Source organism: Antennarius striatus, chromosome 5 (assembly GCF_040054535.1).
Source record: "Antennarius striatus isolate MH-2024 chromosome 5, ASM4005453v1, whole genome shotgun sequence".
NCBI lineage: Eukaryota > Metazoa > Chordata > Actinopteri > Lophiiformes > Antennariidae > Antennarius > Antennarius striatus.
Window position 1 is genome coordinate 24,047,578 of NC_090780.1, and position 102,423 is coordinate 24,150,000.

At 44.9% G+C, this 102,423-nt stretch overlaps 5 protein-coding genes across 20 annotated transcripts; 3 read left to right on the forward strand and 2 right to left on the reverse strand.

Moving 5' to 3' along the window:
• Window positions 1-2,983: 2,983 nt before the first annotated feature.
• Window positions 2,984-17,212, reverse strand: LOC137595433 (butyrophilin-like protein 1). Of its 9 annotated transcripts, none has more exons than XM_068315544.1 (10): window positions 17,079-17,212; window positions 16,626-16,831; window positions 15,926-16,301; window positions 13,642-13,956; window positions 13,469-13,507; window positions 12,676-12,957; window positions 5,057-5,332; window positions 4,480-4,497; window positions 3,807-3,929; window positions 2,984-3,273 (listed from the first exon to the last, which is right to left on the reverse strand). In XM_068315544.1, exons 3-10 carry the CDS (start codon window positions 15,993-15,995, stop codon window positions 3,242-3,244), a joined length of 1,155 nt encoding a protein of 384 aa, XP_068171645.1. In that variant the 5' UTR covers window positions 15,996-16,301; window positions 16,626-16,831; window positions 17,079-17,212; the 3' UTR covers window positions 2,984-3,241. The 9 variants fall into 9 exon arrangements, with proteins under 9 accessions (XP_068171645.1, XP_068171642.1, XP_068171649.1 ...); XM_068315541.1 differs by lacking the exon at window positions 2,984-3,273 and adding an exon at window positions 3,281-3,428; XM_068315548.1 differs by lacking the exons at window positions 2,984-3,273; window positions 13,469-13,507 and adding an exon at window positions 3,281-3,428.
• Window positions 17,213-18,066: 854 nt separating this feature from the next.
• Window positions 18,067-24,595, forward strand: pltp (phospholipid transfer protein). 3 transcript variants are annotated; one of them, XM_068316203.1, is made up of 15 exons: window positions 18,085-18,258; window positions 20,244-20,368; window positions 20,448-20,547; window positions 20,634-20,762; window positions 20,849-21,004; window positions 21,149-21,212; window positions 21,432-21,587; window positions 21,667-21,843; window positions 21,940-21,999; window positions 22,153-22,317; window positions 22,487-22,554; window positions 22,705-22,747; window positions 22,898-22,961; window positions 23,169-23,245; window positions 23,580-24,595. In XM_068316203.1, exons 2-15 carry the CDS (start codon window positions 20,251-20,253, stop codon window positions 23,655-23,657), a joined length of 1,455 nt encoding a protein of 484 aa, XP_068172304.1. In that variant the 5' UTR covers window positions 18,085-18,258; window positions 20,244-20,250; the 3' UTR covers window positions 23,658-24,595. The 3 variants fall into 3 exon arrangements, with proteins under 3 accessions (XP_068172303.1, XP_068172302.1, XP_068172304.1); XM_068316202.1 differs by having other exon boundaries at window positions 18,067-18,258; window positions 19,288-20,368; window positions 21,149-21,587; XM_068316201.1 differs by having other exon boundaries at window positions 18,075-18,258; window positions 21,149-21,587.
• Window positions 24,596-24,789: 194 nt separating this feature from the next.
• khk (ketohexokinase) lies at window positions 24,790-28,142 on the reverse strand. 2 transcript variants are annotated; one of them, XM_068315130.1, is made up of 8 exons: window positions 27,931-28,142; window positions 27,383-27,499; window positions 27,029-27,163; window positions 26,162-26,234; window positions 25,931-26,077; window positions 25,768-25,856; window positions 25,529-25,686; window positions 24,790-25,298 (listed from the first exon to the last, which is right to left on the reverse strand). In XM_068315130.1, exons 1-8 carry the CDS (start codon window positions 28,026-28,028, stop codon window positions 25,186-25,188), a joined length of 930 nt encoding a protein of 309 aa, XP_068171231.1. In that variant the 5' UTR covers window positions 28,029-28,142; the 3' UTR covers window positions 24,790-25,185. The 2 variants fall into 2 exon arrangements, with proteins under 2 accessions (XP_068171231.1, XP_068171233.1); XM_068315132.1 differs by lacking the exon at window positions 27,029-27,163 and having other exon boundaries at window positions 27,931-28,141.
• A 919-nt stretch (window positions 28,143-29,061) lies between these two features.
• On the forward strand, window positions 29,062-91,838 carry cadpsa (Ca2+-dependent activator protein for secretion a). Of its 5 annotated transcripts, XR_011035416.1 has the most exons (30): window positions 29,062-29,729; window positions 36,079-36,192; window positions 36,667-36,999; window positions 42,567-42,647; window positions 42,738-42,974; window positions 43,922-44,043; window positions 45,568-45,679; window positions 46,220-46,359; window positions 46,630-46,696; window positions 50,616-50,724; window positions 50,843-51,055; window positions 51,842-51,978; window positions 52,303-52,490; window positions 52,787-52,945; window positions 56,823-56,924; window positions 57,005-57,068; window positions 57,146-57,269; window positions 61,095-61,201; window positions 64,550-64,706; window positions 67,078-67,219; window positions 69,621-69,776; window positions 69,871-70,018; window positions 70,234-70,248; window positions 70,957-71,031; window positions 71,116-71,199; window positions 71,705-71,737; window positions 73,412-73,519; window positions 87,795-87,899; window positions 88,562-88,800; window positions 90,375-91,838. XR_011035416.1 is itself a non-coding variant. In XM_068315329.1 (29 exons), exons 1-29 carry the CDS (start codon window positions 29,328-29,330, stop codon window positions 88,730-88,732), a joined length of 4,005 nt encoding a protein of 1,334 aa, XP_068171430.1. In that variant the 5' UTR covers window positions 29,062-29,327; the 3' UTR covers window positions 88,733-91,838. The 5 variants fall into 5 exon arrangements, 4 of the variants coding, with proteins under 4 accessions (XP_068171430.1, XP_068171431.1, XP_068171432.1 ...); XM_068315329.1 differs by having other exon boundaries at window positions 88,562-91,838; XM_068315330.1 differs by lacking the exon at window positions 70,234-70,248 and having other exon boundaries at window positions 29,063-29,729; window positions 88,562-91,838.
• A 6,434-nt stretch (window positions 91,839-98,272) lies between these two features.
• On the forward strand, window positions 98,273-101,846 carry fezf2 (FEZ family zinc finger 2). The gene is made up of 4 exons (XM_068316044.1): window positions 98,273-99,069; window positions 99,181-99,315; window positions 99,411-99,543; window positions 101,402-101,846. Exons 1-4 carry the CDS (start codon window positions 98,350-98,352, stop codon window positions 101,644-101,646), a joined length of 1,233 nt encoding a protein of 410 aa, XP_068172145.1. The 5' UTR covers window positions 98,273-98,349; the 3' UTR covers window positions 101,647-101,846.
• The last annotated feature ends 577 nt before the right edge of the window (window positions 101,847-102,423 follow it).

Sequence of the window (102,423 nt, forward strand, 5' to 3'; positions counted from 1 at the left end):
TCTCAGTCCAGCAGGTGGCGCAGTTCTGCACTGGTTCTTACAGTGCAGCAGAGGAACAGTTCAATCTGCTCCATGTGGGTTGTGTTTGCTTCATCTGTTCCTCATTAAAACACTCAATGCCACCCTTAGAAAAACACGTTTCTGAACGCTGTTGGCTCCAGCCAGAAGTAAGTTGATTCAGTGGAGAGATTTGCCCGCTTGGCATTCAGGTTTTGGTTGTACTGTTTGCATCCTATATAGCTGTAATCTAACATACATGTTACCTTATATATTAAAGACAACACAACAACAATGACTTTTGAAAAATTTATTATTCAGAGTTCAAGCACTAATCAGACATTTGGGACATTTTTGCTGTTGAAGGTTCGTCCAGTCCTTCAGTTCCAGATCCAGCTTCCTTATACCACTTCTTTTTCTTTCGTGTAAGTTCTTGCTTTGTTGACGAACAAGACGGGCAACCATTTTCAGCTTTGTGGCCTCACGGAAAGACGGTAAATCTCATTTTGTTGTTTATCCAGATGGAAAACCGGAGTGCCCAGAGTAAACCACGCGTTTGGAGCCTGAATTTGGTGTTTGGTGACCTATTCAACTCAGTTGTATGTTTTTTGCGGATGGTGGAAGCTGGAGAACCCAGAGAGAACCGTGGCAGACGCAAGGAGAACATACAAACTCCACACAGAAAAGACTCAAACCCAGAGCCTTCTGGATGAGAGGTGACAGGGCTCCATTACCCCAATGCTCATCTCAAGGTCTGAATAAACGTTTTTCAGTTCGTCTACCCTCCGAAGGATGAAGTAAACCTTGCAAAGGTGCTCATTCCAGTCATGGCCAGATGTTTTTTCAAAATTGAAGCAAGAAGCCTTTGGGAGTCTTGGTTAGTACTCTTCAGTGCATTCAAGAGCGACTCATAACTTCCAAACTTCTTCTTCATTTTCTTCAGAATGTCCTTGTAGAGATGGTCGTACTGTTTCGGGGTGATTTTTCTCTTTTTTTCTTTGATTTCAGCCCACGAGATCTCAAATAGGTGCATCGCGATGCTCTCCTGGTTGGCTGGGAATTTGTTCACTTTGAGGCATAGTCTCCAAACGATCTGCTCACAGAGCATTTTCACGTAATCTTTGAATATCAGTTTATTTCTTGACTTCTCACAGTTTGGATCGGTCTCTGGGAGAGTATTCCAAATAACAGTCGCTGTCCGTAGACTGTAATTGCCAATCTGACTTACGCACCACCAGTTCTTCAGGACAATGAATTCCCACGCCCTTTCTGATAGGTTATCAGCTGACTCCCAGGGCAATTCTCCCAGCTTCCTTCTCACTGGTGTTTCAACAATGGTGATAATATCACTTCTTGTACCTTGACCAAATAAGTTTCTCAGGTCTTGTACAAGTTTGACATATTGACTATAAGTTTTCATTATCGTCTCAGACTCTATTTCAGGAACGCGCCAAGACTGAAGATTATTTTTGATTGTCTGGTTCAAAAATTTCACCGTCTTGCTGGTCATCAAGAGTGCTGCCATCCGATACGTCAACACTTTGACAAAACACTCCGAAAACAAATCTTCCAACTTCCTTTGAATGTCCATCAGAGGCAGTTTACTATTTCTATTTGGAACGGTTTCATTCAAGTGCTTGAAATTTTCCATGACGATCATGTCACTGACACGTAAAATCTCCTCAGACATTTCTGGTATAAATCTGTCCTTTGATGATTGTGAAAGTTCATTTACGAAGACCTGGAACATGCCATTCACCTCCTTACTGATTTCTTTGACTATGTTTTGACAGAGACTCTCGGTGAAATTGCGCTTGTCATCCCAATGAATTTTCAGAAATGTTCCTCTAATTGGATTTTTTAGCGTTTTACATTTCTTCTTGGTTAACAAGTCTTTCATCATTTCGGTTGCGTGACAAAGCATAATGTTGATGGTGCTCGGCGTGGTGAAGTAATCCATTTCTGAGGTGTATGATTCTCTTGGGAGGCTACAGTTGGCTAGCTCTGTGATCTCTAGGTTGATGTACTCTGCCAGTCGTGCACATGCGAAGCTTTTTGACGGGTTTTTAATGTCGAGAACTTTTGAGAAGCTCTTCAGTACTTTGTCACCCATTAGATTCTCAACCTGGTCCTTTGTGATCCTATTCACTCTGCCCTGAAAGCTCGTACTCAGGATCTTGGCGATCGTTGAGAGTATATCTAAAATCAGTTCCACCAACAAAATGTCAAAGGCCGCGTCAGTATTAGCGTATTTCACTTGCATCAACTGTTGTTGGGATATCTGTTTAAAGAATGTCGAGATGAGGGGGCAAAGAATGTCCTCTTCAATGAATGAAAACTGGTCTTTATGGACCGGTGGGCCGGGTTCTATTTCTTTCGCTTTGGCACTCGACTCCTCTTTTTTGGTTTCTGTCGTCTCTTCGTCTGCTGAGGTGAACTCTTCTTCTAGTCTCGGTGACTCTTCCACCACAATCTCCGGTTCCTGCTCCACCTGATCCAGCGAGACATCTGCTGACATAGTAGAGGAACCGAAGCGTGATGGTCGGCCATATTTATATTATCACATCAGAAGATCAAAGGGGCGGTTGTGGATGAAAGACATCAAAGTAAACATTAAGGTTATACTGTAATTGAAAACTTGAAAGTATTTGCGTACGTCAACAAAAAATATCTATTGATATACATTTGTATATACTTGCTGGGACCCGTGTAAATTACACTGCTTTTGATATACTCTCCTTTGATTTACTGTTGTGCTCTGGTCTACATTTTTTTGTTACGCTTGATCTGTGGTCATTTTTTTAAAGCGGAGACACCTACGTTCTTTCTATCTATCCATACTGAGAAATAACAGCATGGTTTGACAGATTTTCTTCATATAGAAATGAATCAGAATCTGAAGCATCTCCTTGAATATTAAATAAACAAAGGATTTATTCATCAGTTCTATCAGACGACAGCATTGATGGACACTGAACCTCAGAAACCGACACTGGAGCAGGTTGAACACAAAAACATACAAAATGTTCTTCAAAATAAAACAAAAAAAGAAAATAAATCATATTCTGTTTCAGTCCAGCAGCAAAATGTTCAGTTTGAACAGCAGAATTTATGTCAGAGATCGTTTAATGCCCACATTTGAGTCAGCCTGCCTGAAGCAAGTGACAGAAGACAGCAGGAAACACAGAACATGCAGATGAAGCAGGTTCTCCTCCTGGATCAGCTGCTTCATGACGACGCTCCTCTAGAGACAGTTATCCGTCTGCTTCTGTGATCCTGCAGGAAGAAAAACAAAGTCTGACTCCAACAATCCAGACTCTTCCTCCTCCTCCGGGTGGAAACACCAACAGGAGGATCAGAGGGACAATTCAGCCCAAAAGAACTCCGTCAGGCTGAGGAAGAGTCAGGTGACCTCCAGAGAAAAGATCTTCCTGCAGCTCAACGGATGGAATCAGAGAGAGAATGACAGAGGAACAGGTTGAAAACATGTTTTAAACCAAGTTTGAAAGATTTAAATTGGGTTTGAAACAGGTTTACAACAAGGTTTAAAGCAGGTTCAAATCAAGTTTTAAAACCAGTTTACAATACGATTTAAAAAAGAGTTTAAAAGAGGGTAGAAAATAGGTTTAGAACACGGTTTAAATCAGGTTTCAAAGAAGTAAAACATGTTTGAAACCAGTTTTAAATAGGATTTTACCTCTTTTTTTAAATAGGGTTTAAACAGGTTTGAAAAGAAGGGTTGAAAACAAGGTTTAAGAAAGGATTTAAAATAGGTTTAAAACAGAGCTGATAACAGGAGTTCAACTCACCTCCAGGATTCTGAGTGTTCTTAAATCTCCATCTGACATAAAGCAAGACACAAACGCCACCAACTAGAACAGTGACAAGGAATGTAGCGGCGACAGAGATGACAACATCTCTCCCAGAGAACTCTGAAACACATGACACCAAGTCAATAAACACTCAGATCGTGTTCGTATCAGATGCAGCAGGTGTGACATCACAGACACACAACAGCTAGAGGTGTGTGTGTTTTCCTGAACCTCATCTCATTTTAAACACCAACAGGATGAACTTGATGAATCTGCTGCGCTGCCCACTGTGGACCAATCACAGACAGACTCATCTCTGTGGGCGGAGTTTCAACAACCCTCTAGAAACTAGCTGCAGCAGCTGAACAGTGTGATGCTGCTGGGGGCGGGGCCAAAGGCCAGGAAGGTGGACTTCATGCAGAAACTTTCGTTTCATTCATTCATTCATCTTCTTCTCCACTGCTCCTGTTTTCTTGGGTCACTGGGGTTTCTGGAGCCAATCCCAGCAGACTAACCCGCGAGAAGCGGCACATCCAGAATGATTCTGATGATATCGACCCTCTCAGCTTCATGTTACCATGTTTCCTCCATCAGTGAAAACGACTCACATTATATGTCCTGAACATTAAACATCATTTAACTGACAGAAGACCAGCAGGAAGACTCTCACCTTTCTGTGGCCCCGCCTCTGTCGAGACAAGAAGACAACAAACGACATCATTTAATGAGGTCACTTCCTGTTTACAGATAAACAACCAAGAAGCAGGAAAACAATCACATGACCCTTAAATGACGCCTCCCTGCATCGTTCAGGACGTCACATGATCAATAATTCTAACTCACATCTAACAGCAGCACCTATGATTGTTTGTGTGTTTGTTGCCGTGGTAACAAATGATCCTGATAATCCAGGCTGGTTTCCATGGCGACTTCAGCTGCTAGTCCACAAACCAAGAAAATCGTTCCCTCTGGGGTTCAAAAGTTCTCCGTCTGTCTGCAGGTAAATAAACCTCTGAGGGAAACGACCAATGAGATGAGCTCCTGAGCTGTGATGTCATCGTTCACAACAAACTGATGTTCCTTTGTTTCCCTCCAGATCCTTCTCTCTTCCTCTGGATTCATGTCAGAATCATTTTCTACGTCTTCGTCTCACTGAGCTCTGAGTTCAGTCTGAACGTTATTTTATAAAAACACATCAAAACAACAATTAAACAGATTTAAACAATAAAAACCAGGAAGAGTCTCACCGTTGATGTGTACGTATGTTTCAGCACTGGTCTGGTCGTTGAGGACTTCCTGTGTTGCTACGCAGCGATAGCGACCCGTCTTGGTGACAGTCGTCTGGAGGATGATGTCATAGCGTCCGTCTCTTGATGTCACCTGTTCTTGAGCAGGAAGAACGTTTCCAGCGCCGTCCCACCACTCCACTCTGGGTTGAGGAGAAGAACGTCTAACAGAACACTGGAGCAGAGACCAGTCTGAGGTTTCATTCAGGATTTTAACAACTGGTTCTGGAGCAGCACCTGTGGACAGAACAGAACAACAGATTATGAAGACAAGAGCATTGATAAAGAAACTATGGGATGTATTCCTCTCACTGCATCTGTTTCTATGTATTAATTGAGGGGTCTTTTGACCTCCTGTCATCCATGATGTGTCCACATCTGGACCTGGATCCCCCATCAGGGGGGAGCAGTGGGCTCAGAACGTGGCCCTGGGGGGCCGGTGCTCTGACAGAGGGGGGGTGAGGTGCTGCTCTCCACCCCCACCCACTGAGGTCTGTCTGATCACAAGTCCAGGACCTGGTGACACAGGAGGAACCAGGTCTGGGGGCCCCAGCGTTTACCTTCAGACTAGAGGATTAAAGCTGGAACTTCAACTGGGAACTTTTGCCCCGGGTTTGGACTGGAAGGCAGTTAAGAGTCCAGTTATAGACACAAAAAAAGAAAATACTGGTGTTTTGGTGGGACGACAATAAAAATATGACAGAATGTAAAGATCATGTTCCAGCAGCTGATCAATAATCCATCAATGAGTTGTGTGTCTGATAAATTCTCATATGGAGAATGTGTGAGTTGTGATGTCATTATTTACAACAAACTGATATTGTTCATTTGTTTCCCTCCAAATTCTGGATGACTCAAAAAAATAAGTTCACTGACTTATTCACAACACAACTAGGAAGTCTCTCACCGTTGATGAACACGTCGATCTCATCTGATTTAATCTGATGGTGGATCTCCTCCTGTGTTGCTATGCAGCGATAGCGACCCGTCCTGGTGACAGTCGTCTGGAGGATGATGTCATAGAGTCCGTCTCTCTCTGTGATCTGAGGTTCTTGAGCAGAAAGAACATTTCCAGTGTCGTCCCACCACTCCACTCTGGGTTTAGGAGAAGAACGCTGAACAGAACACTGGAGCAGAGACGAGTCCTTGGTTTCATTAAGTGCTGTAACATATGGTTTTGGAGCAGCACCTGTGAACAGAACAAAACAACAGATTTTATATTAAAGTTCAAACACAACTAAAGCTCAATTAACAAAGTTTAAATGCTATTGAAAATCAAATATCATTATATTTCAAGTATTAATCAAATTTAACCATTATTAAAGTTTAATATTAATAAATATTATTGAAATTCAAACATTATTAAATTTGAAATATTAATAGTTTAAACATTATTGAAGTTCAAACATCATTAAAGTTCAAATACAGTATTCATAAAGTTTAAACATTATTAAAGTTCACATTAAATAAAGTTTAAATATTGACAAGCATTTAACATTTTAAAGTACAAACTTAAATAAAATTTAAAAATTAAGTTAAAAAACAGATTTAAAGTGTTTCTAAACGTCAACACACCTGTGGTGACGCACTAGCGACAACATGACGTCATCAGACCAGAACTCACCTGGGATGTTTTCGTCTGTTCGATCCTTTAATGGTTTAAGGGGCGGAGGCAGCGCGCGACCCTAATTGACCAGTAAAAAGTGATCAGAACACATCCGCCATGTTTTCTGGGTGACCGTAGAGTCAGTTCACACAAACTGGAGCTCGTTCGGGACGAGAGATGTGTGTTTTTCTGACGGCTGGAGAACCACCGCCAAGGATTTACGACAGTTTAACAGCAGCTCCGTCACTTTACGGCAGCGGAAAGTTAGCCGCTGACTAGCTAACCTGTAAACAACTGTTTAAACCCGTGTTTAGCTTAAAAAAATAGACTTTTCGATATGAACAGGGTCTCGTTTTAAAGATTAAATATAAAACTATTGAATTTAGTTCGATAAAAATCAGACGAACGTAAAAATATTCTGAATTAACGTCGATAATGTCACTCGGTGATTTTTAAAATCGCTCATCAAACTTTTTCAACAGCGAAACTCCTGTCAATATAAAGTATCAATAAAATATTTGACCAATGATGTTCGTTATCGCTGAAATTAGGAAACGCCCAGGAACACAACGAACCAATCAGCACCGTGTTACTACCAAATTAATCAAAACTACGAGGCCTTTAACACCCATTAACCAATCACAGAAGAGAAAGTTTACGCAAGGTCGTCCTTCGTATGATTGACAGCCACAACGACCAATAGATAGCCAGCACCGTGAAATCCGGGTCACTGTGTCGCCACATGAATGACCTCCATGACCATATATGGAAATTAATGATGTCACCCTCTGTGTTGCAGAGGGACAGACACGGGTCAAAAAACTTTATCTATATTTTAAAGTAGACGTTTTTTACTGATAATAAATACGTCAATCTTTATTTAAATATCAACAACATCCGTTAAAGTAAAGTTTAACACTTGGGGACATTTTTCCAGGATATCAAAATATTTTTTCGTCATCATTTGATGACTTTGGAGAAGTTTCAGAGAACTCTTGTGGACACCTGCTGGACAGAATCTGTACTGCACTTTGTCAAATATCTCAGAGACACTTCAGTCCATCCACCTGAAATTTGACTCAGACGTTTCAGACAAAATGATGAACAGATCCTGTGAAATTCAACCTGATCACCACAATAATTTCTTATTTATTATATTTAAAAAATGAAGAAAAATAAATGAAAAACAACAAAACTTGTGTATTTTTGAGTTTAATAATTAACTTATTGAACTCCTTCAGAGTCTCCACCAGGATCCACACACCTGATGAAACCTCAGAGTGTTTTCTTTACACTGATGCAGCGGACATGAATCAGCTCCTCACGCTCTTCTTATTATAAAGTTTAAAATGTGAGGATATTAAGATATAGAAATGTACATAATAAAAAAGAACAGCAAGAGGTTAAGATGGGATCTAAAGGGAAAACAAGGAACACATTAGAGTTGTCTGATAGAACAATGAAACACTGCAGGAAAGAAAACAGAAATTAGCTACTGTGTTGATTTCATTGATTGATTGATTGATTGATTGTTTTTCAGGAGCACTCACCTACAGCCAGCTGAATGTGGAATGTTTCTCTGGGACGGAGACGTGGAAAAACACAGGTGTAGTTTCCGCTGTCAGACACCTTTGTGTTTCTGATGATGATGGAGGCGTTACCGTGCTTCAGCTCCTCCTGAAAATGCCACACGCGACCTTTGAACTGCGGGTCTTGACCTCCACGTCCGTTATTGTAATGAACGCCGTCCTCATACATGAACACCTCCTTGTCGTCTTTCTTCCAGTCAAACAGCAGCGACTCCAGGTTGTTTCTGATGGAACAGGGGAGGATGACTTCTGTCCCTTCTTCCACCACCAGCGGCTCTGGAGGAGAGAGAGAGAGAAAGAGAGAGATTTTGATTTTTAACATCACGTTTATTCATAAAAGTCAAATTACAAAAAAATCACATTGTCAAAAAATCCAAAACAGATTCACATAAAGAGGATTTTTGATAATATTGTGTGTTTCCTGAACAAAGAAACATCTAACCGTTTAACATTTATCAAACTAAAAAAAAAAAGTTTAAAAAAAATTAAGACAAAATTAAGAAACAAAAACAATTATCCGTTCTCCACAATCATCTCTTCTATAATCATGTCTTTTACTTTTTTCCTCAGTTTTTTTAATCTATAAAACTCTTTGTCTGTAAAAACTGGTTAGAAAGACAGAAAGAGAGAGCGAGAGAGAACAAGGGGTTTCTGGGAAACAGAGGCTCAGAACAGGAAGGACACGCCCACACACCTGAGTACAGGTAACTCTATTAAATCCTGTAGATTCAGGCTTTGAATAACTTCTGTCTGTTAGTGACGTCACAGATAATATCGATACAATATCGACCTGAGGTCTGATCAGAACTGAAACTGATTCCATCAGGAATCACATTGATTTCTCCAGGTCCTGGTCTGGATCCTGAAGAAAACCTCCATCAGTCAGATCCAGATGTTCTAGAAGAACCTCCAGACTCCAGAACAGGAGATGAACCGAATCCACCGACTGATTTAATCTATTTCCGGTTCTCTGATCGATAACCTGATCGGCTTCAGTGAGGAAGAGGAGTTTCTGAGAAACAGAGCCAGCAGAACGGGAAGGACACGCCCACTCACATCTGCACCGGAAGTTCAGAAACACCTGGAGAGACCCCAGCACCGGAAACACTCAGCGGGTCTGTCATCCGCTCCGATCGATCTGATCGATACTATCTATCAGCGCTGATGACACCTGCTCGCTGAGGCTCAGAACCGAACGCGGTGATCGGTTTTCTTACCGCTTCGATCAGCTGACGTCATTCCGCAGCAGCTCACGAGCCAGAGACACACGAGGGTCAGACGCTCCATGGTTGATGACGTCACGAGAGAACATCTCACCGGTGACGTCTCTGAGGAGGAGCTCCGGTTCCTCCAGACGCTCCGATTGGCTCTTCAGGAACTCTTTGGTGTTTGTCGGCTGCCTCGAGCCCAATAGCAGACAGCTGCAGCCACATCCGGCTGGACCCTTCACAATAAAAGCTCTCATCTCCGGGAGCCGTGACTCATGGATTCTGCAGTTTAATTTATTCAAACTTACTAAATTTAATTTAAATGTACTGACTGATCAGACACACTCCTCATTAATCACTCTCGGTCTTTATTTTTTGATCAAAGTTTGAACACAGAAATAAAAACACAATTTGTCAGATTTCCTTTAATAAAACGTTTAATTATAAATGAATCAGAATCTGAAGCATCTCCTTGAACATCAGATGAGGAGAGGATTTATTCACCAGTTCTATCAGACGACAGCAGTGATGTCTGAACCTCAGAAACCGACAGTGGAGCAGGTTAAACACAAAAACACACAAAAACAAAAAAACACTTCAAATAAAACAAGGAAAGAAAATAAATCAGATTCTCTTTCAGTCCAGCAGCAAAACGTTCAGTTTGAACAGCAGAATTCATGTCAGAGATCGTTTAATGCCCACATTTGACAGGAAACACCTGGATGGAGAGAAGAAGACCTGCTGGAGGTCATGGAAGGATGGAGGTCCAGGTAACCCATCCCCTGGAGATGAATCCTGATCTAATCCCAAAGTAAAAAGCAGCTCTGAACCCTCAGCCTGAAGGAAGTGACAGAAGACAGCAGGAAACACAGATCAGCTGCTCCATGACGACGCTCCTTTAGAGACAGTTATCCGTCTGCTTCTGTGATCCTGCAGGAAGAAAAACAAAGTCTGACTCCAACAATCCAGATTCTTCCTCCTCCTGCGGGTGGAAACACCAACAGGAGGATCAGAGGAACAATTCAGCCTAAAGGAACTCCGTCAGGCTGAGGAAGTCAGGTGACCTCCAGAAGGTTCTGGAAAACATGGTTTAAGAAAGGATTTAAAACCAGTTTACATCAGGATATACAAAGGGTTTAAAAAAGGTTTTAAAATAGGAGTTACACTTACCTCCAGGACTCTGTTTCCGATTTTGATTGTTCTTATTTCTCCGTCTGACATAAAGTACGACACCCACAATAAGAAGAGTGACGAGGAAAGTAATGACAACAGCGATGGTGACGTCTCTCCCAGAGAACCCTGAAACACACGACACAAAGTCAGTCACACTCAGATTGTGTTCGTATCAGATGCAGAAGGTCAGACATCATCCCTTAAATTAACTTATTTCAGTTCAGCTCAGAAGAGTCGTCTGAGGTCACAACATCAAATCAGGAAGTTCCTCCAGTGTGACTGGATCCAGAGCCACTGGTTTCTTTAATGTCTCCACTGACAGCTGACAGATAAACACCAGAACTCTAGAGAACACTAGAGGACACTAGAGGACACTCACTAACACCTCCATAATAGACCAATCCCATGATGCTGAAGCCACGCCCCCTCTTCCTCCTCCAGCTGTTTTGACTCAATGATGAAGTTTCTCGTCTCCACCTCTCAGGACTAAATGCAGTGGAGTCGTGTCGTCGTTTGGTTCTTTTTAATCAGGGGGGGTTGAGGAACATTGAGGGGGGGGGGGGGGGGCTCCAGAGCTCCATCAGATCATCTCTGGAGACCTCATGACTGAAGCAGAGATGAAGCTGCTGAAGAAGCTGCTGAGGATGAGGAGGATTTGTTCAGGGAGAGAGGAGGACCAGACGAGGATGAAGGAGAGGAATAACAGACCGACAGCTGGATGACCTCTGACCTCCAAGTTCTGTTACATCCTGGAACCATTCTAATGACACCGACTCTCTGAGCCTCATGCTACCATAGCAACCGACTCCTGTTTACAGCAGTCACATGACCGCGTGTTCGTCTGTCTGGTTCACAGAGACTGTTTGATGTTTCAGTGAAAACAGAAGACTCTCACCTTTCTGTGGCCCCGCCTCTGTGGAGACAAGAAGACAACAAACAACATCATTTAATGAGGTCACTTCCTGTTTACAGAAAAACAACCAAAAAGCAGGAAAACAATCACATGACCCTTAAATGACGCCTCCCTGCATCGTTCAGGACGTCACATGATCAATAACTCTAACTCACATCTAACAGAAGCACCTATGATTTTTTGTGTGTTTGTTGCCGTGGTAACAAATTACCCTGATAATCTGGGCTGGTTTCCATGGCGACTTCAGCTTCTAGTCCACAAACCAAGAAAATCGTTCCCTCTGGGGTTCAAAAGTTCTCCGTCTGTCTGCAGGTAAATAAACCTCTGAGGGAAACGACCAATGAGAGGAGCTCCTGAGCTGTGATGTCATCGTTCACAACAAACTGATGTTCCTTTGTTTCCCTCCAGATCCTTCTCTCTTCCTCTGGATTCATGTCAGAATCATTTTCTACGTCTTCGTCTCACTGAGCTCTGAGTTCAGTCTGAACGTTATTTTATAAAAACACATCAAAAAAACAATTGATAAAGAAACTATGGGATGTATTCCTCTCACTGCATCTGTTTCTATGTATTAATTGAGGGGTCGTTTGACCTCCTGTCATCCATGATGTGTCCGCATTTGGACCTGGATCCCCCATCAGGGTGGAGCAGTGGGCTCAGAACGCGGCCCTGGGGGGCCGGTGCTCTGACAGTGGGAGGGTGAGGTGCTGCTCTCCACCCCCACCCACTGAGCTCTGTCTGATCACAAGTCTAGGACCCGGTGACACAGGAGGAACCGGGTCTGGGGGCCCCAGCGTTTACCTTCAGACTAGAGGATTAAAGCTGGAACTTCAACTGGGAACCTTTGCCCCGGGTTTGGACTGGAAGGGAGTTAAGAGTCCAGTTAGACACAAAAAAAAGTACTGGTGTTCTGGTGGGACGACAATAAAAATATGACAGAATGTGAAGATCCTGTTCCATCAGCTGATCAATAATCTATCAATGAGTTTGTGTGTCCAATATATTCTCATATATTCTCAATATATTCACTCCAGATTCTGGATAACTTAAGTCCACTGACTTGAATACAACACAACTAGGAAGTCTCTCACCACTGATGAACACGTCGATCTCATCTGATTTAATCTGATGGTGGATCTTCTCCTGTGTTGCTACGCAGCGATAGCGACCCGTCTTGGTGACAGTCGTCTGGAGGATGATGTCATAGAGTCCGTCTCTCTCTGTGATCTGAGGTTCTTGAGCAGGAAGAACGTTTCCAGCGTCGTCCCACCACTCCACTCTGGGTTTAGGAGAAGAACGCTGAACAGAACACTGGAGTAGAGATGAGTCTTTATTGTCATCAAGTGTATTAACATATGGTTTTGGAGCAGCACCTGTGAACAGAACAGAACAACAGATTTAATATTAAAGTTCAAACACAACTAAAGCTCAATTAACAAAGTTTAAATGCTATTGAAAATCAAATATCATTACATTTCAAATATTAATCAAATTTAACCATTATTAAAGTTGAAATATTAATAAACATTATTGAAATTCAAACATTATTAAATTTCAAATATTAATAGTTTAAACATTGTTAAAGTTCAAACATCATTAAAGTTCAAATACAGTATTCATAAAGTTTAAACATTATTAAAGTTCACATTAAATAAAGTTTAAATAATAATAATAATAATAATAATAATAATAGACCTTTATTGTCCCACAGTGGGGAAATTTGTGAAATATTGACAAGCATTTAACATTTTAAAGTACAAACTTTAATAAAATTTAAAAATTAAGTTAAAAAACTCAGTTTAACAGATTTAAAGTGTTTCTAAACGTCAACACACCTGTGGTGACGCACTAGCGACAACATGACGTCATCAGACCAGAACTCACCTGGGATGTTTTCGTCTGTTCGATCTTTTAAGATGGGATCTAAAGGGAAAACAAGGAACACATTAGAGTTGTCTGATAGAACAATGAAACACTGCAAGAAGGAAAACAGAAATTAGCTGCTGTGTTGATTTCATTGATTGATTGATTGATTGATTGGTTTCGGGAGCACTCACCTACAGCCAGCTGAATGTGGAATGTTTCTCTGGGATGGAGACGTGGAAAAACACAGGTGTAGTTTCCGCTGTCAGACACCTTTGTGTTTCTGATGATGATGGAGGCGTTACCGTGCTTCAGCTCCTCCTGAAAATGCCACACGCGACCTCTGAACTGCGGGTCTTGACCTCCACGTCCGTTATTGTAATGAAAGCCGTCCTCATACATGAACACCTCCTTGTCGTCTTTCTTCCAGTCAAACAGCAGCGACTCCAGGTTGTTTCTGATGGAACAGGGGAGGATGACCTCTGTCCCTTCTTCCACCTTCAGCGGCTCTGGAGGAGAGAGAGAGAGAAAGAGAGAGATTTTTAACATCACGTTTATTCATAAAAGTCAAATTACAAAAAAATCACATTGACACAAAATCGAAAAAGATTCATGGAAAGAAGATTTTCAATAGTACTGTGCATTTTCTGAACAAAGAAACATCTAACCTTCTGACATTTATCAAACTTAAGGACCCATGGTAAATATACAGTACAACAGGCAGTACAACACAGGCAGAACAACAGGAAGTACAACAGGCAGTGCAACAGGTAGTTCAACACAGACAGTACATCAGACAGTACATCAGACAGTACAGCATGAAGTATTGGACGAAACACAAGGGGTGGTAAACATCTCTATACACTCTTTAATCCCATAGGGGAAGTGACGTGTGTGTAGTCCAGGTTGACGGGGGGAGAAAGAGATAGGTAGTCAGGTGCTGGGGGGAGGGCAGGGCAGGGTGCTCTCGATGGTGCCTCTGTAGGAGGTCAGCATGATGGGGGGTGGGGCTCTTGTTTTCCTCAGTTTGCGGAGGAAGTAGAGGCGCTGTTGGGCTTTTTGGGCCAGTGATGCGGTGTTGCGGTCCTAGGGCAGGTACTCGGAGATGTGAACACCCAGGAACTTGGTGCTGCTGACCCTTTCCACTGCAGCACCGTCGATGGTTAGTGGAGCATGCTGGGTGCGTGTTCTCCTGAAGTCCACAACAATCTCCTTCGTCTTCTCCACATTCAGATGGAGATGGTTGTCCTTGCACCACATAGCCGGGAGGCCCCCCTCATTCCTGTAGGCTGTCTCATCGTTGTTGTTCATGAGACCCACCACAGTCGTGTCGTCTGCAAACTTGACGAAGAGGTTGGAGCTGGCAGTTGGTGTGCAGTCGTGGGTGATGGTGCTGGAGGTGTGGCTACCGCCTCAAACTGCCTGTGGATGATTGTGTTGAACGCTGAGCTGAAGTCGATGAACAGCATTCTGGCGTACAAGACTTTGATCTCCAGGTGGGTGAGGGTTGAATGTTGGGCAGTGGAGATGGCGTCATCGGTCGAGCGGTTGGACCGGTAAGCAAACTGAAAAAGGTCCGGGGTTGAAGGGAGGGCAGACTTGATGTGGTGCACGACTAGCCGCTTGAAGACCTTCATGAGGATGGGAGTGAGTGCAACCTGGTGGTAGTCGTTGAAGCAGGTTGGGAGCAACTTCTTCGGGACTGAGATGATGGTGGGGGCTTCGAGGCAGGTGGGGACAGCAGCCTGGCTCAGGGAGATGTTGAAGATGTCTGTGAAGACATCTGTGAGCTCATCAGCAGTCTCTCAGGACACGACCAAATGTTGTCGGGACCTGGGGCTTTGGTCCCTCTGAGGATTTGCCTCACGCTGTCCAGAGAAAGCGTCAACACCTGGTCGCCAGGAGGGGGTGGAGTATCCGTTCTCCACAATCATCTCTTCTACAATCATGTCTTTTACTTTTTTCCTTAGTTTTTTTTTCAATCTATAAAACTCTTTGTCTGAGGTCACATCATATTTTTCAGTTACGGCTTCTTTCAGTCAGTCAGTCAGTCATTCAGTCAGTCAGTCAGACAGACAGACAGACAGACAGACAGACAGACAGAGAGAGAGAGAGAGGGCGAGTGAGGACAAAGGGTTTCTGGGAAACAGAACCTCAGAACAGGAAGGACACGCCCACACACCTGAGCACAGGTAACTCTATTTATTAAATCCCTCTAGGTTCAGGTTCTGAAAAACTTCTGTCTGTCAGTGACGTCACACATAATATTGATCCAATATCGACACGAGATCTGATCAGAACTGAAACTGGTTCCATCAGGAATCACATTGATTTCTCCAGGTCCTGGTCTGGATCCTGAAGAAAAACACTCAGCGGGTCTGTCATCCGCTCCGATCGATCTGATCGATACTATCGATCAGCGCTGATGACACCTGCTCGCTGAGGCTCAGAACCGAACGCGGTGATCGGTTTTCTTACCGCTTCGATCAGCTGACGTCATTCCGCAGCAGCTCACGAGCCAGAGACACACGAGGGTCAGACGCTCCATGGTTGATGACGTCACGAGAGAACATCTCACCGGTAACGTCTCCGAGGAGGAGCTCCGGTTCCTCCAGACGCTCCGATTGGCTCTTCAGGAACTCTTTGGTGTTTGTCGGCTGCCTCGAGCCCAATAGCAGACAGCTGCAGCCACATCCGGCTGGACCCTTCACAATAAAAGCTCTCATCTCTGCGAGCCGTGACTCATGGATTCTGCATGTCAGAATGCTTCATCTCATAATGACGTCATCTAAACATCTTCATCAACGACAGAAATCTTCTTCTATTCCCACCGCTTCAGAAACACATGAAATTTCTGCAGATTAAAAATAAACCACCAGATTAATCAACAGTTTCCTGATTGGATTCAGGAAGTCACGTGTTTTAGTGCGGAGAGAAGATGATGTCGGAGAGGAAACATAGATTTATTCTAATTCTGCGTATTTTTGATCAAAGTTTAAACACTGAGAAACAAAAAACACAATTTGATAGATAAATATAATAAAATATAATATTATACTATCAATAATATGAATAGAACCTGATAGAGAAACATTTATATTCTGGTAAAAGACGGTTAACGACAATTCAGTTGTTGAACAAATGAAGTAAATAATTCTATGGTCGTGTGTGAGGTCACCAGAGGTCACCAGAGGTCACATGTTTTCTCTCGTCACAGACTGTTGGTCCAGATGGAGACCAGCCCATCTGGTTCTGTCCTCCTCTGTTGTTAGATTCTGATCTCGATCTGATCTGTTGTCTGGTCTCAGGTTTCAAACACACACCCGACCAGTCCTGCTGGTTCTTCAGGGTTTCGGAGCCCGAGAACCAGGAGCCCGTTGGCCCCTGAGAAATGACAACAATCAGTCAGAAGCCGACACCTCGATGGAACCATCAGAACCACATCCAGATGACCTGAATCCACCCAACTGTGGAATTCTCGAACCCCACCTCCTACCTGCGGTCGGCTCCTACAGGCCCCGCCGAAACCGAAGTGAATGTGATGCGGTTAGAATAAATCAGTTTCACTTAGAACTGTGCAACAGACTTGACGTGAGAGAAAATAATTAAAACAATTATCCAAACCGATTACCTGTTGAAACAGGAAGTAGTTCTACCTCCGGTGGCTTCGCTCCAAGTTGGCATCAACTTCAAAAGGTTTTGGGTGAAATTCCAAACCCGAAGACACACAACAAGTCTCAACGTCTTTAACTGTCTGAAAACAACTTTGTGGTGCCAGGATAGAATGATGTGTGTGTGTGTGTGTGTGTGTGTGTGTGTGTGTGTGTGTGTGTGTGTGTGTGTGTGTGTGTGTGTGTGTGTGTGTGTGTGTGTGTGTGTGTGTGGCGTGTGTGTGGGCGTGTGTGTTTGTGCAGAGATAATGGTTTCACCCCTGACAGTGCACAGCTGGAACAAACACACATTTTTGCTTCTCTATTTGCAAGGCCCCCACCTGGAAAGCTTTTGAATTTCCTGGAATGTGGAGCCTGTCACCATGACCTCTCGGTGACCTCGTGATGTCACCAGTCAGGGTGAATAAAGTCCAGCTGTTTACACACAAACATCCACAGACTGAGTGAAATCACTTTCTCTGAACCATTGATTATCTGCCTTATCCAGTGATTGACTTCATGTTTGTTGTTGTTTACTACATTTACTCAATGACATGACAACAAACTTTATTTATATAAAACTGAAGTAAACCTCATTTTAAAGGTAGCAGATAAATATTATTACTATTATTTCGGTAGCATTATTGATTTGTTGGAGCTTCAGTATCAATAGATACAAGTTGATCATTTGTTATTGTTCTGAATGGTGACGCCGCCATCTGCTGGTCAGATCCGCGAACTGCACTGTTTCCCATTATTTGACAAGAAGCGCGTGCACGTGCGCGTACACGAGGATAATTTCTGGGACTTGTTTAAAAAAAAAAAACCCCAGAAAAAGCAAAGGAAAACTTTTTTCGTTTCGAGCAAAGCTGGTGCCGTTTAAACGGAACCGAAACGGTGTCAAAGGGATTCTCTCTCCCCCTCTCTCTCTCTCTCCCTCTCTCTCCCCCCATTGGGAGGAGGAGTCAGACCCCAGGGATAAAACTGAGTCTCCACAGGGAGAGAGAAACAGAAAAAGAGAACAGAGATAGAAGAGACATAGAAGAACAGAACATATCAGCTGTACCAGAACCTCCAGAACCAACAGAACCATCAGAACCAACAGAACTCGACCCACAGGAGCATCAGATCTCAAGTCCTCCTCCTTCATTCTTCTGATCTGTGAGTTTCAAGGTCTCATTGTGGACCAGAACTGTTCTACTGCTGATGGATTATAGATTGATTGATAGATTTTTAGTCTGTCTGTTGAAACCCATGACAACACAAGGACCGCCCCCTTTTAGGGCGATGTGGGCGGGTGAATGTGTGGTCATGATACCTGGTTTAAGGTCTAGGGTGGGATTTGTGTTACGGTTAACACGGTGGGAATGATGACGGAGTGGTGACATCATCATCAGACTGATGACATCACCATCAGAGTGGTGATTTCATCTCAATAAAATTTCTCTCCTTCAGTTTTTTTCCTCCACTTCCATCATGTTGACGTGAAAACCCGTCAAATCTGTGCCTGAGCTAACAATGCTAATCTGGAAGCTAACAGAGGTACACTTCCTGTTCAGGGAGGAGCAACAGGACCTCCAGCCAATCAGCTCCATTCTACCTTAGAGCTGATGGAGGACAGCAGCTGTAATGGTCACATGATTGACTTCATCCAATCAGATTAGTGTGTCGTTTATTAGTAACAGTTACCAGCGTGTATAAATACTAATGTATTTAACTTCTTACAATAGTAAAAGTACAACAGAAGACGACCTTAAATGGAGTTCAGGCGATCCTGAGCGTCGCAGATCGTCCTGACGGACTTTAATCTTCGTCTCTTTGAACTGAACCGCTTTAATTAAAGGTTAGCCGTTAGCGATTAGCCAGATGTCGTGCCTGCAGCAGCTGGATGCTGATTGGTTGTCGTCACTGGGCTGTAATTAAACGCAGATTACAGACTGTGTGTGTGTGTGTGTGTGTGTGTGTGTGTGTGTGTGTGTGTGTGTGTGTGTGTTAGTGGGGACTCCCTGGACAGACCGCTTCAGACATGACGCATCACGTGTTTGTCCCCCTTCTACGTCCATCTCAGTGTGAAAATGAATTTTACACAAACGATTCTTCACTTTTCTCCCTTTTTCTGTTCAAATACAGAAGTTTTTGAAAAATTTTAAATGTAAAACTTTCCATTAAGTTTTGACATTTGTTCATTAGCATCAAACCCTGACAGGAAGTCTGCTAAAGCATCGTGTCAGACCTCTGCTGACGCCGGTGGAATCAGGAGGAAACCACCCAGGAACGTGGTTGACGTCATCCCACAGCCGCCGGATCAGTTCCAAAGCCTTCGAGTTATTCCACCCTGGGAGACGAGACGAGCACCACCCTGCTCCTGGATCCTCCCGTACTGGAGTAACTCTGGACGTCTTTATTGGACGTCGAACCGACCGACAAACACGACGGTTCGGAACGACATTCTGGTTCAGGAAGCGGAAAAAAAAAGTGTTCGAGCCACGTCTTTAACCGTCTAGACGGTTTCACCCGGTCCAGGGAGGTGGTTTCATTCCAAAGTGACTCCACAACGAGATGTTCCTGCATTCTAGTCGGAGACCGGAAGCTCCCATAACAACTGAGGATGGATTAAACCATCTACAAACGTTACGTGTTCTCTTCTCTGACGCTGAAACTATGAAGAAAGATCTAAAAGTCTAGATGGAGAAAGAGCAGATTTTAGTCGACCCGATTCCCGGGATCAGATAATACCTGATGGGTCTCCATGGTGACTTCACCGCCCAATCAGAGACTGTCTCTGGGAACACGTTCCAAGGTCTGCGACCGCCGTTCCGGTGTTGGTCGTGACGTGATGTTGTTTGGAACTTTTTACTGCGGCCGTCACGCTGTCGTTTGTTTAACCGAGAAGAAAGACGGGTCAGCAGAGGAGGAGGAGGAGGAGGTGGAGGAAGAGGAGGTTGTGAAACCAAGGTTACTGCAGTTCAACTGCATCCATGTGGACCAAACAGTCTCAGAATGTTTTCATTGTGAGCTACGGAGCAACAGGAGGGATAAAAAGTCCTCAGATTGTGACCTCAGATTGTAACAGAGGTCAACGGCCTGGAGTAAGACCAGAACCAGAACCAGAACCGACAGAGACGTTGTCTTCTTCTGTTTTCCAGGCTCACGATGACTTCCTGTCTTCTGTCCCTTCTCTTCTTCTTCTTCTCTTCTCTACCGTCCGCCGCCACCGCCGCCCAACCCGCCGGATGCAAGATCCGCATCACCGACCGAGGCCTGGAGATGCGTACGTAAACGGTTTGATGTGAACGGCCCAAACCGGTTTGATCAAGTTTAATCCGGATTCAATCCGGTTTGTGTTTCAGTGAAGTCAGAGACCTTGAAGTTTGTTGAGGAGGAGCTCAGTAACATCACCATCCCAGAAATGAAGGGCAAAGATGGACGCTTCCAGTACACCATCACCGAGTACGGACCCCGACCCCCATCAGAACCGGTCCGTTCACCATGGAAACGCTCCTCGTGTGTAAACGCTCTGTGTCACTTCCTGTCAGTGTGAAGATCATGGAGCTGAACCTGACCCACGCCGACCTGCAGTTCTACCCCCAAGTCGGTTTGCTGTTCGACGTCCAGAACTCGTCCATCTCGCTCAGCTTCTACCGCCGGGTCCTCTACTGGTTCTTGTAAGTTCTGTTCGGGTTCTGTTACACACTGGGAAGTGGGGGTTGGGGTCCTGGTTCCCTGGGTGATGGAGATGTGGGCGTGTCAGCTACGACACAGGGAACATCAACGCGTCGGCGGATGGCGTGAACATCAACACGGTTCTGAACCTGATCCGGGACGACGAGGGCCGGCTGAAGATCAACAACATCACCTGCGACGCCTCCATCGCCCACATGAGGGCGCAGTTCAGCGGCACGCTGGGGTGAGAACGCCGAGAGGCAGGGCAGCGTCTATGCCGCCAGTAATACCGATCAATAATCCATCAGCTAATCAGAAGACTAGACTGGTTAGCGATCAAAAATTCCATCAGCTAATCAGGAGCTATCTGTGATCTGGTTGTTTTCAGGAGAGTTTACGACTTTCTGTCCACCTTTCTGACGTCGGGGATGCGCTTCCTGCTGAGTCAGCAGGTCTGTCTGACCCGTCCGACTGTAACCCGTCTGTCTGTGACCCGTCTATCTCTGATCCGTCGTTGTGTGACCCATCCGTCTCTAACCTGTCTGTCATTATCCCATCTGTCTCTCACCCGTCACCCTCTGACCCGTGTCCTTCTGACCCGTCTCTCTCACCCATCTCTTTCTGACCCGCCTCCCTGTTACCCGTCTCCCTCTGACCCGTCTGTCCCTCAGATCTGTCCCGCTCTGGAACACGCGGCTCTGGTTCACGTGAACTCCATGCTGGAGACGATACCCGTGAGGACGGAGGTGGATGGGTACATCGGTATTGATTATTCTCTGATCAATAACCCTGTGGTGACCTCTAGGGGCCTGGACATGAACTTCAGGGTGAGACGGCGGTTCTGGTTGCATCTCGCCATCGTAAGTGTTCCTCTCCAAGTCACAGTGACTCGTTTTGTTTCTGCAGGGGATGTTCTTTGAGCTGTCCAATCAGAACGAGACGCTGGTCAACACCGCCGTCGACCCGGTCATCACGGAGTACGAAAGGATGGTTTATCTGGCTCTCTCCGAGTACTTCTTCGACAGCGGTCTGTTGGCTTATTACAGGGCAGGAATCTTTGAGATGGACATCGTTAACGAGAAGGTCGCAACCCCCCCAGACCCCCAAAAGCACACCTAAAAGTCCCACCACCTTAAAGACCTCCACGGACCCTCCATCTCTCTCTGTCTCTTTCCTCAGATGCCCAAAGACCTGGAGATGCTGCTGAGGACCACCTACTCAGTCGCCATTATGGTGCAAGTGAGTAGAAGCACAGTAGAGACACCGTTGATTTGGGGTACTGCAGTATTACTTCAAAAAGACAGTCCATCATGTCCCCAATGAGTGTTCAGGACAGAACCCGGTGTCCTACTGGAGGACAGACTAATACTGTTCTCAATGTTCTCTGGGTAGAACCCTGGTCTGATGGACGCCCCCATCTCTCTGCACCTTGCCGTCAACGTGCCTCCTAAAACCACCATCAAGACATCAGGGGCGACCGTTGCCATGAAAGCCACTGTGAAGGTGATGCTGCTGCCGGCAGGTCGGCCTCCGTTCCAGCTCAGCAGCATGACCATGGTAGGCACACACTCAAAACACCCCAGGACTGTTCTAGACCAAACCTGGTTTGGGTTCTCTGTCATTGTTGAGTCATAGGTTGAGATGGTTTCACGAGACGCCTGCTTTCATTCCGGTCTAACCAGTTCACACCAGTTTGAAACAATTCTGAATCCATCTGTTTCTGCAGGAAACAAAGTTCAATGCTAAAGTTTCCATGAAGGGGAAACGTCTGGCTGTTCATCTTGACCTACGCAGGTAAGGTTCCGTAGGACTGTATAGGACTATGCACCATCACAGTCTAAAGTAGGACAGTACAATGTGGTTGGTTGGTTGTCGGTGTTGGTGCAGTTCAGAATGGCAGAATAGATATCAGAATGTTTGTCACAAATGTTTGTCTTCTTACAGGTTTAAAATCTTCTCCAATAAATCAGCGCTGGAGTCTCTGGCAGTAAGTGTTTATCTTTGTAATTATTTGTTCTGCAGTTGTTTGTGTCGGTGAACATTACCTGTAGTTGGAAATAAATAGAGATTGCAGATCTATATCCGTGATCACCACAGCAAATCAATCATTTAATCAATCAATCTGTCTGTCTGTCAGCTGATTCCCCTACAGGGTCCTCTGAAGACCATGCTGCAGATGTCTGTGGTTCCTTTCATCAACAGTAAGAATCCAAATATTAGTTACCACACTATAGTAATACTGTAGCAACATAGTAGTAATACTATAGTAACACTGTAGTAATACTATGGCAACACTGTAGTAATACTATAGTAACTCTGTAGTAACACTGTAGTAATAGTATAGTAAGACAGCAGTAATACTGTAGTAACTTTATGTATAATACTATATGTACTGTATTTGTGTTCAGACTGGACCAAGAGAGGCGTTCAGATTCCACTGGCGGATGGGATGGATTTCATTGAGGAGGTGGTCGAGTATCACAACGTGAGTGTGTTTGGCTTGTTCATGCCTAATGCTGCATTCTGATTGGTCGTCCATCCCCTGCACTGTATGATGCAATACACCAGGAGGCAGTACTATGAAGGGTTTCGCGTCTAAAGTCAGGGTTGAACTGATCGTCCCAGCGGTTCTACGATAGTGGAGATGTCGGTTCAGTGGTCCTTTGGAGTCTTTTATGATAACCGCCTAGCATCAGGCTAACAACAACCTGCTGGGACCAGTTCAGAGATGCAGAGTAGTGTTGGTTACACCTGAACTCACCTGAGGAGGCCTCGGTGCTGCCCCCTAGTGTTGACGCTGGCTGTGTTGGTCTCTGCAGGGCTTCATCGTCATTGGAGCGAATCTTCACTTCATCAAAGGACTGAGAGAAATGGTGGCGGGATCTGAGACGGATTGAGACCAACACACAACCACGCACACACACACACACACACACACACACACACACTACCAAATATCCCTCAGTACGGACACACCTGGACACACCTGTGCATATCTAGAAATCTATATGTATAAATATATCTATAACACAGGCTGACGTATGTAGAAGATAAACCACGTTGTGATCCAGGAGTGTCATCAGCTTCACTCAGCGACGGACAACTTCCTGCTGTTGTCACCAGTTCTCCCCATCCCTCACCCTGGAGCGCCAGTCCTGTTGCCTAGCAACAACAGTATCCTCTCCATGGCTTGTTCAAGGCGTCTTGCCACCCGGTGTCACTGTCGTTCCTCTCCAGAATTCTGAGGTGTCGTCACATCATGTTTTATATGTTAGGTGTTATACAGAAAACACTGTGGGGATCCTGACCCCCCCGCAAACGGGGGGCCACCAGTGGGGCCTCAGCAAACTGAAGTCAAGATGAGTGAAAATAAAATAAAAAGAAAAAAAAATCATGAATTTCATACGTTTTTAGATTACATTTACGCTGTTAGGATTACATTTTTAAATAGTTTTCTAATAATTAATAAAAGTTCTATCATTTTCTGTTGAGCCCCGAGATAAAAAGGTTTTGTATAGACTTAGAAATGGTGACATAAGTGTTTACTAACTTATGAACACTACATAAGCACATGTAGTGTTATGAATGCAGTTATAGAAACTGTAGGGGCGTGGTTTATTCAGGTGAGACACTGATGGTGCGTTCAGGTCCTCAGGTTATAAATCAGCATTTTCTGTTTCATCCCAGTGTTAAACTGGACCGACACAACAACCAGTGAGTTTTATACCTCAGTGTGTGTGTGAACACACAGGTGTGAATCAGCAGATCACTGCCGTTACATCATGTTTGTATAGTTCTGCCCCAAAATGTTGTGATTAAATCTCTTTACATCCTATTCAGTCTGGTTTGTGTGAATTTCTTCAGCTGCTATTGAAACAGAAGAACCTCGAGATACGAGTCGTGTTCCAGGACACCACCGCTAGTTGGTGGAGGGATACAACATCGGCGAGACCGTATCTCGTTCTTCACCACGTGTTGGCGGATGGATACAACATCAGCTCTATGAAATAACACCTTACTATCGTCAGGAGAGGTTTTTAATTCATTTATTTACAAGTTTCTCAAAATTTTACGCTGCTTCTACGAAGCCACGTAAAAATATTTCAAGAACTGAAAAAAATTTTCAAGTCGGGACAGAAGGACTTTCAGATTTAGAGGTTTAACGGAAGAACTCCGTTTGTTGCCATGGTAACATACAAAAAAACATCAGGGACAATCGAACCTTCAGGACACAGAAACGTGACGTAGACGTTTGGAACTCATTGTTCACTGTCATTACTTCATTTAAGCTCCACCCACAGTTAACTAACAGTTAATTAACTCTTAATTATCACTTGATTAGCAGCCTGTAAACGGTTAAAACACCCAGTAAAGCTTCACTAATCTTTTTTCACATTGTGATTAACCTCTGACTGGAACTTGATTTCAACTCTTCCATCCGTGCGGGAACATTTCACGGATGCTGTCGTAACCATGGAAACCACACTTGCTGCCGGCGACTCTGCAGCCGAAGGTCAGAGCGTCCTGCAAAGTCCCGCCTGCAGAACAGGAAGTACGACGTCAGAGGAAATCAAATTGTGGCGAATCCAGACAAAGGGGCGGAGCTAGTTGTTTAAATATAAACAAATTTATGGATTAGCATGAAACTGGTTGGAGGGGCGGAGCCTGAAGAAAATCAGTGAAAGTAATTTATCAGACTAATCACAACTGATTCTAGTAGGTCAGGTGTTTATGGTCACATGACGTGGGTTCAGTCTTTCAGGCTCACCATTGGCCAGCGTGTAGATGACGGCAGCGTTGAACGTGTCTCCGGCCCCCAGGGTGTCCACCAGAGCTTCAGGAGGAAAGGCGTCTGAGTGGACTACCGTCCCGTCAGGACCCAAAGCGTCGGCGCCCTTTTCTGCCCAGGCACAGACCAGGACGGCCCTGAGGTCCGACGGGACAGGAAGAGACAGACGGGTCAGCGCTGTGTGAAGCTGACCTGCTTGATCTTTGACCTCCACTCACCCCGGTTTGACCCGGCTGTAAAACCCCCTCACGGCGGCCTCGGCGGTGGAGAACCCGAAGTGACGCGCGACGTCTTTGCTGACGAACACCTGGACAGTCACACACATTCACACACACGTGTGGGAACGCACACGGACTCCCGCAGGCGTGACCGGACCCTCACCACATCCCCGTAGGGGAACAGCTGGAACAGCGGCTCCCGGGGCTTCTCGATCTCCACGGAGACGGTGATCCTCTGTTGCTGCGGCAACGTGCCGTTGTACGCCTCCACCCGTCGGATCATCCTCACCTGCTGGTCGGCGTTCCGGCCCTGAGGGGGTTCAGGCGTGAACGGCGACGCGTTTAAGGGAGACGATCAGGAGGAATCGGGACGGTTCGGACGCATCCGACTCACCTCCCAGTGGATCCACTTAAACCGACGGAGGTCCACTTTGGAGAAATCCTCCTCCGACACGTCAGGGAGGTTCCTGACAGACAGGAAGTGATGTCAGTTTCACGTCCATCTGGACGCCAAAAAAAATAAAATAAAAAAACTTTTGTAACAAATAAAAAATTTAAAATTAAGTTGTATTAAATTAAATTAATTAATTTATGAGTCTGTCAGGACGTCACGGACGGAACCGACCAGATTAAAAACCGAGGATCTGATTGGTTGTTGATCTGAGCATCAGGTTTGATCAGGATCCGATTGAAGATTCCATGCGGGAGAAACGACATTCGCTGAACACCTCCTCTTTCTGTTTCCATGACGACGGACGAGTCCTGCCCAGCTCAGGTTGTTATTTAAACATCTAAACTTTTTTAAATGATGCACAAACTTCAACCTCATCTTCATCCTTCAGGTGATTTATGTAGCTTAGCTTCCTAGCGTCTCAGCGCTAATGCCGCTGTGGCGACAAGTCCGGGAATGAGGAGCTGTTCGGCGAACGCCGTCCGACGCCGCCCGACCCGTACGATCGTCTTACGTGTCGGACAGAAAGATGGTTCGAGTTCCGCTGGACGGACAAACCACGCAACACGCGCACGGAGTTTGACCTTCGACCTGCCAAACCACCGCAGAGGCGTCGACAGCACGCTGCGAGAAGTCCGCCATGATGAAACTGACAGAAACAGGAAACGGGTTTTAAACCAGTTCTTTCAAAATAAAACTGCAGACGGAGAGAGACGTCTGCGTTCTGATTGGATGGAGTCACAGCTGTTCCACAATGACGATGATGATCCTGAAACAGAAGCAGCTGTTTAGACACACGCCTGTTCACACCTGTTCTTATGCAGGATGGTGCGACTTCCTGTGACGACGTTGCTGATGACCACAGACGCAGGAAGGTCGCACTGAGCGTGCTCAGAAACCAGCGAGGCGTCGATCTGGAACTTCTGAAAATCCTCCAAAATAAATCTACAGACAGTAAACTGAATGACACCTCCGTCTCAGGCAGACTCTTAATGTGAAAGGGTTCTTCCTGACGCGGCAACAAGGAGAGAGGAGGCAAGGAGAGGAAAGGAGGGAAGGAAACAGGGAAGTGAGGCAAAAGAAGCTGAGGAAAGGAAACAAGGTGAGGAAACAGATGGGATTCATTGGTGAAATATTGATTATTGATTATCGATTAGTACTCACTCTGAGGTGGGTCCGGTCGCCAGCGACCCCAGAAAGGCGGTGGGGGCCCCGAGCAGCGACAGCACCGTGCAGGAGTTAGAGGCATTTCCTCCCCTCTGCCAACGCTGAGACAAACACCTGCAGACGCAGAGTGATGACGTCACCCCTTCACCTAACCTCAAAAATCGCCGGCCGCACCTGCCTGCAGCTCTTCCGTCACAGACCGGTGGGTTGTTTCTAGCATCATGGGGGGGGCGTCCCACCAGTGGGTGTTTAAATTATAGAGAACTTTTATTTTATAAAACTTTTTATTTTGTAAAACTTTTATTTTGTAAAAGTTAGCCGCTGTCGCTTTAAGTGGAAAACAACGACATGTTAATATCATTACCGCTAATACGTGTTCACATAATGTTAACTTCAGATGCTAGCAGCAGGTGTTAGCATTAGCCTCTGCGTTAACCTGCTTCAGGTACGTAGTAGCGTTAGCCTCTATGCTAATCTGCCGCAGGTGTTAGCGTTAGCCTGTGCGCTAACCTGCTGCAGGTGTTAGCGTTAGCCTGTGCGCTAACCTGCTGTCCGTGTCTTCTTCCGGGTATTTGTCCACCACGTTGATGATGTCCAGACACACCAAACCCACGCACAGGATCTTCTTCGTCTCCTCTTCCATCGCGGGTCACGCAAACAGCTGTAAAGTGGACTTTGACACAAACACGCGTCTCAACATTTCCGCGTCATCAAGTTAGAAACAATAAGATGCAGCACTTCCTGTCAGCGGGTATTTCAAAATAAGAGCATTACAAACAGCGGGCTTTTCTTGTTTTCGTCTTTTTTCTTGATTTTTTTCTTTAAATTGATTGAAGTTCGTCTGTTTGTTGTACTGCATTAAAGGTACAGCAGAGGGAGCTGTTACATTCATATTTGAAAATATTTGTGTGAGTGGGTACAACTGTCTTAAAAGCAAGAAGGTTGCGGGTTCGAGTTCTTTCTGTGGGAAGTTTGTGGGTTCTCCAGCTTCTTCCAACTTTCAAAAAGATGCAATTTATGTGAACTGATCAGTTATAAATTTGCTGTAGGTGTGAATGTGTGTGTGAGTGGTTGTTTGTCTTTCATGTGTGGTGTGCTGGCGATGCCTCCAGAGTGTACCCCACTTGGGATAGGCTCAAGCAGACATGCAAAGCAGGAGAAGCGGCTGAAGACGAGGGGATTATGGTCGTCTGGTCTACCAGAAGATGGATGGATGGAAGATTTGTGTTGGTAGCCTGGTTCTCCAGAGGATCACGTGACATCCTTTGTCAATTATTTGAGCTTAATTTAGTTTATAGCTGAAATATTTGAGATATTGATGTCAAACAGTCGAACCGTACAGAATGTTGAAGAAAACAGAATGTGCATCCTACAAGAAAAGTACTAATACTAGTCATTTTTCCCACAGACAATATCAAGATTCTTTGTTGATGTAGTGTGTTTATGTATATGTTCATCACAATTAAAAATTTAAATTCGAAAAGTAGAAAAGTAAAAATCATATATATGAGATGGATGGATGGATGGATGGATGGATTTTATTTGAAAGCATCGAAACTTTTATTGTGAAGGCCAGGCTCCTTCGGTTCCTGTGTGTGTGTGTGTGTGTGTGTGTGTGTGTGTGTGTGTGTGTGTGTGTGTGTGTTCTGTCTGTGACTGGATCATCAGGTGGTCGTTCAGCCACTGGCTCCCCGCCTGATCCAACTGATCCCAGAGCCCAGCCTCTTCTTCCTCCTGCTCCTCCTCCTCCTCCTCCAGGCTGCGGAGCGTCGACGCGTCCCCCCCCCACCTCCCCGGCGACCCATCCCCCTTTATCTGCTCTCCATCACCGATCCTCCGTGTGCGCGTCAGCTGGACTCCGATCACACTTTGGTTTTTCTTGGAGAGCGTCGGTCGGTCCCCCCCCCCCTCCAGTCGAACCAGCTGCAGCCGCATCAGCAACATGTTGGACCCGTCATCCAGCGAGGAGGAGGGGGACGAGATCCAGGCGGCGGAGCACAAAGAGGTGGCGGCCCCGAAGAGCGGCGGAGGAGCGCGGCTGTCCCCGGGCCGAGCGGCCGACGGACACGGACACACCGGCGGCGGTGGAGGTGGAGGTGGAGGAGGTGGAGGTGGAGGCGGTGGAGGTGGGCTCCAGCCCAGGGGCCGCGGGTGCGTCGGTGGCCGCCCCTCCAGCCCCAGTCCGTCGGTGGGCAGCGACAAGGAGAAGGAGGACCTGGAGAAGATGCAGAGAGAGGAAGAGGAGAAGAAGAAGCGGCTCCAGCTCTACGTGTTCGTCATGCGCTGCATCGCCTACCCGTTCAACGCCAAGCAGCCCACCGACATGGCCCGCAGGCAGCAGAAGGTAAGACCAGGGGGGGGGGGGGGGGGGCACCGACAACTGTTGCTTCACCCTAGGTCCGCTGGTCCTGTTGGAGTTTGAGGTGACACCTGTGCTCAGGAGATGTCCACGTCCACAGCGTCCATCATGTCAAACATTATGGTACTATACTGTAGGTCCTGGACCACCAGGGCTCCCAGGAGCCCAACAGCTCCAACTACTACTTTTCTCTGAGAAGAAAACAGATCCAAACAGGAAGTGTTTGTTCTCCATCGCTGAGGTCCTCAGCAGATGATTGAGATGAACTTCAGGAGGTTGTGTTTAAGGTCTGTCGGGCAAAACGGTTCTCATAGCGCTAAAAAGACAGGCTGATCAATGGAGGTAATCAATACCTTTAGAACTGATAAATCTCTGAGTGGGTGGTTAGACGCGGGTGTGTGCTTGGTGTTGGGGGGGGGGTGTCTCTGGACACAGTGGCTACTGGGACCTACTGAGTCAGCTTGCTGGGGCTCCATCATGATGTCCACATAGCTGTGAGGTTGCCAGGCAACTTGCCTCGACTCCAGGAGGTCGTTGCCGCCGGTCACCGTCGGACACGGAATCAAGTGTTTGTTGTTTCTGTTTGAATGACAAACCGGATAAAAAACCAGGAAACCACAAGTTTAAGATCCGATCCAATCCAGAATCCAGGCTGATTGAAGCTAAACTAAGCTAAGCTAATCCGGTTCTGACTTCAGAGACATTCCCAAAATCTTCCAACACCAGATGAATCTGTTAAAACATGTGTTGCCATAGTTACAGCCTGCTATTGACTTCATGAATCTAGGTAATGGATGTTCTGACAGAGCAGCAACAAGTGGTGCTGAAACTGACCTTAGCATGTTAGCATTCAGACAACAAGTTAGCATTCAGCTATCAGACTTTCAGTCTAAGTCCGGCCCCTCAGGTATGACATCGTCACGTAGCTACACCCCTCATTGGCTAATAGTGTGTTAGCGTCCATTCCATCGCTCCGGTCTTGTTCAGAAACGTTTTCCGTTTCAGAAATAATTTGACCAAAATGCAAACAATTATTTCTGAATACTTTGGATCCCGTCTATGAAATGTGTTTAAATCTGAATGATTAAACATTTTTAACTCCTCTGAGTTTGGCCCCGCCCCCACCTGTTTGTCTGGAGTGTCCAGAGTGTTCAGTTCAGAACTGTTGCGTTCACTGTCGGCGTGTTGGCGAGGCCTCACTCACTCTCGACTCGTCGTGTGATCCGGCCTGCAGACGATGCTGAGTGACGTCTCACGGTCTCTGATGATGATGATGATGATGATGATGATGACTCACCTGGTGTAATTACAACGCACTCAGGGGCTCCTTTAAGTGGACGCTTGGCCTCTTCCTCAAGCGCCACAGGCCGACCGGCGAGGCTTTCATCATCGTTAGAGCCGACATGCTGTCCTCATGAATTATGCAAGAACTATTGATCTGATCCTAACATGCACACACACACACACACACACACACACACACACACACACACACACACACACACACACACACACACACACACACACACACACACACACACACTAGATGATGATATTCACACTGGTTTTCCTTCCATTAACTGGTTTTGTTTCCAGTGACAACTGACCAGAGCTCTTCCTCTTCATCTTTGTTTCATGGTTTCTTTAACCCACAGTTTTGCCTTGAAGGATTCAGGGACGCCACGTTGTGAAGGTGGAACCATCTGAGCTCTAATAGGTTTAATTTCTTCCTCTTTCTCCAGGGATCCGAAGTGTTTGAAATAATTCTGAAATCGTTCTTCCTTTATTGCTGACGTGGGATTGGAACCATCTTCCTCTCCGCAGTCGTGCAGAAAATTATTAACCAGCATTTTTATTGTCAGGAGAGGATTTGTTTTTGGTTCACATCCATGAAAATACAGAAACATCTTTGATTCATTTTATAAATTAAATCAGGTGTTGATCAACCAAACCTTTTAAAATTTAAATTTAAATTTTTTTTAAAATTGTTATTTGCGTTTATTTCTATGAAATCATCCAGACATCCTGTATGTGTTGTTGTGGCTCCTGTGAGGAGTGAGATTCTGATCCATACCTGCTGGATCTGAACATGCATCTGATCTTTATTTAGCTGCTAGGCGCTAACAAGCAGGGCTAACCTGGTCTCCAGGTTTTCACACACTTTCATGGTTTTTAGTGCAGATCTGTTTTACGTAAAAGGGGCGCAGAGATTTCACATTTTAACACCTTTTACCTTGAATAAATTAATTTAATCTGGTTTGTGCAGGTGTGGGTCGACTGCTGGGTGTTGGATTTATTTTGAAGCTTTCCTGGGTCTCTCTAGGAAATGTTTGGGATGATGAAGCACAGAGGATCCCTCACAGATTAAACTGCTTCAGCCCCTCCCTCGGTGGAACATCCAGCGATGGCTCTGATCTGATCTTCTAGATTAGAAATGTTTGCTTCTAGACGCCGGCGTGGAGGCGGAGCCAGTCAACAACACGGTTTAGCATCTGATGCGAAGTCCAGACGTTCCCTCAGAGGGGTGGTTGTTTCCCCAGGAATTATTGGTGCTGATGTGAATGTGTGTGTATGTGTGTGTGTGTATGTGTGTGTGTGTGTGTGTGTGTGTGCGTGAGAGAGTGTGAACAGCGGCGCTCCCAACCGATGAGCACTTTGTCAATCCTTTGTGTGTAATCTGGATTACTCATCCATTTGATGTTACATCATCAGCAGAGTGTTCAGCTGCAGGAGGAGAAAGAGTTAATGTGTGGGTTTACGTCTGTTTAATGTGTGTGTGTGTGTGTGTGTGTGTGTGTGTGTGTGTGTGTGTGTGTCTGATCTCTGCCAGAACTGAGCTGAAACACTAATTCCCTCTAATCCATACGTTGTTTTATGGGCAGAAATCTGAAAGAATTATTTGAAAACTGATCAAATGAGGCTGAAATGGATTAAAAGCTCTAAAATACTCTCATGGGTTCATCGATTCAACGATTCACCTTCGATTAAAACCTCTAACTGATAAATCAAGATAGAAACTCCAGGAGAAACCTCGCTGGTAAACACGCGTGTCATCTGCATACGTGATAAAAAACACATTCTTCATATAATCCTAATATTCCCAGTCCTCCAGGACACGGATGGTGGTTTTGCATCCAGTCTCCCAGTTCCCTCCTGTCTTGTGTTTCCATCCCAACCAGTCCTCCGACTGCTCTTTTTAATCGTGTTTGTTAAAGTAAGACGGCCATCAGACGATCGTCAGCCGCGTTTACCTGACAAAGTGGATTAGCTCCTGCCGTAGCGACTGCTTTCAGACGTCCTCTCAGCCTGAGCCACGCCCGGTGGGGGGGTTGGGGGATGACGGGGGTTGTCTGATATCTGACTCGCCTCCTGACGCTACTTCCTGTCTGTCAGATCTTCAAATGCCTCCTGACGAGAAACTTTGAAGTGAAATACGTCAAATCTTCTATTTACAGATAAATGTTGGCTAAACGTCATCAATCGGTTTCCCAGGAGACGCGACTTTACGTATTATTTATTGAACTTTATTTACAAATTCATTTTCAATAATATTTGGTTGATACCAATCTATTTTAAACTTACAAATAATTAAATTTTATTTTCAAAATCGTGCAGAAAAAAACTTTGCTGTCTCGTTTTCAGCCGCTTCTTCCTCATCGTGGGTCACGGGGGTTGCTAACAGGCTACTAATATGATATTACATGTTTTTTATTCTTATTTATTGCACAGTAACCTGGTGTTATGTCCTTTCAACGGTATATTTGTGATTTTATGACTGGAATATTTGTGGCAGACAGACGTAAAGTGGAGTAAAACGATGTGAACTTTTTACATTTGCGTGATATTTTTTGAAAACATAAAAATAAAATTTTGAGTCAGCTTACTCAAAATGACGTAAGCTGAGGTTTACTTGTATTCTAAATATATGAATGCCAAATTTCACTTAAATCTGATTTGTCTGTCTGTTGTGGGGACACGCCCATTCTATCAGAAGAGTTCCTGTCATCCAATAGGAGGCCAGAGTCTGACTGATTGGCCGTCAGAAGGGAGATGCAACATCTGCTCCTCTTGTGGATGAAAACACACAACAATTTTTAAAGTTTTTTTTATTTTATTCAACTACATTTTTGTCTTTTTTTCTGTCAGCAGTGACGCCTTGACTCAAACAGGGTTCCGTTTGATGCCGATCTCGCTACAGATTCCGCTCTGGAGCAGCCGGTTGCCCTTTCCGTCTCCTGCTGATTCAATCCAGCGCCAGCCGTTTGAAAATGCCAGCTGTGATGGAATAAATCAATGCTATATAAATATTGATGGCGACGGCGTTTGACCGGGAGCTTATCGGTAACGGACAGTCAGGAACCAGGAAGTTACCGCCGCTTCCTCTTTGAAGCTAATATACTATTAAATGTGTCGCAGTCTTTGACTCTCTTTCGTATTTTCTCCCTCCTTCCTCTGTGTTGTCGTTCCCTGCAGTGACAGTAGTAACGGAGCTTAACATTAGAACAGATGTCTCTTAACATGCACAAATGGAGTGGAACAATATCTTCAGGATAGATGGGATGGAGCCCAGCAGGTGGTCCCCGGGGGAGAATAACACGCCTCATGCCAGCGAGATACCATTTAATAAAAGACGAAAATAAAACATCAGGAAACATCTTCACCGTTTTGATGACTGGAAACCATTTAGCTCTCTTCAGCTGGAATGATGGATCGCGGCGCTGTCTGCAGGACGCTAGCTCGCGAAACTGGATTTAATATCTATTGATTCTGGAAGCTGGAGATGACGAAAAATGTCCGGCGGGGAGTTCTTACGAGAACCAAAAATCTGCCAGATCCGTTTTAATGTTTACAATCTCAGAACCAATGAGAACGCTGGAGGTTGGCGAGGTGTTAGCGCAGTGTCACTTCGACAACCAGATAATGACCAGATGATGTAAAAGTTTCCAACAAGTCTACTAGCTGGCTAACATGGTATTGTTGACTAGCTTTCTTATTTTGTTTGAGGAGTCCACATTATTTTGGCTAACTGGCTAACATACAGTGAAGCAGTCCAGGTTCACAAGGTGAAACAGTCCAGGTTCACACAGTGAAACAGTCCAGGTTCACACAGTGAAACAGTCCAGGTTCACATGGTGAAACAGTCCAGGTTCACATGGTGAAACAGTCCAGGTTCACACAGTGAAACAGTCCAGGTTCACGCAGTGAAACAGTCCAGGTTCACATGGTGAAACACTCCAGGTTCACACAGTGAAACAGTCCAGGTTCACACAGTGAAACAGTCCAGGTTCACATGGTGAAACAGTCCAGGTTCACACAGTGAAACAGTCCAGGTTCATACAGTGAAACAGTCCAGGTTCACACAGTGAAACAGTCCAGGTTCATACAGTGAAACAGTCCAGGTTCACACAGTGAAACAGTCCAGGTTCACACAGTGAAACAGTCCAGGTTCACACAGTGAAACAGTCCAGGTTCACACGGTGAAACAGTCCAGGTTCACAAGGTGAAACAGTTGACTGATTTAATGTTTGTTTACTAGACGTTAGCTTGGTGAGGTGACGTCTGTGTGAACACAAGTTTGTTTACTCGCTGATATTATTTTACAGAAGCTAACTTTAGGTTGTTGCTAATTTTATGCTAATGTTCCAGATAGTGCTAGCTTGTTAAGAATGATGGATGAATAGATGGGTGGTGGTATATCTCCAGCAGTAACTTAAATTAGCTGCTTCATGCTAGCGTGACGTAGCAGCCGTGGTGACGGCCTGTAAACCTGCTGAGGCGACCCGCCCTCTGTTGACCATCTGAAGTCATGTGACCGAGCTGAGTCAGCTGACCTCCGTCACCCAACCAGCGCTGGTGTTTGATGGATAAACACACACAGCTGCCTCCGTTCCTGTTCACATCAACTTTGACCCCCATTAAGGAAGCTGTAATCTCACACCACTTCCCCAGCCACAGTCACCATGGTAACGGTTACCAGGCTGTGGACAGGAGCTGGCTGACGGAGGGCGGCTCTTACTGGTCATTGTAGCGTCTCTGTTTTTGGTTTCACGCATGATGAGGAGTTCCTGTGACAACACGGATGTGTGTGGACCATCATGCACTGGGAGCGTCACCGGTATAAACCAGTTAGCCAGTGAAGACCAGAGCATTTCAAAATAAAAGCTCCAGCATGAGGTGGATCTAACGATCCAATGTTGTATCGTTACAAACAAAACCGTTTCCGAGTGTCGTTTACCAAGGAAGTGCTTTTTGACGCTTCAGGAATTTTGAACTTTCAACTGTTTAAAATGAAAAAATTGAGTTTCACATGAGGACGTTGTGTGTTTGTGTTCAGATCAGCAAGCAGCAGCTGCAGACGGTCAAAGAACGTTTCCAGGCCTTCCTCAGCGGAGACACTCAGATTGTTGCCGACGAGGCCTTCATCAACGCCGTCCAGAGCTACTACGATGTGAGTCTTCCTCCAGGTTCACACAGTGAAACACTCCAGGTTCACACAGTGAAGTTGGAATCTTTACATTATTGCTCATGCATCCTTTAAATAGCAGTAAAAACCTGCAGAGTTGACTTTAGAGCAGGTTTTTGTTATTTTTAGTTAAAATGAAACTTGTCTCAGACAAACTGAGACACGGATTAAAAGCATTGAAACCTCAGTGGAGAGAAGCCGCCTTGGCGCTGATAAATGATTCAGAGCTCCTCGGGGCGTTCTTCATAACACAATCCCAGACGGCCAGGATTCAACCGGCAGAAAAGAGAGTGATGAAAGATCAGAAGAGTTCATTTACCACTTAACATCTGACATCCAGCATCGGGAGTAACTCAGAGCTAGGAGAATAACTCTATCTAGCTATCTATCTCTCTGTCTCTTGTATATACAAAGACTGCATTCTGATTTATAACATATTGATTGACGAATTGATCGCAGGTCTTCCTGAAAAGCGACCGCGTCTCGCGGATGGTGCAGAGCGGCGGCTGCTCGGCCAGCGACTCTCGGGAGGTTTTCAAGAAGCACATCGAGAAGCGGGTCCGCAGCCTCCCGGAGATCGACGGCCTGAGCAAAGAGACAGTCCTCAGCTCCTGGTTGGCCAAGTTCGACACTATCTACCGGGGGGAGGAGGACCCCAGAAAGCACCAGCAGAGGATGACGGCCAGCGCCGCCTCCGAGCTCATCCTCAGCAAGGACCAGTTGTACGAGATGTTTCAGCAGATCCTGGGCATCAAGAAGTTTGAGCACCAGCTCCTCTACAACGCCTGTCAGGTTAGTCCTCCACCGAGATCACAAGGATTGTTGTGTTCTCACCCAGAATCTGGGATCAGGTCTGGATCTGAAGTCCAGTCTTGTTGAGGTCCAGTCTTCTGTCCCTAAAATACTGTCTTCTTTGCACTAAATCCACACGTTTGAGGACCAGTTAATGGTTCACTGGTTAATCAGTTAACTAACAATGTTCTTGAATAGCTTGCTTTGTTGAAAACACACTTTTACACGTGATGCTAGCTCGAGAGCATCTCTAGTTTTCGTTGAATCCTTGTAGTGAAGTAGAAAAACAAGACTATCTCTGTGAGTCAACACATCTCAACAAGCTTTTCGCCATAAATAAATATAGAAGATGACTGTTGTTCAGCTCCAACAATGAAGCGCGTCGGATAATTAATGTGACACAACAATCTGTGAAATGTTTGTCGGACTGAGCTGAAGAGATCGTGGGAGGAAGTAAAACACTAGAAATCTGGCAAGAGAAGATGAGACAGCCAGATCTCCAGATTCTCTTCTAATGAGTGTCTGTAATAACCCTTCGGACATTCAGGATCAGAAGAAGTACTACTATCGTCACGCAGGATGGCACATGAGTCACGGTTGGATCGATTACCTGATTGATCGGTCGTCTAATGAAAGCGTCTTAGCTGTAGATGACGTGGTTCTCTTGGCACCTGGAGTTCACGTATCTCTGGGTCTTATGGGGAAAGGTGAGCATGAGTTGGATGACGGTTTTGTATCGGCTCTTGATTTACCCGTGGATGAAACCGTCAGCTGTTGGAAAGACCTTCCGTACTTCGGAGGAGAGCTGCTCCGCCTCCAAGTTAAATAGAAGCCATCCGGGGAGGGGCGGGGCCTCCTGGGTTCTTCTTCCTTGAGGTTTCGGGAGGCGACCTCAAAGCAAACCCAGAAATCTCTGGGGCTGACTTGTGCAAACTGCGGGCCCCGGGCCACATCTGGCCCTTTGTGCATCCCTATCCGGCCCACGTGTACCAGTCTCCCTGTGGCACACCCTCAATTTCGAATCTAGTTCGTAATGGAGCTCACCTGTCTTCTTGAACCACGGACCTCTACTGGCTGGTTCTTTGGACCTAAAACCTACCTACTGAAACCAATTCATCAGCATGTGTAACTGTAATAACCCTACCTGCAGACGGTTTTAACCACCGTCTCTGGTGAAGGTTCTAATCGTAATGGGCTCCACAAAAACAACCGGTTATGTCCTTCTGGAGCCTGGACCACTTAGCAAATTCAAATTTAATCTGAGTTGCTGTTTAATCCTCATCTATCTCATCCAAACAAATCCAGAAATTAAATCAACCGTAGCCTCGATTGTAACGCTTGTCGCTGTTACCGCCCCCCTACACCAGAGGACTCTGGGTAAACAGGATGTGAATGGGAGGACTGGGTAGTTTAAGGACAGTAAAATGAGGAGGAGAGAGTTAAGACGTTAAACAGTAGTAGTGAATTAGGAGGAGGCATTGTTGTCGCGCCATCAGAGTAAATATCAGCGTCTGGGTTTAATTACAGCTTATTAACGTCTCAGAGCGCCGAGAGGCGCCGTAACGTTGTCATTACGCCGCCCCGTACGGCTGTACTTTATTGTTTTAACAAGTTCCTGTCATCTAAGGCCGGAGCTGATCCTCTAATCCCTCCACTTTGCGACCGGTTCGGACCCCCGCTGGCGTTCGTTTACGGGCTGGCGCGGCGTGGAAGGTGGAGATATCCACTGACGAAGAAGAGATGCATGCTGGGGCAGCTGGAATGAGTTTAGTCTCCTGCTGTCGTCTCCATCCGTGTCTTTTGAAGGCAACACGTCGATGCTCTGATTATCGGACCGTTGGAACCTCGGATAACAGAAGTCCAACCTGGAGGTGTTTCATCTCGGTGGGGGTTGCTTGAGCAACGACGCCATGCTAACGAAATACGCCAAAAATAGCTCGAAGATCTCGATGCCAAAGGTCGTGGGTATCCGGGGAGGGCGGTACCTGTGCAACCTGATCAGGGCGGAGTCTCCGTATCAGAGAAAGTGATTGTGTCAGGTGGAAGAACATGCAGAGCATGAAGAACATCCCATAATAGGTCGCGAGCCGCCGCCCTCTGCCAGCGCTGATGGCTGCAGACCGGACACAAATTGAATCATAGCGGAAGCGTAGCGAGGGAGGAAGAGCGTCTCCTCTTTATCAGATGGACTCAGATATTAGGAATGAGACAGAACCACAGGAACATCCTGAAGATCTGGTGTCGCCATGGCGATCGGTCCGTGGATCAATAGATCAATACTGATCACCCCCCCCAGGCTGTCCCAGTTCACTCCCAACATACGTGTTGCTGCAATCTGTAGAGCATCTTCCTCTGGACCTGTCTGAACTGGTCTGGACTGGTCGGAATTGGTCTGGACCATTCTGGACTGGAGGACTGGTCTGGACTGGATTGAACTGGTCTGGAGTGGTCTGGGCTGGTCTAGACTAGTTTGGACTGGTCTGGACGGTCTGGACTGATCTGGATTGGGCTGGACTGATCTGGATTGGGCTGGACTGGTCTGTACCGGTCTGATCTAGACTGTCTGGATTGGGCTGGAGTGGTCTGGACTAATCTAGACTGGAGGACCGGTTTAGACTGGCCTAGACTGGTGGTCTGTACTTGTCCCGACTGATCTGGAGAGTTATTGGCTAGAGGACTGGTCTGGACTGGTCAGGACTGTTATTGGCCGAAGGACTGGTCTGGATTGGTCTAGACTGGTCAGAAGCCCAACTCACTGGTTGGTGGGCGTGGCTGAGAATAAATCGGCCAATTAAAATATGTTCCTTAAAGTGAAGTCATCGGACCAGACACTTTCTGTTTCCGTCCGATCAGATCAATCATTAAATATTGGTTTAGTTCAACTGATCGATAGAAACATGAAGAGAACCTGACGTCTGAGAAACGATGAGAATAAAACGCTTTTATTACTTAGTCCATATTCTTCTGTCGAACTAAAACAAGAGGCTGAATACGATCGAATACGACATGCATGACAGAAATAACACGACGGATGTAAACGGATGAGGAACATGAACAATCCCCAGTGCCCTTTATGCTCGTGTATGTTGTTGCCATGGCAACTGTACACAGAGGCTCAGCCTCCCCTCTGAATTAAAGACGACTGATTGTTTCTCTGTTAATCACCGTCAGAGCTGTTAATCCGTCTGCTGGAGGAAACGGCTGTGGATTAATCTGGTGTGGAGGCTGCTGACGGACGTCTGTCACCTCTTTGACACACACACGCGTGTGTGTGTGTGTGTGTGTGCGCACACACTTTACATCTGTTACACACACGTAGACCTTTGTTTGAAGACAGAAAGTGAAACCGATCCAGGATCAGAACTTTACTAAATTCTCTCCTGACTCAAGAACCCGGGTTAGATGAACCGGGGTTAGACAATCCCGGGTTCATCTAATCCGGGTTCATCTAATCCGGGTTTATCTACCCAGGTTAGATGAAGATCCAGATGAGGAGCAGAAGAAGGAGTGTTTTTTGACGCTGGAGCCGTCCATCAGTGGAGGAAGAAGTTCTGGTTGTCAGGTGGAGGAGTAACGGAGGGGGGCTGATGTTCCTTGAAAGAGGGGGGGGGTGCAGGAGAACTTAATGGGGGAAAACGGAGCATCATGCATCACACAGCATGCTGCTAACACCCCCGCTCCTCTGAAGACCTCCTTCTGAACTAGCATTAGCATAGGAGGGGGAGGATGCAGCTGGAGGCTCATCATCAGCTCCATGAACTCCTGCTAGCTCCTGTTAGCTTCTCTTAGCTCCTGTTAGCTCCTGCTAGCTCCTGCTATCCATCTCCTCCTGCTCTTGAATGCCTTCTGTCTTATTTTTACTTTATTGCCTCCATCTTTTCCACCTCTGTGATGCTGATCACCTCCATTCGTCTTCCCTTCCTCCCGGGTGTCTTTATTCTATTCTCTTCCTCCTCCTCCTCTTCTTCGTCTTCATCCTTTGATGATTTTAGTTGCCTATAAAATCCTGATCATGTGATGAAAGACTTGGATCTGATGATGTCATCGTGTTTTTGGAACTTCCTGCCACATTTATTTTGAATTAGTGGATGTCAGATCAAAGTGTGTGTGTGTGTGTGTGTGTGTGTGTGTGTGTGTGTGTGTGTGTGTGTATGTGTGTGTCCAGCTGGGGGACGTGTTGTCATGGCAACAGGTTTAGTCTCTCTGTTGTTTAGTGGAGTAGAATTCCTCAAACGCTCCGGACCGCTGCCTCCCGGTCAGACTCTGTCTCCAGGAGACGGATGGATGGACACTCAGGTGTAAACAAGCCCCGCCCCCTCCTGCAGGTGCTACACAACCACTGAATCGGTGTCGTGACAGGGGACGTCACTTTACTCTTCCTCGTGCCTGGTGATGAAGAGGAGCGTCTGCTGCTCCTCTGGGGTTCAGACTCTTGAGTTGAAATCCACCAGTCGTGTGACATCATCGCTCCTCAGCCAGGGGCCACGCCTGGGGAGGGCGTGGCAAAATGATGCCCCGCCTTCCTGTCTTCTCCCCTTGTCTCCTCCTCCCTGTCTTTTCCTCCTAACCGTTAGCTCCTCCCAGTGTTGGTCAGACTCGCTGACAGGTAGCGTTCTGATTGGACGGTCATCATCAGCGTCACGCCTTGAATGATGTCATTCAGTAAACAATAAATATGTTTATGTTTTTGTTTATGTTTACTTTGTTGTCCTGTGAGCTCGTCTGTGGGTTCAGTCGGCCACACGTCGTCCACCATCTGCACCTGATGATGATGATGACGATGATGATGATGATGATCAGAGGGACGTTTATCTCCGTCTGATTGGTTTAAAGACAGCGTGATTGATTTGACCTGTGATTGGCCGCAGCAGCCGCCGCCCACGCCTTCAAATCAGACCGGCAAAGGACCTGAAGGGTTGTTAGTGTTTGTATTTTTTTTAGGTTTCCATGGTTACAGGTTATCCTGTGGGCGTGATTTGTCCCCGATGACAGTTTCCAGGGTGTAACTCAATAACTGATCAATGGATTTCAATCAAGTTCACTTTCATATTTGTAGGACATTTAACACGTGCAATAAAACATATTTTTCAAGCTCAGGCACCATTTTCTGAAAACCTTTTAGCAAATTTTGTTTATAGAGTTTTTTCTTCTTTTTTTTGTGTTCAATGTGGAAAATCTAAAGCAATATGGCTTTAGATTTTTTGAAAGGAAAATCTACCAAAAATGTTATAAAAAGAGAAAAAAGAAACTCACAATTGTTTATGATGGACAGATCAATCATGATATTTTCACCAAAGTTTATTTTAATATATTTTAACACATCTATTGTTCAGAGGGAAGTATTTCTAACAATTAAAACAATAAATGTCTGGGATTTATTCACAGGAATAACAAAAATGCTCAGAAAATGATTGTAGTTTAACACAAAAAGTTAAAAATATGATAATTGCACATTTATTATTTAATTGTATTTTACCTCATGCTAACAAGTAAATAAATAAATCAGGAACGATCTTCCTGTTCTGTTGCTTATTTTTCCTAAAAGCTCCGTCTGTTTGTCTCCACAGCTGGACAACCCCGACGAACAGGCGGCGCAGATCAGGAGAGAGCTGGACGGACGGCTGCAGATGGCCGACCAGATCGCCCGAGTAAGATGGACGGATGAGCGATGGACGGATGAACGACAGATGAGTGATCTACTGCCCGTCGGTTAACCCTCTCTTTCCCGTCTCGTCCAGCACGTCGGGAGGTTTCCCCGGTTTGTCTCCAGGGAGATGGAGGCCATGTACATTGAGGAGCTGCGCTCCTCCGTCAACCTGCTGATGGCCAACCTGGAGAGCATGCCGGTCTCCAAGGGCGGCGAGTTCAAGTTGCAGAAGCTGAAGCGAGGCCACAACACCTCCATCATGGACATGGGCCAGGAGGACGAGAACACGCTGTCCAAGTCCGACGTGGTGCTGTCCTTCACCCTGGAGGTAGGTGGACCTGCTGTCCATCCATCCCAGCCTGGATCTGGCTTCTGGTTTCTTCAGTTTGTTTGTTCTACCAGCTGATCTGCAGATCTACTTGTTGCACGATAAACTTTACGCGTTTAAAACCCAACAGACGGAAGGGTGTTTTTTGGAGCCCCTGGGAGTCAACCGCCTTAAACTGCCCATCAAAGCTCCTTTTCTGATTCGCCCTGACACAAATCCACCTCAGAGTTTCCTCTGGAGGCTCTAATGAGAGGAAACGTCTCCCCGGACCTGAACTGACTGACAGACAGTTTGAACCTCTCTTTAATTGGTTGGCATTTCCCCGTTGAGAAAGAAACTCTCAACTCCCTCCTACCTTAAATTGCCCGTCCGACACCTGTGTGGATCGTCCTCCGAGCAGCAGCGGGATTAGTCGACTGCTTCTCCATTTTTAGCATCTCAGACAAAGAGACTCTTCTCTGTCTTCCAGAGGAAAAAATAACCCAATGTGGGTGAGGTGGGAGAAGTTCTTTCTCTTCTGTACAATGGATGGTTGCCGTATCCTGGCAGCACATTGCCCACGATCCTTGTTCCTGTCTCTGGGGAGTCGGGACAGGATCCACTTCCTGTTGGATTCAGGGAATAAACCCGGTTCCAATCAGGGTGCAGGTTTAGGTGCAGACCAAACTAGACGGTTACAAGAGGAAGCAAAGCTCTCTTGTCCTCCAGGCTCCAACCACAACACCAGGTCCACCGCGGAGAATCGCTTACCAGTTATAAATCACGAATGCATTATAACCCTACATAGACCTGCATAGATGTGGTCTTCTGAGAGAAACAGTTCCCACTGTTTTTTGTGGTTCTTCTGCTTCCTGGTTCATCTTGTAGGGCAACACTGCCCCCTGCTGGTGAAGGGTTTTGGTGCATGTTTTAAAGTCTCTGTTCTTCTGATTTTTTTTGTGTTGCAGGTTGTGATCATGGAGGTCCAGGGTCTGAAGTCTTTGGCTCCCAACCGGATCGTTTATTGCACCATGGAGGTGGAGGGAGGGCACAAACTGCAGACGGACCAGGCCGAGGCGTCAAAACCAATGTATGCACACACACTGCCCCCTGCTGGTCAATAAGTGTAATTCAGCAGGATCAGCAGCGTCACTCATAATCAATAATATAATAATCTTAAAGTGTTTTTCTGAGGTCAGTCAGAAGGAGGGTCAATTAGAAGAGATGAATAATTAAAAATGCATGCAAGGAAAAAACCCCAAACGTACCCAAAGCTGATCCACACGCCAGTCATGTGATCACCCATCAGTTGTTTGTGTGTTTGTTTATGACCTTCGTTAAAAGGGTGTTTTTATCGTTTGCTGCCGGTCCAGCAGAGAGATGTGAGGAGTAAAGTTTTCCAACGTTTAACTTCATTTCTCAAGGGAATAATGATGGATATCAGGAATATCCTGTATTGATCCCCTAGGGGTTGCTTCTGATTACAGTTGCTCTGTTTCAGAACGCGGGGAAAAAGTCAGAAGAAGAATAAAGAATTTACAATTAATCAAAAAATTATGGATTAAATAGAGCATAAAAAAAACGCAGCATAAAAAAAGACCTATTTTATGACAAAAACAGATCCATCAGTCTGTTGGTTCTAGCATTGGGGTTAGGGTTGGTTCTAGGGTTGGCGTTGGGGTTAGGGTTGTACATGTGGTTCTAGATGTTAGCAGCAGGTTTCTAGTGATGCTCTGAATCCATTTCTTTCTTCATAGACCAACTGATGAGCTCTTAGAGCCTTTTTTGAGTGTATTTTCTAATGGTGACGGTGGTGGATGAACTTCTCTGACCTCACTGAAGTCTTGTTTTACCAAAAAAAAACATTGTGCCAAGTATGACATCAAAATTTTTGGTAATATCTCATTTCAAGGATTTCTGTCATGTTTTCGGAGTTAATTTAGCTTCTGTTTTGCAAAAGATTAATATTAATATTGATTAGTCTTGATTAATATGGCTTTAAGTGATCCCTAGATTCTTAAACATACAACAGCTGACGACACTTCTTCCTGTACATTTATTCACACCGATAGCGTCTTTAGCTGCTAAACGTTCCATTGTGTTCACCAGCTAGTCGCTAACGCTGTCTGCTGTTTGGTGCTAACATGCTATGGTAGGTGTCCACAGAGAACAGCTGCTGGAACAAAGGGTGATTACAGATGGGTGTGAACTTAAAGAGTGGAGGTGTGATGATCCTCAGAGGGTTCAATGCCCCGCCGTCAGCCAGCAGCTCCAGAAGGTTCTGCAGGTCTACAGGAGAGTTTGATGTTGGTCATCGGTTGGATTAGACGCCTGATTCTACAGTTGAGAGGACAGTCAGAAAGCTGATGGCTGATTGGTCGAAGAAGGACGAGGCAATTTGTGATTGGATGGAGATGAAAATGAGATGATGGATCTGAGGAACCCAGTTCTGATTCAAGACCTCCGTTAGATGAGAGTACGACGCTGTGTGTGTGTGTGTGTGTGTGTGTGTGTGTGTGTGTGTGTGTGTGTGTGTGTGTGTGTGTGTGTGTGTGTGTGTGTGTGTGTGTGTGTGTGTGTGTGTGTGTGTGTGTGTGTGTGTGTGTGTGTGTAGGTGGGGTACCCAGGGGGACTTCACCACCACCCAGCCGTTACCTGCTGTGAAGGTGAAGCTGTTTACTGAGAGTACAGGAGTGTTGGCTCTAGAAGACAAAGAGCTGGGGAAGGTAAGAAGAACGAGATACAGAACCGTCTGGTCACATGGTTCCCTCCTTACAGAACCCTGTAGTTGTCGTGACATAAACCTTAAACTAATGAGATCATGAGGTTTAAATGAAGACATGAGACTAAAACTAATGAAGGTAAGATACTAAAACTAATGGGAACATGAGACTAAAACTAATGAGACATGAGACTAAAAATAATGAAGGCAAGAGACTAAAACTAATAGGAACATGAGACTGAAACTAATGAGAACATGAGACTAAAACTAATGAGACATGAGACTGAAACTAATGAGAACATGAGACTAAAACTAATGAGACATGAGACTAAAACTAGTGAGAACATGAGACTAAAACTACTGAAGGTAAGAGACTAAAACTAATGGGAACATGAGACTAAAACTGATGAGAACATGAGACTAAAACTAATTGGGACACAAAACTAAAGCTAATGGGAACATGAGACTCAGGATCAAAGCAGGTTAACATTCTCTCCAGGGTGTACGACCATAGTCCTTATCGTATGTGACTCCCTCCCACTAGGTGGTGCTCCATCCGACCCCCAACAGCCCCAAACAGTCGGAGCTCCATAAGATGACCGTGTCTAAAGGCTGTCCGGACAGCGACCTCAGGATCAAACTGGCCATCCGCATGGACAAACCCCAGAACATGAAGCATTGTGGGTAAGCGATGCTTTTATCCCAGGTGTTTAAACAGATGATGAAATCACAGATACTGAAGTTCTGGAGCAAAGAGGTCCGAACCGACCAACGGAAAACCCCCTCTTCCCTCTAAAGAGTGGGTGTCCCAATACTTTTGTACAATGGTTTTGCGTGGGTGCAGTACTGACGTTCCACCACCAGAGGTCAGCGTGCGCCGCTGCAGCCCGTCAGAATGACCTCAGGTCGGTCTATGACAGAACGGCTTCACCGATTGGCCGCTTTCACCTGCAGGTACCTGTGGGCCATCGGGAAGAACGTGTGGAAGAGGTGGAAGAAGAGGTTCTTCGTTCTGGTGCAGGTGAGAACGCACAACAATCACACCTGAGCGTCATGTGACCACACGGGTGTTTACCTGCTCAGCCCAAGGGGGGTGATGTCACTTCATGTACAGGTGGGGACGCCGGAAGTGATAGCACAGCATCCTTCAAGCAGCTATACGTGTTAATAAACTGATCAATTAATCAATCAGGGAGAACGGTTTCAAATTACACTGTAAATATTTTTTGCTAAATATAAATCTAATCTAAATAAAGAATTTTTTTCCCTTTCTGACAAAATGAACAGAAAAAAGAGTTTTCTTTAAATAAATGTGTTTAAATTATAAACTGTGAAGAGGAATCATTCAATTAAAGCAGAACAAATAAAAAATATGAATATTATTTTAAGTCATTTTAAACATTTATTTTTTTGTCTACTATTTTAATCAAATTTTCCTGAATTGTCTTCAAAGAATTAATCTCAAATCAACACTAATAAAAATTCTTTCAGGATTTAGGTGAAATTCTTTCTTTTTGTGAATTTTTCTGACACGACAAATGCTGGAATTAATTTTTTATTTTTATTCAAGCAAAATGTGAAATTAAAATTCTGCTGCATCCGTCTGTGTTACAAAAAAAAGATGTCAAATAATAAAAACAACTGTCACGTAATTGACCTAATAATTCATCTATAATCAATCACTCAAAAACATTCCCTGATCACTTAAATGTGAACATTATTATTATTATCATTATTATTATCATTATCATTATTATTATTATTATTATTATTATTATTATTATTATTTTAACTATTATTATTCAATATTCAAAAATTATTGCAGCCATTTTTTCTATTTGATAGATATTGTATAGATTCATGAACATTTTTAAAAAAAAAAATTTTTCAATAAAAACACACAAAACAATAAACAAACAAAAATGTTTTAATGAGAAAACTAAATTCTACAAATTCTATCCTAACTGTGGAATCCAATCAAACGACCGGACGGGTCCGGTTCTCGGTTCCAGACGGATTGAAATATTTAAATCAGAACCATTTGTCCTTCATCACGGTGAGGAAGAGGAGGAGGATGGAGGGATGTGATCCGTCGCTGAACAACTGATCAAAATAGTCACACGTCTGGAGGAAGTTATCGATCAACTGATTCAGCTTTTCTCCTTGTTGTGTGAGGCTGTGCTGCATCCATAATCAATAATCAATAACCAATAAACACCTTTCCATCCGCCTCTAATGAAATACACACATGAAGAGGACCGTTATCAGTGATTGATTATGGATCATGATGGCATCGCTCTGATCCCAGTGATTGATTATCGATCTGATCCCATTGATTAATTATCGCTCTGATCCCAGTGATTGATTATTGATTATGATGCTGTTGTGCCGCTCCATCGGCGGCGGCGGCGATGCAGCCCAGCTGTCGTCTCTGTGCTGTCAGAGGAGTGATGGAGACGGCGGGCAGGCTTTTGTCAGGAGGTGGGGGGGGGGGTAGCAGCCATTTCCTGGTGGCTCTGAGTCGGGAGGTGGGTGTGCGTGTGTGGGGGGGTATGTTATGGGGGGGTATGTCTCAGAGCTACGTGTTGACAGCGGATTGACAAAGTGGAGTGAACACTAGCTGGACCAACACTCGCAGCTAGAAAAGCCGGAGCGCCGCCAACTTGAAGCCTCTCACTCGCCTTCAGCTAAATATATAGCAAGTGACAAACACTGGTCAATACACACTGCCTGCCTGCGTGTGTGTGTGTGTGTGTGTGTGTGTGTGTGTGTATGTGTTCTTTGTGATGTTCTTTGCTCATGCTGGTTTTATTATGTCTGATGTGGATCTTCCTCCCTTAATCGGGTCAAATCGGTTCCGTTGGGTTCGTTGTTTTGTTTGACCGTCAGGATGAGACCAGAACCCCGATTTAACGTCTGATGGTCAGGATTCCTCCATCCAGAGAAGAACACAGGATGATGTGGAGACTCCCATGTTAAACAAGGAAGTAGATCCTCCTCCTACATCTATCTCCTCTGTTCCGATTGGCTCAAACAGGATCAGGTGTTTGGGTCCGCAGTTTGAAACGTATGAAAACATCAGATCTGTTGAACGTAACTCCTGGTGGACTATCTTCTGTATCAGCGATCATCTTGTTCCAGCTAACATCAACCAACCAGTAGAGAGACTGATGGGTTACTGGTGTCCAACTTCCACTTTCCTTATAAGGAAATAAGGAGGTTGGGCCTGAGAAACATCAACGAAACAGAAGAGGGATCAATGAATGCATGTAAATCTGATGGTGTGATGAGAAGAAGAAGAAGAGGAGACCTCATGTAGCCACGCCCCTAACATTTGAACCAGGAAGTGTTCCAAACAGCTACAAACGGGCTGAGGTTCTGGTTGTGGTTCCGGTGTCGGAACATGTTTTTGTTGCTAGCTGGGCCAGCTCTGATTGGTCGCGTTCTTCATCCACGGCTAACAGAGGAGTAGCTAGGCTACGCTAGCTGTAGCTGCCAGTCAAAGCAGCCTGTCATCATCAATCACCGGGTTGGACCGGTCGGCCGCCGCCGCCACCTCTGCTGCTGAAAAGTGGCGGCTCTCACTCCATCTGCAGCTGCAGTCGGTGACAAACGAGATTCCCTCACCACAACGCTGATGACACCTGAGGCCACAGAAAGCAACCGACCGACTCTCCAGCAGCTCCCTGGCCTCCAGGACACCACGCCAACAAGCCCCCCACCCCACCCAAAACAGCAGCTTCATCTCCGAGCTGTCAGTCAGGATGAAGAGGAGAGACGGCGGAGAGGAGAGGATCGTTACCGTCGTTTACGTTCACATCAGTACGGGAGGCGAATCACAAACTGGCGGTGAGCGTATCCCTCCGCCAGCACCTCCCCTGGAAGCCTCTTCTGTCTGGAATCACGTGTTCCTCATCGGTTGTCCGCTTTCCCCGAAGGGTGAAGAACCGGCTGGACATCTGAAGATGTTTGAAGAGGCGTCTTCTCAACGTTACTTCGAGGAAACGATCCTTAAAAACAACCTCACTCGTCTGCAAAACCCTTATTAAGGCTGCAGTGTGTATGCCAGGCCAGTAGGTGGCGGCGTAACGACCCCATCGCCGCAGACATCAACCATTTGGGGTAAAACGGTTGTCACAGGAACGATTCCTCAGTTAGAAGCATTTGGATCTGATCCAGAACGTCTCACCTTCAGGGCTCCTTACCTGCGTTACCTCATCCACCTGTAGGGGGCAGTGTCACGCTCCGCCACCATATCCCAACACACACCGATTTGGTCTAACTAATCTGGATCAGGATCCGGTTTGGGATCCTCATAGCGGTGAAACACGATGAGTTGTTAAATCTGTGCGGCTCGTAATTAGAAAATCCCTACGCTCCTGAACGCCTCGTCAGTTTGTCTCACAGGTTTTCTGATGTTACTACCAGTTTATGAATTAATAAGGTGGTGTGAACCCCCAGTTTAACCAGAAATTAAATTCTCCTCTCCGCTTCAGGTGCGTTAGAATTAAATATATAACTATTATATAAAACGTCTCTGTCGGCGGCGCCGCGTGTTTTCGCTGCTGCCATGTTCTATCTGCCTCCTGGAGGGGGCGGGGGGCTGAAGAGATGAGCTCCGACATCATCGCGTCCAAACTCCGATACTGGAATCCATCTTTCTTTCTTTCTTTGCCGTTTGTCGTCTCTGTTCTTTTTACTGTTAAACAGAAACGACAGAATGTCTCTGAAAGAGTTGAGAGGAAAGTTTCTTGTCGTTTAGCGAAAATGGCAAAAAATATTATGGATAGTTTCAGCGAAAAATGAATGGAAGCATTTTTTATTCCTCTAGAATGAAATAATATCCCTGATATTTAAATAATCCCATTGTTATAAGGTTTTATCTTAGTCCCAGATACTGAGCCACCTCTAGAGACTTTCCTTTTCTCTGATTGGTCCAGGTGAGTCAGTACACCTTCGCCATGAGCAGCTACAGAGAGAAGAAGGCGGAGCCTGTGGAGCTGCTCCAGCTGGATGGCTACACTGTGGACTACACCGACCCACAACCAGGTATGCCGACAAGTCCATGAATTGGGGTGATTCCAGCGACAGACTACCAGGGTTCTGTGGAGGCACGGGATTGGTCGGTCGGGTCAAACGGCGCTGCTGAACTTCTTGCGTCCTGCAGGTCTGGACGGCGGTCGGACGTTCTTCAACGCTGTGAAAGAAGGCGACACTGTGATCTTTGCCAGCGATGACGAGCAGGACCGGATCCTGTGGGTCCAGGCTATGTACCGGGCCACCGGCCAGTCGCACAAACCGGTTCCCCCCACTCAGGTCCAGAAGTTGAACTCGAGGGGGGGGACGGCGCCGCAGCTCGACGCTCCCATATCTCAGTTCTGTGAGTTAACTTTTAGCCTGACGGTACCCTGATGATGATGATGATGTTCTCAAGGAACTTTCAGAAGAAGCGGGTACTAGATGTTCCTGGTAGATGGTTCCTCTGGAGGGAATCTCCACCTGAGGGGTATCTTGCAGGACTTCCATAAAGATCTTGATGAGTTTCGTGGTCCGTTAGCCATCAGGTCCGGGTCTCTGCCTCCCGGTTCTTCTCTTGTAGATCTATAAATGTATAGCAGCCATCAATCATAGTCAGGGCCGTCCCTCCCCAGCCCAGATGGACGGGGTGACTAATGTCACTGCCTGTTACTGTCCAGCCCTCCCGCCTCCACTCCCGCTCACTCACATCAAGCAGACCTGACAGGCCACCAGCTACAGACCAAAGGGGCAACACAATGTCACCTTTTTAGATTTTTTAGGGGGGTGGACTCATGGAGGGGACACAATCAGCTCCCAGCATCCCGCTCTTTGTTTTGTTTGTTGATTGACAGCTGGGGTGCCTCCGTTGGGCAGTGAAGAGGACATTGGCTGATTGCTGTAGCTCGGTATAACCTTCACTCCCATCTGTCCCACATTCGTCTAGAAAAGGAAGCGTTCAGAGTAAAGACCAGCGGTTTTGGGGGAACCGACCAGAAGATCCTACTGGCTCAGGGTCCTGGTACTGGGGTGGGGTAGAGTAACCAATGAGAGAAAAGATAGGGATCTCAGAGAGGTTTATGAACCATTGGTGCTTCTTGCTCATTTACTTGTTCAACCTGAACTTCTTCTGATTCCGTCTCGTCTTCAGATGCCGATCGAGCCCAGAAGCACGGAATGGATGAGTTTATTTCAGCCAATCCCTGTAACTTTGACCACGGCTCGCTGTTTGAGTTGGTACAGCGCCTCACTCTGGACCACCGACTCAACGACTCCTACTCCTGCCTGGTACGCAAAGACTTCATTTGGCTGTGGTTGAACGTTTGAAGAAGATATCAACGTTTTGATCTCACTTTTTACCCTCAAGTAGGACAAAAAAATGTTTTAACACTAATACATAATTCAGAAGATTAAAATTTGAAATAAACTTCATATTATCGAGAATTTTTCAGTATTTCACAAATATCACACATGCGCCCATTACCTCGGGGTTGATTTGTCCACTAGAGGGCAGCCAAGAGTCAATTGGTGATGGTAGAGGACGATGTAAGCTAGCAGGCTAGCTTGCTAACTTACAGTCTTCAATGCCGTTGGCGTGTTTGTCTCCCGTAGGGTTGGTTCAGTCCCGGTCAGGTGTTTGTCCTGGATGAGTACTGCGCTCGCTACGGCGTTCGAGGCTGCCATCGACATCTATGCTACCTGAGCGACCTGCTGGAGAGGGCGGAGAATGGCGCCATGATAGACCCCACTCTGCTGCACTACAGCTTCGCCTTCTGCGCCTCCCATGTCCACGGGAACAGGTAGGTACTGAATACCTGCCCCGCCTTGTGCCCTCCCTCCAGTACAACCACCCTCACCCTTGAACATAGACCAGCAAACGGTCCACACCTCCTGCTAGCCAATGGCAATGACCCCGCCCCTTTCTTATATCTCATTTCCTTTTGCATGTCTATTGATTTGTTCTGCATGTCGTTTGAACGCTCACTTTGCCTCCTCTTTCTTTTTTGTCTTGTACTTCCTCAACTCCTTACCTTAACGAAACAACCTCCCTCCAATATCCCTTAAACTCCTTACGAACTCCTTACAAAACTCGCAGTCAGCGCGTGTCCGAGTTATTAAACTGGCCCGTATGCGAGGCCGAACTCCATCGGGCCCTGTTCCCCACCACCCCCGAGCTCCCTGCTCACAGGAGGGAACTCCGGATCGTTGAGTTCATGAGGAACCCCAGAGCCCTGATTTACTCAGGAACCAGAAGGTAAGTCCTACATGGGGCTGTGCAGCTGGTCCACAGGGGGGACAGAAAACATCATCTTTGTCATTGTTGACTGACTGAGTCGTCATCACAGTCCAGAGTCACACCTTTCATACAGGTGAGGACAACCACCTTTCCATTAGGTGTCAGTAATAAAATAACTTCTGCTCTGGTTACTGGTCTTGGTTCCTGGGGGTTCTGGGTACTGGTCTTTGTTCATGGGGGTTCTGGGTAGTAGTCTTAGTTCCTGACAGTTCTGGGTTCTAGTCTATGTTCCTGATGGTTCTGGGTACTGGTCTTCGTTCCTGATGGTTCTGGGTACCGGTCTGTGTTCCGGTATGTATCCAGTATAGGCTCCTGTCTGATCCTTTTGGATGTCTGTCAGGATCAAACTCAAAAGTCTGACGGAGAGACGGACGAGAAACGCTCCGGCTCGGGGGGGCAGAGGTCGAGGAGGGCTGTCTGTCCCCCCGTTCCTTCTACTCTTCCCATCCTTTACCCATTCATCAATCCATCCCTCCATCTGTCCTGCTGACAAACTGAGGACTGACTTTTCTGATCGGCGTGGACAACATTCGCTCCGAGACAGAGGAGCGTAAAGTGGACTGGAGGGAGGTCCGTCACTCGTTCCTCGCTGTTTGGTGTTTTTAGCTGCTGCCGGAGGACAGAACTCCGGACAATTATTCATATTTAAATTGAATCCATGTGATTTTGTAGATTTCCTCCTCATGAATCCGAAACCTCCGTCTCCTTGTATAAACTCATCACATGTTCCGTCAAACAAAGACCTGCTGCCAGTCCGGCGCCGCGCCTGCAGGTCCATTCATGACAGGTTGACAGGTTGTCATGTGTGACGGCCCAGTGTCTCCAACGCCGCTGCCCCGACGCACCTCATCCAGACCCCCCCACCACCCAAACGCATACATCCCCCCTTAACCCCCCCACCCTACCCCGGCCTCCTGTAGCCTGCTAGCCTGGAGCTGTCGCTGCACGAAGTTGCACTCAGTTGACCAGTCGCCTGCTGGAGTGTCAGAAATGGACTTCTGTCCAAACTCAGAGTCCAGAAATAAAAAATCTGAAATAAATATTATATTTAATTAGAATGAAGCATTTAAATCCAAAGATTTGGTAAAGACAGGGTTTAGTTTATCCATTTTGGATGTGTGGTAACACCTCCGCCCCATTGACGGACAGAATTTTTGAGTGAGATTCATTGAAGAACAAAATCAGGAAAGGAAAAGGTCATTGCTCATTGGTTGGTTTGGGGCATCAAACACTAATCAAGCAAAACCAGGAAATAGTTGTGCCGACAGGAAGTGTGGTGAAGCCAACAGAACCGCAAACTGGACCGTCCCCTTTCTTTGCTTCACAACCAGCACTAGAGACCAGGGCCAAACTGGGTGGAGTCCAACATGGACCAGACCTGGGTAAACTATGGCCCGCGGGCCACATCCGGCCCTTTGTACATCCCTGTCCGGCCCACGTGAGGCCAATAACAAATTACATAAATTAAATGCCACAATTTCAATGAGCCAAATATAAATATTAGGCCTTTTTGTAAAAACGAATTGCCCACCCCTGACATAGGTGACGAGCTGCTATCAGAATATTCCTTTGTCTGGATGCGGTTCTTGGTGATTGGGTGTCGTTTCTTTTATTGTCTGTATTTCTGTGTTGATCTCCCTCCGGGCGTTGATGAGGCGTCTTCTGCAGATGAAAGTGTGTGATGCTAACGTGTCGCCGTCCTGCGCTGATGGCTCATTTATGTCCTATCGTCCTCAGAGCTGTGAGGTCATCAGGTCATCAGAGAGAAAGAGAGAGAGAGAGAGAGACTGGGCCCTGCAGGACTTAATTAGTGTGAAATCTTTCATTTTCTGTCAGGATGTTTGAGTTTTCTGATGACGACTCTTCAGACGTTTGTCTTTTAGGCGCCAAAAGTATCGCTGATGGATAAATGAAAGAAACGACAAAAAGGAGAGTAAATTCATGACATTTAAGCTGCTGTCTATTTGTGCAGACAATATCTGTCATAAACAGTTTGAGCGTACTTTTGAGGAGGGGGAGAGTTTTATAAAATATTGTTTGATAAATTATGAAAGGATTGAATTTTAGCAGTAAAATATTCAGTGTTTTATTCATCCATCTTGTAGATCAGATGATCGTAATCGTCTCGTCTTCAGCCGCTTATCCGTCTGGTAGGTCAGGAGTCTACTTGCGACTATCTCAGCTGGCTATGGTGAGACAAGGGGTACACCCCGAACAAAACGCCAGCTCTATTGAAATGTTCTATTAAAATATCCGCTAGTTTTAAGCGAAAATGACTTGATTTGTATGAATTTATTTCAAGATCACTTTTAGTATTTAAAAACTGCACATAATGTGTTTCCTTTGTTCCAAAAATGTGAATTTAATTCGAATCAGAAACATAAGTAGGAATCAGGCGTTTTAGCTCCTCCCCTTATGTTACCTTATGTAGCCTATAGAGGCGTGGCCTCGCTGCTGATGCGGCTCGTTTCTGATTGGCTAAGAGCCATATGCTCAATCAGCCCAGTGGTTTTAAAAAATGCTGTTTGAGTGTAAATATATTTCTAAATATAATTTGAAATATATATATATATATATATATATATAAAAAATTTTTTTTTAAATTTCAGTCAAATGAAAATCACAAACATTTTGCAGGAGCTTCAGGTGAGATCAGCGCTAATGCTAAGCTACCATTCCATATGTAACAGGCAAGTGTGTGTCTGCTGACATGACACATTCAGTAGGGCGGGAGGTGTGTGTCTGTGTGTGTGTGTCTGTGTGTGTGTGGGGGGGGTGGGGGTTCAGAGTGTCATGTCTCCTGCTCCTCATCATCCTGTCATGGCCACCAGTCCAGCGCCTCTTCTGTCACATGCACTCTGCTCACACTCCACCCAGACCCAAGCATGTCAGAAACGATCAACACATCACACACACACACACACACACACACACACACACACACACACACACACACACACACACACACCTGCTCCTAAAGAGATTACGATGCGAGTATTGAAATATTTCATTTTCCGAAACGTTGAAAAAGCAAAATTTTGAAACTTCACTTTTCCATCATGGGCACAAATAAATGAGACCAAATTGTGTGTGCGTGTGTGTGTGTGTGTGTGTGTGTGTGTGTGTGTGTATGTCTGGATGTCAAACAGACATTCCACCCGTTTCCTATCACTTATCCGCTGCCTGGTTGCCGTGGCAGCAGGCTAATCAGGGTGTTCTAGATCCGCGGTAGAAGGATTGATCCCACCGTGCCCTGGTTGGTGATGCACGAGTTTTATTTAATTACAAACGATTAAAAAGTCATCAGTCTTAATTTTTTTGTATAAATAAACACAATAAGCTGAGAGAATGTTGTATTTAATAATAAATATGATAATTAAAAATCTTGGTAATCGGTTCCAGGAGACGCGACGTAAGTTGAATTCAGGCTAAGCTGAAGATGACCATTCCCATTTCTGTACTGAACTTTATTTACGAATGCATTTGTAATAATAATAGTTAGTTAATACAAATCCATTTTAAGCTTACAAACAATAAAATTTTCATTTTTTCATTTTTTACAGAAAACACATTGCCGTCTCGCCTTCAGCAGCGTCTTTCTCATTGTGGGTCACGGGGGTTGCTACGGGCTAATAAGTCTATATTATTATGTTTTAATACTTATTTATTTTACAATAACATGATATTATGTGCTTTCAACGTTTCTGTAGTGATTTTACGATTCCAGTATTCGTGTCAGAGAGACGTAAAGTCGATTAAAATGGTGTAAACTTGATTTTTATTGCCCATATTATTCATATTATTAACTTTATGCTGGTGTTCTGTTGTCTTCAAGGCCCGATGGCATCGGCACGGTAACGGTGGAGGAGAGGGAACGCTTTGAGGAGATCAAGGAGCGACTGAGGGTTCTCCTGGAAAACCAAATCACACACTTCAGGTAGGATCAGTCCAGAGAGAACCCCCCCACCCTGGAGTCCTCCGCTGCTTTGGTTCTGATGGAGGCCTGTTGTCTCACAGGTACTGCTTTCCCTTCGGACGACCAGAGGGGGCGCTGAAGGCCACTCTGTCCCTGTTGGAACGGGTGAGCCAATGTTCCCAAGCGTCTGGAGCGGTTCTTCATCGTTAGGTATCTTCAGGTTTCCTGTTTCTCCTGTCCAGGTTCTGATGAAGGACATCGTGACTCCGGTCCCACAGGACGAGGTGAAGGCCGTGATCCGGAGGTGTCTGGAACAGGCGGCGCTGGTCAACTACCAACGCCTGTCCGAGTACGCCAAGCTGGAAGGTGAGTCGCCACTGGTGCACAGTCTGGGTGGAGCTCTGAGCTCGACTAGTGATGCCTTTGTTCGAGCGTCAGGTTTAGGTATAAACAAGGAAATAACAGGAAGGAATCATTTAGACTAGAGGAACTCTGATCAAACTAACTTCACATTTGAGCCAATCAGAGCCCAGAATGGGGTCTGGGTTCTTTTGATTCGTCGCCCTCGTCCACCAGGTGAACCTCAACGTCAGTCGGCGGCGAGAAAAATAACGATGGTCGCGTTTTGTGATAGTTTTGTGATGTTTGCAGCTTTTAAAGTTGGACTATTTTTGGAAATATAATTTGGATCCGGCCTCTCTGCAGTAATTCGGTAGATTTAACTGCTGGATTACGACTTTTCACTTCTTCACTTCCTATTACTGATTATAAGTGGCGTTTTTTCACCTCTAGCTGAATTGTTCTGGGAGTAAAAGTGCATTCAACTCTTCGTCCATTCGCGCCTCAGCTTCTTCTTCAGCCGCTCTTCCCTCTCTGACCTCAGCCGGTTGTTTTCCTGCCTTCCTCTCTGACGGGTTTTATTCCCATCCCTCTCTCCTATTGGTTGTTCCTGCTTCTCATTACGTTTGGAGACAATAAACAAGCCTTGATGGGGGGGGGGGTTATTATTTTCCTTTGACCTCTTTATATATTCATTAAAACCGATTAAATAAACTGAAAAAGTAAATATCCGTTCTAAATATGCCAGACGTTCAAAGTTCATTGAAAACATCCAACTGTCTGGATCTGTCAGGACTGGAGTGCTGAAACTGCTGAAGTGCTAAAGCTAAAATTAGCCTAAAAAAAATAAATATAAAAAATTCCATCTTAATATTGGTGACCCCGCCCCCCTTTGGGTACACATCAATCCTCAATAACTTACAAATATTGACAGTTAGAGTGGTGACATCACTGATATATAGTAGTGACATCATCAATATATAGTGGTGACATCATTTATAGGGAGATGACATCATCATCATATTGGATGGAGTTGATCATCTCCTCTTTAAATGTAGTTTTTCCTCCTCTTCCATCATGCTGAATTGAAAACGTAATAAAACCTCTGCTGGTGCTAATGATTGCTAATCTGATGCCAATTGGCTGATTAAACGTCCAATTAGCTTGCTGCTCTGCTCTGATTGGTCCATTCAGGTTCATATGTTTCTTCAGCTGAGATCCGAAACCAAAAACTGGATTTGAATACTGCTACAGGGATTTATCAGCATTTTTATAATTTATGCTAAGTACACAAATAAAAACAAATTAATTAATTAATAAACAAACAATTAAACAAATAAATATAACGTCTGGCTTTGTTCATGTTGGTTCTTTTATATTAGCGATTTTTCATACCCCCCGCCACTGGATTACTATCACAACTATTACTACAGGTAGTACGTAAAGACGTTAGCTGTTAGCTGTTAGCGGCCCCCGGCGCGCCTCACGTTGTCTCCCTCCTCTCTGACCCGCCTTCTCCCGCTTGCCTCGGTATCCTCCCTCTTTCTCTGTAGGGAAAAAGAGAGAGATGTACGAGCATCCCGTCTTCTGCTTGGCGTCTCAAGTGATGGATTTAACCATTCGTGAGTACTTCCCCCTCCTCCTCCTCTTCCTCCTCCTCTTCCTCCTCTGCACCTCCTCTTAGTTCCCTCTTCCAACCAGAATGCACGCCGACCACAGCAACCCACAAGTGACGTCGCATTATTTGTTGTCGTTCTGTTGTTTTTAGTCTTCTCTGAACATGTCGAGCTTCTTTTTTTGGTTGGTTTATTTTTTTTTCCGTCTGTCTGCGACTTGAATGCATTTTTACTTTGCTTGTGTGTAACTCCTCTTCAGTGTTTAAGCCCGCGGTGCACCCCGACAGGACGCCGGCGCTCCGTCCTGACGGTCCACACAGGTTAGATGAGACCCACCGGAGTTCCTCCTGGAGTGAAATGCTTGTGTACTTTCTTTCTTTCAAAAGTTGGAAGACGTTCCGTCGAAGCTGCAGATTTTCTGTCCAATGTGTTGCTTCTGAAGAGTCGATCTAACCTCTACCTTTCTCTCTGACTCCTCTCTTCCATGACTTGATGTCTGTACTGAATGAATTTCTTCTTCTCTCACCTTCTACCTGAACGTTTCCCCTACCTCTGTCCACCTCCCTCCCATCCTTTGGAACCTGTTCTGTTTTAAATAAATGTAACTGACTAGTGGAGAAAGCTCAGGAGGATGCAGGTGACGTTGTTCCGTATGTGTAAACTCCTCTGTTAGCCCATCGCTCCCAGTTAACACCCAGTCACCACACCTCCATGGAGACCGCCCATCTTTCCTGATACCTGTTCACCGCTCTGGAAACTTCCCCAGAACGAGTCTCAGGAAGGTTTTTTTATTTTTTTTAACCCCCCCCTCCCTTGCCTACCTCTCCCCTCCCCTCCCTGTCGTGCTTTTCACTGCACTGAATTCTCAGAATGGAGATGGAACCTTGTTTGAGATTGATCGCCTCCCAAAAACTAGCGTCAAATTGAGTTAAATGAGCAGCTGACAAAGGAGAGATGGTTTTTTTTTTTTAAATGATCTGCCAGTGAAAATCACTTCTTTTCTGCATGGGCGAAAGTGTTTTTTTGCATGCAGGTGGCGTCGATTAAGTTTTTTTCAATTCAAGAAACTGCTTCCATTTTAATGGATCAAGTCCAACAGATCATGTTTAAAGCCACACAAATATGCCTTTTATTGTAAATTTGAGTCAACTTTCATTGACCTGGGTGGGGCTACAGTTAAAGTTTGGATCTTATTTTTGAAATCCATCATAAAGTGGCTTTAAAAAAGAAAAAAATCGCATTTCATCTCAAGGTGACTAAAATCTTCACTCCGCCCGAGTTAAACATTAAAACGGTTGAACCAATCCAACTGTAGACGCTAGATAACATCCACCAAGGAAGTCCACATCCTCTATTAGGCCCCTTCTGATTGGCTGACCCTCATCATGTGATCAATGGACCACAAAAACCTACCCTAGAATCTGGATCACGTCATTTTTCGTCGTTTGACGGCGTCGCGTTTATTGATTTTCACTAAAAACAAACAACAACAACAGAGCAGCATCTATCGTCATGGTTTCCACCCCAACCCCCCACCCCCACCACCACCACCCAACCCGTCGTCCGTTCCCGTTCCGTGGCGTTTGATCTCGTCTTCTTGTCAAACAGTCAAACACGACGGAGATGAACACATGTCCACCCCATGATGCATGATTGCGTGTTCAGTGTCCACGCTGTTTCCATCATCATCATCATCATCATCATCATCATCATCATCGTCATCATCATCACCAGCGCCTCTCGCTTTGTCCGGTTGTTTCATGACATCCTGACGTGCTTGTGTGTAAATGTCGTGATCCTGAACGGCAGTATAACTAGGGCTGGGTAGAAATGTGTCACAATTAGCATTAGCATTCAAATTAGCTCAAACACTGCTGCAAAAGCACAAAGTGCCTGATACCCAACCCTACTTCTACTCTATGATATGTCATGTCTGTATCTTTAATATGACCATGAGGCTGTCCCAGTGGTTTAGGATGAGGCTATAAACTGGACTAAGGATCTCTTTTGAGGCTACAGCTATATCCAAAAGTTGTGAGTGAATTAAAACTTTAAGCGCCAGTGTTTGACAGCAGGCAGGCTAGCATGCATGACTTTTTCTACCAACGAGTAAATGTAGAAGAAGAGCAGGGATTCTGTTTTTACTTTCGGATGCATGAATACAGTCAGAGTTGTTTTTTTTGTTGTTCCCAAACGGACGCCGCTCAGACTGTGACCTTTGACCTCTGTGCTCCAGAGAATGTGGGGAGGTTAGTGACCCCCGCCAAAAAGCTGGAGGACAACATCCGCCTGGCCGAGCTGGTGATCGAGGTGCTTCAGCAGAACGAGGAGCATCACGCCGAGGTCAGTTCGCCTGCCTGCGCCACACGGGCGAGGGCTTGTGATTGGCTGAATGAGCGGTGACACGTCAACGGTGGGGAAACTGAAAAGGTGGAAACGTGTTTCTTAGTTCGTAAAATTATTGCGTAAAGTAAATTTCAAGAAATACGGGGTTAAAGAAGTTGGGCTGACCATGCTAAATATGTTAGCTTAAATGTACAGCATGGACTTCCAGTTAAACAAATAGATGCGTGATGTGATCACGTTAGCTTTGGTTCCCTCATTCGAAAGCTAACGCTAACTTGTTACAAACCTGTCAGCTAACTGAAAAACCCGTGTTAGCTGGTCAAAACATTAATGTTAGCTTTTAACTAACCAAGACAACTAATGTTGAGTAGTTACATAATAGCTAATTAAGGAATCAGTGTTACCTGGTTAAAAAAAAAAATAGCGTTAGCCATTTATAAATTAATGTCAGCTAGCTAAGATAACTAATATTAAATAGTAACGAAATAGTTAGCTAATTAAGAAACCAGTGTCACCTGGTCAAAATATTAGCGTTAGCCATTTATAAATTAATGTTAGCTATCCAACATGACGTTAAATAGTTACAAAATAGCTAATTAAGCAATCAACGTTACCTTTTCCAAACATTAGCGTTGGCCACGTGCAAACTAATTTTACCTAGCCAAGATAATTAACGTTAAATATTAACAAATAAGTTAGCTTCTTAAGAAACCCGTATTAGGTGGTCAAAACATTAGTGTTAGCTATTTACAAATTAGCGTCAGCTAGCCAGGTAGCTGCTGTTAGCTGCAAATTGTGGACATTTTTCCCTTTGAAGTTCTTCAGCCTCGCATGTATTCTTGTTCAGGATAGCATGCATGCTAACAATCCTTAGCATATATAACACAGTGGAGATTTTAAAAATGCTCTATATAAGTCTTTTCTTTGGGATTTGAGTTGTGATAGCATTTGAAGCTATGGTGTTAGGGTCCATGGTTCGTATTAAATTATATTAAAAGTCAAAAGAATGTGAAAAGTTAATTTAATTAAAATTTTACAATAAGTATCTGGAATAAATTTGTTCCAGGTTCATCTTTACCGTGTCTGGATGTACTAACAGCCAATAAGACCCAAAAGTAGTTTAAACGGACAGAACCCATCACATGGGAAGTTTAGTGAAAGGAGAACATCACGCTGCATCTTCAAACCCATTTACTTTATTATCTCATGCGTTTTTTGGGCCGCAGTTCGATATCGGTAAAGTTTCCTCCGGTTTTTAACATCATCTAAAAACCTGCAGAGATATTGAGATTACTTTCAGAACATCACCTGAGCTGCAGAAGTCGTTTCATATTCACGCCTCCAGCACAGTGGGCTTTACGTGACTCAGTAAATAGTCAGCACTGGAACCAGGTGGAGAATTATGCATCAGGTGTTTCATTCCATCACAGCGGCGTCTGAACACACGCCGGACGACGAGAATAAAACCCAGGGATGTGAAGGAAATGAGTTTTGCATTTATGATTTTTCTGATTTTTGCTGTAAATCACGTTTAACCAGATCAACTGTGACTGATTCCCTCTCTGCTCTCTATTTCAATCATTTGTTTTTTCGGGGGGATGTTTGAACAGGGAAAAGAGGTATGTGATTATCTAAGTGTCAACCCCCCACCCCACACACACCCACACACACACACACACACACACACGCTAAACCCTGTGCATGTGACGATCATTAATGTAAATGAAACCCTCTCAGCTTCGCTTCTCATCCAGTGCTTGTTAGCTTCCACGCTAACAGTTTGGGTTGACGATGGGAGTCAAGCACTGAGGCGATGAGTTTTCCTCAAATCATCCCTGAAATGTTCCCCGTCTACCTGGTGGAGGTGTGGCCACCTTCCCCCTTCACCTGAAGGAGCCCCCTCCCCATCCATTAGACCTCCCAGCAATGACGAGGCATGCAGAGCGGCATCATGGGTAACATCACTCCCCTTGCATTTGGGTGAAATGCATGACACTGCTGCTCCAGTGTCGACGCCCCCAAGGCCTAACCAGCATCAGTCCGACCCGCTGCACCCTTCAGGCCGGGGTTGATCCAATGCTAGTTACTGCTAACACGTTAGCCTCACCCTCATGTACTCAATGGACTTTAATTCTGGTTCAGCCAATAGAAATGAGCCACGTTTGGGGGGAAGTTGAAGCAGCCGTTAAAACCTACTTGTTTGTGTAAAAAAATATTCTAATCGGACTGAAGTGATGGAAGAAGAAGAGAATCGCTGATAAACGACAAGCTGTACTCGTATTTCCTGTTTTTCTTAGCGTTTATTTCATTGGCGTTTGATTCAAGTTCAATCATTGGAGCTGAAGCGGCGTCAGATGCGTCGTAAACTCCCCTAAATGGTCAAGGCTTCACAGAGTTGCTCACTTCCTGTTTCCACCATGTGGCGCTAGAGAGCCCCACTAACGGATTGGTAACGCCATTTAATCAAAGGATTAGCTGTTGGTTTACTGGTTAGAATACTGGTATACCAGTTTGAATTCTGGGTTATTTAAATACTGGCTTATTAGTTTAAATACTAGTTAGAATTCTGGTTTACTGACTGCTTACAATACTGGTTTATTAGTCTAAATACTGGTTTATTATTTTGAATAATGGTTTATTAGTTTAAATACTGGTTAATGAATAAAAACACTGGTTTATTAGTTTAAATACTGGGTTATTAGTTTGAATACTAGTTAGAATACTGGTTTACTGACTGGTTATAATACTGGTTTAGTAGTTTTATACTGGTTTACTGGTTAACTCTGACTCATTTTGGCTCATTTCTGTGACTCACTAGTCTTAAAGTGATGTTTACATGAACCCCAATGCAAACTGCATGCCCCCCCCATGCCCCCCACCACTATGTAGCCCCAGGGTACATTCACATTACAGCGCCGACAGCGTGATGTGAATGAGCAAACACGGCGGCCCCTCTGGGGGGGCTCTGGAGGGGCCGGAGCGCGTCTGCATGGACGGGCGCGAGTGTTTCTGCATGAGTCCTGACGGTCTCCTCCACCAGGAGCTCCCATCTTCTCCCCGACGCGCTGAAGGAGCTGCTGGTGAGTGTTTGTGTTCGTCGAGGAGACGCCGCCGTTCCATCCGCGGACACCTCCGTGTGATTTGTGTCCAGGCGTGAAGAATCCTTCCCCCCCGGAGGTCACGCAGTCAAGTCGTTGAGATGATTTATTCCAGAGGCTCTTGATTATCTCTCCGTCTTTAGCGAATGAAGTCGTTCCCTCTGAGAGTCTCTCTAAACTTTCATGGAGAGCACTTTTAAATAAAAACATCGCTTTTCCCTCCCCCCCCATCCTCTCCTCTCCGAAGGCCTTCGCCTGGTGGTCGGACCTGATGGTGGAGCACGCCGAGACCTTCCTGTGCCTCTACTCAGCCGATATGGACGCGGCCCTCGAGGTTCAGCCCCCAGACAGTTGGGACAGCTTCCCCCTCTTCCAGCTGCTCAACGACTTCCTGAGGGTGGACTGTGAGTGAGAAGCCATTAGCCCAAACGTATTCCGCCGTCGTTACGGAGGAGTGAAGGAGCTGAACGCAGCTGCTGGAGTGGAGGGTTTATCAGCCGGGACGTGATCAGACACATAGAGAGATCACCGCGGTTACGTCTGCTCCAACACACCACACGGAGGGCAACAGGAAAAGTAGCTCTGGTTCTTCAGATGGAGCAGGAAGCAGTCGAATATAGAATAGGATTAAAGCGAAATAGTTAAATCAAGGTCTTATAATGTTTGAGTCAAAGAATTCTCACTAAATGAAACAGTCCAGGTTCATACAGTGAAACAGTCCAGGTTCATACAGTGAAACAGTCCAGGTTCATGCAGTGGAATAATCTGGTGATGTAATTAGGGTGGAGTCTCTAAATTGGAGACAATCATTGGGTAAAATAATTGTGGTCGGTCTTTTGGGTGAGGCGGTACAATTTTAAGTTTTAAATTGATTCTGGACACCAGGTGAAAAAGGGCAGTGGTCCCAGCATCACCGGTGAAACTAGGTGGGCTAACCTTCATCCTGCTTGAGCAACTTTAAATTTGGGATGGAGCTGATATTCCTCAGAGGGGGCAACACCCACAGAAATCCATTTGATGGTAAAACATACCTGAAACATGTCCGTGAAATCATTTAAGTGGACTTGTGACATCGGATTGTGTCCTGGGGTGTCTTGACTGAACTCCATCACATCTCTAATGAAGTCCATGTGAACGCCTGCAGGAACGCTGTGGAGCTGTCTGAGGTCCTGCAGAGGAGACGCGCCGGCGTCGCTCTGCAGGACGCTAATCGGCCCTGAGGAATGTTTCCTCCTCTCACGTCGTCAACTGGGAGTCAAGGAGAAGCCAGGGCACCGTCCACTCATCTAGACCGAGATCGCTTCAATGCTCACTTGTTAGCGTTGCTAAATGACTCGCCTGCTAATTTGTTCTGTATCGTCAGTTAATGCTAAAAATAGCGATGCTACAGCAGCCAGTAGTCAACAGAGGGAATATCTATCTATCTATCTATCTATCTATCTATCTATCTATCTATCTATCTATCTATCTATCTATCTATCTATCTATCTATCTATCTATCTATCTATCTATCTATCTATCTATCTATCTATCTATCTATCTATCTATCTATCTATCTATCTATCTATCTATCTATCTATCTATCTATCTATCTATCTATCTATCTATCTATCTATCTATCTATCACCCCCTGTGTTCACACAGCGTAACAGCACCCCGGTGGTGCAGCACACCATCGTCTCCTACAGAAGGTCATCTGCTCTGTTGCCCCCCAGCGGTGCACTTATGGAGCAGTAAATAGCCTTAGCACCAGACAGACACTAAAGTTGTGCTGCCATTGGACGAGTTAATGAGGTCTAAAGCAGCGGCGGGCGGGCGGTGGCGAGCCCTGCAAACACACTCCTGGACACAACACATCCAAGTGGACAGCAGCCGCTCAAGTGGCTAATTGGGGGAACGGCAATCAGGGAACACAACAAACATCGCACCTACTGTGTATCATCGACCTTGACTCCAACACACACACGCTTAGAGGCGGGGAGAAAACAAAGACACGCCGCACGGAGCCGCCAGGCATCGCATTAGCACACACTGGCCTCCATTTTATCTCCCGTGGTCTTTGTCAGGGTTGCCTTTTTACCAGTTGGGAGCCGGTGAAGGAAAAATACTCGGTGTGTTTGTCGGTCATTCGTTACGCGGACGGAGATTTGCTTTTGTTTCTCTCTCTGTTCTGAACATTTGTTCTACAATCCTGTCAGAAAAGATGCTTCAGGTTTCGGACGGAATGCGTCAGCGAGCTGTTGTGGTAAAACCTCGCTGTTAGCTTCCGTAGCATTCAGGCGTCTGTAGATTCAGTATCGTCGTTCTTGGTGTCCTGGTGATTAGTTCCTGTCAGGTCGGTCTAGTTTAGTTTAGTTCTGGACTCAGCAGTCATACATGTTAGTAGCATGATGGGATAGCTTTAGAACCGCGTTCTAAAACATCTCATAGGTTTGTTTAAGCCCAAGAATCTAGGGCTGAAACAAACCTTAGATTGTTTGAACCCGAGATTGTTTAATCTAGGGCAACTAATACATGCTTGCTACTACTAATACATGCTACTTAAAAATGTTAGGAGCATGATGTGACAGCTGGACCCGTGTTGTAGAACACCTCAGAGGTTTGTTTAAGCCCAAGAATCTCGGGCTTAAACAAACCCTGGATTGTTTAAACCCTAGATTAAACAATCTAGACTTGAACAATCTCTCTAGGAAAGGAAACGAGGTTCAACAATCGGCCAACACCATGACAATGACTCTCGATGAGGAACTGTGTTCTTTTCTGTGTTCTCCTCAGATAACCTCTGCAATGGGAAGTTCCACCGACACCTGCAGGACCTCTACGCCCCACTGGTGGTGCGCTACGTGGACCTGATGGAGTCGTCCATCGCCCAGTCCATCCACAGAGGATTTGAACGAGAATCCTGGGAACCCGTCAAGTAAGAACTCCTTCGTTCAGTGTTCTTCTTTAGGTTGATGTTCTGAAGTGACGCCGGGGTGGAAGTCAGAACCTCTAGCGATGTTTCATGAAGCCATCAAGTCTTCTGTTTTTTCTTCTCTTTCCTTCAGTTGTGTTCTTCTTTTTCTTCTCTTCTGTTTTCTTTTTGTCCCTTCTCTTCTGTCGTGTTCTTCTTCATTGACTCGTATCTGTGCTTCTTGCTGTTTTTCTGTTTGCAGGACTCTAACAGACTCTCTTCCCAATGTTAACCTCCAAATGCCTAAAGTAGCAAAGCGACCAATGCCGGCCGTTAACCTGCCACCAATCAGCAGCTTCCCTGCAGCCAATTGGATGACGGCTGATGATGACTCAGAGTGTGTATCTGCCTCTGACGGTCCAACACATACACACATGTTCTTGGCATGAACGTGGAAACCCAGCACAGACACCTGGGTAATCTCTGGATGTCTTTAGGAGCGGGACTCATCATGTGACCGCGAGGTTTCCTCCTCTTGTCTCGCCTTCCTTAACTTTAAATATTAAGAAGCATCAGCGGTCCTTTTCTGTTGGGTCGGGTCTACAAGCCTCTGGTTTCCATAGCGTTCTTTATTAATATGAATGTGATGCTGTTCCATTAAAACCACTCTGGAACACTCATTTATAGTCCCTGGAGCCTGAGTGGGATCTGACGTGTGAACGCCCCCCAGCAGAGCGTGATGCTGCCACCGCTCCACAGACGACCCCCTCCCTCATCTGGAAGTGTGACGTTCAAAAATACCAGCTGCAAAGTTTTGACTGAAACATGAGTTAGTTTGAACTAGAGTTAGTGTTAGGATTAGGTATCGGGAATTAGAATGTTAGGTTTAGTGTTAGGATTTGTTTAGCGTTAGTTTTAGCATTGGGATTTGTTTAGGGTTAGGATTAGGATTTGTTTAGAGTTAGGTTTAATGTTAGGTTTAGGATTAGGCATTAGGTTAGGTTTAGGGTTTGGATATGTTTTGGTTTAGGGTTAGGGCTAGGGTTAGGATGAGGATTAGAATTTGTTTAGACGAGTTGGGTAAGTGTTAGGCTTGGGTTAAGGATTAGGATTTGTTTAAGGTTAGGGTTAGGTTTAGGCATTAGTGGTTGATGGTTAGGTTTAGGATTTCTTCAGGGTTAGGGTTAGGCATTAGATGGTCAAATTTTGATTTGGGTCAGGTTATCTTAGGCTGAGGTTAGGGTTAGGACTAGGGGGGAGGCTAAGGAAGTTAAGGATAATTTAGGTTAGAGTTAGTTCGGATTAGCCTTAGAATTTCTTTAGGGTTAGGGTTAACCCACGCTGACAGAGGAGGAAACAACCAGCCTTCATCATGGTGGTTTAATTCTGGCTCGAAGCCGCATTCATGCCAACGTCACAGCATGGTGTGTGCGATGGAGGCGGAGGAGGCGAAACTGAATCCCATTAATCCCATCAGAAGTCCCACGTGTGTTTTTATACCGACTGGAAAGATGTAAAGACAGAGAGGAGCCAGTTCCACTACTGCTAGTAGAACTACCAGCGTAACTCACTCTATTCCTAGTATTCCTCTAATTATTTCTCCATGATAGAACATTTTTTTATTTTTACTCCCTCTCTTCTGCGTTGTTGTTGTTTTCAGCGTCGGAGCCTTAAACCTGTTCCGCGTTTATCCGTCAGGAGTCGGTAGCGATGCTAACGCTACAGCCCTGCAGGAAGCCACATGAGAGCATGAATAAGTGAAGACACACCGACAACTTTTCCTAATTAGCACTAAAAGCGTCATGCTGTGACTGACATGAATATCATTAGTTTAAACTTATTTATCATATATAAAGTGTTAGATATAAATCCTGATCTGATAACTGAACATTTATAATTCACTAAATATCATTATAAATAAAAACTCAAAGAGTATAAGATCAAAAATCATGGTACAAGCTCATCTTTCTACAAGTAAGTAAATGCATCATCTGCAAAGAAAATTTCAGACCCACCAGAACCAAAGAACGCCGCTCCTGCTTATGTTCTTACATCTCTTCGCTTGCGTCCCATGGCTGACCTCTAGTGACCTGATGGTGACCCTGCTCTCTGTGCCCCCCCAGTCCCCACACCCCATGTCTGAAAATAATTTTTTTTTAGTAGCAGAAATGAGTCGTTTTTCTAAAACTCTACTTTTACTATAACACGGTGTCTAATATTAAAGTCTATATGACTCACCTCATTAATGTTTCTTGCTGTGTAAATGACATTCATTGTCACCTTTGTGCACAGTGTAGTATCAGACAGTGTTAGCGTGGATCTGGGCCCTCCTGAGGAAACTCCAGGCTGTAAACGAATCCCAGATTACAGCGTTCCTAAAATTAGAGCCACAGAAACAGAACGTGTTCTTTTTTAAACCTTGCAGCAACGGATCGGGAACGTCGGAGGATCTCTTCTGGAAGCTGGACGCTCTGCAGACCTTCATCAGGGACCTCCACTGGCCGGAGGAGGAGTTCGGGAAACATCTGGAGACACGACTGAAGCTGATGTCCAGCGACATGATCGAGTCCTGCATCAAACGGTAGTTTAGCGTTAAAAATAAAACCACAGGAAGTCAAGACTTCGGTCATTTTCCTGAAGCTAAAATAAAAACTGTTTCTCTTTCTTCTCTCAAGGACACGAGCAGCGTTCGAGGCTAAACTCCAGAAGAGCAGCAGGGCCACGGAGTTCCGCGTGCCGCAGTCCATCTGCACCATGTTCAACGTCATGGTGGACGCCAAGGCCCAGTCGGCCAAACTGTGCGCCATGGATCTGGGGCAGGAGGTAATCTTGACTCCTCGCTAGACGCCGTACCTTTTGAAACGTGAACTCTTTCAGACGTTGACATGATTATCTTCTGTTGTGAACGGCTGATAAACATGCAAACGTCTATTTTCCCTCCGTTACTTTCTTTGTTTGCAGTATTGACATAATTTTACATGTTCTATGTCACCTCCATCTTTCTGCTGCTTTTTTTTCTCCTCTCTGTCTCGTGAAAGTTTGTTAGAGACTGGGTAAGTGTGGCTCCGAATTCAATTGAAATCTCACCCTCCAATTCCCAGTTGTATAATTAGTCATCAGTTTTCCCTGTCTGTCTTCCTTCACTTCAATTGTTTGGTTCCATTAGCATATGTGTAGATGCTATTGAATATACATGGGGCAGAAGTGAGACATCTCGTATTTCACAGAATCCAAGACTGATACCAATTACTGACGATGAATTAATTATTACTGCTAAGTCCTCCACTGTTCTGTTGCTGCCACGAGTCTAAACAAAAGGATTCCTCGCCGTGATGCTGAGTCTGTGTTGCCATGACAGCAGGAGGACCAATCGTTAGGAACTTCCTCAGTGGGCTTTGCTGTCCCCCCTCCGCTCTGACCGAACCTTTCCTCATCTTCTAATTTGATTTTCAAATTTCAAATTTTGGATCCAAATAATTAATATTCCTTAAGGTAATTTATCTTAAAAAGCTAATTTACACCCTTAAAATTCGATTTTTTTTTTTACCATGCTGGCCCGGCCTGTGCGTCCATCTGGGTTAGCCTAGCTTAGCATGGAGTTCCCCACTAAACTAAGCTTAAATCCTCCATCTCTCATCTTCCTGGAGGACAGAAACCGCCTTGTGATTTCTATCCATCTCTGAACTTCTTCTCCCTTTCATTTAACTTCATGTTGAGGAAACTGAGGATGAGAGGAGTGACGTGTTTCTCCTCCTCTGCAGAGACAATACCATTCCCAAATCGACAATCTAATAGAAGAGACGGTGAAGGAGATGATAACTCTGCTGGTGGCCAAGGTACAAACACTCTCCCTTCAGTTAAATGTTACCGTTAAAGAGCTTTTAATATCCGCGTGAGTGATCCGTGTCCCGTCTTCTCAGTTTGTGGTGATCTTAGAGAGTGTGTTAGCCAAACTCTCTCGATACGACGAGGGAACGCTCTTCTCTTCTTTCCTATCTTTCACAGTGAGTATTAAACTTTCCTGTTCTTCCTCCATTTAGAAGAAAACAAGCAGATTTCAGGACGACTATTTGATAAACATCCGATTCAAATCTGAAGTAACATTTGCAGAAGATTCACGGTTTTTGGTTTAGGATAGAGGTTGAATCATTTTGCTGTAACATCACGACTGTGTGACTATCTCCAGCTTAACAAACACGCTTCTACACTAAATGATGACTCAGAACATCCTGTATTTTAAAACATCTTTAACGTTCACACACAAAAGTTTGACCTTTTTCAAATCCGATCGGATCACAACGTACCTTAACACCTCGGCTGGTTTCCCAGAATCACAAAAGCCATCTTATTGAATTTGTCGGTGCATTTCTGCAGTGGAAGTCGCTGCGTGAGTCACAGTTCAGTTCAAGAATCTACAGGCTGTCCAGGCTGACGGTGACACCGCGGTGTTGGGAAAAATGGTGCAGCAGCTGGAGATCTCACTGTTTGTTCCCTCTCCTTTATGTCCAGGTGAAAGCTGCCTCCAAGTACGTTGATGTTCCAGTAAGTCAGACTTTTTTTAATCTATATGTGTTTGTATGTGAAGATCCTGTCTTCATCGGCTCTTTAAATGCACAAAATAAATCACAAACAGGGCTGGTTTCAGGCTAGTGATGCACATATTGGATGAACCAATTGGTTCGTTTACTTGAACCAATGATTGGGTCTGATTTACTGTAGAGACTCCGCCTTCATAGGCATTTGACATCACATCTAGGGATGACCTGGACTGTTTCATTGTTTGAACCTGGACTGTTTCACTGCGTGAACCTGGACTGTTTCACCTTGTAAACCTGGACTGTTTCACTGCCTGAACCTGAACTTTTTCACTGCGTGAACCTGGACTGTTTCACCTTGTGAACATGGACTGTTTCACTGTGTGAACTTGGACTGTTTCACTGTGTGAACCTGGACTGTTTCACCTTGTGAACCCGGACTGTTTCACTGCGTGAACCTGAACTTTTTCACCTTGTGAACCTGGACTGTTTCACCTTGTGAACCTGGACTGTTTCACCTTGTGAACCTGGACTGTTTCACCTTGTGAACCTGGACTGTTTCACCTTGTGAACCTGGACTGTTTCACTGTGTGAACCTGGACTGTCGGACATTCTAGATGTGTAGCGTTAGCATTAACATTCATTAACATTAGAAGTGAACCGTTCTGTTTCTGTTATTTGGTTTCCTAAATTCTAACTGAATATTCTCTGTTGATACATGTGTGTTTGTGTGTGTTTGCGTGTGTGTGTTTGTGTGTGTTTGCGTGTGTGTGTTTGTGTGTGTGTGTGTTTGCGTGTGTTTTTGTACACATGCAAATGTCTGACCAGGCTTTCACATGTAGAATCGTATTCCAGACGGTTTTACTGTCATAGTTCCACATCAGATCTGGTGTTTTCTCCTCCAAACGTCCATTCATATGCATGTGGCCACGCTCGCTAACATTGTGAGTTCTTGTTGTGCGACAGTGGTGCGTGTGTGAGTGTGTTTGTGTGCGTTTCTCTGTGTGTAATAGCTGCCAACACTTCGGCCATGGCAGCACGCCAAATTTCAAATTAATGCCTTGTCAGTGAATGTGTGGAGGCTCTGTGTTTGCTAGCAGGGGTCGCCGTTCCAGCCCAGCATGCTAATTGTGTCCTTAATGTACAAAATTAGAGTCTAGTGGTAAAAACGACGTTCATTTACACGTCTAAAGCGTCGGATCAGACGTGAAAACTACGTTCAGGAGCAGAACTAGAATTTGATGAGGGAGATAAAAGAGACAGAAACCCTGAGGTCTGGAGTCCTTCTTTCTTTCCTGATGTCCAAATAAAAGACGGGTTCTGATCCAAAAACAAGACTTGATCCGTTGTCCAGTCCTGATTAAACGAAACTGTTATTTAGGTTAGATTTTATTTTAGTAATAGCGTTTTAGTTATAGTGTGATTAATTAGTTTAGCATAGATTCAGAATGGATTCAGTAGGTTTTAGCTAATCTTGCTTACCAACCAGCCAAACAACTAATCAACCAACCAACCAACCAACCAACCAACTTCCTGCCGCTAACCGTCTCCTTAGAATTTAGGGTGTTTTTTTTTGTTTTCACTGATTGTTTTGAAACTGAAAATTGAAAATGGACGTTTTTATTCTTCATATTTCATTTACATAACCCCGCCCTGTTCTTTTTTTCCCCCTCCCACACAGAAACCGGGGATGGACGTCGCTGACGGTTACGTGACGTTCGTTCGACATTCCCAGGACATGCTGCGGGAGAAGGTCAATGAGGAGGTGTACGTGGAGAGATTGTTTGATGTAAGTGACGCCCATGCACTTCCTGTGACATCACAGGGGGGTGTGGCTTCAGTCGCTGCTCCAGCGATCAGACGACTTCTTGTTTGTTTACCAGTTTTGTGACCTTCTGGCCCTTTGGGGTCACATTATGACTGGATATATAATCAATTTCCAAAATTGCCCCTTTGCCCCCATTCGGCCTGTCTAAGCGACACCAAAACACTCAGTACGTCTAAGCCTCGCCGCTGAGCCTCCTCAGACAATCCCTCAACACGATTGGTTGTTGCCGAGGCGTTGCTACGCCGCCGTTGTTTACTCGTCTGTATCATGGAGGCTGAGGAGCTGACCTGGAGGAGAGATTATCCTCTTCCTCAGTTAGCAAGCAAGAGTTAATCAACTGAAGAAGGGACACAAAGGATGATTCTTGAGGCGGGTTCGGTCCGTGTTTACACCCACCCACCCGCGGACGCGTCGTACAAACGGACTGAGAAGCGTTTGCATACGTGAAAATATGTCGCCTGTCACACACAATGACAGAAGGAAGTACAAGCTGTGGACAGAACGATTTAATCCGGAACAGAAGCGATAAAGTTGCTGGTTTTTTGAACAGGGCTGAGAGCTGATAGGCTGCAGGTCTGGGGTCCGACAGGAAGCAGAAACCCGGGAAGATTCTCTGCAGAATAAAAAACATATAATATCATACTATTAGCCCGTAGAAACCCCCGTGACCCGCAGTGAGGAAGAAGCAGCTGAAGACGAGACGGCTGTACTGTTCTATATTGAAAAATAAAATTTAATTGTTTGTACATTTAGAATAGTTTTGTATTAATTAAATATTATCTTCAGTTTAGCTAATTCAATTTACGTCCTTTTTTGATTTTTACATTTTAATCTGAGGTTTATCTGTAATCATTTATTTAACAGAACGTTCTACGACTCGTCTTTAAACTGAGCGACATAGTGAATATGTTAGGATCTCTGAGTAACACCTCCGTCTGAACCAGTGGGGGTCCGTGTTGTGTTGGAAGAAGAGGGTAATCTATAATCAAAGATTACTGAGAGTAATCTGTAATCCAGAGAACAAACATGTTTCTCTAAACAGAACTGTTTGCCTTTTTACTTTTTTTTATTCCAGTCTTTTTGAAAGACATCCTTCATCCATCCATCCATCCATCCATCCATCCATCCATCCAGACTTTCGGTGTCTCACAGACGAAGTTTGAATTAGATCGGATGAACGGATTTCACCATAGATGAGTTACAGTCGGACGACTATTTAATCTGAAATCTGGAGCGCTGTGATTGGTTGTGCGGTCCTCTGATGTCACTTCCTCCTCCTGACCGCTCCGGTTTGACTCCAACGGTGTCGGATCTGAATCCGGTCGCCTCCTTCCCGTCGTGCCTTTGTGCTTGCATCCCGCCCGGAGGTGTGATCCGTCTCCTGTCGTCTTCCTCCCCGTCCGTCCTGACGGATGCCGACAGAGAGGTGTCCACCGCTGGATGTCGGCTGTTGTTGTTCCATCTTCACCCAACGTTCGCAACGTTATCCTCTCTTCCTCCTCGGCGGCGTTCCCGCCTGGAGTCGTCTGGCTCCGGCTTCTCTTCGTTGTCATTCCGTATCAGTTCTCCCGCAGGCGTGACTGAGGATGATGAAGGTGTCTCCGGCTGCTCGCTGCAGCTCTGTTGTGCTTTTCTTGTCACTCCACCCTTTTTTTTTTTTTTATCCACTCTGGTCTGATGTTCACTATTTAATAAGTGATCCTGGAGTTTGAATCAAAGGAGAATGAAGATTGATATCATGCTACGTTTGAGCTTCATGATTCAGATCCAACTTCTGGTTCTTGAGGAATCTAATCCCATTCCTCCCATCCTGGAATATTCATGCTTCTCCTTCTGCGTCCACCTCCTTTATATCCAACAGAGGTTTTCTCTGGATTCCAGTCAAGGCGACTGTGAAGGACTCGAGAATGATTCTTCTAGAACTTCTTGGTTGACTTTGAGGTCTGCTTGGTATCTTCATCCAATGACGTCCGAGCTTCATCTTCCTCTCAAATGGAGATGTGATTCGTAAAGTAAATTAAAGTAATTAAAGTAATACAGACAAACTTCCGTTTCAGACCACAATTCGTTCCTGAAGGCTGTTCGAATAGCGATTTGTTCCAATTCCAAATACATTTTTGCCATTACCAATAATGTAAATGGTCTTAATTCGTTCCAAGACGCTAGAAAACTACCTTTTTTCAACATAATATGTTATTTCATGATGTCATTTATATATCAAATTGTATAGTAATGAAACATATCAAAGAAATGTAAAAGAAAGAAGTAAACACGAGAAAGAAAGAAAGAAAACCATGGACGTAATCAGGCCTTTTCTCGCGCTTGGTGACGAGAAAAAGCCGATTGTTTCATGTTCGACTTCCAAATTTTGTTCGACTTCTAAGAGAAAAAAATTCTGAATTTTTGGGTCAAATTCTGATTTGTTCGATGTCTAAAGCGTTCGAAAACCAAGGTTTGCTTGTATATTAAAGTAATTTCCCCAAAGGGATAATAACAATTATGTTTCTTCTTCTTCTAGAAATCCAAATACTTCATAGAATTCATCTTTAGTCTGCAACCAGGAAGCAAAGCATTGATTATTAATCAATTATAATCATAACTTATAGTGAATAAAAATATTTCTTTTGTTTATTTTTAATCGTTATCAGCTGAGAGATTTTTGCCAATAAACTTAAGACACAATGGGGGTGGAATAATATTGCTTCCAACTGTATCTGTGAGTGTGTTTGGGGGGGTTTGGGAGGGGTCGTCTTGTTAAAATAAGGTCAGGATGGACTCCGGTTAATCTTTGCTTTGTTAAGCGCCCCCCGTCCACACCCCCCCACCCCCTTGGATGGCTGCTGACTTTACTTATTTATCTGTTTTGTCGGTTTTCCCTGGGGAGGATTACGAGAGGCGTCACATAAAGGCTCTCAGAGCGGCGCCTCGTTAATATTTACACAACGGAGTTTCTGGTCGACACAAAGTTCACGTTTAATCTGACAAACCTCACGAAAAATAAAAACAGGAAAACACGCAGAAGAAGAGCACAAGTAAACAACTCTCACCTGTTCCAATCCCTTTGCTTCGGCCAAGAGCCGGGTCACATTTTTTGATGGCGGTTGACGAGATTATCGGGTCGTAATAAATCCAGTGAGCTCCTTTGATGCTGGAACAGAGAACGTAAAGAGATTAAGATTCACATCAGCACGTCCAGTCCGCTGAGCTGGTTTGATTTCACACGTCCCTGAAGAACAACAAGCTGGTTGTGGACTGTGTTAGCCTGATGGAGAGGACGCTAGCGTAGTTGTTAGCTTGATAGAAACGCAAACATGGCTTTTAGCGCGATGGAGACGCTAGCAATGTTGTTTTTTTTAGTTAGAGAAGGTAAAATGGTTATATATAGATATAAAAAAGCTAAGACTGTTGTTAGCCAGTTGGAAAAGACGCTTGCAATCTTGTTAGCTTGTTAGAGACGGTAATTAGACATATAGACAAACTAAGATAGTTGTCAGCCTGTAGGAGAAGCAAACATGGCTTTTAGCCCGATGGAGACCCTAGCATTGTTGTTAGCTTGTTACATGCTTATCAGCCATATCGAAAAGCTAGGACTGGTTTTAGCCTGTTGGCGAAGCTGAGGTTGCTGTTAGCCTTTTGGAGAAACTACCACAGTGCCTAGCTGATTATAGACGACCACACTGTTCCTAGCAAGAGGCCAACACTGTCGTTAGCCTATAGAAGACGCTAACGCTGCTGTTAGCTCATTGGAGTCATCACAAAAGAACACAATGGAACAGAACACAATGGAGCCTGACCTGACCTCTGGGGGTAATGCACACGGGCTTAGCCGAGACCCTCTGCCTTGAAGTAATTACGGTTTCTTAGACGTGTTTGGTTTGGATTTCCTCCAGAGACCATCAGCCTGAGGTTAGATGTCATTTTAATTGGGGTTATGACATGCATTCATCTTAAGACGCCTCTAACACCAGTAAGCAGATTATTTCGCTATGGCCTCATCATTTTTAAATATGTGTCAACACTCACAGTTTGACGTGAACGGCGCCGGCAGACGGAACCATATGTGATTTTAATGCTCATAATGATAAACAAACAGCACCAAGAAACGAATCGTCTGAGACGCATTAAAACGACTAATAATCGTGTTCTGACATAGATTTACGGGAGGAGGACATTTTAATTGATATTTGACCCACTTCTCTGACCTTATTTTCCTCCTTCTAGGTGTTTGAATCAGATTGACTTGATTCTGTTTCACCAAACATGATCCTGACCAAAAACACAATCATTGAAATGTTTGTACAGGATCGGATCTTGGTTTAGGATGGCATCTGAGGAAGAAATACTGTGGTTGATTAGGATAGTTAGCATTTAGCTACAGTAGAATAGCTCTGAAACAGATTTAGGATGACGAAGACCAACCTAAGAGAAAAGAAACGGTCCTAAATAACAGAAGCTAATGTGGCGTTAGTAGGTTAGAGAAGCTGATGGTGAACTTACCATTAGAAATCAGAATATAATAATAATTCTAACAGTAGAAATGACCTAAGAATATTTACTTGTTTTCTTCTTCACTAAAATGATCACTATTTTGTTATGTTTCTTCTTCTGTGGTGGTTTTTCCTGCTCGTCGGAAGATGAGTTTGATATTTGCTGGATTAGAGATGTGTGGTCTGTGTTTGTTAGGGAGAAATTAATTTGTTCCACGGCCTCCTCCCTCCCTCCCCACCAATGTTTAGTTCTTGAAAGAGTGGCTGAAGAGGCCCGGATTAGGACAGATGTGCTTAAATGACACTGAAAGGGGGATTTAGCGGGGCGCTGCCCCGGGATCATTGATTAAAAAAAGCCACGTCTTTAGCCTGAGCCAAATCCAGGCCTCCAATGATACTGCGGCTTCCTGCCCCATGACGCCGCACCCGAACAACACGCCAGCCGGTTTTGGGGGGGGGAAAGGAGAGAAGATAAAAACGTAGCTGCAGAGCCAATGAGTCTTGGGATTACGCAGGTCAATTATACACTTAATCTGCCTTTGCCCACAGGGGATTAGGAGCGCAGCTCATTGATTGATTTCAAGTATTTCCTTTGACCTTGGGTAGTTATCAGATTCTCAAGCGTGGCGAAATTGCACTTCTGTGTGACGGAAGTTAAAGCTTTTTAATCGCCGCTGCTCCGCTCGTCTCGCTGCTGGACGGCTGTGGCGGAGCAGAGCCGGGTCAGAGGTCAGATTGAGCTGCAGATTGGAGAATGTGGGATTGTGGTGGTTGCTCTGGGTGGGGTTGGTGGATGTGGACGTGGGGACGGAGTGGCGGTCGTACCACTTGGCTGTCCGGCGGCGCGGCACCACTTTGCCGCGGTGATGAAATGCCACAAACACACAGAAGTGAACAATTTAATCAAGACTGAGCTCAAGCAGCACGCAAACATAATGCCCGTCGGAAGTGTGTGTGTTTGTGTGTGTGTGTGTGTGTGTCAAGTAATTATGTTTTTTTTTGTAGTCTCAAAAGTAGTTTTAACTTAGTCAACCAATTCAAATAGAGATTGTGAGAAAGACCCTAAAACAGAACCAGAACCAGCCTACAGAATCTGTAGGTGGTGTTTGGTCCAGAACCTTTAGGTGGGGTCTGGTCCACAACCTGTAGGTGGTGTTTGGTCTAGAACCTGTCGGTAGTATTTGGTCTAGAATCTGCAGGTGGTATCTTGTCTAGAGCCTGGACCAGATGGTGTCTTGTCTAAAACGTGAAGGTGGTGTCTGGTCTAGAACCTGTAGGTGGTGTCTTGTCTAGAATCTACATTATTGATCATTCTTGATCAGTCCTTTTGTTTTGGTGTATTGGTTTGATGTGGAACCTGGTAGAAAGCAATAGGAAATTAATTGTATGTTTTATTTCAGTGAGGAATTATTTTATTTAGAAGTTACAAAACCATTGAACACATTAATTTTAAAATATTCAGAAAGTTCAGGAATTTGAGCAGTATTGTGTCAACTTAATTCAATTTTTTTTAAAAACCTCCCATTTGTCCCCAAATGGGCAATTGAAGGCACATATAGCAGCAGTATTGGTACAAAAGACAGGATTGGTGCACAAAAAGGAAATGCAGAGTGCAAAGAGCAAAACTGGGACGAGGTTCTTACTGGTATCCAGTAAACAAACCTTAAGTCCTTCTTTTAGCTGTTTTGCCACCAGATCCCTTCATCCTACATCTTCATCCTTCATGCCTTCCTGTTGTTTTTTGTGCCAGTCAGTAATCTCTTTAAATCAGACTAAAATATCTGTAACTAGATTCCAGCAGCAGTTATAACGACGACTGAAGGACGTGTTTGGTGGTGATAATAAAAAAAGGCCAGCTGAGCTGGTCGGGTTAAATTGACTGTGTGTGAAACCGGTTCTGAAAAGGTTTCACTTCCGTTTAATGAAGTCTGTAAGCAGCTTAGCTTCCTCAGTAATTATTGAGAGAGAGAGAAAGAGAGAGAGAGAGAGAGCGTTTTCGTTTCCTCGCTTCTAAATCCTCGTCCCGCGTCACCGCCTGGAGGAAACCGCGAAGGCTGCCGCCAGAGGAGGGAAATGCACGTTTAATGGAGACTCCTCTTTTGTCGTTTCCCGCTGGTTTATTGATGAGGGCCGGTGGGGCGAATTGATCGAGGACATGCATGTCATTTCTCGGGTCTCTATCACCCTTTCACAGCCCCCTTCCTCCCCTCTCTCCCTTGCGACTTGTTAAAAAGGAGGTACGGTGGCATTTGTTTGATTAACTTGTCTGACAAAAGTGACAGCTGCTCTCGGGCGTATGTGGATGAGTGGCCCAGCGCCGCTCCCTCTTTGTACATCTGTCAGAGCCGTAGCAGGGCAAGCAGGGTGAAAAGAGACAAATTGGACCCAAAAAGAAGGCCATTCACCTTCCCCATGCCCCCCTCTGGCACTCTGGCCCTCTATCTCATTCAGGTGCTCGGCAGGACTCTCAAGTGCTTGCTGGCTTATTCCATTTTCACTACCCCTATAGAGTTCCCTGAGCTCACAAGTGTTTTAGCCTTCTTTTTCCTTCCCTCAATCCACCCTAAGCGGCTCTTTGTGAGCAGAATGGCTCACTTTTCTCAGGGCCTGAAGCTGCCGGCTTTTTTCTTCCTCATTGTTCACCACAGAGCTTTTCTGTCGTTCTTTGTATGTTTACTCAATGACTGGCCGTAATTCCAACTGTTTAGTTCCTGACAACACCCACCACCCCAAATATACACCCATTCCCTCTCCAAACCTTGTTTTCGTAAACTTATTTTGTCCGTTGAGGTGACACTTGCAGGAAGAAGGAGTTTTGTAAGAGACCCAGATTGAGCTGAGACCTGAGATGAACATTTACCTTTCTGCTGGGATTCCTCTTCCTCCGCCGGGTTCGACCCAGCTGTGCTCGGCAATGGTTCAGCTTTTGTGTCGCTGGCACAATCGGAACAGTTTGAAACCTGTGAGCTTGTCCAGCCCCAAACTTTACTTAAGCCGAATGAAAAGAGAACGACTATATCAGCGCAAGCCTTTTAATCCCACGTGAAAGGACCTTTCTAGTCTGTCCATGCACAGATACATTTGAAAGCATGTTAACATGTTGGACTGTGTTGCCTTCATGGTCCCTTTGATTTTCTGTAAGTCTACAATCGTCACAGCAGTGACCGGACACCAGGGAATGTATTGAACTTTTAGGTGAGGCTCCTAGAAAGGGCTTTTGACTTCCTTTGGGTTTGTCCCGACCTGGGATCAGCCTCCATCCTGAGTGGTGCAATCACAAATAGACAGTTCTGAGTAGCTCATTTGAGATCCACATCCACATCACCAGACTCCATTGAAGTCAGATTGTGGTGACATCACTGGACCGGCCTTCCTACTCCATGACTAGATCAGTATTTAGGTCAATTAATCAAAATTTCAATGACTTTTTATAATGAAAACAAGGCAAGACCAAACTGAGGACTAAGTGTATTTAGCAACGGTGTGAACAGTGATATGAAACTTTAATAAGGATAATGAGACAAGAGTACCTTAGTTTTTTCATTGGTCAGAGAAAAGGTACTAAGGAACCGTAGGTGGTTCCTTTATTGTATCGACACTTTAAGAACAAAGAACGATCCTTGGAACTACATTTGTAGGAACTTGACCTCGTACTCAGAGGTTCTCACATGTCACCAGAGTGACACAAGTGTAGTGATTGGTTGAACCAGTGAGTCACTGTTAACCTTGGAAAACCCAACAAGTCTGGAGGAAAACCCGGATCTGCCCACCCTCCCAAAGGGATGGACGTTATTCTTAAAAAAGTAAACCAAACATGGGCAAAGCAAACAGAAAAAGTTTGGTGGAGGTCTTTAATTCTTGGAGAAACCCCCGAGAGTCTCCAGTCCCCAAATACAAACTTACTTTGACATCTCCTGCCTCTGCTATTTTACCAGATCCTGAAAATGCACGAGCTAAAATGGCCAAACATTCAACTGGAAACAACAGACAGGTGACTCATTTCTAAATTTTCCAGTTTTCTTTTTCAGCCAATCCAATATTTTCTGCATAAAAAGTCCAACAAACAGGCGCAAATCCACCAACTCAGGTCACTGTTAGTCATGATTGATCTCAAACGCCCACGCCGTTTTATCCTTGTTAGAAACATCACCGACAAACTCCAATACATCAACAGACCTCAATGATTTGACTGGTAGCTCCACTTTAGCGTCTTCGGAACCAGTCCTGGGTTCGGTAAGACTGGGGTTGGAGGTTAGGGGGAGGGTCTATGGACCAGCTATTTGAGTTACTATGGTAATTGAGTGTTGTCTTCAATGGGCGCTCTCTCCTGAGGAGGAGAAAAGACTCTGAGAAGCAGAGCAGGTAGGATTAGTCCAAGCCTTTGTAGAGGAGACCAACTTAGATTTAAAGCTCCCCCCACACCAACTTTATCCCTGTTTGCTTCCTCGGCAATGTGTGTGTATTTGTGTGTGTGTGTATTTGTGTGTGTGTGTGTACCAGTGTAAGTGTTTGAAAGAAACAGTAGCGTTGCTTTATGGCACTTGGCGGCCTTCCCTCTCCTTCACAAGGAAGCCTGTCATTTGGTATTAGTGTTGCCGCACCAGCAATCATCATTCCATGCCTCCTGCTAATTGCAGACACAGCTGGGTCTCAGCAGGACATCCCCTCTTTCTCTCTTTCTCTCTCCCCCTTTCTGTCTCTCTTACATTCATGGTTTTAGCAGTAAAGGAGAGACAGACTGTTAATCTTTTCTGGGTACAGAAGAAGCTCGTTGGTCCGGTTGTCGGCACATCACTGCTTGTTTTCCCCTGTCCTTACAATTGATTCTGGACCTACTGAACCTACCGGACTTACTGGTAATGATTTGTAATTGTCGGTAACTGAACCACCTACAGAAGTCGTCAAACATCAGTTTGAGTTTCGAGGTCTAAATAGTCTTGAAGTCTTTGTTTTGGTCTCTGTTAGACGAACGGGTTTCATTTGAATAAACTGCTTTTCTATTATGCTAATAAAGAAACAAACTGAGCGATTTATGGATCGGTTCTTCTGCATCCTGTGGCGTAAACGATAAACACGTCACACAGGTGGAGTCACGTGAGGTACCATGGCAACGGATGTCCATGATTAGATCAGCAATAAAAAATGTTGCATCTAAGAATCTTTTTTTTTTTCACCATCCCTTGTTTAGCATCACTTTGTAAACAGTGTAGTCACATGACCACAACAACAACAACCATGTGGCGTCTCTGTCACACGGCTGTTGTCCTTGTCTCCTGATTGGGCTGCTGGAATTAAGGTAGCCCCCCAAATCTGCAGATAACTTCTTTGAGTTAGCTGCTAACATGTGCTAGCTGCTAACAGTTATTAAAGAAATGTTATCTGCAGTATTATCCATTTTAAAAACTGGAGTTGCATTTAAATAAGCAGGAAGAAGCATCAAGGTGTTTTTACAACCAAGTCACCAGCGTAAAGAGTCACGTAGGGCGACAAACACAAAAATAGTTCAAACAAACGTAAAACAAAACAAGTAAAATTAATAAAGTCAGAATTTAAGTCTGGACTTTACGGGTTTGATCTCACCGAACCTTCAAGCTCGACTCCTCCAGTCGTCTCCTGACATAATCCAGTCAGCACTTAACAAGCGCCATAGCATTTTACTCAGCCGTGAACTTTGAAAACACACACACACACACACACACTCACACACACACACACACACGGGCAGAAAGAGGCAGAGTCCCAGGTTGCTTGTAATCCTCATGTACCCCCTGCCGTGACGCTCCTCCTCATCTCCAACATTCCTGCCTCTCAACAGCACAAAAGCTCCACAAAGGAGGGTCAGAGCCCGGGCCTCTGTGTGTGTGTGTGTGTGTGTGTGTGTGTGTGTGTGTGTGTGTGTGTGTGTGTGTGTGTGTGTGTGTGTGTGTGTGTGCGTGCGTGCGTGCGTGCGTGCGTGCGTGCGTGCGTGTGTGTGTGATATACTGTCATTACATCTTTATGCAACTTCCCATCAGCAGCATGATTATGTAGATCTGGATCTGGAGCTGAACCTAGATCTGGATCTGGATCTTGGTTTGAACCTGGATCTGGATCTGGACCAGGATCTGGATCTATTTTCTGATCTAGACCACATTGGGGCTATCATTGCTTTGGCAGATCCTCGGTCTCTTTGCTTTCCTCCAGAAGTGAAGCTGATGAGGTCATTGGTTGGACGTCCTGTTGCTCCTCCCTGAACAGGAAGTTGTCGTCTGTTAGCTTCCAGATTAGCATGGCTAGCACCAGCACAGATTTTTCCACATTTACAAACTCTGAAACCAGACAAAATGAATCAGAACCTGAACTGGAACCTGTCTACGTATCAGAATGTGATGTCACTTCCTGTTTGCAGGCGGCGACGCGTTTCAGTGAAGTCACACTTCTGCTAGAACTTTCTAAAAAAAAAAAAAAAGGGCAACTCGCTCTCATCACGCTACACACCAAATGCATGCAAAGAGGTCATGAAAGGGGTGAGTAGGTGGAGGGCGGGGGGGCAAGAGGGGTGGGGGTAGATGAGAGGTGTGCCATTTTTTTTGCATCAAACCCTGCTGGTGGAAGGTCCCCCCTGCCAAGCGCCATGTCAAGACTCGGGTGTGAATGCTTCAAGGCGAGGTTTGTGTATGCGGTGTGTGTGTGTGTGGGGGGGGTTAGAGGGACGGGTGGGTTCGTGTTAGATGGGGGCAGGAGGTCGTACCGTCTCCCTCAAAGGGGGATGGACCCAGCAGATGTGTACGTGGGAGTGTGTGTGTTGCGTTGTGAGGGGCGTGCATGTCGCCTGTGTATAGGTAGGAGTTCATCAGCGTGTCAAGAGGTGACAAAACACACACACACACACACACACACACACACACACACACACACACACCAGCCCCAGTGAAGGAATGGGAGCCCTTTGTTCAGATGGAACTCGTTAGAATGTCACAGATTTGATCCCTGTCGGGTTATGGCATTATGTATTCAGAGACATATTACACTTGTTTTGGCTGTCAACGAGCGCCGGCCCCCCGCCGATCCCCATGCAGCCTAAAAATCCGAGCCGAGGGGTTGAATTAGTGCGTTCTGATGGTTCTTGTTTGTTCCTTTCTGCCAAGCAAAGGAACAAAGCAAGAGGGGCCGTCACTGTTCATTTGACAAACCCGACCTGTGGACCCCGGAACGTCATGACCGCCAAGCGTCAAGGACGACCATTGGATTCAGTAGCCCAAAGAGGGGGTTTTTATTACAGTCTAGTGTCAGGAATGGGGTAAAAATATAGTTTGGATGGGGAGAAGGAAGTGAAATTAAAGGAGCAGTTCACCCAACGAGTAAAAAAAGCAGTCAACGCTGAGCTAAAAGTATTAGCATCAACTTTATCAAACATTTGTTGGACATGTGGTGCACGGATCCGCTACGCTAACGCTCAGCTGCAAAAAGACGCTGGAAAAAGCGTTAGAGCAGATGCACGGAGAGTTGCTGCCATGGCGATGACACGCCACCTCGCTGAGTCACATGGGTGTGAAGAACCGAACGCCAAACAGCTCAAGCGCCGCGACTTTCAACTTTTGTCGTCACGAATCTACGAAATCGAGAACATCTGGGTTCGAGCGTTCCTCTTTTGCGTCGGTCGGATTAAACGCGTCTCTTTTCGTTCTCGTCGGAAGTTTCCGTGACTTTTCAACTTCGACTCATCTTCTGATCGGGTTTTTTCGCTTCAGTTTGAATGAAGGATTCCATTCAAACTGGCGTTGACGGTTATCTTAAAGTTGATGAAAATCACAGGCAAGATGTCCCTGACAGACCTCCAAAATGCCAGTCATGGCAGGAAGAAGACTTGTGACATAACTGTCAAGCTTCTTGCAAAAGCCGAGCGTGGTGAAGCAGGACAGGACACAAAAAAAAAAAAAAATGGCTGCTGCAAAAAGTGGCTTGCAGATGGGAGCTGTGTGGCGAAGGAGGGGAGCGAGCAGCGACGGTCGCTCCAGGCCTGGCCTCTCGGCAGGGGGTTGTGCTCGGGGCGAGATCACAGGCCTGCTGCCACGGCGAAGCCTTCACAGGCACACGGAGGAAGAGGAAGAGGAAGGCTCGCTGGCACCAGGTCGCCTCGCTGATTCACCCGCAAGCTCTGCCTCCTCGGCGCCGCCGGTTTCATCGCTGACCGACCTACTTAGACCCGTTTCCTAGCTTAACTCGACGGGTGGCGGCGACGGCCAGTCAACTGCGCTTCGGTCTGGCGGTTCTAGACGCGATAAAAAAGACAAGTTCGACAAATCGGTCGGCGCGTCTTTGTGTTTGATTTATCCGTTCTGTTTGACAGATGACGCGTGTGTCCGTCGTCATGGTAACTGCATCATCTTATTTCATGATTTGAGCGTTTGTTCACCTCAGACTGGGGTCAACAAAAGAAGGACGGACAAAGATCACGACCAACGGGTCAAAGTCGTCGACTTTTCTTTGCGCCGTTGATGCAAGCCGTTGGGGGTGGAGCCACAGCCGCGCCGCTGTAAAGACTACGGGAATGAATGATGGCGGACGGAAACCAGGAAGTCCAAGAAGCAGCTAGCAGTGTCGCTAAACTTTTTCGCAAACACTATCATGAAAAAAACCCCGATAGAATAATAAAAACTCAAGATGTGAATTTTTGCGTCAAATTCGTAAAAAAATTGGAAGGAAATCCATTTGTGATTATTTATACGTGCAACCACCACCAGTTTCCCATCATGCCACTGTGACCCTGACCGGTGAGCGTCAGTCTGCTTCTATTAGCATCAGCCGCCGCTCATCATTATCCCTCAATTAGACCGCAGCCCACAGACGAACATCTGCAGCCTCTCGGCTCTGTTTGTTCCTCGCTGCTCCTCCGAGCTCCTCCGGGTTCCCAGAGGTCACCGAAGGAGCCTCTCGTCCAATCAGAGTGGCCCTTTCCTTCTGCTGGGAGGAGCTTTGCACAGCTCCTCGTCGAGCGAGACAAGATTTTCCGTCAGAAGAAACGTCTCACCTGAGGAAACACCTGATCTGTTTCTGAAATATGACCTGCAAGACGAGCTCCACAGCTAGCAGATAGCATTAGCACATTAACGTAGATTTTAGATTTTTTTATGTGTTATTTTTTTAATTTTCCATTCTAAATAATAAACCAGTGGGAAATTATAAAACTTGTGTGAAATACTCTGAATAATACCCATAAACCACTGCAGAGCCGCGTTTATCGTCTGAGCGGCGTCGGCGTCAGTCGGACGCTCTGAGCTGGAACACGCCACCAAACTGACACCTAAAATATTTGTTTCAGTGACTTTGACAAGAGCCGACGGCAAAACATGTCGCTGTGCGCCTGGAGCGTCATCAGCCGTCCTCGTTATTAGCATCCCCTATTAGCCGACGCCTCATTGGCTGCCGGATGTCGTGGACTTAAATAGATCCTGAGCCGATGGGACCGTCTGATGAAGTTTCCGGATCTCGTCTCCCAGAACGACGGCGTTTTCTACCCGACGTGACGCCAATGACTTCAGATCAGAGACGTCTTGATGCTAACGATTTGTTTGGCGGTCCCGCCAGCGCAGCCACATGGTCGCCAAACCAGCTCTGTCATGATGATGACATCACGATTCTCCTGCCAAACGCACCCTCGAGCAGATCGGGTGGATTCATTTCCAGCGTTGTTGATTCATTTCCCAGTCGTGTTAAAATGTTCCGCGCTAAACGAGGCTAAGCGTGGTGTGTTTGCGTGTGTGTTGCAGCAATGGTACACCAGCACCATGAACCTGGTGGGGACGTGGCTGACGGACCGCATGGACCTCCAGCTGCACGTCTACCAGCTCAAGATCCTGATCCGGGTCGTCAAGGTGAGCGCAGATCCTTCTGGATACTGAAAAGTCAAGAGAAATGTTGGTGAAAATCAACGTTACACATAGTCCTCAATATACGAACATCTGACTTATGAACAATCGTAGATACCAACAACAGCGCTGGAAAACCGTCACAACCTCTATTTAGCCTAATATAAATATTTACAGTGTTTAATTCTTATTTGTTATCAGTACCAGCTATTCAAAATATTTAATTTAGTGTATTATACATAGAAAGAAAGTTGAGCACCATGAAGTTCAAGTTATCATAGGTGTGACCCTCTGACACAATTCAGGTTTCTCATGTGGCCCCTGCTAAATATTAATTGCCCACCCCTGCATTAGACCTTGTTTTCCAAAAATTAGATTTTTCTGCCAATTAGTTCAACGTTTGGGCTTTAAAGGGTTAATATTCTGTAATTGTTTCTGGTCAGTCTTAGATAATAGTATGTTAGTATTCAGAGTAATAATGACATATAAAAGACATTAAATGGCGATTATTGACTGGAATTTAATAAATGAACAATTCAACTTATGAACAATCTCTCGGAACCAATTATGTTCGTAGGTTGAGGACTTCCTGTATCATTATAAAGCTGCTGCCCCTTGAAGGAAAGTAAACATCCAGTCTTTGTTGTTTATCTTCCTTGTTTGTACAGAAAAAGTACCGGGACTTCCGCCTCCAAGGGGTTCTGGACTCGACGTTAAACAGTAAGATGTACGAAACGGTGAGGAACCGGCTGACCCTGGAGGAAGCCACCGCCTCGGTGAGGGAAGGAGGGATGCAAGGCATCTCCATGAAGGACAGTGACGAAGAGGATGATAACTAGATCAGAGGCCTGAACGCAACAGGGGTGTCAGAGGGGCGGGCGCTGAGACCCGGCAGCCTTACCGAGAGGTCAGAACAGACGGCCTGTCGTATTTATTTCTGCTCTTCATTCCTTCACATTTCTGTCTGAGTTCATACCAGAACGTCTCCACGAGGTCCCTGCTCTGGGTTTTAAATTTCACAAACACTGTCTACAATATCCAGAAAAATAGTTTGTTGTTTGCCCTAAAACGACAGTCTGTATAAGAGAACCCCTGGTTTATACACCCCTGAGTCAGCAGGATTTATGCTTCCAAATGAAAAGTTCTGATGGGGAAGATCTCCCAACCCTCCACCCATCAAGCACTCCATATATGGAAGGGGAGGAGCAGGAGGAGGAGTAAGAGGAGGAGGGCTGCTCACATCACTGTGTGTCTAATAACTCTAGTAGTACAGTCCAGGTTCACACGGTGAAACAGTCCAGGTTCATACAATGAAGTAGTTTGGTGTAAAGCAGCCGTCCTCCTGTCCATGAGGTCACATGAAGTTGCTGATGTAGGTGCGTCTGGTGAGTCCTTTAAATAGTAATATCGTAATACAACAGCTGTAATGATTCCAGACTAACAACATAGAGCCCAAATAGTGAAATTGATGTAAATATTTAATTTGATCAACTTTTCACTGATACAGTCATAGTCTGATTGATCCAAATCTGGTCCATATTTCATCAAAGCATTTCTGACATATTTCCAAAGTGACTCCTGAATGTCCTCTAGAGGCTAACATTTTGTTTCCTGTCGGTACGACTACGACTTTCTTCCTGTTGTGTAGCTACTGCATCCTATCTCATCTGCAAACAAATGAGCAAACGTTGACACCGATGTTTCCGTTGGGTCCGATTTTTAAAATCATCGTGAAATAATCACTATCTGAAGGAGCTGTTAAACCCATTTGCCTTCTAAACTAATGTCGTATAAGGAGAACGTTATGTTGGTTCTACCTGTAAACCAAACAGCTACCGTCACATTAGCCTAATAGAGCTAAGTTAGCATGTGTGAAGCACTCTTATTTTGAAGGATGTCTATACAAAAGTACATACAACACGTCATACGAATCTGTCTGCTGGTCTTCAGACCATAATAGTCGATCACCTATTTACCCATTAGATGGAAAGCCATTCTTCAGAATATGAAAATACTGCATTACCCGATCTGTTGCCACGGATACCATTTTAATCACAGGATTTTCCCACACAAGTTTACGTTTACGTACGTAACCTGACTGAATTTATGCAACGTATGAACTTATTTTAAATCTCCATTCCATTCCATTAAAGCAGCCCAGAATACTATGTTTACTCTACAAACAGATGCTGTTTATTCATTAATGCTAACCTGATAGCCGCCTGCTACATGCAGTGAAAACATCTCATCGATTTAAATGGGCTAATTGCTATCTGTTAGCATCATGCAGCAGGTACGACAAACCACACCCACCAACACAGCTGAAATCAACAAACCTTTTATACAACTCATCACCTTGATTTATTTATTTATGTATTTATTTAATATGTTATGGGACCATTGACAATAATGAGCATATTGTTACCATTGCACTGTAGCAAAGTTAGCTTCAAGCTAATTTTCATCTGCAACTTCATGCAGGTAGCATTTATTGCAGGACTGTTGTAAACACTGCAATAACTTCAGCTCTGTGAACGTACGGACCGCCTGAAGCCCGATGACTTCATCACGTCTTAACGATACAAACGCGAAAAAGATGACGACAGTACGAAGACAGGAAGTAGAAGTCATTCGTAGAGAGAGTGCACAACTCCGCCAACGCCAAACAAGACATGGAAGCGACTTCGCTCGGGGTTCTGATGGTTGGAAGATGTCAGACTCTATCTGCTCCAAAGATCATTGGTTCCTGATGATAAACAAACTGATTGTTCCGCCTCCAGCTTGTCTTTGGCCAATGGGAGCTAGAGGATGTCATGTGATCAACTGTGTTTGTTTTATCTCGAAAATGTAGATTCTAGATGAAAGCTTGCTTCTTGGTGAAATTCCCATGCGGATTCGCACATGGATGCAGATTCCGGCCAATTTTCTTTCACTTTCATTGGCGGCGTTTGGCGGAGAGAAGCGATCTCTGACGACTTTCCAGTTTTTCATGGTCTTAGCTGTATCATAGAAACTTAACACCCTCCGTGGAGTTTATGGACTGACTAAGGCAGCGGCGTCCAAACATCACGATGTGCTCGCAACAAAAGCAAAGTCTTTGCCTCGCTTTGCGCAATTAAAGTCCGGAACATTCCAGTTTTCCTAACATTTGCCCTTCTCTTCCGGAAACAATAGCAACCAAACCAAAGAAGAAGAACAATTTGCTTCTGCCAACAGGAAGTCACAGATATGTTGGAAACCCAACGAGATCTAGTCTATCAACTTCATCTTTAGGCGCACTAAGAATCCATAATGCCAATTTCTTCACCACTAGAGGGAGGTCAGAGTCAAATTTGACTCCCAATCTCCCAATTTGACTCCCATCCACAAGATGTCAAAGCTAAGAGCATTAGCAACGTAGCGTGGGGCAACTTTCTTGCCCACGCCGACTATTTCCAACCTACCTGAAGATGCCAGTAACGAGACTTTCTCGTCTTTTTTTTACGTCTTGTCCTGGTTTTGCATTTGGTGTGAACACATTGTGACAAAGAGGGGTTTCTCTGACCTTCACTTCAACACGTCTGACCTTCTCTTTGGTTCGTAGCTCACTTAGCAAAGGCAATACTCTCCGAGTTCGCTCTGTCAGGGTTTAAAGCAGATGTTCTATTTTAGTCTGACATGAATTAATAATAGTTTGTTTGCCATTTCTGATCTGTGTTCTTGAATGTGATCTGTACCTCGATCCAGGATGTATGACGGGACATCTTTGCAATGGATGATGGGAAGTGAAGTTCCTACTGTTTTCTATACTGTACTCCTAGAGCTGTGTGTCGCCCCGTGTGAAGGTACTGCATGTCCCCGGTATTCGGTGTTTTTTGCTCATGTGTGAAGTTGCTGGTGGGTTCGTCATGCCTCTGCCTTGTAGAAGAGCCCACCAAGGCCAAGAACATTTAAATAAAGGTGAATTCAAACGTGAAGACATGTCTGCCTACTTTCATTATCGATGATCAGAAGCAATTGAGTGAATCATTTGTTCGGGAAAGAGTTAAAGAAACCGTGTGGGGAAATACATATTTAATCTGCAGACTTGACCTCCTTTCCCCACCCCCCCCCACCTCTGGTTTTCTTAAGAAAGTCTCAGATTAATGCCGGAGAGGATTAGAGCGTCAGCCGTCCTGAGAGTTGATATTACCGACGAGGAGATTGAAAGAATCAAAGAGATCAAATCAACAAAATCAAATCAAGAGCCCAAGATGTAAGACTAAAGACGAGGGGATTAGATATAATAATAAAGTCCCAAATTAAAAGGAGATATAGGAGAGGAATAAATCCCCCCCAGGACAATAAGACAAACAACATTTTGGAGGAAGGAGGAAGGAGGTTTCCTACCTGAATGAGACTCAATAAAGTCGTTGGGTTAAACTGTTGGGATGTTTTCTGCAAAACCAATCAGACACTCAGGTGACGTGAATAACTCAAACAAATGACATCCATCCATGTTTAGATTGTATGTAGTGTGTGTGAATGTAGCTTCGTAGCTCCGCCCCCTAGAAGTGACGTTATGTAAAGATTATAACGGATATAAATTTTGTTTCTTTACCTGTTATGATTCAAAAACACTGAGAGCATTTATGATGTATTTATGATGTTCACACAACATTTCACCATCAATTAAAATTGTTAACTTAAAGATAAATCTAACTTTTCTGAGTTAGCCGCTGGCTGGTCCTAGCCGCTAGCGACTCCTAGCCCTGGTTCTGATTGGTCACGGTAGTTGTTGACATGTTTTCTACTGATGTCTGATGTAAATAACAATTCAATACATTTTACGGGAGGAGATTTATCAAAGATGTTTCCATGGTAACACGTCCTGATTGGGAGGATGTGATGTCATAAAAGTCCAACAGACGTGTGCAGCAGTCGGAAAATGTCACATTTTTTGTGATATTTTCCTGCGACGACTCACCAGATTGGTTCATATGAACCAGAAGTTCATATGAAGTGATGGAATTGGTTCCTCCGTGTCTTTACCTGTGGATGTGAAGCAGGAGGAGGTCGGGTCGACTCCCCCCTACCCCCCCAGAGGTAATTCCTTCATATCCCGAAGGGGAACCAGCACCTGATCTAACATCCAATCTGCTCTGATCTGCCTCGGAATATCATTCATTTAATTTCCCCGTGAATATCCAGACGTGATTGGGCAGCTCCGTGCGAGACACGACACCGGGAGGATTAATGGGCCCGGAGATTTACGCCGGCACGATCTGAGCTGCTTTGGCTTTTAAGCTCCAATCAAGTGGGGAAATGGGAAACAATGAGAGTATGAAAATAAAAGGAATCTCCAACTGACCATCACAGCGACCGGCCGCCGGCGGGACGACAGGAGCGGGCGGGAAAATGAGAACGACAGGTTTACAAATGAATTGTTTCGTTTACGACCCAGAAGGCCGAGGGGCTTCCTGATTGGCCTCCGTTTGGGAGGGCAGGTAAAGCCTCTTATGACCAACCATAACCCCCCCACCAGCAACAAAACCTCTTGAACAAGCTCGAGGACAACGAGCTGATTAATTTGAGTTAAAAACACTTCAAATCAATCTGTGTTCATGGATTCTAGATCAACCTGGATCAACAGTCTCAAGGTGTTACAATAAAAATAATAATAATAATATAATAATAATTATTATTATTGTTACTGATCACAAAATTTTATTGTAATTTCAAATATTATTATTCAGTATTATTATATTTATAATTGTTATAATTATTAAAATATATTATAATTACGATTATTGTTATTATTTTAAAATTAGTATTTTATTTATAATATTGGCATAATATTTACTTATTATATTATTTTTTTAATTTATTATAATTGTTATTGTTATCATATTTTATTGTTATTATTTTGTTGTCGTTATTGTTGTTAACTCGTGGAACCCTTCAGGCTTTGACTCTTATTTTGAAGTTAACTGTTTCCTGTCGGGACATTAATGAAGGTCCTTGAACTGAAATGGACCTGAGCTGGTTGAATGTAAACAGTGAAAAAGTGTGTGTGTGTGTGTGTGTGTGTGTGTGTGTGTGTGTGTGTGTGTGTGTGTGTGTGTGTGTGTGTGTGTGTGTGTGTGTGTGTGTGTGTGTGAGTGAGGGGGGGGGCTCTTTATTGAACCACTGGATCTTCATTCTCAGAGAACAAGACTGAACAAGAACCTGTTGGAGGACATTTTTGTGAGGTGAGGTCATCTCCCGCCCTCAGGGGGCGGGGCATCACAACCTTTGGACCAATGAATGCTGTGATCAGGACTAAAATAACACAGTTAGATAAGATATTCTTTTAAACTTTATGCCTGAATGTTTTCTAATTGAAAACTCATGTCTGCATGAGAGATGAGAAGATTTCTGAATTGTGAATCAGAAATTCAACTGGTAACCATGGAAACTGAAATCAAGTGAAATAAACTTGATTAAAGATTCCAAACTGGAATGACTGCAGTGGACTGGAGAGGTTTGTGTTTGCTGGTGGAGACGGAAACACGACAGGCTGAAAAAAAAAAACCTCACGGGGCTTCAGGACTGACAAAAAGACCAGTTAAACCAGTCAAACCAATCAGAACCAGCTAAACCAGTCAAACCAATCAGAACCAGTTAAACCAATCAAATCAATCAGAACCAGTTAAACCAGTCAAACCAATCAGAACCAGCTAAACCAGTCAAACCAATCAGAACCAGTTAAACCAGTCAAACCAATCAGAACCAGTTAAACCAGTCAAACCAATCAGAACCAGCTAAACCAGTCAAACCAATCAGAACCAGTTAAACCAGTCAGTCCAGTCACGTCTGCTGCTCCTCACGGAAACAAGGCGGCTCGTCCGTGAGCCGACGTCACGCCATCCTGCAGGACATCATCATCATCATCACCATCATCATCACCACCATCATCACCATCATCATCATCACCATCATCGTGATCATCATCATCATCATCATCATCATCATCATCATCACCATCATCATCATCATCATCATCATCATCATCATCGTCACCATCATCACCATCATCATCCCCAACATCATCACCATCACCATCATCATCCTCAACATCATCATCATCGTCACCATCATCATCATCATCATCACCATCATCATCCTCATCATCATCATCATCATCATCATCATCGTCACCATCATCACCATCATCATCCCCAACATCATCACCATCACCATCATCATCCTCAACATCATCATCATCATCATCATCACCATCATCACCATCATCATCATCATCATCACACTAACAGATTGGATGAAGGTCTATCTCTGGGCCTGCATGGACGTCGTCCATTGATCCAAGCTTTCAGGACGTTTTAGTTCCTGGATGTTCAGATGAAATGAAACGAGATGAGAAGAGAGCCACACCCACCCTGACCCCCCACCCTCCACCCCCGACCCCCGACCCCGTCACACGTTCCTGCTGCTGCTCAGGTTTACCGTCTGCTGGAAGCTGTCACCAGCAGAGGAACGTGTGAGGAACCGTCTGTGAGTTCTTCTGCTCGGATGTGCGAGGCTGCGCCTCGGCGTGTTACTCCATCAGCAGTGAGCCCGCCGAACCCATCGGGGGCCCCAGCTCAAGGGCCACACCCCGACAGCTGCTCATCAGCTGGAGGTACCGGCTGGAAACACCTTCTGGTTCTGACACAAACGTACAGTCAGGAGTTTGTTCTCCTCTGAGAGTTCCTCCTCTGCTCCTGTTAGAACTTCTCTGCTGAGGGGAGGAGGTGTTGAACATCATGTGATGAAGGAGGAGGAGCAAGAGGAAGAGGAGGAGGAGGAGGAGCCTATCTTCATTTCGATCAATCAGAAGAACGATCAGCTGACGGGATGCAGGTGATGAAGATATCGATCATTAGTGAGGAAGATGCTGAAGATGTCACATGCAATAAAAACATCATCATCATTCTCAGCCAATCAGAGTCAGGGGAGGGCGGGTCATAGTGTTTCCATACAATGATTGACGCCTCAGGTGGGAACAAGACCAGAGGACCTGGAGCCAGGGGGAAGTGGGTCAAGATTTCAAAATAAAGGTCTTCAGGTTTACAAACGATTCGAAATAAAACAGGAAAGAAAATAAATATATAATTTGAACTGTTAGCCGTTAGCTCATAGCTTTGCTATTAGCCGCTAGCAGAGAAACACATTTTATTGATCCGTCTTTGGGTGAATCTTTTTTCCACTCGTGTGTCTTTTAGTCTTTTCTGGAGACGTTTGATTTGACGGTTTCTTCCAGGAACCCCCGTCGGCGTGAGTTTGCCACATGCAGCCGGTGTTTGTGACATCACCCCCCCCCCAGGCTCCAAGCAGGAGCCCCTTAATCAATGCTGCAGCTAATTGCCATCAGGCTGAAAGGAGGGCAGCAATAGGATCAATGTTTATTGTGTGGATGAGCCGCCAATTGTGCCTGAGTAAACTCAAATTAGTGTATTTTCCCTATTTCCATATGAGTGGGGGCGAGACAACAGGCCGTAATCCCCCCCCCCGCTGAGACGCAGGTGTGAACAAAACCGCGCCGGGATGTTTTTTAAGGTTATTAACAGGAAAACCAGTGTTGGAGGACAGGGGCATGCTGGGATAAGTACGGCGGGCAATCTATAGGCTGGAGGGAAAGCAACGCCCCCCCTCTCCTAGGTCACATGATCCAGAGGTGGAGGTTAAACCCCGCCCCCAACGCAGAGCATGGAGGAAGAATTTAAAACTGAGAACTACAAATCTGATAATACAGAATCAATGTAGAGGCCCTTTAGCTGCTAGGATGCTAATGACCTGATCCAGATCTAGAGCCAAATCCTGATCCAGATCATCCTTATCTGTAACCAGATCCTGATTCAGATCGAGATTGAGATTCTGATCCTGATCCTGATCCTGATCCCGATCCTGATCCCAATCCCAATCCCAATCCCAATCCCAATCCAGATCCATATCCATTTCCATTTCCATATCCAGATCTAGATCCTGATTCAGATCCTGATCCAGATTCAGACCGTGAGTCAGATCCAGATCCAGATTCTGCGGCAGCCTCCTTTGGATCCACCAGAAGTTTTCCGTGGATTCCTTGCTGGACTCTTAGGATCATCGTCTGCGTCCCAAACTTCAGCAAAGGTCACGACCTCTGGGTAGGGACTGATCGATGACCTCATTCAGGTTTTATTGATCCTGTTTGTCATACAATAATAATTAATAATCTTGACAAGTAATTTGATTAAAACAAGAGACTCACACAGAGAACATCTTGTCACACTATTTCATTAAAATAATAATAATTAATAATTGGGTGTGATGACGTCATCACAGCAACAGGAAGTCAGAGGAAACTATGAAATAAAATATACATAAAAATATATTGAAGTAAAAATGTTCAGATCACATCACTAAACTGAAATGATGATGGAATTCTTCTGTGATTCCGTTCAAATTTTAATTTAAATTTTAAAAAACTTGTCTAGCAATAATTTTTTCCACGGATAAAATTAAATTTGAACTCAGAGATGAAAGAGTTGAATGTTTCTAAACTTTATTTACACATCACGTTCTGTTGCTTTTTTATCATCCATCCATTATCCATCCATCCATACATCCATTCATTCATTCATTCATTCATTCATTCATTCATTCATTCATTTAAGCGTCTCCCTGCCTCATGAGGCTCCAGCCACCCCCGAAGCATTGGGAAAATAAATAAATAAATAAATAAATAAATAAATAAATAAATAAATAATAATACATTTCAAAAAAAGTATAAATTATAATTAAAATAGAAAAACTTTTTTTTAAAATTCTGTCTTTAATTTCCCAAGCGGATCCGGATCATTTCTATAAATGTACATGAATTTATTTGTTGTATTTAATAATTAATAAAGTCTCTCCTGAAGCTGCTGCCGGACGTTTACTGTGTGAAACTCCTTCATCACGTCGGGATCCGACTAGTTCCTGCGTGTGGAAATAAAAACTCTTTTTTTTTTGGACCCTCTAATCCTTCCTGCGTTCCGGGAGGAGGACCCGGTTCACACCGGAGCCGTTACCGGGACTCCATCAGGTCTCATATCGGTGGTGTTTGATGATGGGACCTCCCATTTCTGGATGAGGGGGGCGGGGGGGCGGGGCCACGTGACCCACCCGTTAAAGAACTTCTCCGCGGAGCTCGAACATCTTCTTCTCCTTAACGAGTCCCGTTAATTCCGTGCGCACTAGTTAATGAGCATTAATCCGTCACCCCTGGATGCTATTGTTGCGGGAGGAGGAGGAGGAGGCGGGTGGGGAGGGGAGTGTGTGTATGTGTGTGTGTGTGTGTGTGTGGAGAGGGGGGGGGGGAGTCCATTTGAATGCAAATGCGTGACTCAGTGACAGCAAGGTGCTTATTAAACTGTCCTCCTGTCTTTTCCGCTGCGCGCCCCGGCAGACAGCTGCGGACCGACTCCGGACTCGGATCATGTCGAGTTCAGCCTCTCTGGAGATGTCCTCCGGACCCGCAACCGCTGCCACCGGACCCCCCAAGACCCTGGCCTTCTCCATCGACCGGATCATGTCCAAGGAGGAGCGCTCGGACGGGAGGAAGGTGTTGGGGCTCTGCTCCCCGATCCCCTGCGTCATCCCGCTGCCGCCGCTCGGCTACGACCTCCAGGCCAAGGCGCTGATGAGCTACTCGGAGCTGTGGAGGGCCAGCCTCCGGGGCGCCTTCTGCGGCGCGGCTCCCTGCAAAGGCGGCTGCGGGGTGTGCGTGAAGGCGGACGCGGGTGTGAGAGGGGGGGTGGTGAAGCCGCAGGTGCTGCACCAGGCCGTGGCCGTACCCGGGTACTACTTCAACTACCTGGACTCTGGGTACCCGCAATCCGAGCTGCTGGCCGGACACTGGTTCTCCAGCCCGCCAGGGCAGCATCATCACCATCACAACCATCATCATCACCATCATCATCACCAGGCGCACCACCGGCTGGTGCTGCAGCTGGAGAACGCCAAGCTGGGCGGCGTGAGCGCGGAGAAGGCGCCCACCCCGCAGTACCCGCACAAGGAGCACCTCCCGGGGCAGCTGGACCAGATCGTGAAGGAGAACCAGGTCCTGAGCGGAGATAAGAAGAAGATCAGCGGAGGTGGAGCAGGAGGTGGAGGAGACGGGAAACCCAAGAACTTCACATGTGAAGTCTGTGGAAAGGTGCGAACCAGGAGGGGAGACAGGATTTATACCTGGGATGTTTTCAGAAATGCAGATGAAATTTAAATAATATTAGAAATAAAAACCGGTCACGTGTTCGTTCCGTTCCAGGTTTTTAACGCGCATTACAACCTGACCAGACACATGCCGGTGCACACCGGGGCCCGGCCGTTCGTCTGCAAAGTTTGCGGGAAAGGATTCCGGCAGGCCAGCACGCTGTGTCGGCACAAGATCATCCACACGCAGGTGAGTGTGTGTGTGAGTGTGTGTTTGTGTGTTTGTTTGTTTTTGGTGGTTTATCGAGATAAGCCGGAATCCTAAATGATTTTTTTTTCCCGCAGGAAAAACCGCACAAATGCAACCAGTGCGGGAAAGCGTTCAACAGAAGCTCCACGCTCAACACGCACGTCCGGATCCACGCGGGATACAAACCGTTCGTGTGTGAGTTCTGCGGGAAAGGATTCCACCAGAAAGGTAAATAATAATAATAATAATAATAATAATAATAATAATAATAATGTCGAGGTTTTCAGTTTTCATCCTGAAATGTTTCCAAAACGTCAAGTTTTTATCCCGTTAAAATATTGGAAATAGAGAATAAATTATAATTTTAGGTTAAAACGTCTTTGGAAAAATTGTTATTTAGCTTCCAAAAATTAATTTAAATGATTTTAAAATGATGAAATAATTTAGCTGCTTAAAAAAAAAAAAAGATTGCCGGATGAAATGTCAAAATGCGTTTTAAATATTAAGCTATAAAGATGCTGTGTTTAATATAAAATAATATTTTTTTTATTATGTTCTTGAAGTTTTTGATGCTGAAATTAAATTTATTATGAAAGTAAAATCGTGTATTTTGATAATTAAAGGAAGTACAATAAAATTTAGACACCTAGTTTAAAAGTCGGTGTTATAAAAGTAAAACGTAGTGAAATTATATGAAATTAAAATATTTTTTTAATAACGGTAAAATCGTGCGGTGGTTTGTGAAGCTGGAACCCGTCCGGTTGGTTCCGGGCGGGTTCTGCGGGTTCTGCGGGTTCTGCGGCGGTGAAGTGAAGGAATCCGGGTCGTGAAGGCACCATATGCTGCTGCGGGTAATGAGTGATGAGGCGTTCAAGGAAACAGGACATGTCAGTTCACTCTCGCTAATTCTCCCTTCAGGACGGCAGCATTTGCTCCGGGTCAGCAGCCCGACCCCCGAAGCCCCGGTGGAGCGGGGCCCCCCGGGGCCCCGCGGTTGATTCTGATAAAGTTTGACAACTTCTTGACTTCGACACACAAAACTCTGATTAATGAAGGCGAGGAGGAGGAAGAGGAAGAGGCCTCCTCATCCTCACTTTTACAAGATAGAAGAAAAATCTGTAGCTGCGTGTTTGTTTGGTCCCGATTACCTTTTTTTATTATCGATTTTAATTAACGTTCAATTATTATCAATATTATTATTATTATTATTATTATTATTATTATTATTATTATTGTGGCCCAGTACTAATTTTTGCAGAAAAACACATTTTCAGGACATTCCCACCTTTTATAATTTAATATGAAATTATTGGATTATTTTTTTTAAAAGAAAATGAATTTAAAAAAAACTTAAAATATCAAACAAAACAAAAATACAAATCTAAAATGAAATAATACACTTCCGCCCAAACATTTATCAATTAAAGGAAGTCATTATTGATCAATGTCTGGTTTCCGGTTTCTGTGGGTTTTTCCCATAATCAAGTGTTAATTTAAGCGTAAACAGGTAAATAAATAAATAAACACATCAGTTGATCAATAAACAGTCATGTCACGTGTTTATTTAATAATTGAACAGTTTTTACTTTTACGTGTTTCCGCAGCAGATTTCAATCATGTTGTTTGATTATCGATCAGGTTGTTGATTCGAATGGTCGCGAGTTGATTTTAAAGACAGAATCCGGTTTTTAAGATGAATTTTAAAAAAACCAAACAAACCGTAAATGATTCAATCCGCTTCGTTTGGGTCAAATGTTAGAAACTTTATTCCAAAATTCTTCCTTTTCTGGAGGGAATTTTCTTCCTGATCGATCTTCCTGTTTCCTCCGATCGATTTTGTCCTCGCGTTTCCTCTTGCGCATCGGATTCAAATGTCCTTTGATTGGAAAAAAAAAACTGATTTAAATAACTCTACGAGGGTGGGGTGGGGGGGGGGTAAAACTAGAGGAAAAACAACTTTATATACTATGATATATTTTGTGAGAATTAAAAATAGATCATGTGACTTAACGCAAACATCACGTGATAAAAATCTTTTCAGAAAAATGATGCAACTTCCTTCCTTCCCTCCCCCCCCCTGTCTCAGGGAACTACAAGAACCACAAGCTGACCCACAGCGGGGAGAAGCAGTACAAGTGCTCCATCTGTAACAAGGCCTTCCACCAGGTGTACAACCTCACCTTCCACATGCACACGCACAACGACAAGAAGCCGTTCACGTGCGCCACGTGCGGGAAAGGCTTCTGCCGCAACTTCGACCTGAAGAAACACATCCGGAAGCTGCACGACTTCTCAGCCGCCACAGACGCGTCGCGGGAGCTGCTCAGCTGATCCGCGAAACGCGAGTCCAAACGTCCCAGAAGGGCCACCGTAGGGGAAAAAAAACGGACCTGAAACTGTAGGAATATCATCTGGAATATCATTTTTTTCTTTCTTCTTCTTCTTCTTTTCTTTCTTCTTCTTCCTGCATCCCCAGCATCCGCGATGGAGGTTGTAAATATGGAAATAAAGAATGTTATTTAAGATATGGATCACCGCCATGTTGTGTTTTCACAGGAGAAACGATGTTCATGTGAATAAATAAGTTATGATTCAACTGAAGATGAATGTTTGAGCGATGTTTGTTTCTGTTCGTGAACGCATTCAAATAAAAAAAATGATTAAGGAGGAGGGAAAGTTTCCTCATGCAGGTGTGGGTTTTTACTGGGAAACATCCAAACTCAACATTTATAAAGAAAGAGTCAGAAATTAAATATTTTAGAAAAGATAAACTAGAAACGAATGAAAGAAAGTTACGGAAAAAAACCGGAAGAAATTAATGATGATAGCAAAAAAAACATTCAAAATTAGAATAAATAAATCAGATGAAAGATCAAACATAAAAACACGGAATTGAAAAAATATTAAATATTAAAAAAATACTACAAAAAAAATTAGATTCAAGTCAAAACATGTTAAAAGAAAAGTTAAAACATGAGAAAGAAAACATGCTGAAAATAGGTAAAATAAACAACCATAAAGAAAAAAAAAGTCACGAAAGAGAAATGATTATTAAAAAAAATTAATTAAGAAAAAACTAAAGCAAAAAAACAAAACAAACACTTTTAT

What these genes read in the sequence shown, in the direction of transcription:
- LOC137595433 (XM_068315541.1), bottom strand. Translation starts at nt 15,995, where the DNA reads ATGGAGCGTCTGACCCTCGTGTGTCTCTGGCTCGTGAGCTGCTGCGGA. An exon ending in GACGTCAGCTGATCGAAGCG is followed by an intron (nt 13,957 to 15,925) that starts GTAAGAAAACCG and finishes TCTCTCCTCCAG; the next exon opens with AGCCGCTGAAGGTGGAAGAA. An exon ending in GATCGACGTGTTCATCAGTG is followed by an intron (nt 5,333 to 12,675) that starts GTGAGAGACTTC and finishes TTCTGTCCACAG; the next exon opens with GTGCTGCTCCAGAACCAGTT.
- pltp (XM_068316202.1), top strand. Translation starts at nt 20,251, where the DNA reads ATGACTTCCTGTCTTCTGTCCCTTCTCTTCTTCTTCTTCTCTTCTCTA. An exon ending in CGGGTCCTCTACTGGTTCTT is followed by an intron (nt 20,763 to 20,848) that starts GTAAGTTCTGTT and finishes TGGGCGTGTCAG; the next exon opens with CTACGACACAGGGAACATCA. An exon ending in AGCTCAGCAGCATGACCATG is followed by an intron (nt 22,318 to 22,486) that starts GTAGGCACACAC and finishes CTGTTTCTGCAG; the next exon opens with GAAACAAAGTTCAATGCTAA.
- khk (XM_068315130.1), bottom strand. Translation starts at nt 28,028, where the DNA reads ATGGAAGAGGAGACGAAGAAGATCCTGTGCGTGGGTTTGGTGTGTCTG. An exon ending in GAAGAAGACACGGACAGCAG is followed by an intron (nt 27,500 to 27,930) that starts GTTAGCGCACAG and finishes CTGCGTCTGCAG; the next exon opens with GTGTTTGTCTCAGCGTTGGC. An exon ending in TTAAGTGGATCCACTGGGAG is followed by an intron (nt 26,078 to 26,161) that starts GTGAGTCGGATG and finishes GAACCCCCTCAG; the next exon opens with GGCCGGAACGCCGACCAGCA.
- cadpsa (XM_068315329.1), top strand. Translation starts at nt 29,328, where the DNA reads ATGTTGGACCCGTCATCCAGCGAGGAGGAGGGGGACGAGATCCAGGCG. An exon ending in ATTTACTCAGGAACCAGAAG is followed by an intron (nt 52,946 to 56,822) that starts GTAAGTCCTACA and finishes GTTGTCTTCAAG; the next exon opens with GCCCGATGGCATCGGCACGG. An exon ending in CGACTTCCTGAGGGTGGACT is followed by an intron (nt 64,707 to 67,077) that starts GTGAGTGAGAAG and finishes TGTTCTCCTCAG; the next exon opens with ATAACCTCTGCAATGGGAAG.
- fezf2 (XM_068316044.1), top strand. Translation starts at nt 98,350, where the DNA reads ATGTCGAGTTCAGCCTCTCTGGAGATGTCCTCCGGACCCGCAACCGCT. An exon ending in CATGTGAAGTCTGTGGAAAG is followed by an intron (nt 99,070 to 99,180) that starts GTGCGAACCAGG and finishes GTTCCGTTCCAG; the next exon opens with GTTTTTAACGCGCATTACAA. An exon ending in GAAAGGATTCCACCAGAAAG is followed by an intron (nt 99,544 to 101,401) that starts GTAAATAATAAT and finishes CCCCTGTCTCAG; the next exon opens with GGAACTACAAGAACCACAAG.